Here is a 144,179-nt window from a genome sequence, read left to right on the forward strand (position 1 = left end):
GGTACGTGAGGTCAAACTCCCCACTTTACGCAAACCCAGGCTAAACTACCTACTCGACCTTAGATGTGGGACTGAGACAGAAACGCAGACGAGTCAAAACAAGTGGACTCTGGGCGAGAAGAAAGCACACTCCAGCACCACCGTGAGCAAACGCTGCCGGACGAAGGTTCCGCCTCCGTAACTCCGTTTCAGCGGCTCCAGTTCCAACTCTCGCGAGATTCGGCCTGAGCACCAGCCCATAAGTCCCAGAGACATACAGCTCGGTTTCCGCGGGATTCTCGCGGTAGCGCGAACCGCCAGGAGGAGCACTTCCGGCGCTGCGCCCAGGAAGCGGAAGTGAGGCTTCCAGGCTGAGAGTGAAGCTTCCAGGCTTTCGGTGTGTTACTCGGCTGTCCTGAAATCTAGGAAAGTCGTTTTCGTTTCACTTTCCCTGGCATTCGAGCGCTTCACCCCTGGCGGGTGGGAGTGCAGAGACTGAAGCGCAAGATGAGCACCATGTTCGCAGACACGCTGCTCATCGTGTTTATCTCCGTGTGTACGGCTCTGCTCGCCGAGGGTGAGAGCGGCTGCTTCTCTGACGTTTGATCAGTCCCCGAGGGAAGGATCCTAGGCCCTGGGTCCCTCGAGCCTAGGGAGAGGTCGCGAGCCTTGGCGGGGGTGGGAGTGGGTTTCATCTCCATTCCAGGGAATCTTACCTCCAGGAGCGGGAGGGGTAGTGTGGAATCGATTGCCGAGGTTTCTTCGGTCTAGGGGAGGTTTCACTTGCGTGTTTGTGAAGACACCTTCGTATCGTGTCACAGTTTTGGTTGAAAATTCAGTTGTCTTAACGTTTGAAAAAAGTTAACTGTTGGTGAATACAAAGCAAAAAATTGAAATCCATTCTTATCCAACGGTAACCACTAATAAAGGCTGTTGTGACCGTTCCAAACATTTCACTATTAGCATGCTGCTTTTAATGTTTCAGGTATAACCTGGGTCCTGGTTTACAGGACAGACAAGTACAAGAGACTGAAGGCAGAAGTGGAAAAACAGAGTAAAAAATGTGAGTATGGGGCTTCCCTGGTGGCGCAGTGGTTGAGAGTCCGCCTGCCGATGCAGGGGACACGGGTTCGTGCCCCGGTCTGGGAAGATCCCACATGCCGCGGAGCGGCTGGGCCCGTGAGCCATGGCCGCTGGGCCTGCACGTCCGGAGCCTGTGCTCCGCTACGGGAGAGGCCACAACAGTGAGAGACACGCATACCGCAAAGAAAAAAAAAAAAATGTGAGTATGGCAACATCCTTTAAAAACAGTTTCAATACATCAGGCTCACTGAGTGCATGTTCACAGTACATATTTTAGGAGCATCAACTGATGTAAAAACTTCATAGGAATACAAAGGTGAATCTGACTAGAATTGAAGTCTGTTTAGAAATATAAGATTTTCTTTTTTTTAAAGAAAAGTTTTTTAAATAAATTTATTTATTTATTTATTTTTGGCTGCATTGGGTCTTCGTTGCTGCGTGCAGGCTTTCTCTAGTTGTGGTGAGCGGGGACTACTCTTCGTTGCGGTTTGTAGGCTTCTCATTGTGGTGGCTTCTTGTTGTGAAGCACGGGCTCTAGACACACAGGCTTCAGTAGCTGTGGCACGCAGGCTCAGTAGTTGTGGCTTGCGGGCTCTAGAGCACAGGCTCAGTAGTTGTGGCACACGGGCTTAGTTGCTCTGCGGCATGTGGGATCTTCCCGGACCAGGGCTTGAACCCATGTCCCCTGCATTGGCAGGTGGAGTTTTAACCACTGCGCCACCAGGGAAGTCCCCAAATATAAGACTTTTATGCAGAATACGTCATACAAACCTCAGTGGAGTAACTGACAAGAGAGGTACTTATTATGTGCTGTGGTGGTTCTAAAGAAGAGACCCCATTCAGTTGTGAGGGGCCATGGAAGCCTTTGTGATGCAGATAGCCTTGCAGTCCTTCATGCGTAGTTAGAATTTGGACAGAAGATGAGATGAGGAAGGAGTTCCAGACAAAGGATATAGCATATGTGCAAAAAGGGAAATTTTAACTAGTAAGGTGTGTTTGGAGAACAGCAGGTCATAATGATTGGTGTCAATGTAAGTGGTGTCTTCAGGGATAAGCCAACTTTCATTTGGGTCTGATGGTTGAAGGAGTATTTGAGGAAAAGTTTAAGAACAAGTTGAGTTTGTTGTTTTTGAAATAAAACAAGAATTCCACAGGATACAGCTGAGGGGGCTGCTATAGGTATAATGTGAATGGTTCCTTACAAGCTTGATTTGGTTTTCAGTCTCCTTTTCTGCCTTATAAAGATTAACTCTAACTTTCACATCTTAAAATTCTTGTGACTTTCTGTATTCTATGACTTTTCTGTATGTCTTCATAAGAGTTTGAAGTTTTCTTTTTTACAACATCCCATTTCTAATATCCACATAGTAACAATTTGTGGTCAGTTGTGTAAAATTATTCTCCTTTTCTAGAAAAGGAGATTGAGACTCAGGTTAAATGATGTATTAATGTCTCAGAGCAAACAAAGAATTAGAAACCAAATTCAGGCCTTTTAAATTACGGTTTACTGTTCCTTCATTTATTCAGTGTTGTTAATGCACCTCAACATATTTAAAACCAAACTCATTATCTTTACCTTCACACATGTGATCCTTTTCCAGTATTTCCCTATTCGGTGAATGGTACTTCCTTGCTTCCAATGGTGCAAGCCAGAAACCTTACTATACTTTCTTCATTTGGCTTTCAGGACACCACACTCTCTTGGGTTTGCACTTACCTTGTCAATTGGTCGTTCTTTTGCAGTTTCCTTTTTGGTTCCTCTTCTTGACTTCCTGTTGTTGGGAGTGACTCAAAATTTATTTTTTTCCCTCTATACTCCCTTAATGAACTCATTTATGTGCTCTATTTGCCAGTGACCCTCAAATTTATATCCTTAGCCCTCTCTACTAATGCAAGATTCAAATATCCAACTATCAACTTGTTAATTCCATTGGAATGTCTAATGTATATCTCAAACCCAACCTGTCCAAATTGAACACTGTTCCTCACTTCCAAGCCTGCTACATTAGTAGCCGTCACAGTGTCTTGGTCAGTGGTAATCCCGTCCTTGTGTAGGACATAAGGACATAATCCTTGTGTAGTTATCTTTGACTCTTCTCTCACAGCCCAAATCCAGTACTGTTGGGCTGCCTTCAAATATATCCAGAATCTGCCCACTTTACATCACCTCCACTGCTAACTACCATAGTCCAAACCACCATCATTCTTTGCATGAATTATTGTGATAGCCTCCAGCAAGTGGTCTTGTTTCCCTGTAATCTGTTCCCAAGATAGCAGCCAGAATAATCTTTTTAAAAGTATATCGGGGCTTCCCTGGTGGCGCAGTGGTTGAGAGTCCGCCTGCTGATGCAGGGGACACGGGTTTGTGCCCCGGTCTGGGAAGATCCCACGTGCCGCAGAGCAGCTGGGCCCGTGAGCCATGGCCGCTGAGCCTGCGCATCCAGAGCCTGTGCTCCACAACGGGAGAGGCCACAACAGTGAGAGGCCTGCATACCGCAAAAAAAAAAAAAAAAGTATATCAGATCATGTTCCTTCTCTGCTCATAACTCTGTGATGGTGTCCCATTTTGATTCGGAGGAAAAGCTAAAGTTTTTACAGTGGCCTACAGAGGTCCCCTGTTACGGCTCTGATCTTCTTTCCCTCTCATTCACTCTGCTCCACCCTCACTGACCTGTTTGCTGTTCCTTATTACACATCAGCCTCGCTCCTGTGCTGGGACCTATCTAATGGCTGTTCCCTCTACCTAGAATGTTCTTCTCTGTGATATCTGTTTACCTAACCCTTGTATCTTCAAATCTTTGTTCACAGCTCACCTCAGTGAGTCTTAACTTGACCACCCTATTTAAAACTGCAGTCAGCCTACCTCCTGTACCACTGCCGCTCCTCATCTTCCTTATCCTGCTGTTTTGTTTTGTTTTCATTCATCTGCTACAATGAATGCTTCACTAGGGCAGGGTTCTTTTTTTTTTTAATCATTGTTGTTTACTGATGTATCCCATGCACCTAGAAAAGTGGCTGGCACGTGGGAAATGTCTAATAAATATTTGTTGATTCAAATACTTCCTTCTGTCACCCTGTATGTGCAGTCCACTCTCAACCCCTGATCCTGTTGTCCTCCTGAAGAGTTTTCAGTCTTTCCACATCTCTTCATTTCCACCACCATCACTTAGCCTAAACTTCTATCACATTTCATTTGATTTACTGTGATAGACTCCTCATTGCTCCACCTGCAGCCACTCAAATTTATTCTGTTCAGTAACACCTGGAGTAGTTTTTCAAAACACAAATCTGATTGTGTTATTTGCCCTTCTTAAAACACTCAATTTCTTCCCATTGCTTTGAGGACAAAGGTGTGTCCTACAAGGTCTAGCGTGGTCGGGTACCTCCCTCTCTCCCTCTCCGACCACATCTGCGTCATGTTTTTCCCTCCTTTCTATTCTCTAGCCATCCTCTGAACCAATCTTGCTTTTTCCTACTATGGAGCTGGGCTTTTGTATCTACTTTTTCCTCTGTCTGGAATAATTTTCCCTTCTCATTTGTCTAATAAACTCCTAGTCATTCTTCAGATCTCAAAGCCTTATTTAGTCTCCCCAGCAGGATCAAATCTTTGGATCATGGACCTTAATTTATCCAGATACTTCTCCTTAGAGAACTTATCATAATTACAATTTTTTCTATATATGATTATTATTCAAATAATGTCCTCTCCCCAACTGAACTGTAATTTCTATGAGGGCAAAGGCCCTTGTGTCTCTAGCACTTAACACAGGTCCTGGCACAGATTCACTACTTGATAAAAGCATGTTGAATAGCTTAAAGAATAAATGATCTCTATAACATAACATCACATGTATTCTTTGTGAGGAATTGTTCTGCTATGATCATAAACTAGTTAGCCAGCATGCAGAGGCATCCAAAGACAAATTTCTTCATATCACATGTATCATGGAGTAGTCTTATGGAATACAAAACACCTTTAGTTTCGAATTTGTTTTGATTAATATTCTCATACCTTAAATACTTATATGAATTTGCTCTGTAGATTTTGGGCTTCCTTAGTATCCACAACTAATTGCCTTGTTTCTAGTTATCTGTATTATAGAAGTTAAGTCTCCTTCACCTGACACCTAAATTCAAAGTAATAGTTGCCAGGCAAAGCTTTCATGGTTGTATTTTTTAATATAATTGACTAATGTGTTTGCTTTGAAGATAAGTATGAGGTAGGTTGGTGATGATTGGAATGTCTCATGGCATTTCTTATGGTCTTAAGTCCTCTATTTCAGATAATCTATCAAAACTCAGTGAACATGCACAGACATAGAAAACAGATTTATGATTATCAAAAGGGAAGGGTCGGGGGAGGGATAAATTAGGAGTTTGGGATTAGAAGATACAAACTACTATACATAAAATACATAAACAGCGAGGTACTACTGTATAGCACAGGGAACTATATTCAATAGCTTGTAGTAAACTATAATGGAGAAGAATCTGCAAACGAACTTATGTATATATGTATAACTGAATCACTTTGCTGTACACCAGAAATTCACACAACATTGTAAATCAACTATACTTCAATTAAAAAAAAAAACCACAAGAACTCAGTGAGCATGTATTATTTTCATTTATATGATCAGTTGACACGTATGATTGCTTGCTCGCTGTAGAGGTCACCATGATGAGTGCAGTACGCAATGAATGGGCATAGATACTGTCTTCTAGATATTTGTAATCAAATGGATAACTATTATTTTGCATGGGATATTTAATAGGAAGAAATAAGGTAAATTCCCTCTTTGAACAAACGTCTTAATTGCAAACATAATCCCTTCTGACATTCTGTGTTCAAAATTTCGTATGGATCCAGGCAAGAAAAGTTTGTAGGGACCAAATTTATAGATGGCCCATGGGAATTCCCTGGTGGTCCAGTGGTTAGGACTCCACGCTTCCACTGCAGGGGGCACGGGTTCAATCCCTGGTTGGGGAGCTAAGATCCCGCAAGCTGTGCAGTGTGACCAAAGAAAAAAAGAAAAAAAAAAAAGAGAGAGAGAGATGGCCCAGGCATAGAACTTGTACATAACTTTGATTAACATGTTAAAGGATCTAGTGGAAAATGTAGACAATATGCATGAACAGATGGGGATTTTCAGAAGACGGAAACTATAAAAAAGTGTCACATGGAAATGACAGAAATAAAAACATATCAGACATAAAGGATCCTTTGAGGAAATTATCCGATATGCAAGGCCTTAAAAAATTTTATCTCAGCCAACTATTGGAAAATACACCACACCAAGACAAATGAGTAAACCAAGAAGAAAAGGAAGATATGAACTCCAGGAAACAAGAGCTCCAACACAGGACTCAGGTGAAGGGAATCGCCCGGACGATGATGAAGGCAGATTTAGATCTGACATTCTTAGGAATGTCAGCTGTGCACCAGGCTGAGCTTGTAAGAGGGTGCTAGGAGAAACTTCTTCAGGAAAATTTATAATGCCTAGTGATCTGACTTTGTACAGGAAAGATTTAGACAGCTAACTAAGAATTTGGGGCTGAATTAGTGATAAGTACGGAGACGACCAAACAAATTTTAAAATGCCATAAATCTAGGAAAAACTTGCAGGAAGTTAAATAGTTTGCTGCATAAATTACCTGTGAACAGTATTTTCATGATCATAATTTTGTAAATGTTGAACTCACATTTAACCAAAATTACAACTATAACAATGGATTTTATGATGTAACTAGCTTATTTCAAGATATAGGGGTTAAAAGAAAAAAAAAAAACTTTATGGGAGTTCCTTGGTGGTTTAGTGGTTAGGATTCGGTGCTTTCACTGCCATGGCCTAGGTTCAGTCCCTGGTCGGGTAACTGAGATCCCACAAGCCACTGGTGCTACCAAAAAAAAAGGATATAGGGGTAAATATCAAAATAATCAGCTAAAAGAGGTAAAAGTGGTTGCTCTTTGAAATGAAGGAAATAGGGAGTGGGGGTAAGCATAAGACCATCGCTTATCTTTAAAACTGGCTCTTTAAAATAAATGAGTGTTTTACTTTGGTTATTTATTTTTTTTAACTATTTTGTATTGGAGTATAGTTGATTAACAACATTATGTTACTTTCAGGTGTACAGCAAAGTGTTTCAGTTATACGTATACACGTATCTGTTCTTTAAAATGTTTTCCAGTGACAACTCTCATTGGATGATCACCAACTTGTAGACTATTAAAATAGCTACTACCTGATATTTTAAACTTAGATAAAAATCTAATCTATTCACAACTTCAGGCAAACAAAAATTCTTTATGAGTCTAAATAAGTAGGCAGCCACAGTTGAAAAAGTAGAAATTTTCTGTCTATTGAAACAATTTTGAATCAATCAGTACATTTTGGACTTTGATAGCTAATAATGAATTTAAGGTGACTAAAGTGTATTTTCACATATTTCAGTGAACAAACCAATCAATAGTAATAAACCAAACTGAAAGGAAGCCTTGCTATTTCGTCTACTCTTTGTTCTGTAATAAAGCGATGGGAAGCACAGGCTCAAAATGTAAAAGAATAAAATGAAATGAAAAAATTAAAATAATTAAAACCTCAAAAAAATTTGTAGGGTTTTTGAGGAATACAAAGAAATATAAATATATTTGAATCAGAATTAGGTGTAGATTTTGTATCTTGAGCAGATCTGATCAGAGGCATTATTTGGAGAATACTGGTGTTACCTACAAAACTGTCTTATTGTGGTGGGGCCTTTGACAAAAGATGCTTTCATAAAGGTACCAAGCTGTTTGATTTAGGTGGTCACTAGACTTATGAGTGTGCTCTAAATGTCAGTAAGTCTTTTTTCGTTGTGTCACTTTAATAATGTAGACCAATGAAAGAACACTTCAGTAAATGAGAAAGATTTAAAGTACTATATGTAATTGGATTCTTGTAACAAAATTATTTATTTGAGAACATTTATTAAGTACAAATTATTGTAAAGTATGAAGTATTTCTTTAGCTTACAGTGCAACAGGGAAGCTTTTAGAGTAATTTATAAACTGTTTGACAACTCTAATTCAGAACGCAGCAATACCAGGTCATGGGCAAAAAATGTGTTTCATAGTAGACGTCTTTTATTTTTGTCAACTCTGATATCTCCATTTCTTTTCTTTCTTTTTCTTTTTTAGAGGAGGATCTCCCTTTATTTTTTAAAATTAATTAATTAATTTATTTATTTTTGGCTGCCTTGGGTCTTCATTGCTGTGTGCGGGCTTTCTCTAGTTGCTGCGAGCAGGGGCTACTCTTAGTTGCGGTGCGCGTGCTTCTCATTGCGGTGGCTTCTCTTGTTGCAGAGCACGGGCTCTAGGCGTGCGGGCTTCAGTAGTTGTGGCACGTGGGCTCAGTAGTTGTGGCTCGCGGGCTCTAGAGCGCAGTCTCGGTGGTTGTGGCGCACGGGCTTAGTTGCCCTGCGGCATGTGGGATCTTCCCGGACCAGGGCTCGAACCCATGTCCCCTGCATTGGCAGGCGGATTCTTAACCACTGCGCCACCAGGGAAGTCCAGTATCTCCATTTCTTGTTATGGGATGAGGTTCTGGTGAATAAATATCAGCAAAAAGAGTTTCTTTGCAACTTCATGAGGTTAAAAAACCATTAGGTTAATTTATATTATCCCTAGAAAAGATTTATCTAGTCTTAATCCAGTGTGCTAGAAGATCAGGTTAATGTTCATTGTATTATCTTATATTTCTATTCTCTAGCCTTCTGACTTTTTTTTTCCCCCTTGTTTTTTATTCAGTCATGGTTAAATGCCAAGTAGCTGTGTCATAGTCCTTCTGAGGTGGGAAAGATATTTTTTGTTTCTTTGGTTAATAATAATGATAAAGAATAAAGCATCAATGTTTCTGTCCATTTTGTCTTTTAAAATGTTATTTCTGTAACATCTTGTAGAATTTGACTTAATTTCCTTTTATGATCTCATACCAGTAGTTCATTCTAAATCTCTGTCTTGGGACTTCCCTGGTGGTCCAGTGGTTAAGACTCCAAGCTCCCACTGCAGGGCACATGGGTTAGATCCCTGATCAGGGAACTATGATCCTACATGCCGCCTGGTGCGGCCAAACAAACAAAAATATCCCTCTTTTTTCCCCCTATATATGTCATGTTTTATCTTTTTATCTACCTAGAACAGTACCTGTCCCTTAGACACCCAATTCACACACACATTTTATTATAGTCAGAACTTTACCATTTTATTTTAGTCAGAACTTTACCATTTTATTTGTAATAGTGGAGTTAAATTGAATTTTATATTTCTTTGATAAAGGAGTAACACCAATTTTCCTTTTAGAATTCAGCATACTTAATATACTAAGGGAAAGATTCCTACCTGCCTATTCTCTTTAATGCATCTTTTAGAAATAATACATGTACTGTACTATTTGCTAGTAAAGGAAGTATACTAAGATAATATAAGAAACAGATAATGTAAATAGAGTAAAGGTAATTTTTGGTGTATCTATTGCTAGTCCATTCATAGGTGATTAAAGATAGTAAATATTAAATATAAATACATTAACACTATTCTTCTTCAAAAGCTTACTGTTACTCTATTGTCATATTAATTGAAAGCCTCAAAAAAATTTAGTCGTAGCTTTTTTGGCTCTCCTGATCTTCCTACCCTGTGCATGTGTTGCCATTTTTCTATACTATAATTGTTACTTGATTATGTGCCCTCACTAAATTGCTTTTTAGAGGGCAAGGATCATGTTTATCTTTTTATTTACCTAGAATGGTGCCTGTTAACTTAGGCAGCCAATAACTGAATGAATGAATGCCCACCTTCTATGGTGAATATGAGAATGGCACTACAATTAATCACCTGAGAGCAGAATTTTAAAATTGTGCTTAGACTCTACCTAAGGCAATCACCCACAGCTAATGGTCTGAAAATCATCTCAGTTTTGGTTATGACTTTGTGTTTATAAAGTCCTTTATGGGTATTTAATTAATGATGCTTACAATATTGCTGTTTTATTTTTAGAATATTGTGTCTACCTTTTACTGTCAGCAGGTGTGGGAGCATACCAGTTAACCATGACCATAATCAAAGGCAGCATGTAACTTTCTTGTAAGCTTCTTTCATTGGTTCAGCTGTGATAAAACATCCTTTGTTTCTTTTGTGTAATGCATAATTAATTTTTATTGTGTTACTATGTTGTTTACAGTGGAAAAGAAGAAGGAAACAATAACGGAGTCAGCTGGTAGACAACAAAAAAAGAAAATAGGTAAGATGAGTTATTGGTATACAAAATATTGAAGTTTCTTGGAAGAAATAAATTCTTAGATAATGAAAATGTAATAAAGTATTTAGTAGTGGTAACTTATGTTTGTATAGTTTTATGGTCTACAAAGCACTTGCATATGTTATCTTACTTGATTCTCTCTCTTGTTTTTGCTCTTAGGTTTGAAATTTCAGTTTAGTGAAATGGTGTTGACAGTCATGGCTTTTGAACTTGGCTGAAGGTTCTTGGCATAGTTTGTAAAAGGGTATTGTTTTTCTTATCTGAGATGATTATTTCCAGTTAAGTCTGAGTTACTTGTATTTATTGTTGCCATAACTTCCTTACTGAGAATTGACTGGTGATGGAGATCTACCAAGATGTAGGAAATTTTCTGCTGAGTAATTTTACCTAGTCTGCAAAATAATTATACGTTTTTGGTTTTCCAGTGTAATTTAGAATTTAATACAGAATGTAGTTCAGTTCCAAAAAGACAATTTATAAGTGACTGCCTGTGATTTGTATTTATACTTTATGATGCTTCCTGATTCTACAGTCAGAACAAAATGGTTGTGAAATTGTGTATTTGGCTCAGAAACTATGTCTCTGTGCCTAGGTCACTGCTGTTAAATCCTGGGAGATTACTCTACCAGGCTAGACTATACAAGTGTTCTGTTCTGGTTAAAGCTTTTCAGTTTAGTGTAGGAGTATCAGATGTGCTCTAAATGGCCTTTTCATTTAGTTCCATGGCAAGATGCTACTGTACATCTGCTCTGTATGTGTCAGTCACTCTGGTGGGCATTGGAGAAACAAAGTAGGAAAAAATTCTGTCTTTTAAGACAGGGGTCCCCAACCCCTGGACCACGGACCATTATGGGGCCACACAGCAGGAGTTGAGTGGTGGGTGGGTGAGGGAGCGAAGCTTCATCTGCCGCTCCCCATAACTCCTCATCGTATGCACTACCACCTGAACCATCCCCACACACACAAACCCGCCCTCCTCGTCTGTGGAAAAATTGTCTTCCACGAGACGGGTCCCTGGTGCCAAAAAGGTTGGGGACTGCTGTTTTAAGAGGTCTAAAGAGGAAAAACAGATCAATGCAGTGTAATACTTACGTTTTAGAGAGATATTCTGAGTGTCATAAAAGTAAAGAAGAAAGGATATCCAAACCAATCTAGAGGATCAGGTTTTCTTTAAGAGATAATGCTTAAGCTGAATCTTGAAGCTTTAGTGTGCGTTAACTAAGTAAAAATATAAATAAATAAAATACTGGTCAGTTGAGTTCTTACCATCTGCAACACCCTGAAGTAAGCACTTGACATTTAATTCTCTTAACAATGGTATGTGGTAGTGAACAGTGTTACCTCAATTTTAGAGATGAGAAAATTGAGGTTTAAGTAACTTGCTCTTGGTCATTCAGTGGTATGATGGATTAAGTCAGTGGTAGAGAAGGGGTTTGAACCTAGTCATTCATAACTTTAAGAATCTGCAGCTTTTTAAAATAAGTTTATTTATTTATTTATGTTTGGCTGCTGTGGGTCTTCGCTGCTGTGCATGGGCTTTCTCTAGTTGCAGCGAGCAGGGACTACCCTTCTTTGCAGTGCGCGGGCTGCTCACTGCGGTGGCTTCTCTTGTTGTGGAGCATGGCTCTAGGCACGCGGGCTCAGTGGCTTGCAGACGCTAGAGCACAGGCTCAGTAGTTGTGGCACACGGGCTTAGTTGCTCCACAGCATCTGGGATCTTCCCAGACCAGGGCTCGAACCCGTGTCCCCTGCATTGGCAGGCAGATTCTTAACCACTGCGCCACCAAGGAAGTCCCAAGAATCTGCATTTTTAAGCCTTGTATATTCTCGGTAGAAGGATAGGCATATACAAAAGCATAGAGGGCTCAAATAGCAAGGTATATACCTGGAACTATAAATAGTTTAGTATAACAACTAAAAAAGAAGGTATGTGTAAAGTACAAGCAGACAAGCCTTGAGAAATAAGTAGGGCCTAAACTAAGGTAAGGAGGTTAACGTATGCAGAAGTCTTCCCGTAACCATTAAGGGATTTAAACAGATTTGAAATCAGATTTTAAGGAAGACAACTCTGGCAATAGTTTGGAGGATAAATCAGAGAGGGGATCATTCTGGAGGCAGGGAAGTTATGAGGCTTTTTAAGTATCCTAGGCATGCAAATGGCAAGAACCTGAACCTAGGCATTGACAATGGGAATGGTGCAGATTCAATGGATATAGAGGAAGTAGATGTAACAGGACTTGAAGGCCTTTTTTTTTTTTTCTTAGTTTTATTTATTTATTTGGCTGCATTGGGTCTTCATTGCTGCACACAGGCTTTCTCTAGCTGTGGCGAGCGGGAGCTACTCTTCATTGCAGTGCGTGGCCTTCTCATTGCTTTGGCTTCTCTTCGTTGTGGAGCACAGGCTCTAGGTGCGGGGGCTTCAGTAGTTGTGGCACGTAGGCTCAGTAGTTGTGGCTCATGGGCTCTAGAGCACAGGCTCAGTAGTTGTGGCACATGGGCCTAGTTGCTCCATAGCATGTGGGATCATCCCGGACCAGGGATTGAACCCGAGTCCCCTGCATTGGCAGGCGGATTCTTAACCACTGTGCCACCAGGGAAGTCCCAGGACTTGCAGACTTTTTAGATGTAGGGTATGTAGAGACGAATGAGTCTGGGAAACAGCCCAGATTTCTGATTAGGAGAGGAAATATCAGAGAAGTTGCAGATTGGGATGAGGAAGAGGAGAGGATGATTTCAGGTTTGAACATGTTAGATTTGCAGTGTCTGTGTGACAATAGGGCGGAAATACTTGGTACACTATTGGATGTATGGTTTGGAGCTGGCAGATAAAGCCTACAAATAGAATTTAGAATCATATGATTATAAATTATAATTGAGTCCACAAAGTAAATGAAATCACACAGGGAGACCATATAAAGTAAGAAAAGCAAAGAGCTAAGGATGGAGAGAGTCTTGAGACATAGAAATTTAAGGGGTAGAAGAAGAAGTGGAGCTTGAAAAGGTATTGCCAGAGAAGTTGGAAAGGAGTTGTGTCACGGAAGTTGAGGGGAGAGTTTCAGAAGACAGGAAGGGTTAGAGGTTGGGTATTAAATATCTAAGAGGCAAAACAGAGATAATTAGTGATTTAGGAAGAATAATTTCAGTGGCATGATAAGGGATAGAAGCCAGATTGTATAGATTAGAGAGATAATGCATGGTGAGGAAGTAAAGACATTGAACATGGGTAATTCTTTGGAGTAGCTTTGCTATAAAGGATAGGCAACATATAAAAATGGAAGGCACATTACCCACTACCCTTAAAATTGACAGCACAAACTATCTATACTCAAATTATTTTACCATGGAATGCTACCTTAAATTGTTTGCTCACCAAAATGTCATCAGAAGGTAAAAGAAATAATATTTATGAAGAGTTGCTTGTCAAAATCTAATAGGAGTTACAAGACATAATATTTGTTAGGAGTTGCTTGAAGGACAAACATCCTATCCATTCTGTAGATTTATAAATTTTACTCCTAAATTAAACCAGACTATCAGAAATCTATAAACCTAAACTTGTATATAGTTTTGGACTTTATAAAATTGCTTCTACTCTATTTCTCCTTGACATTTGCACTATTAGACATGTCATGAAAAACTCAGCCAGATAAAATTTACTTTAGTTGCTATGGACTATTTTTGAGAACATTATCTACAACATTGCACGATACCCCTTTGACGAGAAATTATGGAAACTTTCTAGTAGTTTTCAGTGTCAAGACAAGCAATGATTCTCATAAATAATTGATTTATTTTTTATCTTATTGACCCTGTGCTTGAACTGATGGTTTTTCCCTCCACTTTGAGACTGGCTGCTAATAAGCATAGAGTCAGATTTGCTGTTCATCTCCAGCAACTTTATAAGACCAGTTAAATGTATTTTTGTATACTGATCCTATCTACAATTTTGTTATTATGCAACCCTTACTTTCCCTTTGCTCAGATTCCCCACTTGGGTTTCTTTAAAATAAAATATATATATATATATGACTTCCCTGGTGGCACAGAGGTTAAGAATCCACCTGCCAATGCAGGGGACACGGGTACAAGCCCTGATCCAGGAAGACCCCACATGCTGCAGAGCAGCTAAGCCTGTGCGCCACAACTACTGAGCCTGTGCTCTAGAGCCCGCGAGCCACAGCCACTGAAGCCCGCGTACCTAGAGCCCGTGCTCCACAAGAGAAGCCACCGCAATGAGAAGCCCGTGCACCGCAACAAAGAGTAGCCCCCGCTCGCCAAAACTAGAGAAAGCCCGCAAGCAGCAACGAAAACCCAATGCAGCCAAAAATAAATAAATTTATTTTTTAAAAAGCAAACATATATATACAGTAATGGGGAGACTATAAAGAATGATATAGCTGCATTGAAAGAAGGGAGTTTTTAGTAAGAGGGATGTGGTCAGCAATATTCAGTGTTTTAGAGAAGGAAAATGTCATTGATATCACTAGGTGAAGCTCTTAGAGATAATGGTCTTGGATAGAGACATTAATTTGAAACTGAGGTGTCGGAAGATTTTATGTTTCCCATTCTTAATTTCAGGAGCAGATGTTTTGGTTATTTTACATTTCCGTCTCATAAAAGAGAAACTACTTTTGATGTATGAATTTTATTTAGATCTTTCGGCTGCAGTCAAGTTACCTCAAGTAATGAGGAATTTAAAGATATATGTGATCCAGAACTCAGGAAAAGCTGAACTAATTGGTTACAGGAAGGCAGGAACTGTGTTAAAGCAATTCCTGCAGGCAGAGCAAGCCCTGGGATAAAGCCAGACATTGGGCTCCACTATTAATTTTTAGTACTTCTCTCTCTTCTGTTGTTCAACTTCCCCACTTTCTCTGCAGTGCTTCCCTAGCCTGTGTCTAACTTTGGCTTGTCTCCTGTGGTTCTTTCTATATCGGTATTACTCATAATGTGCTCTCTAGACCACCTATATCAGTATTGCTTGAGATACTTGTTACAAATGAAGGGTTCTGAGTCTTACTCCCAGGCTTTACTGAATCAGCATTTCTGGACATGGGACACAGGAGCCTGCTTTTTTAACAAGCTTCCCAGATAATTTTTAGACGAACTAAAGTTCAAGAGCCAGTTCTACATTACTATTTTGCTGTTTCTGCTCCCACAGTTAAATGATTTACTTTCCCAATATTTTCTGGTTTAAATTCCTGCAAGAAGGAATCCAACTAGCTCAGCTCATCTTTTTATGCCGTAGGTCATGGGTAAGCCTATGGATTGGCCTCCTTTTTGGTCAGTAGTGGCAGGGCAGGGGATGTTAGGAATCTTCATAAGGTTGAACCTCAACAGAGACTATGATGAGAGGGAGATATTCCCCAGAAGGTGGCCAGAGAAGGGAGAGCAGGCATTCTGAAGCTTTGCTGAATGGGGTGTGTATCTCCTTTCTTGGTGACTTGGAAATACGGGAGGACATTTTTGAAATTTATTTGGGGCCCTGAATTAATATATTTATTCTAGATGTTTATGCTATTTGGATTTTCTATAAAAGAAGGCTGTATCAGGCATTTCATTTAAATTTTGCTTCTCCCAATCTACATGAAATTTTAAAGGCATGTTATTAATTGGTCTTCCATTCAAGACAACTCAGAATATAGAAATGTCATGGCATACCTAACTCTTTTAATCTATAGAGAAGCATCTGCTATTTTGATCATCTCTTCCTTATTTGAAAATGTTTCCCATCTCCCAAACTGTCGGTTTGATCAGACTACTCAGTTGCCCCGTGAGTAATTTAATTGATTTATATTCTTTGACAGAAAAGTCACTGGTTATTTATTTTTAATTTTTTTAATTTTTTTGGCTGCATTGGATCTTTGTTGCTGTGCATGGGCTTTCTCTAGTTGTGGCAAGCAGGGGCTACTCTTTGTTGCAGTGCGTGGGCTTCTCATTGCGGTGGCTTCTCCTGTTGTGGAGCATGGGTTCTAGGTGCGCAGGCTTCAGTAGTTGTGGCACATCTGCTCAGTAGTTGTGGCTTGCGGGCTTTAGAGCGCAGGCTCAGTAGTTGTGGCGCCCGGGATTAGTTGCTCCGCGTCATGTGGGATCTTCCTGGACCAGGGCTCAAACCCATGTCCCCTGCATTGGCAGGCAGATTCTTAACCACTGTGCCACCAGGGAAGTCCGTCACTGGTTATTGACTAAGGTAAACGATGATGTGTTCCTTTCTTAGTTAAATTATATTCTCTTATTGTACAGAGTCTAATGCTGTCAAATAAAAATGTGTGATAGATTGGCTTGAGTTTGTTCATTCTTTGGTCAGAATGGATGTCATCGTTGCTACTAGTGTATTCCAATAGCTACAAGAAATGTAACTTCTTTTTAATTGGAGTATTCCCTTTTAGAATTTTAATGTTTCCTTTTGTCTATCATCTTGGATAATAAATCATCCTAGAATATAAATATATCTCCTTTATACTTCCAGTTTTTTCTCTCCATGAAATTTCCTCAAATTTCATAGAGGGTGTATTCCAAAAGTTCCGTAGTAAAAGGGTGTATAGAATTCCTTTCAAATGGAGGAATTGAGGTATGATTCTCCTCTGTATTAAATCCTGAGGTTCTGAATGGCATAAAGAATAGTTCACACAGGACAAGTGAACACTGAATGACATAGAATATTTATTTCCAGCACTCGGCTTGGAACCTTTAAATTTTAGATCTTCAGGGGAGGTGTAGAAGGATTTAGACATAGTTTTCTCCCTTCTTATGTCAACATAACAGTTGAAAGGTGGGTTGGGGAGTACAACCATCTTGGAAGACTTGGGCTTCTAGATGTTGAGTTTTCTCAAAGGAGAAAACTAAGGGTGAGTGAACCTTAGGAGGAGGTTCACTAGCTATACTTTTTTTTTTTTTTTTGCGGTATGCGGGCCTCTCACTGTTGTGGCCTCTCCCGTTGCGGAGCACAGACTCCGGACGCGCAGGCTCAGCGCCCATGGCTCACGGGCCTAGCCACTCCTCGGCATGTGGGATCTTCCTGGACCGGGGCACGAACCCATGTCCCTTGCATTGGCAGGTGGACTCTCAACTACTGCACCACCAGGGAAGCCCTAGCTATACTTCTTTTAAGTAACACACCACCAAGATTAAAATAACATTAGACTGAGACAGTGACCTCCCTACCTTATTGGGGCCAAGAAACAACTTTTTGAGAGGAGTTATGCTAGTTAACTGACAGCAGTTAAGGGCTAAGTTACACACAGAGCAATAGAGAACCAGTCAATCACTTTTACTTATTTCAGTATACTCTTAACTATTTGGGGTACTAGAAGTTAAGAGTTAACTAGCTAGCTTTTATTGCATCATCTCAGCCAAAACTGTTCTCATAATTACATGAAGCATTATGCTCAAATATTTGATTGCTGCTAATAAACAATATAAATCATCATTTCAAAATAAATTGTTTGCACTTATTTTTACTTACTAATGTGACTTTCCCAGAAATTATTCACTTGAGGAAACAAAGTTTCTTGATAAGGGAAAAGCAGGTTGTTTAAAAAAAGATACTTTTTTCAATACAGTTTATTAGAAGTTGGATTATTCTTATAAAACCATGTATTACATGGTGGTCATATTGACAGACCTGTCTTCATAAGCTTATGTAACCCATAATGTAATGTAAAAACTTTATTTTTAGGGACAATAGTTGGTTTTGTTTTTGTTCCTCTTTTGTATTGCTGGTAATTAAAAGCAAAATTGGTTAGGAAATAACATTTAAAATTTACTTAAATCATTGAGGCTTAAAGAAAAGTAGATTTGATTACAGTATGAGAGATAGAAACTCTAAAAGGATGTTTTAAGTACTTTTAAGGACTTGAATGTTTCATTTTTCATTGTGTCTAACAGAATATCCTTGTAAAACTTGAATCTTACATTTTAAAATAATGAGAATGAATAGAATAAATCTTTGCCTAGCAGTTTTGTTAGAGTCAGGGTTTGGTAGTCATAATGGAAGAGAGATAGAGAAGGAGTTTAATACTTTTCTAAGACCGGAAAGAAAATAAAGAGGGTAAAAGAGAACGTGGGTATTGAGAGAGAGAGAGAGAGAGAGATTAGGAGGATCTGAGATACAATTAACTGAGCTGGGAATGGAGAAAACTGAAAATGGAAAAACTTTAGATTAGGCATTGGGGTTACTGGGGAGAGGGGAGGTATAAAAACCTAACTGTGGCTTTTTGGAGATATTTACAAATTTATTGTTTGTAACTTGGGGAGTACCTGAAATTGCTTCCCTATTGATAACATTTTTATTAGATCAGGTTTGCTGTTTCCCACATGGGCATTTCTGGATTTCTGAAAACTCTTTCATTGTCTAGGACTTTAAATGTTATAGTGCTTGTAGTGTTTATGCTTCTTGAGGCATCTTAGCATTTCCTACCAACTAAGCACATCAAGGTCATAAGAAACTTGTCTCTGTTTCTTTTATCCCCTCCAAAACCAGATGAATGTTAACTTATTTCTGAATTATTTGAAACCAACAAAACCTACTTTATTTGTATATGGTAGGCACCTAAAAACAATTTGAGTTGAAAAGTCTTCAGGAACCAAGCACAGTAGTGTTGGGATATATCATAAACCTGTACTGCTATATTCTTCTTGAGCCATGTACACATACAGTCTACCTTGACACTACATATGGTTAGAGCTTCTGTTTGGACATAATTGAAAAAAGTGGAATAGAACTTCATAAAAACTGTGTCACTTTAGTGTCCTCTCAGCCTTTCAGGCTTTAAGTGCCTCTTCAGCCTACCAGCTTTATCAAAGACTCCTGTCCCAGAAAAGGGATTTTTGGTGTAGGGTATCTTCAGATCAACTTTTATTATATTGCTGATTCATTAAGCAATATTGAGCATATACTACAATACTGAACAACTAACTACTTGCCAATTACTGAGGATACAAAGATGAAGAAGTCCTCGTTCTCTAGGAGCCTGCCATCTAGTTGCATTGTTAAGTACATAAACAGATCATTATAACAAAATGTATAAACTCGGTGAGTATAATGATAGAGATGTGCTTGGAATATTCTGGAAGCATAAAGAAAGGACTTCTAATCCATTGTCTAAGACTGCATTGTCCAGTACAGCAGCCTGTAGCTACATTTGACTGTTCAGATTTTAAATTAATTAAAATTATTAATAAATGAAGTTGAAATTTTAGTTCCTCAATCATACTGGTCACATTTCATTGCTCAGTAGCTACATGTAGCTAGTGACTACTGTATTGACAGCACAGATGTAGGATATTTTCATAATTGTAGAAAGCTTTTTAGAATAGTATTGTTTAAGGAATCAAGATTGTCAAAAGGAGGTGACACAAGAGCTGAGGCTTAAAAGTTGAGTACAGGCTAGCCAGGAAAGGGTTTGATGGGGTAGGATAAAACAGTCTCGGTGGAAGTAGGGTAGCCAACCATCCCAATTTGTCTAGTCCGAGGAGTTTGTTGGGATGTGAGATTTTCAGAGCTAAAACTGGAACAGTCCAGGGAAAACTGGGACACTTGGTCACCGAAGGTAGAAGAGACTTTATGAACAAACACACTGAATCAAGAGAAAAGCATCATATATACAGGAACTTAAAGTTGTTTGGTATTGTAAGAACATAAAAATTAATGGGAGTGGTTGGAAATGTGGCTGCAGAAGTAAGCAGGGGCCAGATGCAGGACTTGCAGGTGATAGTGAAACATGATCTTGGGACTTCCCTGGCAGTTCAGTAGTTAAGGCTCCACGCTTCCACTGCAGGGGGTGCGTCCGATCCCTCATGGGGGAACTAAGATCCCACATGCTGCGTGGTGTGGCCAAAAAAAAAGAAACATGATCTTGTAGGGATGAAAAGCCATGGAAGGATTTTAAGCTGGGGAGTATCAAGATTTTGTTCAGTTTTGCCTTTTAAGTAGATCTGACTGCATTTATGTGGAAGATGGATTTGAGGGAACAAGTTTGGAGGCAGATCTGTTAGGAGACTTGAAAGTAATATAGGTAAGAGATGTTAGAAATCCTAACTAAGGAAGTATAGTAAGGAGGAGGGGAAGAGGTAGATTTCATAAGTATTTATGAGGTATAATTAATAGGACTTGGTGTTTGATTGAAGATAGAGTAGGGAGTCAAGGATGTGCCAAGGTTTCTAGCATAGATGCTTTTCTATACCTTTCTTTTCATGTCTCAGTGGTAGTCCTTTTCCCCCTCCACTTGGTTTTACGCCTGTTTACCTTCTAGTCATCCCAATCTTCAAACACCCAATTTTGAACAGTCTTATTACATTTTAAGAGGGCTGCTCAGGTAGAAGAGCTCTAGCCCCCGAGATACACCTTAGTTCCACCCCATTTTGTTCATTTTCTTCCATATATCTTCATAATCCCCACTTTCTCCTGCCTGTATCCTTTCCTCCCAGGGAAAACAAACTGGATAGGAACGATTTAGGACAAGGAAGCATATATTCGTCTCACCATACATTGTTTGGAAACTACACTCCAGTCTGCGGTTCCTATAGGCCTGTTCTTCCTTCCTTTCCTTTAACTGCCTGAACTTGCAGCCCTCACACCAGTTTCATATATTCCGATTGTATATTTTTTATTTTAGAGGGTATTATATTTTAATTTCAAAATCTTCCTGTGAGGGTGAGGATTTGTGTGTGTTTTGTTCATTCATTTATCCCTAGTGCTCAGAAAAGTGCTCAGCATTTAGTAGGTAATCAATAAGTACTTGTTGAGTGAATTGATCCTGGTGATAAAAATGCATAATCAAAGAAAGCAGTAGCATAGTATATATAGAGATCATTGGGTTGGGAGTTGGGAAACTTGGATTCTCGTCCTGGCTTTGGCATAAAATACCTGTGTGGTCTCTGAGAAGTCACTTCTCCTTTGCTGGGCCTCAGTTTCTTCGTAAGTACAATAAAGTCCCTTACGTTGATGGAATACAGTAAATAAGGTCATTAATGTACAACTGAGACTTCTTTAGCGGTTTAGGTTCTGTGTATATAACAATTTTCTTGAAATATATGTCAAATTTCCTAGCTTTCCAAGTGACTTAACTATGAAACTATGCTTATTTTTAGATTGATTTGACTGTAATATGAAAGAACCTGAATCTTAAATTCATCTTAATTGGCTTTTAATTTTTAGACTCCATGCTCTCTTAAAGAAACTGAAAGAGGGGGAAGAAAATCATAACAGATGGGTAATTAATACTTGAAACCTAAGTACAGACATTATGGTTATACTTCCTTTTGATGTAATGTAAGAGTATATCTTAATGTACAGAGTCCAGACACTTAAAGTTTAAATTAAACTTTAAATATTTTTATTTATTTAATTTGAACTATTTTGGTGCCCTGCTGCATTTGAATTTTCTGTTAGTACAAAGTATACAGTATTCCATGTATTCAGCTTATCTTATTAAGTGATACTGAGACAGAAGTGCTATTATAGTCATCAGGCAATGACAGTTTAACATCTGCTTTGCGCTCAGCGCTGTGTATATTAACCAGTTCATTAATTCTTTGCAGAGCGTCAAGAAGAGAAACTGAAGAATAATAACAGAGATCTATCAATGGTAAGAGTCCTAAATATAACTTCATGATAAACCACATGTTTTTCAGCAAAAGACCCTGATTTTCATCAAGTACACTGCACTTACCTTTTCAGAAATTTATAGTTATGCAGGCTATAAATAATGTCATGGTTGTTCCTGGACCAAATAGAAGTGAAAATATGCTACTGGACTGAAGCTTCGTGTTAGTAATATGAATAGCTTTTTTTTTAGGCTCTCTCGAAGTCATAATTTGTCCCTTTCACACAGTTTTTATTAGCTTCCCCCTTACGTTTTCAAATGAAGTAGCTTATTTTCTTTTTCTTCCTCATGTTATTGCTGAATCTTTGGCTTTATGGTGACCTGGTAATCCCAAATAGGAGTTGGAGCATCATAGATGGCCTTTATTGTGGCCTTTATTCTTTAAGAGACCTTTTGATCTGAGGATCAGGCATATCATAAAGTGTAAGGAAAAGTGATTTTATTAGCCATTTACTCATTATTTATAAAGAGTAGAGTTCAAGCATGTCTTTCTGAGGTGTAGGTAGGCTAATTATATGGCTTGACTTATTTTTCTACTTAATTTCTGTATATTCAACACAGGACATCTAAACTGCTCAACAGTTGTCTTTTGCTTACCAAGAGACCTTTGCTGTATTATTTTATCTTCTGTTTCTTGAAATTCTTATTAAGAAAGATCATAATTTAGAAGTGCATTTTTTTGAAAATAGCTTTTCTGTTGTTGCAATTATTACATGTTCATGAGACCAAATTTGGAAACTGCAGAAAGAAGAGATAAAAATTACTGATAAACTGTTAATCTTATATCTTTATGATCTTTTATTTGTTTATACTTTTATGGCACATGTAATTAAGAAAGAAGTTAGCTGCAAGAAACAAAATGCTTAATAATGGCTTAAACATATAAAATTTTTTTCACTTGCTCAAGAGGTACAGAGGTTGGTAGTCCTGGGCTGCTGTGGCAGCACAGTAATGTCACTGAGGACTCAGGTTAACCTTCCTTAGCTTATGGTTGTTTGGTTGTTTGATGGTGCTTTACTGTCAGGCATTATGTTCTTCATTCCAGGCAAGAAGTATGGGCAAAAGGCCTAAAGGGATGCTAGCCAAGTTTGTCCCTTTTAAAAATTCTGGTTGGTACTTACATCTCATTGGCCAGAGTTGGGTCATATGACCACCCCAATACTATTCATCAGAAGCTGGCAAGGAGAAGAGGCCTTGGAGGTGGAGGGTGGGTTAGCCAATAAACAGCTTTTTGCCAAGGAGCATCTTTTAAAAATGATGTAAACCAAAACTTTTGGGGTGTGCTTTAGTGGTGGTTTTTCTCTAGTGTAAAATAACAATTCGTTGGTTTCCTTCCAGGTTCGAATGAAATCCATGTTTGCAATTGGCTTTTGTTTTACTGCCCTAATGGGAATGTTTAATTCTATGTGAGTAGCCTTTTATATGGTTTTATCTAAATATTGCTCTATGTGTGTGTATATGTGAACAATTAGCTTTTTTGGTAATATGTTGATATTTCAAATTTACAGAAGAGTTACAAGAATAGTACATTGATAACCAGATTCACAATTGTTAACATTTTGCCTCATTTGCTTTCCTTTTTTCTCTGTTTTTCCATATCATATATGTACTCATTCATACATTATTTGTATATTTTTTCTGAATCATTCAAGAGTTTGTTGTAGGCTTCATGCCCCTTTACCCATAACTACTAAAGTGTGTATTTCCTAAGAACATGGACATTCTCTTACTTGACCTCAATCCAGTTATCAAAATCAAGGGAAATTTAATTTTGATGGAATACAATTATATGATAACTTTTCACCCTCTTAATATTGAAGATATCTTATATGTAAGGCAAAGACTAAGGTTTTATGGGTCCTCTGAAAAGAATTTAATATGTCTCCTGGGTTTTTAAGTTCCTTACTAACAAACTTCTTCAGAATGAAGGTAGTCGTACAGAGATGTTTTGACTCTTAAAATAGAGTCTTAACAACTATAATCTTGTTTAATAATAAGGTAGGTTACTGTTGTCTAAACTAGCATATAGCAGGCCTGAGTAATTGTGGGACTGCTTTTGACAGAACCTGGGAAAATATCCAGAGATGACAAGCTGTCATTTCTTACCTTTCAGAGCTCTCCTGAACTATCCCACGCATTTTCCTCACCCACTCTTTTCCTTCCCTTTCTCCTACTCTTCCTCCCCTGCTTCATTTCTACCTGTCTGTCTCTCTCTCCTTGTACCCACACCCCACCCCACCTCCAGTTGTTCTTCTCTTCCCAAGGGCCTACTTTGTGCCAGGCATTGTGCTAGGTATCAGAATATAACAAATAAGATGTGTTCCCTGCCCTCAGTAATATCCAAATTTTATAGAAAGAAAGGACAAACAAATCAATACATTGATGGATGTTACAATAGATGTGTGTGTGTGTGAAATATAGTAGGGGGGAAAAAGGGGAGTGGTTATTTTTACTTAGGTGAGGCACCAAAGGGAATGTCCAAAATGATTTTAATACAAAATTTCCACTTAACTAGTGATTACTAAAATCATAGACCTTTACTGCTGAAAAGGGCCTTTGGAAGGTTAAATAACTTGCCCAAGGTCTCTAGAAGTCTCATAATTTCTAACTTATAACTCTAAACTCAGTATCCTTTTTTCACTGCTATGCTTTCTCTCATTTCTTGGGTATATATCACCGTGGATTACCAGGCAAACCAAACACTGAAAGATTTTGTAGTTAACTAGTAAACTTCATTGGTACAACTCAAATACTCAAATATTCTTTAATTTGTCACATTCTGGACAGTATAGAGCTAGCTAAGTACTCATCTATATTTTAAAAATTTAATGCCTAACATCTTATTTTTCTCATACTTCTGATTTTTAAAATAATATTTTTATAGGTTAGTGGTGTATGTATGTAGAGCTGTTCTTACTGGTCTTGGCTTTATTGTGTGATACCTACAATAAATTTGAATCACTGCTTTGCTTGAAGTTCAGCATTTGATTTTATTCCTTAGTCTTATGTACAGGTGGGTTCTAATGAAATAGGCTGATTAAGAAAGAACTGTGGGGAATATAGCCAATATTTTATAATAACTCTAAATGGAGTATAATCTTTAAAAACTGCGAATCACTATGTTGTACTCCAGGAACTTATTTAATATTGTAAAACTTACGTATACCTGAATTTTTAAAAAAAGAAAAGGAAGAAAGAATGGTGGCCATTTCTACCAGTCGTAATGCTGCCTTATATTCATGTGGTTCCCTTTCTTAATGTTATTTGTGAACATATCGTGGTATGAACGGCTGCTCTATGGGAAGGGCATCTGATTCAAATATATTTTTCTCCCAATGCCATATTTTTCCCCTCAGGTATAACCTTTTATTACATTTCTTTCTGTAATCATTGAAGTAATAAATTCTTACTGGAAAAATTCCAATAATATATAAATGTATAAAATATAAAGTAAAGATCACTCTGCCTTCCTCAAATGAGTACGTGTCCTTTCAAGATTTGTACTTCTTCTCTCCATATACAAACATTTAGATATTTGTATGTATTAATTTTTATACCCCAAAATGGTTGTTTTGTAACCTGCTGTAGTTACCTGTGATAATTTTTTAAATGCAGTATGTGTAACTCTTGCATAATCATTTTTAGAGGATTTTTTAAAATTTTTTTTAAATTTTTTTTTTTATTTTTATTTTTTTGGCTGCGTTGGGTCTTCATTGCTGCATGCAGGCTAGGATTTTTTAAATTATTTATTTATTTATTTGGTGGCACCAGGTCTTAGTTGTGGCTCATGGGCTCCTTGGTTGTGGCATGTGAACTCTTAGTTGCAGCATGCATATGGGATCTAGTTCCCTGACCAGGGATCAAACCCGGACCCCCTGCATTGGGAGGGCAGAGTCTTAACCACTGTGCCACCAGGGAAGTCCCATCTTGCATAATCATTTTTAATGTCTGTCAGTATTCCATTGAATGGATGTACCCTAACTTATATAATCTTCTATTAATCTTCACACAGAATTTTCACAGGTAGTATGTACACCAGTGTATACTTATTTTTTCCTCAGGCATATCCTAGAAGTATTGCTTAGGTGAAATTTTTCTTTTTGGCCTTGCCGCACAGCATGCGGGATCTTAGTTTCCCCGACCAGGGATTGAACCCGCGACCCCGTGCGGTGGAAGCGTGGAGTCTTAAACACTGGACTGTCAGGGAATTCCCATAGAAAGGTTTTTATTAATTTATATTTTTCGATTATTGCCCTCAGTACTTGTGAGTGGTTCTTTCTTCATATATTTGTCATCACTGGGAATTATGTATCTGTTTAATATTTGCAAATCTAATAGCTAAAAATAATATTTCTTTTAAAATTTGCATTTCTTGTGAGATGTAGCATCTTTTCATATACTTATTATGTTTATCTATTTCTAAATTTCTAGTTCATGTTCTTTCCCTTATTTTCTTTTTATAAGATTTTTTTATATATTGAGACTATTAAGCTCTCTTTTTGAGATATATGGGCAATGTTAATTTTTATGTCAAATCTGTTACTCTTTTCTGTTATATAAATAGTGCCTTTCTCATACCAGATTATATAAATTTGTTTCTACTTTTTATTTTTTATATTTAAATTTTGTTTCATCTGTAATTTTTTTTGGTGGTTAGTTTCCAACTTTACCAAGTACTTAGCTATTGTTAATACCAGGTAGGGAACAAATAATATATTTTCCCTGATGATTTGAAATGACTGGTTTATGATATATCAGGTAGCTTCCCAAAGCTTATGTAGTAGATCTTTTTTTTTTTTTTTTTTTTTTTTTGCTGTACGCGGGCCTCTCACTGTTGTGTCCTCTCCCGTTGCGGAGCACAGGCTCCTGATGCGCAGGCTGAGAGGCCATGACTCACAGGCCCAGCCGCTCCGCGGCATGTGGGATCTTAACGGACCGGGGCACGAACCCGTGTCCCCTGCATTGGCAGGCGGACTCTCAACCATTGCGCCACCAGGGAAGCCCTATGTAGTAGATCTTAACCAGGCGTGCGCATCAGAACCAAAGTTTAAAAAGAAAAAGAGTTTCTTATACTAGTAGTACACAAGTACTTCTAAAAAATTCAAACAGTATAATGTAGAATAAAAAGTGAAAGTGAAACCAAATGAGTTGAAAACTTATGTCCACACAGAAACCTGCACACAGATGTTTATTGCAGCTTGATAATTGCCAAAACTTGGAAGCAACCAGGATGTTCTTCAGTTGGTAAATGGATAAACTGTGGAACATCCAGACAGTGGAGTGTTATTCATTGCTAAAAAGAAATGGGCTATTGGCCATGCAAAGACTTGGAGAAACCTTAAATGCATATTACTAAGTGAAAGAAATCAACCTGAAAAGGCTACGTACTATATGATTACAACTATATGACATTCTAGAAAGGGCAAAGCTCTGGAGACAGTAAAAAGGTCAGTGGTTGCCAGGGATTAGGTGTGAGGGAGGGATGAATAAGCAGAGCACAGAGGATTTTTAGTGTAAAACTATTCTGTGTGATACTTAATGGTGATACATGTTGCTATACATTTATTAAAACCCAAGAGTGAACCCTAATGTAAACTGTGGACTTTGGGTGATGATGAGGTACCATTGCAGGTTCATCAGTTGGCAATTATGAATAATGCTTCCATAAACATCTGTGTGCAGGTTTTTTTGTGAACATGTTTTTAACTCCTTTGGATAGATACCAAGGAGCATGGTTGCTGAATGGTATTCATGTTTTTTTTCTGGTCTTTGTGCTCAGACCAGAAATTTAAATATATATATATATATATATATATATATATATATATGTATGTATGTATGTATGTATATATATTTCTTATGTCTAGGACTGTGAGCACCTAGAAGTTAAAGAATGTATCTCTATTTTTATAAGCTGGTATGTGACATTAAAAGTCTAGTACATTTTTTTTTTGGTGAGCAAATTCCAAGTTTTATTTCATATATATTGAAAAGCAGACATTTCGGATCTGATGTTCAGAATATCCAATCTATAAGATTCAATGCTATCTTCATATCCTCAGATAAAACGTCATTGTTCATGTGACATGACAGTCCAGACAATAGCTGGGATTGAAACTGAATGCACCCCTTTCTTTTTCTTTTCATTAAAAATATTAGCAAATAATAATTTAATCAAAATTTAATCATATTTGTATGGATGGATTTTAAATTTAAATGGGAAAAAAAGGAAAAAAAGTAAAGAAAAAAAAGCCCACCATCCCTTAGCAGTTCTAAACAAAAGTAATGTGGGTGTCAGTTATTACAGTCTAGTACATATTTTGATTGTATTGAACAATCACTATTCATTTTTCGCATAATTTCTCTTAGTTTCACCTTGATCATCTGTTTATTATAGAATGGAATACATTATCTCTAATATCCATTTTAGTCTTACAATTGTTGATAAGAAAAAAGCCTCAAGTTAGACTAAGATGGGAAGGACTTGAGCTCCAGATTGCCAGAGTAGCAACAAGAGGCACCAAATTCAGCTATTTATTTGTCTTTGGCTTCTCTTCTGGATCATTTCCATAAAGCTGAAACATTAAATCTTAGAAGTGATCTTAAAAGTCATTTTAACACATTACTTCTGTGTCAATACGGAAATCTCTCCAATAATACCTCTAGCAGATAATTTTCCATTATTTTTAATCATTTTCAACAATGAGGAGCTTGATGTTTTCTGAGATAATATAGTTTTACCGAGTAGTATTTAGGGTTTGGAAGTGGTTCCTTTTACTGGACCAAAATATGCCTGCTTGTTCTGTTCATGAGCAGTGGTCCTGCCCTCTGGAACTGCAGAGAGTAAGTTCACTTAAAGAAATAATCTACCTATAAGCTATCTCTCTCTTTGCACCTTTTTCTTTCTCTCCCTAACTCTTTAAATTATTAGGCTACAGACTAGTAATGGTGTCTATTCTTAGCTATTCCTATGGAAAGCCTCTAATCTCCTGGAAAAATTAATTTGAAGGGGTTTTTTCCTTCATATTTGTGGCTCGTTTAAGGTCTCATTTGTACTAAATGTTCAGTTTCACATAAATGAATAACTCACTTATAGGACATGAAAGGTTTTCTCTCTCCTTTTTCTTTTAAAGCTTTTTTCCAGCTTTACTGAGATATATAATGACATATAATATAGAACATTGTGTACATTTAAGGTGTACAGAGTGATAATTTGATACACATACATATTGCAAAATGATTACCACAATAAGGTCAGTTAGCAAATCCTTCATCTCACATAAATATCATTTTGTTGTGTTGGCGGTGAGAACAATTAAGACTTACTCTCTTAGCTTTCAAGCATATAATACAGTATTAACTATAATTACTATGCTGTACATTAGAAGCCCAGAGCTTATTCATCTTAAAACTGGAAGTTTGTACCCTTTGACCAGCATCTCCCCATTTCCCTCAACCCCCATCCTCTGGCAACCACCAATCTAATTTTGTTTCCATGAGTTCAGCTGTTTTAGATTCCACATATAAGTGATGTCATACAGTATTTGTCTTTCTCTGTCAGACTTGTATACAGTATATATATCACATTTTCTTTATCCGTTCATCTGTCGGTGGACACTTAGGTTGTTTCCGTATCTTGGTTATTATGAATAATACTGCAATGACATGGGAGTACAGATCTCTCTGAGACAGTAGTTTATTTCAATTCCTTTGGCTAAATAGCTAGAAATGGGATTTCTGGATCATATGGTAGTTCTACTTTTAATTTTTTGAGGAACATCCATATTGTTTTTCATAGTAGCTGTACCAATTTACATTGCCAGCAATAGTGCCCAGGGGTTCCCTTTTCTCCACATCCTTGCCAGCATTTGTTATCTCTTGTCCTTTTGATAATAGTCATTCTAACAGACATGAGGTGAAATCTCATTGTGGTTTTGATTTGTATTTCCCTGATGGTTAATAATGTTGACCACCTTTTCATGTACTTCTTGGCCATTTGTTTGTCTTGTTTGGAAAAATATCTATTCAGATCCTCTGCCCACTTTTTAATTGGATTATTTGGTGTTTTTTGTTTTGCTATTGAGTTGTACAAATTCCTTATATATTTTGGATGTTAACCCCTTATCAGTTATATAGTCTGCAAATATTTTCTCCCATTTCATAGTTTGCCTTTTCATTTTGTTTCTTTTGCTGTGCAGAAGCTTTTTAGTTTGATGTAGTCACATTTGTTGATTTTTGTTGCTTGTGCTTTTGGTGTCATATCCAAAAAAATCATTGCCAAGACCAATGTCAAGGAGCTTTTTTCCCTATGTTTTCTTCTAGAAGTTTTACAGTTTCAGGTATCATGTTTAAGTCCTTAATCCATTTTGAGTTAATTTTTGTGAGTAGTGTATGATAGGGGTCCAGTATAATTCTTTTGCATGTGAGTATCCAGTTTACCCAGCACCATTTATTGAAGAGACTGTCCTTTTCTCCACTGAGCATTTCTGGCTCTTGTCAGATATTAGTTGACTGGATTTATTTCTGGGCTCTCTATTCTATTCTGTTGGTCTGCATGTCTCTTTTTGTGCCAGTAATATATTAGTTTGATTACTATAGCTTTGTAACATAGTTTGAAATCAGGAAGTTTGATGCCTCCAGCTTTCTCAAGATTGCCTTGCCTATTCAAGATCTTTTGTGGTTCCATATGAGTTTTAGTATGGATGTTTCTATTTTTGTGAAAAGTAGAGTTTTGATTAGAGATTGTATTGGGTCTATAGATGACTTTGTTGTTGTTGTTTTTAATAAATCTATTTATTTTATTTATTTATTTTTGGCTGCATTGGGTCTTCGTTCCTGCGCACGGGCTTCCTCCAGTTGCAAGGAGCGGGGGCTACTCTTCATTGCGATGCACAGGCTTCTCATTGTGGTGGCTTCTCTCGTTGTGGAGCACAGGCTCTAGGCATGCGGGCCTCAGTAGTTGTGGCATGCAGGCTCAGTAGTTGTGGCTCGTTGGCTCTAGAGCGCAGGCTCAGTAGTTGTGGCACACAGGCTTAGTTGCTCCATGGCATGTGGGATCTTCCCAGACCAGGGCTTGTACCTGTGTCCCCTGCATTGGCAGGTGGATTCGTAACCATTGTGCCACCAGGGAAGCCCTGTAGATGACTTTGGATAGTATGGACATTTTAACAGTATTAACTCTTCCAGTCTATAAACATGGATATCTTTCCATATATTTGTGTCTTCTTCAGTTCCTTTATCAATGTCTTATAGTTTTCAGTGTATGTATCTTTCACCTCCTTGATTAAATTTATTCCTAAGTATTTTATTGTTTTTGATGTAGATGGGATTGTTTTATTCTTTTTTTCATATAGTTCATTGTTAGTGTATAGAAATGCAACTGATTTTTGTATGTTGATTTCCATCCTGAAACTTTGCTGAATTCATTTATTAGTTGTAAAAGATTTTCTTTTTGGTTACAATTTCAAGTCAAAAATGTCAAGGAATAAAAAAAATGACTGTATAAGATGAATTTGTTGGGTTTGTATGTTAGCAGCAAGAGGGGTAAACATTTTGGGCTATATTTATTCCAGCCCTACTCCTCACAGTTTAACTCTACAGATGGAGAGTAGAGTGGCGTATGTAGAACAGTATACTGCATATAGCATATAACCAGGAAATATTGGAACAACTGTGTATAATACTTCCTGTGAGTGAATGGGAATACCTCCTCCTGGAAAAGTTATTACAATACTTTGTTTTGCTTTTGTGAGGTTAGTAGATAAGAATAACTACTTCAAGCAAATCTTTAAATATTTTCGTCATATCCAAGTAACAACAGTTCATGATAGAACCCTTACCCTGTGCAAACTATATACTAGGAAAGCGGTTGGGCATAGTAAGTGGACAATCATACATATGTACAGAATATGTCAAATTCATTCTATTTATATTCTTTGGAGTTCAGCTGTATAAGAAGCTCTTTATAACCACAATAGTTAATATAGATATTTAGGTATTTTTTTCCCCAGCGAAAAAGATGGTAATACTACCTCTCTTTTCCCTCTCCCTCTATAGAAACATTCTAAATACCAAATGTTTTTCTAAGAGGGAATGTTCTAGATATTTTAACTGGAGTTAAAGACTTTATTTGGATAAAGTAACTGATACTGTCATATATTTTTCTAATATTATGAAGTATCACTGTCCTTAATCACATTAATTTATAATTCTCAATATTGGCTGACTGTACAGCTTATTCATAGAAAAGTGTAAAAGAAGTTTATATCCCCAGCATCTCAAAATAAACACTGATACATATTTTCTTCTAGTTTTTTTCTAAGATTTTCTCTTTTCAAAACATTTTTCTATTTTAGAAAAAGTAAAAGGAATTACTTTCAAACATTAGAAATATGTTAAATGTTATCTCAGAGTATTATGTATGCCATTTTTCATTCACCACTATGTATATTCCATGAATTTCTCTCCAGAAGTGTTTATCCTGTTTAATGTGTATATACTGGGAATCTTTGAGTCTTGGAAAAGAGGGTTCTTAAAATCTTATTGGTGTCATGGTTTAGAACCGTGGTTCTCAAAGTGTGGTCTGGGGATCCCTGGAGGTCTCTGAGACTTTTAGGAGGTCCTTGAGGTGAAAATTATTGTTGTAATAATTCTAAGATGTTATTTGCCTTCTTCACTCTCCTTCTCTCATGAATGTACAGTGGAATTTTCCAGAGGCTTCATAGGGTGTGTAATATTGCAACAGCCTGAGTAATGAAGCAGCTATGAGAAACCAACATTTTTCTATTAAATAAAACATTAAAGAGATTGGGGGGAAAAAAGCCTTTCTTCTCACTCAGTTCTTTTTCTGTATGGAACATATATTTTCCATAAAAATATTTGTGTTAACATACTGAATATTGCTACCTTTTAAATGATTTGATAAATGGTTTAAATTTTCTGTTTTAATTTATAAAACAGTAATATTCATAGATATAACCTCTAAATAAAACCTCTTTAAGGTCCTCAATAATTTTTCAGAGTGTTAAAGGATCCTGATACTGAAAAAATTAAGAATCACTAGTTTAGAAAAAGATTGATGGGAAAAATCTAGGCGCCCTTCCTTACATCCTTATATTTCAAGTCTCTTTTTAGAATATCATCCTTTCTTTGTTTTTTAGAGATCAAGGGACTTAGAGTTCTATTTCTGTCCCAGATTCTTCTCTGGAACTAAGAAGCTTGTCAGTCTTCCAAAAATAACAGTTCTTTGTTTTTTCCTTTTTAGATTTGATGGTAGAGTGGTGGCAAAGCTCCCTTTCACCCCCCTTTCCTACATCCAAGGACTGTCTCATCGAAATCTGCTGGGGGACGATACCACAGACTGTTCCTTCATCTTCCTGTATATTCTCTGTACCATGTCAATTCGACAGGTAAGTGACAATATCCACTATTTAATATGTATATCCTTCCTTGCTGTCACACCCTAAATTAGTGTCTACTTCTGTAATACTGGAAGTGTCTACCTGTTGCTACTGAGATCTTTCAGTTGCTTGTTTTAGAATTCGAGTATCATCTAAAACTGTTTTAAATGTATGTAGGTCTAGATTACTGATCCTTAGGGATGGGAAGTAGCCATAAAATCAAACATGGTTTCCACATCCCATTTTTAGAGCTCTCAAGTTTCTTCTTTATTGCAACTATCTAAAGGTAGGAAAGTAAAGAGTGGGTTTTGTCTTCCCACTATCATTTCTTCTTTATTATACACCAGTGCCTTTTGGCACTTCAGAAACACAAATAAACAAATAATTTGGTGACTTGAAGTTAGTCACAGTTGAGATAAAGTCTGGCTTGTAGAATTTACATTCAAGCAACATGATGGTCAGACATTCATAGTGAAAAAGAGTGAGAGCTAAGAGATACATATAAGGTTGTGAGAGCCTGGAAGAGAGACATAACATTCAATTAGTGGCAGACGATTCAGGCAGAAAGGTTGAAAGAATGAAGTGGCTTTTGAGATGGGACTTTAAAAAGTAAGAGAGGTTAATTAAAGTCTCTGGCTCCAGAACTCTTCATATTTCAAGGCATTATTCAGTTTTTGAACATACTGCCACTCAGCAGGCATTGTAGTGGGGAGGTTGGCACATGCAATAAGTATGAACATGATTCTTTCAATGATTGTTACATAAATGATTCAGAGTTATTTTTCTTCTTCTTCCTCTGAATATTGTCTGTGGCAGCAGGTTTTTTGATTTGTCTGGCATGTGGGAATCAATAGGAGATGGAATAATAGTTTGAAGGTCACAAAGATCTTCATGATCTTACCACTTAATACTTTCCTTACCTCATCTCTCACTTCATCCAACACTCCAGCCATTCTGACTTGCCTGACAGTTTCCATGTTCCACTTACCCAGACTCACTTTTTCTGAATGCTCTTCCTTCTATCTGGATGTCTCCCACCTTTTTCTGTTGCATATTAAATGCAACCAAGTTTCCAGGCTTCCTGGAATCATTTTCTGACACTTGCTGCATTCTGAAGGGTAGATATATGACCAGATGCAGAAATCTCAGAAGATTATCACAGTAGTCTAGTAAAAAATCACTATGTTCTAAACTTACAGTGATGGGAGGGTTGAAAAGGAGAGGACAAAGTTGAAAAATATATAGAGGTAAACTAGCAGAACTTAGTGATTGATCTAATGTGAGAAAGGAGAAACTAAGGTAACTTCAACATTATGGCTTTGGTGACCAAATGGAGGATGGGAGTAGAAGAAAGAGAAGTAGGTTGGTTAGAAAACATGCTGTTTGAGGTGTTTGTGAGGCACTTAAGTGGGTATGTCCACCAGGAAGTGGTATTCTTGTGTAGCCGAGGTATATACTACATCTTTTGACATGCTTTAGCATTTTGGCTTATCCGAGGTGAAAGCCAAGACAGCGACAACATGGATCTCTTTGTTGGTTTAACAGAGGTCATTGATAACTAGAATATTGCTCTTAAATTTGATTATTTAAGTATGAAATATTAAAATTATAGCTAAGGTCAAAATATTAATAAAAAATGATGTATACATGCTACTTTAAGCAACAAAGAACAATTCTGTTTTAATTACATGCAGATGTTACTACTTTATTTGTGATGGCTCACGACAGTTTTGTGGTTTTTTTGTGTTTGGGGGTTTGTTTTTTTGGGGCCAGCCTCGCGGCTTTGCAGGATCTCAGTTCTCTGACCAAGGATTGAACTCAGGTCATGGCAGTGAAAACCCGGAATCCTAACCACTAGGCCACCAGGGAACTCCCTCACAATAGTTATTTTAGATGCACCATTTGCACTGCTACCTGGACATTGTTACCTAGAAATCACCATCTGAACTGTAAAGGTTTTTTTTTTAATGAAATAAATGTTAAGAATGATCATTGAGAAAGTTCAGCTCAAGCTGGTCTTTAAACTCCTTTCAGTTATTTCAGAAAGTCTGGTGAGGTGTATGTGTAGCAATTAATTTTATCAGGAATGCCATGGTCATTTATCATGGTGGTCAGCAAACTTCTTAGGTTTGCTGACCACCATGTAATGGTCTAGATCAGGGATCCCCAACCCCCGGGCTGCGGACTGGTACGGCATGTTAGGAACTGGGCCGCGCAGCAGGAAGTGAGCTGCAGGCAAGCGAGCGAAGCTTCATCTGCTGCTCCCCATCGCTCACATTACTGCTTGAACCATCTCCCCGCTGCCCGTCCATGGAAAAATTTGTATTCCATGAAACCAGTCCTTGGTGCCAGAAAGGTTGGGGACTGCTGGTCTAGATGATAAATACTTTTGTATTTACTTTTCAGACCATACAGTCTCTGTCACAACAACTTAATTCTGCCATTATAGTATGAAAACAGTCCTAGACAATATGTAAATGAATGAATGTGGCTGTGTTCCATCAAAACTTTATTTATAAAAACAGTCAGGGGCTTCCCTGGTGGCGCAGTGGTTAGGAATTTGCCTGCCAATGCAGGGGACACGGGTTCGAGCCCTGGTCCGGGAAGATCCTAAGCCCATGTGCCACAACTACTGAGTAACTAAACCCATGTGCCACAACTACTGAGCCTGCGCTCTACAGCCCGCGAGCCACAACTACTGAAGCCCATGCGCCTAGAGCCTGTGCTCCGCAACAAGAGAAGCCACCACAGTGAGAAGCCTGCGCGCCACAATGAAGAGTAGCCCCCGCTAGCCGCAACTAGAGAAAGCCCGTGCGCAGCAATGAGGACCTAATGCAGCCATTAATTAATTAATTAATTAATTTTTAAAAAACGGACGGTAGACCAGCCATGCTAACTCCTGAGAATACAAAAAAAAGGTGAAAGGTGATGGGTGGGGAGAGAAGGAGCAGCAAAAAAAACACACAAAAATTCAGTGTGTTTGTTTTCAGCCAAGGAAGATATATATTCATACTTTTAATTTCCTCTTGTCCGAGTCTATGCACTGATATTAATAAGAGAAAAGTATATAGAGCTCTAGTATAGGTATTCTGAGATATTAAAAATCTTTGAAAAATCACTAAAATGACCTACTTTTATCATTTTTATTAGCTGCCAATAGTTTCTTATTCTGTTCCCCATTGGTTGTTAGTATGTATACTAACAGGAGGATTATGAACTTATTTCCAGTCTGAAATACTTTAGCATTTGAAGTGTTACTATGGAATATATGCTTCTTTCTTTGAATTAAAATTCCTTTCTCTTATTCCCTTTCTCTTTCTATGTTTTGTTTTGTTGTTGTATTTGTTTTTTAAGATCTTACATTGCATAATAGTTGACTCTGTAGATGCATGTGAAATGATCCGTCATAAAATATGAGGCTTTCAGATTAGAGACTGTATTATGATTCCCTCAATGAAGCCATTCTCTTTTTAAAATTAATTAATTAATAAATATATATATTAAAAAAATTTTTTTTGGCTGTGTTGGGTCTTTGTTGCTGCACATGGGCTTTCTCTAGTTGCACCGAGCGGGGGCTACTGTTCATTGTGGTGCGTGGGCTTCTAGTGATTTCTGAATTTCCTGTATATACCTTAAAGTGTAGTGTGCACCTAAAAGGCAGGTGTGAAACAAACAGTAGATACTACACCCAAATATAAACTTGGAAAATTGGGGTTATACCACTTTTTACTCCCTAAAACAATGTGGGAAAATTCATGTTGCCCCCAACCTCCAGTAGGAATTGTCCAACTTTGGGGTTTTTACCAATCTAACAGATAAGAATTGCTCTCTCATCGTAGTTTTAATTTGCTTATTTGGATTGAGCATCTCTGTTTGTCTAAGAACTATTCATGTATTTTTTTTCTTTCTTTGGTAGGCGAGACACCGTGTATGCTTTTTGCCTATTTCGCTATTGGGTTGTTGGTCTTTTTCTTAATTTTTAGCTCTTAGGGAGATTAGCCCTCTCTGTGATCTAAGTTACTAGTAATTTTTACGAATTGTCATTCGTGTTTGTTTTACTTAGTATGGTTTTTGCCATGCAAAATTTTGTTTGCTGGAGGTTTTTAGTTGTTTTTTTTTTTTTGTTTTTCTTTTCCTTTTTTGGTTTACTGGTCTTTAACTAAAGTTATAAAGAAATTCATCCTTGTTTTCTTCTAGTACATTTTGGTTTCATTAAGTCATGGTTCGATGCATTTGGAGTTGACACTGGTGTACCTTACTTATTCTTTGCTCTTGTACTTTGCCAACTATTATGTGATTTTTATTAGGGAAAACATGGATTCATTTGAGATCAAAGGTTGCCTATCCCTTGTTTTCAAAGACTGAGGAGCCAGAGGGTCAAAAGAATGCAGTAAGGTTAATGATTATTCTTGAATCTAGTGTGTATATGAATAGCACGAAGCCCTGTCAGCAGCCTACTATTAATATTTTCTCTGGAGTGCCTGTCTAAATTCCTCTTTGAAATTTGAAAGTCTGTTCAGATCCCAGTGCAAGTGTTTGGCTGGGGACACTCCTCCTTTCTTCACACCTTGTGTAGATAATTAGGGTTTTGCAATGCGCAGGTGTCATAGAGTGGGCTAAGCATTGTGATCTGAACCCCTAGAGTAAAAGAATATGGAGGAGTGGGTCAAAATATATGTGTCATACCTATAGAGTGCCAAGGTTTAAACTTGTCAGTGTGACCACCCCTCGTAGCAGTTTTCCTGAGGAATCCTCAAGGCAATGCTCTCTTATGTCCAGAAGCTACTTTCTGGTTTCCTATATTCAGTAATTCCAGTGCTTTTAATCTTTCTTGTTTATTGTGGTAAAATAGACATAACATAAAATATGCTGCTTTAACCATTTTTAACTGTACAGTTCTGTGACATTAAGTACATTGTACGTTGTCATATGACCATCACCACTATCCATCTCTAGAACTTTTTCATATTCCCAAACCGAAAATCTCTGCCCATTAAACACTAAATCTTCATTACCCTCTCCCCTCAGTCCCTGGCAACAACCATTCTACTTTCTGTCTCTGTGAACTTGATTGTTCATATTTGTGAATTTGACCTCATATAAGTAGAATCATACTTATGTCCTTTTGTAACTGGCATGTTTTAAAGGTTCATCCATGTTGTAGCATGTGTCAGAATTTCTTTCCTTTTTAAGGGTGAATAGACATTCAATTGTATGTATATACCACATTTTGTTTATTTATCTGTCAAAGGACAATTGGATTGCTTCTACCTTTTGGCTGTTGTGAGTAATGCTGCTGTGGACACAGGTGTATAAATGTCTGAATTCCTGTTTTCCCTTCTTTTTGCATATATACCCAGAAGTAGAATTGCTGGTCATACTGCAATTCTATGTTTAATTTTTTGAGGAATCAACATACTGTTTTCCACAGCTACTCATCATTTTACCCAGTACTGTTATCTTAAGGCTTCAGTTTGCCACCAGTTTGAGACCATTTTTAAAAGAATACAAGTAATTTCTCATGCTTTTGTTTCAGTAAGTGAAAACCATAATTTCATTCACTCAGGGTTAATGTTTATGCTGAATGTGTAAAAACAAAATGTATTTTATTCGTTACCTCCAGCAATGGTAGGGTGGCCTTGCTTGTTTTAATGGGGAAGTCTTCTTGTAGTAAATTAGAATATAGCATCTACGGGAATGAGAAACATTTCTGTTATTCATGTCCTTAAAGTGTCAACGGTTTTAATTGCTGAAGTGAGTAGATAGTTCTATCACCAGTTTTCTGGAATTTGTTTTAAACACCTTATATTTGTGAAAGATTATGATATTTACATATGTCAGTTAATAACATCTCTACGGTATTAACCAGAATCCACTTCCTTTACTGAGAGTGGTAGTGTGATTAAATCAGCTAGCTCCAGTCCCTTCGTGACAATACCCGAAGGGTAGGAGTGTGCTAACTGGTTTAAAAAAAGGTGTCACCCTAAGAACAACTACTGAAAACAAAAAAGAAAACTGCTAACTTTCTATATCATGCCCCCTTATTATGATGGAGGTATAATATTAGGTTGAATTAAGGGTATCTATCTGCTTCAATATTTTTTTCCCCTATCTATAAGAGAACTTACTATCACATTAATAATAATCCCTTGATAGAGTCCTCTGTTCATTTATTCATTCAACAAAAGTGAACACATATGTGTATCAGGCTCTGTGCTGGATGCTTAGTATACAGTTATAAAAAAAAAACTGACATATACTTATGGTCCTTGCCCTCATGGAACTTATGTTTCTTTTGAAATAAAAAGGTTAATTTTCCCCACCTGCAACTTCACTTCTAAAGAAATCATTATCAAATATGAGGGTATAGAAGTACATTTAAAATTATTTCTGTTATACTAATCATTCAGAGTGGAGGCAGATTAAACAAAGATTAAATTTTAAACCTATACTAAGGCAATTTTATGACATTACTAATTCACGTAAGTATTTGAGAGTCTGGTTTTTATCTATTACTTATTTTTTTCATGTTCTGGTATGTTAGCGATTATATGATTCACCACTGACTTAAGAGTTTTCAAGGAGGCACTTCCCTGGTGGCGCAGTGGTTAAGAATCCACCTGCCAATGCAGGGGACATGGGTTCGAGCCCTGGTCTGGGGAAATCCCACATGCTGCGGAGCAACTAAACCTGCGTGCCACAAATACTGAGCCTGCGCTCGGAGAAGCCCGCGCACCGCAATGAAGACTAACCCCTGCTCTTCGCAACTAAAGAAAGCCCCACACAGCAACAAAGACCCAATGCAGCCAATAAATAAATAAATATATTTTTAAAATAAATAAATAAAAGAAGTTGGAAATTTAGTGACATTCTATCATTTGGTCTTCTTATTGCTTTGTGTAGTGGATTTTTAGAGGGGAGCATGAAGGAGCTATTTTTATTATGAAAGAAATACAGACATTCTCCAGCTTTACTAAGGGGAAGTAACCTACTAATGATTGATTTTTCTTCATAACCTGTTTTTAGATTTCTTTTTAAAGTACAGCATGGTCTATAGTATTGTGAGTGATTGAATGAATGAATGAAGTATTTTATGGCAAATATAATTTAAATGAGTTCTTGAAGTTGTGTCTTCATATTTAAATATTATGTGATATTCTGACAGTGTTATCTCAAATATAAACACATCAGTAACAATTATTCTTTTTTTGAATATTTAAATTTTATTTTATTTATTTTTTAATACAGCAGGTTCTTATTAGTTATCTATTTTATACATATTAGTGTATATATGTCAATACCAATCTCCCTATTCATCACACCACCACCACCCCCTGCCGCTTTCCCCGCTTGGTGTCCATACGTTTGTCCCCTACATCTCTGTCTCTATTTCTGCCCTGCAGACTGGTTCATCTGTACCATTTTTCTAGGTTCCACATGTATGCGTTAATATATGGTATTTGTTTTTCTCTTTCTGACTTACTTTACTCTGTATGACAGTCTCTAGATCCATCCATGTCTCTACAAATGACCCAGTTTAATTCCTTTTTATGGCTGAGTAATATTCCATTGAGTATATGTACCACATCTTCTTTATCCATTTGTCTGTCAGTGGGCATTTAGGTTGCTTCCATGACCTGGCTATTGGAAATAGTGCTGCAGTGAACACTGGGGTGCATGTGTCTTTTTGAATTATGGTTTCCTCTGGGTATATGCCCAGTAGTGGGATTGCTGGGTCCTATGGTAGTTCTACTTTCAGTTTTTTAAGGAACCTCCATACTGTTTGCCATAGTGACTATATCGATTTACATTCCCACCAACAGTGCAAGAGGGTTCCCTTTTCTCCACACCCTCTCCAGCATTTGTTGTTTGTAGATTTTCTGATGATGCCCATTCTAACTGGTGTGAGGTGATACCTCATTGTAGTTTTGATTTGTATTGCTCTAATAATTAGTGAGGTTGAGCAGCTTTTCATGTGCTTCTTGACCATCTGCATGTCTTCTTTGGAGAAATGTCTATTTAGGTCTTTTGCCCATTTTTGGATTGGGTTCTTTGTTTTTTTAATATTGAGCTGCATGAACTGTTTATATATTTTGGAGATTAATTCTTTGTCTGTTGCTTTGTTTGAAAATATTTTCTCCCATCCTGAGGGTTGTCTTTCCATCTTGTTTGTAGTTTCCTTTGCTGTGCAAAAGCTTTGAAGTTTCATTAGATCCCATTTGTTTATTTTTGTTTTTATTTCCATTACTCTAGGAGGTGGATCAAAAAAGATCTTGCTGTGATTTATGTCAAAGAGTGTTCTTCTTATATTTTCCTCTGAGAGTTTTATAGTGTCCAGTCTTACATTTAGGTCTCTAATCCATTTTGAGTTTATTTTTGTGTATGGTGTTAGGGAGTGTTCTAATTTCATTCTTTTCCATGTAGCTGTCCAGGTTTCCCAGCACCACTTATTGAAGACTGTCTTTCTCCATTGTATATCCTTCGGTTTGTCCTATATGGCCTTTATTATGTTGAAGTAGGTTCCCTCTATGCCCACTTTCTGGAGAATTTTTATCATAAATCGGTGTTGAATTTTGTCAAAAGCTTTTTCTGCATCTATTGAGATGATCACATGGTTTTTATTCTTCAGTTTGTTAATGTGTATCGCATTGATTGATTTGCATATATTGAAGAATCCTTGCATCCCTGGGATAAATCCCACTTTATCATGGTGTATGATCCTTTTAATGTGTTGTTGGATTCTGTTTGCTAGTATTTTGTTGAGGATTTTTCATCATGGATTATCATCAGTGATATTGGATTTATCATCAGTGATATTGGTCTGTAATTTTCTTTTTTTGTAGTATCTTTGTCTGGTTTTGGTATCAGGGTGATGGTGGCCTCATAGAATGAGTTTGGGAGTGTTCCTTCCTCCGCAATATTGTGGAGGAGTTTGAGAAGGATAGGTGTTAGCTCTTCTCTAAATGTTTGATAGAATTCATCTGTGAAGTCATCTGGTCCTGGACTTTGTTGGAATATTTTTAATCACAGTTTCAGTTTCATTACTTGTGATTGGTCTGTTCATATTTTCTATTTCTTCCTGGTTCAGTCTTGGAAGGTTATACCTTTCTAAGAATTTCTCCATTTCTTCCAGGTTGTCCATTTTATTGGCATAGAGTTGCTTGTAGTAGTCTCTCATGATGCTTTGTTTTTCTGTGGTGTCTGTTGTAACTTCTCCTTTTTCATTTCTAATTTTATTGATTTGAGTCCTCTCCCTCTTTTTCTTGATGAGTCTGGCTAAAGGTTTATCAATTTTGTTTATCTTCTCAAAGAACCAGCTTTTAGTTTTATTGATCTTTGCTATTGTTTTCTTTGTTTCTATTTCATTTATTTCTGCTCTCATCTTTATGAATTCTTTCCTTCTACTAACATTGGGTTTTGTTTGTTCTTCTTTCTCAAGTTCCTTTAGGTGTAAGGTTAGATTGTTTATTTGAGATTTTTCTTGTTTCTTGAGGAAGGCTTGTATTGCTATAAACTTCCCTCTTAGAACTGCTTTTGCTGCATCCCATAGGTTTTGGATCGTTGTGTTTTCATTGTCATTTGTCTCTAGGTGTTTTTTGATTTCCTCTTTGATTTCCTCAGTGATCTCTTGGTTATTTAGTAACATATTGTTTAGCCTCCCTGTGTTTGTGTTTTTTCCCCTGTAATTGATTTCTAGTCTCATAGTACTGTGGTCAGAAAAGATGCTTCATGTGATTTCAATTTTCTTAAATTTACTGAGGCTTGATTTGTGACCCAAGTTGTGACCTCTCCTGGAGAAGAACTGTTCCATGTGCCCTTGAGAAGAAAGTGTAATCTGCTGTTTCTGGATGGAATGTCTTATAAATATCAATTAAATCTATCAGGTCTATTGTGTCATTTAAAGCTTGTGTTTCCTTATTAATTTTCTGTCTGGGTGGTCTGTCCATTGGTGAAGTGAGGTGTTAAAGTCCCCCGCTATTATTGTGTTACTGTCGATTTCCTCTTTTAGAGCTGTTAGCAGTTGCCTTATGTATTGAGGTGCCCCTATGTTGGGTGCATATATATTTATAATTGTTATATCTTCTTGGATTGATCCCTTGATCATTATGTTGTGTCCTTCCTTGTCTCTTGTAGCATTCTTTATTTTAAAGTCTATTTTATCTGATAATGAGTATTGCTACTCCAGCTTTATTTTGATTTCCATTTGCATGGAATATTTTTTTCCATTCCGTCACTTTCAGTCTGTATGTGTCCCTAGGTCTGAAGTGGGTCTGTTGTAGACAGCATATATATGGGTCTTGTTTTTGTATCCATTCAGCGAGCCTGTGTCTTTTGGTTGGAGCATTTAATCCGTTCACGTTTAAGGTAATTATTGATATGTATGGTCCTATTACCATTTTCTTAATTGTTATGGGTTTGTTTTTGTAGGTCCTTTTCCTCTCTTGTGTTTCCTACCTAAAGAAGTTCCTTTAACATTTGTTGTAGGGCTGGTTTCATGTTGCTGAATTCTCTTAGCTTTTTCTTGCCTGTAAAGCTTTTGATTTCTCCATAGAATCTGAATGAGATCCTTGCTGGGTAGAGTAATCTTGGTTGTAGGTTCTTCCCTTTCATCACTTTAAATATATCATGCCACTCCCTTCTGGCTTGTAGAGTTTGTGCTGAGAAATCAGCTGTTAACCTTATGGGAGTTCCCTTGTATGTTATTTGTTGTTTTTCCCTTGTTGCTTTCAGTAATTTTTCTTTGTCTTTAATTTTTGTCAGTATTATTACTATGTGTCTCAGCGTGTTTCTCCTTGGGCTTATCCTGCCTGGGGCTCTTTGCGCTTCCTGGACTTGGGTGGCTATTTCCTTTCCCATGTTAGGGAAGTTTTCAACTATATCTCTTCAGGTATTTTCTCGGGTCCTTTCTCTCTCTCTTCTCCTTCTGGGACCCCTATAATGCGAATGTTGTGTTTAATGTTGTCCCAGAGGTCTCTTAGGCTGTCTTCATTTCTTTCCATTCTTTTTTCTTTATTCTGTTCTGTGGCAGTGAATTCCACCATTCTATCTTCCAGGTCACTTATCCATTCTTCTGCCTCAGTTATTCTGCTATTGATTCCTTCTAGTGTATTTTTCATTTCAGTTATTTATTGTTCATCTCTGTTTTTTTGTCTTTAATTCTTCTAGGTGTTTGTTCTTTAATTCTTCTAGGTCTTTGTTAAACATTTCTTGCATTTTCTCGATCTTTGCCTCCATTCTTTTTCTGAGGTCCTGGATCATCTTCACTATCATTATTCTGAATTCTTTTTCTGGAAGGTTGCCTATCTCCACTTCATTTAGTTGTTTTTCTGGGGTTTTATCTTGTTCCTTCATCTGGTACAAAGTCCTCTGCCTTTTCATTTTGTCTATCTTTTTGTGAATGTGGTTTTTCTTCCACAGCCTGCAGAACTGTAGTTCTTCTTGCTTCTGCTGTCTGCCCTCTCAGTAGCAATTATTCTTAATGATAAAGTATTAGGGAGTATATACTTCAGAGGAGCCTAGATATGGATATTCTCATAGTGCCTTATGCACATTAGGTACTCAGTAACTGTTGAATGAATGAATGCATACAAGCTAACCTGCCTACCCTGGGTTAGATTTTGTTCTGAAGAACAGAACTTTAATAGAGGAGGTACTATGTAAGAAAACCCATTAGATTAAGAGTCCAAAAACATGGGTTTTAATTCTAACTCTGTTCTTCATTTAACTTTGTAATTTTGGACAGGCCATCCTACTCTTCCAAGTTTTAATTGGAATTTCTCAAATATAAAATGAAAGACTTGAGCAAAAATAATTAGATGATCTTTAAGGTTTTTCCCACTTACAGGTGCTGTACAATATCTTAACTGACCTTATTTACCCTCTCCACATTCATGAACCCCTTCCCTCCCTCTTTAAAGCAAACCACCTTATCCCCACATCACACTGTCCACTCCTGTGCTCTTTAGAACTCCTCCACCTGTCTGCTCCCACCAGTTGAGTCATTGCCTTCCAAGAGCCAATTGTGTTTATCCCTAAACTGTTTACGCTAGTTTTACTCATTGTTGCATTTATGTTATTTAATTTAATGTTATACTAACTGATGAAATCTGAGTATAAAATAGTCTTTTCTATGAGAACTAGTTTCATAAAGTTGAGTTTCTAAAAAAAAAACTACTGAATTAGATTTAAGTGAGACAGCTGAAAAGATGAGGGGTTGTGTAGAAACCTAGGAGGATTCTGAACTTAGATTACTTTGCAAAATTCTGATTTCTCTCACTTCTTTGAAGACATTGATACCGAATATTTCAGTTTCAGCTGATACTGAATATTTCAGTTTCAGCTTCAGACGGTGCAATAATGACTAAATCCAGCTATAAGCCCCATACTCAGAGAAGAAGCCTTCCTACACGAAATAGCTAATGAATGTACTTTGTGTTGAAATAAAAGATTACCTCTTTTTATGATTCTCCACTTGAAAAAATCAGCTTCTTTGGTTAGTAGACCAAGATCCTATGAGGGAAGAGGCCTTTTACTGTTCTGTGATCTCTATAACATTGTAGGCCTTTTACAAAATAAGTAGTAATCGTCCTGTTTTAGGTCATATTAGTACTTTTTATTTGTAAGGTTTCTGTTTATATGAGATCTATGTTAAATACTTTTCTCTATATCTCATTAAAACCCAATTTTTATTCTGTTTCCTTCACAGAACATCCAGAAGATCCTTGGCCTTGCCCCTTCACGAGCCGCCACCAAGCAGGCAGGTGGATTTCTTGGCCCTCCACCTCCTTCTGGGAAGTTCTCTTGAATTTAAGAAGAACCCTATAATTCCTGTCATTCTTTTTAGACACTCAAATAAGACCGGCAACTATTTTGTAGCAAGAGCCATAGGCAGCCTTAGCACTTGGGCCACTTTCTAATTTTGAGTTATTTCTAGGTTTTTTTGGATATGATTCGAATGAGAATGGCACTCAACAAACATGATAGTGCTTTTGGTCACAGATTAATTTTTTTTAAACAAGTGTTTTGATTAGATAAGCACAGGTGATGTTTATGTAATGAGAAACAAATTCTTATTTTGCTTACACAAATATTTCTGTGGGATCAACTTTCAAGTATGTGCTGTGTGCCATGTACCATGGAAGTTGGCTCTCTATGAGCATTTAGAGATCTGGAAGAAAAATTTAGTTTATGTAAGTCTTATTTGGAACAATTTGTTGTGTGTTTTTTTCAACCCAAATATATGACCTGAGATCAATAAAAGAGGCCAAAATTTTAGCTATTTCATCTACAAGGAGAGACGTGTTTTGTTTTGCCATATTTCTAGATACATATTTTTAGTAATCTGAACATAAGGGAAAACATTGGCGAGGAAGGGGCAATGCTGTTTTTGTTTTTTCTCGCCCGTCCCCCCCTACCCTGGGGCAATGTTTAAATGTAATATTTTATCATACTTGCTTCATATGCTCAAAATACAGAGTTGCCCTGTTATAGGAATTCTAAGGCATGAGAGGAAAGGAAGGTAATAACTCACGGGAGTATAAAAATGAGGGTCCTCAGCAGTTTCCTTCATACCCTAGTACAATCTGTTGGATTCTTGGGAAGGCACTCAATCCTCCCCTGGAGGCAAGGTTATGGTTATTTGTGGTTAATCTTGCAGACCTTCCTTGTAGTCACAGTGGCCTTCGGTTCCTGCCCTGCTCCTTTGTAAAGGATGAGGGGATGTTTATACCATGATCTCCCCCCCCCCGCCCCCGAATCCATGGAATTAGAAATCTTATGTGGAGTGATAACTCTAGTACTAAATGTTTACTTTTATCAGTAGTGTCCTTAGATGCATGTACTCTACCAGTGAGAAAGGTACATTATTTGCAAAGTAACAACTGTTAAACCAACAGCAAACTTTTCAATGGCATCAAGTCCAGAAGACAGTGGGATAATATTTTGAAAGCTGGGGAAAATAATTATCAACCTAGAATTTTATGTACAGCTAAACCAGAAGTTTGGGAGCAAAACTGGGGAAAATATTTTCAGAGCTACAAAATCCAAGATAGTTGAATTATTAAAGGGTATATTTCAGGGACGGGGAAGAATACCAGGGGGAAGGTGTGGGATCGAAGAATCGATGGTCAACACAGAAATTGATAAAATATATGGATAAATTTAAATATTTTATGGATTATCTAGTTTAAGCATTATCTCGAGACAACCCCACAAAGTAATTACTGTTCTTGCCCTCATTTAACAGATGAAGAAACTGAGGCAAGAGAGGTTAAGTAACTTGCTCAGCATCCCTTAGCTAGTGAGTGGCAGAGTTAGGATTCGAACCCAAGCAGTTTAAAGCCATGTAGTCCAGGCTCTCAAATGCTATGTTGTATTATAACATCCCAATATAGCATGTGGTGAGTCTCTTCCCATCTCTTTCCCTTATCTCCTCAGCTAGAGTATATGAGCTCTAAAGTTGAGGCTTTGTCTTTTTTGGTTGTTGTTCTTGTTTCCTCAAAGCCATCACGTGGGTGGGAGGGAGCACAGCAGGAGCTCATTGAAAGCAGATGAAATGGAACAGAAATCTCTATTGCAAGGTTACCTTTATCAGAAAAGATGCCTGATAATGGATAGTGATAACTTCTAATGGTCTTTTCTCCATGTCATTAACTGTTCCAGGCAAAATAATAATTAAAAGGGTGATAAAGAAGGAAATGATGATCACGATAACAATGATGAGAAAATGATGGAATATCTAAAATAAAGCATAAAAAGAGAAGAAACCACACTCAAAATTCTGCTATTACCTTGTAAAGTGAAAATATATAGTTCATCCTCCCATCAGCCCTCTTAGGTTTTGAAGCTGGTGCTTTCTAATCAGATTTCTAATGGATGTTGAGGTTTTCATAAAGTATATTTCAGTGGAAGAGGGTAAATAAGAGGGAGAAGTAAAAAAGGAGAAGGAAGGAGGAGAGAGAACATCTATTCACCCTATTCCTAAAAGGACACAATAGCAGGGATGTATGCAGAGGAAACAGAGCTATCACATCACAAGAATGTAAACTCAAGGAGATACTAAGGGCTACTGTAGCCTCACAGTTAGCTTTTTAATTTACTTGCCCTGAAAAATTTTCAAGACTAGTCATTTGGATGACTCTAAATCCAGACCATCACTGAATTAGTGGAGATGACATTTCAAGCCAGAGAAGCCTCTGAACAGCTCTCAAAACACGTGATTTGGCTACTTTGCTTATGTAAAGGGTAGATTGTCCCCTTCCTAGTTAAAAAAAAAAAAATCAAGCATTATTAATATTTACCTTAGGCTACTCAGGTTGTGCTCATAATATACTTAGTAGTAAACTTTTTAAAAATTCAGGTAAACCTAAATTTATTAACAGATAAGACTTCAAAATCTAAGCCAGTTTGAAACCTGGAAAGCAAACGAGTGTACTCATATGCCTTTGACCAGATTGTGGTTCCTCTTCTCTCATTTGAAAATTATTCTCTTCAGTTTGTCTAGTAATTTAAAATGACATCAGTGGGTTGATGAGCATCCAGAATTTTCCCTTACATCCAAATCAAAATCATTTTGTCACAGGCTAGTGTGTAGTAGGGTTTTTTCAACATAACTTAAACTTATATTGTGTATTTCAGTCCTGCCCTTCAATACAAGTAAAAGCACCATATACTTTCTCCTTTTTTGGATTAATTCAGCTTAAGTTACAGTCTTTTATTTTCTTTGATTTACTTCTTGCTTTGAGTTTTAAAGCTTTTTAGAATGGGGAAAAACCTCAAAAATAAATGAAAGTTAAAAAAATGTATAAAGAACACCCAGATACTGATTATTCATCTTCAGCAATTAATTAATGGCCAATCTTCTGTCTACGTGTTCTTCTATTCCTCTTATATTATTCTAAAGCAAATCCTAGGCATTGTATCTTTTACTCATAAACGTTTCAGGGCTTTAAAGAATATCTATATCTCTATATATGTCTCAGTACCATTTTCACACTTTAAAAAATTGACAATTCCTTGATAGGATAATTGTCTATAGATGTCAAAATTTTTTACAGTTTTTTTGAATCAGTTGGTTGACAAGCGTTGTAAATCTCTTCTAATCTATTATCGTGGTTCTCAAACTAGAATACATCAGAATCACCTAGAAGCCTTAAAACACAGACTGCTGGGCCCTACTGCAGAGTTTCTGATAAGACTGCAGTGTAGCTTGAGAACTTGCACTTCTAACAAATTCCAGGGTGACGCTGATGTTGGCTGGTTTGCAGTCCACTCACATTTTAGTTCTGCACTATCTCTCTTTCTTTTCCCCCCTTGTAATTTATTTGTTGAAGAAACTGCATTGTTTCCCCTGTAGGGTTTCCCTCAGTTTGAAATTTGCTGATTGCATGCCTGTTTTACACACTGTTGCTTGTCTCTTTTTGTAATGTTAGCTTTTGCTAATCACTAATTACTAATAATTAGGGATTGAAAAATTATGATACTCTACTATCTCTTCATTTATTAGGTAAAAGTACCTCTATAGGTAGAAGCATCCCTTCATATACCGTTTGGTTACCCAGTGTTAAATTTTATAGGAAAGGCAGACTAAATGCATGATTATCTGGTTTTCAAAATAATGAGCTGTTCACTCTAATGCTCCAGGGGTGAACAATGTGTGTGATTAGCAGTTCATAGGTTTAAACATACTTGATTCATTTCAGTTCACTGAAGTTATTTTTCTTGCGGATGCTCAAATTGTCCTATTTTTGGCCAGCGAGAGGCTCTTTAAGCTGGCTCCTGGGACTGTTTGACATGACCCTAGTTTTCATTGGTGGCATCCTTGCTAAGTGGTATGACAAGATGTTCCAGGGCCACCTCATATTTCCTGCCTGAGCAGAAGGCAACACTTTCTTCAAGGAGGCCTGATTATTTTTACTGGGGAATGGTATCTGGAGACTGCAGTCAGAGCATAAAGATGCTCGTTGAGACTGGGTTAGTAGGTTTCTAGGCCCTTTTTGTGGACTAAGATAGGTAATACGTTTTGTTGTTGTTTTAAGGTAAAATGCATCATGCGTTTATACCAGTACTCTATGCCCCTCTTAAATTCCGAGCTACAGAGTTTTTCCTTAATTTCTTTAACCTGTGTCTCTCTTAATTCTCATGCTAAGAATTCCAGTTTTCATTGCCAGAAATGATGGAATATCATATACTTAGTCTTTAGCATAATCCCACAATATCCACCCCAAAGTCCCAGAATATCAATACCAACATTACTACCAACAATATAATTACTGAAAATAATTGAAGTTTTTTTGGGGGGAGAGTGGGGGGAGGTTCTTTAAAATACATCCCACTCCAGGTATACAGTCAGATTACTGAAATTTCAGATTATGTGGAATAGTTTCTTTTTTGAGTTTCTCATTCATGTCCTCATCTCTGTCCCCTAAATTTCCCTGAAGTAGCCTCCCAGGTAGTCTCCTTTACTCTGGTCTCTCCTGGCTCATCATCCATCCTGTAAAGTCAATAATCTTTCTAAAATATAAATCTACTTGTGTTGCTCCTCCAAGGAAAGTTGTCCACCGGCTCCCAGTAACCTGTAAGTAAATGTAGACTATTTAGCATAGAAAATCATCCTAGTCTGGATCTCCAGCCTCTCCCACCCCTAGGATCTACCCTTCTCCCATCCCTGTCTCGCATACATCCTAGGATCTAGTCAAGCAATTTATTTTTTAAATTCTGCATTTTTCACATTTTTAGACTTTATTACCTTTGTTTTCTCTGCCTGAAATATTCTTTCTCTTATTTGCCTGATTTTCTCATGTTTCCTTCTCAACTCAACTCAAGCATCTCCTCCTCCTAAAGGTTTTCTCTGACCTTTATGTGTTAGGTTTCTTTTCCCTATATCTGTTTGAGCTTTTCGTATGAGTCATTTATTAAAAATGGGCAAATCTCTTAACTGTCTAAGCCTCAATGGCCTCGTCTGGAAAATGGGATGAACACTCCAGTTAAAACTGTCATATCCAACATCACTCATCTGAGTCTTCAGCTAGATTCTCTTAGTTCCCTCTGAAAACCCTGCTGCCTGCTGCCCACAGCACACTGGACACTCTCAGCCGCACGTATGCACTTTAGCTCTTACCAGGGAATTGTATAACGTTACTTGTTTTACTTGTTAATTTTAATTATGTACACTAAGTATTGTGTAAATTAATGAAATATGAATGCAAAAAAGAGAATTGTGTCTATGAAAACTAATTTGAATGGTTTGGAATGACTCAATAAAAGCAAATTGCTAAAAATAATTGCTTTGACTTACATATGGGTAAAATAACAGAGACTGAAAAAAGTAATAAAAGTTTAGAAAGATTCAGTACTCATATTCATTCTTAGTGTTTTAGTTCATACTTCACTTTAAAGAAACCAAAACTGGAAATCAGAGGTGATACATTTTCGTCTTAAAAACATTTTATTTTAGGGCTTCCCTGGTGGCGCAGTGGTTGAGAGTCCGCCTGTTGATGCAGGGGACGCGGGTTAGTGCCCTGGTCCGGGAGGATCCCACATACCGCGGAGTGGCTGGGCCCGTGAGCCATGGCCGCTGAGCCTGTGCGTCCGGAGCCTGTGCTCCGCAACGGGAGAGGCCACAACAGTGAGAGGCTGCATACCACAAAAAAAAACCCACAACATTTTACTTTAGGAAAGCATTGCCACAAAACATGGAATTTTCATCATCACAAGTTCTGTTTAGGGACTTCCCTGGCGGTCCAGTGGTTAAGACTCCATGCTTGCACTGCAGGGCACGCGGGTTCAATCCCTGGTTGTGGAACTGTGATCCCACATGCTGTGCGGCATGGCCAAAAAATAAGATTAAATAAATAAATTTTTAAAACTCTGTTTAAATTCTTGCAGTCTTTGAAATCTTTGAGTTGCACATGTTTGATTCTGTTGTTTTATTGCTATAAACTATGCATGGAAAACAAAATAAAGGGTTCTTTGAACACTTATTATGGGTTTAGTGTATACAAAAAAAGAAAAAAGGGACTTCGCTGGTGGCGCAGTGGTTAAGAATCCGCCTGCCAACGTAGGGGACACGGGTTTGAGCCCTGGTCTGGGAAGATCCCACGTGCCGCGGAGCAACTAAGCCCGTGCGCCACAACTACTGAGCCTGAGCCCTAGAGCCCACAAGCCACAACTACTGAAGCCCGCATGCCTGGGGCCCATGCTCTGCAACAAGAGAAGCCACCGCAACGAGAAACCCACGCACCACAACGAAGAGTAGCCCCCGCTCGCCGCAACTAGAGAAAGCCTGCGCGCAGCAACGAAGACCCAAAGCAGCCAAAAATAAATAAATTTATTAAAAGAAAAGCGAGACTCAAAAAAATAGGCTCATATTCAGGGAAAAAGCCTTGACCCTACATCAGAAGTGAATAGGTATATATTTGTTATAAGTTAGAAGTGTCTGAAGTACATACAAAATTTTTTCATGATTCTGTAATTAACTTTTTAGATTAACCTACAAATTACATCAGCGACAACCTACATCACATCAGCGACATGGATTTTTCCCTCATAGTGTTTTGGATGGATTATATAAAGCAATTGACATTATGCCTCGCATATTGAGAGCATTTGATCTTCAAACACAGCAGTCCTATAAGGTAGATAGGATATCTTTTTATTGTCCTGATTTTCTATGTGACAGATCAGGTTCTGAAATGTTGTGATGTGTCCAAGATCACAGCAAGTGGCAGAACCAGGAAGAGCCTTAGGCCCCAGGGTCCATGCTCTTTCCACTAGAGCATCCAGTAGGCTGACTCCATTGGGTCTACAGTATAAGACTGCTGAGCTGGAATCCTGTCTGGACTTGTTACCCTTTATGCAAAATGTCTTCATGTAAGGCAAGCTGGGGTTCCCAGGGAGTATCATTTAAGTGACTATCACTGTCTCTTTTCCCTCTCTTTAAAAAACTTCCCCACATTCCTGTTTCACCATCTGAATGGTACATATTAATGTGACTTTGTGAATCTTAGAAGAAAATTTTAAATTATTAAATCAGGAAATTGTTCACCTGTCACAAATGAATATGGAAGAGGATAAACGTAAGTCTACTAAGAGATGATGTTTTTTAATTTCAAAATTGCTTTTTGTAATTTTTATTTTTCAAACTTATTTTACTGAAGTATAGTTGATTTACAATGTGTTAATTTCTGCTGTACAGCAAAGTGATTCAGTTATACAAATATATGTTCTTTTTCATATTTTCCATTATGGCTTATCACAGAGAGAACTTTTTTTTTAAATCTTTGAGTCTTTAATTTCTTTTAATTTCTTTATTTTATTTTTGGCTGCGTTGGGTCTTCGTTGCAATGCATGATCTTATCATCGTGGTGGCTTCTCTTGTTGTGGAGCACCGGCTCTAGGCGCGCGGGCTTCAGTAGTTGTGGCACGCGGGCTCAGTAGTTGTGGCTCACGGGCTCTAGAGCACAGGCTCAGTAGTTGTGGCGCACGGGCTTAGTTGCTCCGTGGCATGTGGGATCTTCTCGGACCAGGGCTCGAACCTGTGTCTCCTGCATTGGCAGGTGGATTCTTAACCACTGTGCCACCAGGGAAGTCCCAAGACAATTATATTCTATATGTGAAGAATGTGTGCATTCTCAAGGCTTAAAATGGAATTCAATCTGTAAACTATTATAAGAGAAAGTCCCTGTAAATATGGGCAGGAAAAGGATTCTGAATAATTTTTTTCCTCTTTTTGTGTGGATGGTTTTCTGGTTCCTCATTGAAAGAAAAGTGTAATAGATGTATTATTGTATCCAGGAAAAAAAGTTGTATGACTGTTTATTTTTAATGTAGTTCTAGAAGATGGAGTAAGAGCTGGCTACTCCCTAAAGACATTTTCTTTTCCTCCTGGTGGATGTATCAAAGCATGGAGTACCGCTAATGATGAAACTAAGCCAAAGCAACAGCCTGGCAGCTGGATGACATGGGGGTGAGAGGGGAGTGAGGGACCCCAAATGGGTTCCCAAGGGCTCCCTCCTTTGGGAATCCTGGAGATGGGGGAAGAGGATCTAGTTGCTTTTCTTCTTCACCTCCAGTTCTCTGGGGAAGGAAATTTGGATATGGAGGTGGCTTTAGTGGCACCCAGGCTTGGCTTTAAGCAAATTGTGAGGTAGGCAGTTTCTCTCAGCTTCTCCTCCTCCTTTAGCAACGATTCCACTCCTCCCACTCCTCTTTATCCCTTCACCTGTGCCGTCCCTCGTGCATCCATCTCAGGAGGTGCACTCGTCTCACTCGGTGTGTGCCTGTCTCTTTAAATTTTCAACCCGATCACAACTGGCCAACACCCTCTGTGGCTTCTCAGCTGCTTTGGGAGTATTGCTAAGAAGCTCCTCCCAGGAAGTTTACAGGTTCTTTAAATCTTTTCCCCAGGGCCAGCTTCCTGGGTTTCAAAATCCCCCTTTTCTTTGATAAATGACTACCCAATTAAGAGAGAATTTTGATGGCAACCTTCATGGGGACAACATCTGGACCTGGTGTAGTGAGAAGAAATGTGCTTTGGATTTGCACAGACCTGGATTCCCATCCCAGGTCCTCCAGGCGGGGAGATCTACAACCTTTCTGAGCTAGTTGCCTCATCTACACAAAGGATGATAAAACCTGACTTGCTGAATTACCACTAAGATATTTATGAGAGTGCCCTATATGAGCTCCTCACTCAATGTACTAGTCTCCTTTTCTTTTACAGGGTTATTATGAGCATTATGTGAGGAGATAAATGTGAAAGGGCTTTGCAACCTATAAAGCTCTCTCTACATGTTGGGTTTTTCAAATAATAATATGTTAATAACACTAATAATAAAAGCACCAGTAGGTAAGGGGAAGAGCTAAATATTTTGGTGGAGATTTGTCATTTTTATAATCTATGAATTATAGCAACAGACATCACGACCATATGTCTAAAACAAACATCAGGACCCATGATCTGACAGGTCAAAATGCATTTGTTGGGGCAGAACATTGTAAGTAGGAATTGCACCCCCCAAGTAAAAACCTTCAGATGTGTGGTCTCTGTACATGCAAATGACCATCTTTGATCCAGTGATCCTGGAAATCTACATTGCTGGTTATCAACTCATGATATTTTTCAATTCTGTTTCCAATGGCCAATAATAACAAAGGTAGTAGCGGAGTTTGGCCCCAGGTGTTCTAAGTTTGAATGTTGCTGTTTCCACTTGAGGACCAAGACCTACAAATCTCAGAAGCATTGCAGGGGTTAACAAATTGACATAGAGTTCTGGAAAAGTTGACCAGTGTAGTTTATTTCTGTTTCAAACGTGAAAATCACCCTCCCTAATATTGTGCTGGTAGGTAAAGGAAAGAACATTGAGCAAGACTGCAGCCCCTAGAAGAGTAACAAGCCTGCTGGAAATAATGGAATGTGCATATTGGCAATTAATTTCTGTTCATGAAACTCTCTGCTGCAGATGCATGGGAGTTCAGTATGAAGAATGAACAAGACTGCTTTTGTGTAAGATCCCTTAGCTGCTGGGACCTTGGGAGTGCCTTTTTTCCACAGGCCTTTTCATGAGGATTTTGCTCTTTATAACCTGTTATTAGGTTTCCGTTTGTGCTGCTGTCATTAATAGAATTTACATAGATCTTTCGGAATTTAAAAAGAAGTTTCAGATCAGCTTGGTGCTTTGTGACCACCTAGAGGGGTGGGATAGGGAGGGTGGGAGGGAGACGCAAGAGGGAGGGGATATGGGGTTATATGTATATGTGTAGCTGATTCACTTTGTTATACAGCAGAAACAAACACAACATTGTAAAGCAATTATACTCCAATAAAGATGTTTTAAAAAAAAAGCAGCTTCACATCAAAATATCTTGTTTTTTTACTTGTATTAATTTATTCACAATTATTTACTGCATTTGTTTTTGAATTTTATTTATTTTTTATACAGCAGGTTCTTATTAGTTGTCTATTTTATTAGTTGTCTATTTTATACATATTAGTGTATATATGTCAATCCCAATCTCCCAATTCATCCCACCACCACCCCCACTCCCAGCACTTTCCAAAATATCATGTTTCCTTGACAGTCCTCCCGTTGGTCTTTACAATAACATTTAAACATTTTTTAAATTTAATTTTTATTTTATATTGGAGTATAGTTGATTTACAATGTTGTGTTAGTGTCAGGTGTACAACAAAGGCAATAACTTTTTCTTTTTTTTTTGCGGTACGCGGGCCTCTCACTGCTGTGGCCTCTCCCGTTGCGGAGCACAGGCTCCGGACGCGCAGTCTCCGCGGCATGCGGGATCTTCCCGGACCGGGGCATGAACCCGCGTCCCCTGCATCTGCAGGCGGACCCTCAACCACTGCGCCACCAGGGAAGCCCGGCAATAACTTTTTAAAAGTATTATTACACAAATAAAGAAATGGTGGCTTAATAGTGAAGTAATCCCCAAAGTAAAATTACTAGCACTCCAATCCTCCGCTTTCTTCAGACAGAAAAATCGAGAGTAAGATCCTGGGATGATTACATGCAGTGATGTACCTGATAACTCTTGTTTCAAATATTGATCTGGAAGAAGAAAGCAAAAATGAGAGAGAGAGAGAGACGGAGGGAGGGAGGGAGGGAGAGAGAGAGAGAGAGAAAGCGTGCATGCGTGTGCGTGTGTTTAAGTCTCTGGTGTTTCGCCCATGCTTTCAGCTAAGCGAGGGCCAGACCTGGACCGCGGAGGAGCCTAGCGAGGGCCCCCAAAAGTCTCGCAAACTCCGCCCCGGAAGGCCCGGCTCCTTTCCTGGAGGCCCCTTAACTCTAGTCCAGCGGCGCCACGCCCCTCAGCCCGTAGCTAGCTCTGCCTCCCCGCGGCCCCGCCCCTCCCGCGGCCCCCGCCCCTTCAGCGGCCCCAGCCCCTCCCCGCCTTCCCTTAACCTAGGGCACGACAGTGCGCCCGTCCCCCATGTTCCTCCGAGCGGGTACGGCCGGGATCTCTCCGCTTCGCCACACTCTCCGGCCTGTTCTGGTCGCCGCCATGAGCACTGGCACCTTCATCGTGTCTCAGCCGCTCAATTACCGCGGCGGGGCCCGCGTGGATCCGGTGGACGCCTCCGGCACCGAGAAGGCGTTAGAGCCAGCAACCGGTAACGGGACGGAGACCGGGCGGCAGGGCCGGGGCGGCGGGGCGGGGAACGAGGCGGAGACCGGGGTAGGGGCGAGGGTCGGGCGCGGATTGACTCTCCCCCGCCCCAGGGGTGAGCCTAGTCTACCTCCCTGAACCTTCATGTAGTGCATTCAGCAGACGTTTACTGAGCACAGGTAAGTGACAGTGTAGAGTATAAAGTTGTATGTGTAGGCAGCTAACGGTGCTGTGCAAACTCGAAAGCATGTGGACCGGACACGAAGGGGGTCGTAGGAAACTGGACAGGCTGGTGAGTTGCTCGATGGGGTCATGGGTAGTTTTACAACGGCCTGAACAGAGAGTCCACAAAGCCCCCGGTGGGTGAGGTGGAGTCTTCGTTAATTATTAAATTTTAAGGTTAGGACTGCAGTAATGTCTTCAACCGTGCACGTAGCAGAGGAGTTCTAGAAGGACGGGGTGAAAAGAAACACTTGTGCGAAAATGGAGGAACGCGCACAGAGGTTTCTAGTTAGCGTGAATGAGGACTTTGTTGCCGTCACCTAGTGTTAAAATATTTCCGAACATGAACCAGAACTGGGAAAGGGAAAAAAAAATCCTGCTTTTATCCCGTGTTTAGTGTGTGCCCAGCACTGTGCCAGGCCCTCAGTTTGCCCTGGGAGTTCCATAGATCACAAAGCAAATGAGGAACAGGTTTTTAGTTTTGGTTTTGCTTTGTGTTTGTTTTGCTGGGTGTTACGGAATATTTGTGAGGAGAGAAATGTAAATGTTTGTGCAAACCAAGTGGTATGTAGCCAGAGGGATAAAACTGGATTTCAAGAGACTGGAGAATTTACATTTGACCAATAACACCAAACCACAGAGCAGCGACTTGTCAGAGCAGGAAGGGGCCACAGACACCATCAGGCTCTTCTTTAGGTAGGAGGAAACAGCCTCTTGACCCCCACCGCCATAATGATACAAAAGAAAGAAAAATTGCTCTTTATTTTAATTGCCTACAGTGTGTGTGATCCTTAAGCACTGCCTTTACCAGTTGGCTACTTAAATTTGTAACAAATAGCAGGTTTGTGAAATCTCTGGAAAAAGCAGGAGTCCCAGGTGTTCTTGTGGGAGGGGAAAAGAAACTGCTGACTTGACATCTTAGAGAATACTTTTTAGTAGAGTCAGTCACAACCCTTGGGATTTGGGTCTAGAAAAACTGATCATTTCATATTTTGCCCAGGATAGGGAATAAGACTGAGATAAGAAAATGAGGGACTGTTTGTTTGTCTTTTCCCCATATTTGAGAAAAAAATTTTCTTGCTTTTAGGAATATCTTTTCTTGATATTCTGTTTATTAACCATATTCATCAAGTATCAGTATTATATGACTTGTATAGAACATAAAGCAGTGATTTAAAGTCAGAGTTCATAACACAGGAGACGGAGTACTTTGATTTTGTAAGACCTCTGGGATTCTCAAACATTGTTAAGGAGCATTGTGAAATAATTGATTGGAGGTTAATGTTAGTAAACCCAAATGTAAAATAGAGGAGGGCAGGGGTTCTTACCCTGAAGTTCATGGTGTGCTAGGCAAGGGACATGTTCTCTCTATAATTCTGTGTTACAGTTCAGTAGATTTTTCTGGACAGAAGTCTGCAATTTTTATTAGATTCTTAAAAAGGTCAGCTGCTGGTATAAGGGTAGTCACTAAATCAAACCATACTTTAAAACAAGAAGAGGATCAATAAAAGGAAAATTGGATACACAATACTTTATTTAAAATGTGTGGCAACCAATTGAGATAACACTGACTTTCCCTGTATTTATAGGGCGAGTGATAGCTACTTTCACGTGTTCAGGAGAAAAGGAAGTAAATTTAGCTGTTCAAGATGCAAAGGCTGCCTTTAAAATATGGAGTCAAAAATCTGGCATGGAACGTTGCCGAATCCTTTTGGAGGCTGCCAGGATAATAAGGGTATGTTTTAATTTAATGTCTTCCAGAAAAGTCCTCTTGCACTGTTCTGTGAGTTCTTTATGATGATTTGCAGTTAGACCTTGATGCGCTATTAGGTGATACCTTTTTGATGAATTAGGAAGACATTTCCATATGCTCACCTTGGTATGTACAACAAGCTTTCCATCAGTGATTTCATTCTGGCTCTTGGCTCCTTGTGACATCTCCCTCGGCAGGTTTTCTTTTCCGTCTTTTTTTTTTTTTTTTTTTGCGGTTCGCGGGTCTCTCACTGCTGTGGCCTCTCCCGTTGCGGACCACAGGCTCCGGACGCGCAGGCTCAGCGGCCATGGCTCACGGGCCCAGCTGCTCTGTGGCATGTGGGATCTTCCCGGACCGAGGCACGAACCCGTGTCCCCTGCATCGGCAGGCGGACTCTCAACCACTGCGCCACCAGGGAAGCCCTTCTTTTCCTTCTTTGTTGGAGTGATAATGTATCCTTTGTAGCTTGTCTCCTTTTCATTTTACTATGTATACTTGTTTCCTTTTTACTTTTTCCTCTGATGACTCTTAAGTTCACTTTTCGTTTTCAGGTTTATTTTCTACCTTAGCTGCCTGGAAGATTTCATAGATTCATCAGTGTTCCCCTCTTAAGAAATAAAGTTTAGCTTTTTACAGTCTTAAAGAGCAAAAGTACTAGATTGTCATTACAGAAAATTAGAAAATTCAGAGGATATACACCAAAATATAAGTCAAGGCTATCTCTCAGTGTAGGACTGTGATGATTTTCTTTTTTCCTCATCAGTGTGTTATTGTCAGAAACTGAGGGTCTAAGAGTTACCCTACTTGCAAGGTTATATGTGTATTCTGACAAGAGACATGAAGCTTTCTGGATTAGGGAAAGGGTTTGTTACAGCACCCAGATGCCGTACCCAGAGCAATACTTTAGCACTAGTTTTCTGAGTCCCAGTCCCCATGGGGTGATGCAGTGAGAGGCAGGTGTTAACCCTGTTGCATGCAGTGGTTGCACCACAGGAGAGGAACCCTAAAATTATGAGACTCAGCTTATATGGGGGCTGCACATCTGCCCATTCTCTTCTCTGGAGAGAGGTTACTCATTAAGCAGATCTCATAAGGGGGGAAGGTGTCATTAGGTTTACTACTCTGGAATAGAAGCAGATGTCTCCAGGAACAGGAAGTAGAGAGCTTTATATCTCCACATTGCTCCAGTGACCTCTATCTTTTGGGAGACCCCGTCTCTGCCTTCTAAGGCCTTTGTTTTTCAGTCAGCTTGCCAGTGTCCTTTGCTCAGAAAGCCTGGACCATGCAGTAGTGTCAAAATATTCCTGGAGAATTTTCTCCCAACAAGGTATTTTCTGCTATTAAAATTTATTTTTTATTTGATAGATTAAAAGTGTTAACTCAAAGCTGATAATTTATTATTCTGATTTGTCTCTCACGTTTTCCTTGTGCATAAGCATTTGGGCTGTAATATCTTCTTAAGAACTGGCTCCTTTATCATTATAAAATTACTTTTTAAATCCTGAATAATATCTAATTTTTTTTTTGCTCTGAAATGGACTATCTGATATTAATTTTCTTTTCCTTTAAACTCCCCATTCCATTTTCTTTAATATCTTATGTAATATTTTTACATATTACAGTCAAAAATGTATTACTATATTTCTCTAAAGCTCTTGTCTGATGATCATACCCTGGATCTGCCTTTACCCAAAACTATTCAGTAACTAAACAAATCCCACCTTCTGACCACAGCCTACAGTTATAGCTCTCAGTTGTTTCTCGTAGTGATTTTTCTAGTTAATCGTGATCTGCAGTTCTTTGCCCCTTCCATTTTTAAACTATGCACAATTATCTTTTATAAGATAAAAATATTTTATTTTCCTACATTTTTAGCATTTCTAGCGCTTTTCATTCCTTTGGGTAGGCCCAAATTTCCATCTGTTACCATATTTTTTTTTCTGCTTGAAGAAATTTCTTTAGCATTTTTTATAGTGCAGGTTTGCTGGAGATGTTCTTTCAGGTTTTGTATGTCTGAAAGTCTTTATTTTGCTTTCCTTTTTAAAAGAATTCTAGGTAGATAATTCTAGGTTGACAGTTTTTTCTTTCAGTACTTTAAGGATGTTGCACCGCTGTAGTCTGGCTTGTGTTGTTTCAGAAGAGAAGTCTGCTTTCATTCTTATTTTTGTTCCTCTGTTTTTAATGTTTTTTCCCCCTTTGGCTCCTTTTAAGATTTTTCTTCTTATCACTAGTTTTAAGCAATTTCATTATATCTTCCTTTTTTTAAAATTTAATTTTATTTTTTTATGCAGCAGGTTCTTATTAGTTATCTATTTTATACATATTAGTGTATATATGTTAATCCCAGTCTCCCAGTTCATTCCACCACCCCCCGCTTGCCCGCTTGGTGTCCGTATGTTTGTTCTCTACATCTGTGTCTCTATTTCTGCCTTGCAGACTGGTTCATCTGTACCAATTTTCTAGATTCCACATATATGTGTTAATATATGATATTTATTTTTCTCTTTCTGACTTCATTCAGTATGACAGTCTACATCCATCCACATCTCTACAGTGACCCAATTTCATTCCTTTTTATGGCTGAGTAATATTCCACTGTATATATGTACTACATCTTCTTTATCCATTCATCTGTCGATGGGCATTTAGGTTGCTTCCATGACCTGGCTATTGTAAATAGTGCTGCAATGAACACTGGGGTGCATCATTATGGCTTTTGATGCAGTTTTCTTTATATTTCTTTTGTTTGGAGTTTATTGATCTTGAACCTGTACACTTACAGTTTAGTTAAATTTGAAGAAATATTGGCTATTATTTCTTCAGATATTTTTTTTCTGCCCCCTTTTATATCTCCTCTTCTTCAGAGCCTCCAATTACATATATGTTGGGCTGCTTCAAACTATTCTACAGTTCACTGATGCTCTGTTCATTTTTTCCACAGTTTTTTTCCTCTGTGTGTTTTATTTTGGGTAATTTGCATTGTTATGCCTAAAGTTCATCTATCTTTTCTTCTATAGTGTCTAATCTGCTATTAATCCCATCCAGTGTATTTTTCATCTCTAGAAGTTCAACATGAGTCTTTTTTGTCATTGCTCCACATTGCTCCCTAACATACTCATGTTTTCCTCTGCCTTCTTGAGCACATGGAATATAGTTATAATAACATTTAATATCCCTGTCTACTAATTCTGTCATCTCTCAATTCTGGTTCTGTTTCTATTGATTGTTTTTTTTCCTCCTGGTTAGGCGTTATATAACATTCCTACATTTTGCATGTCTGGTAATTTATTACCAATAGACATTATGAATTGTATGTTGTTGGATGTCGAATATTCTTGTACTTTAAAAAATATTAATGAACTTTGTTCTGGGACACAGTGAAGTTACTTGGAATCAATTTGATCCTTGCAAGGCTTGCTTCTGTGCTTTGTTAGGTATGACCAGAGAAGCTAATTTTGCCCCACTAGTGAATACCCTTTTGAATACCTAGCTTGATGCTCTGTGTATTAGTGAGGTTTTTCTCACTGTGGCTGGTGGGACCATGAACTATTCCTGGCTCTGTGTGAGTTTGGGGGATTTTTTTCACCTTTTTGGTTAGTTTTTTTTCCTGGCCTTGGGTAGTGTCCTCACAACTGACCAGTTCTCAGATGAAGACTTAAGGGGGATCTCTGGGGTTCTCCTGTGCAGCTCTCTTCTGTCCCATACTCAGCCTGCAGACTGTAGCCATCACATACTCCCTGAACTCCCAACCTGTTTCCTCAACTCAGAGTATCTGTTGGGCCCCACCTAAGTTCCTCCTCCCTACTCTGTGATGAACTCTTTCCAGGCAGTAGGCAAGAATACGTGTAGGGCTCACCTCATTTGTTTCCCTCTCTCAGGGATCACTGTCCTGAGCTGTCTGTCCAGTGTCTGAAAATTGTTGTTTCATGTATTTTACCTGGTCTTTTTAGTTGCTTAAGGTGGAGGCTAAATCTGGTCCCTGTAATTCCACCTTAGCTGGGAGCCCCTTGACTCCTAGTGAAGTGAATGGTTTTTGGTATATTTATTGGTCTTATGTTTCCTTTTCACTTTGAATCTTTTGATGCTTTTTATCAGATTATAAAGATCTTAATGGTAGGCCCCAATCATTTCTTAGTTGGAGTGTTCTTATGAAAGTAGCTATCGTTTGGCTTTAAAAGGAGAGAGAAAATGTGTTTTAAAACTGTGATAACACATTTACATATAAAAAGATTGTGTATATAGATTATGCACTTGCCTTCAGTGACTGCTTTGCTCAGCTCTGCCTCTTAAAGCAAGCAGGGGCTCACGCTTGTCAAGGTTTAGTGGGCATGTCTTTGCTCAGGTGGTTCTCTTATAAAAGCTAAACACTGAGCTTGCTGGGGGGTTTGAAGTGAAGGAGAGAGGTGAGTCTCCTGCCCTTTGCTTCTTCTCTTTCATCCCAGAGGACCCCTGGTCAGGTCACATGTGAAGCAGGGTGGTGGAGAGGATGACAGGGGTAGATAGGAAGTACATGTTTCCCAAGAAATACTTAACAGCAGTACATTGTCATGGTGGACAGTTTTGTTTTGTGATGGCTCTTGTACTAGTAGGGGCAGGAAACTTATATTGTTTTCCCCTTCTCCCTCTGCTCTCCTTATTCTGGGAGGGTAAGCGAATACCGTTTCCCTGAAAGCAATATTAAGTGTCAGTAGAGATCCACTTGGACTCTTTGATAGTTTTCGTCAGGGACTTTTTTTGATGATCCTTGAAGGTATGTTAAAAGATCTCATAATGGCTTTTTATTTTATTTTTTAAATTTTTGGCTGCGTTGAGTCTGCATTGGTGTGCGCGGGCTTTCTCTAGTTGTGGCGAGCGGGGGCTACTCTTTGTTGCGGTGCATGGGCTTCTCATTGAGGTGGCTTCTCTTGTTGCAGAGCATGGACTCTAGGTGCGCGGGCTTCAGTAGCTATGGCACGTGGGCTCGGTAGTTGTCACTCATGGGCTTAGTTGCTCGGCGGCATGTGGGATCTTCCTGGACCAGGGCTCAAACCCATGTCCCCTGCATTGGCAGGCAGATTCTTAACCACTGAACCACCAGGGAAGTCCCTCATAATGGCTTTTTAGAAATAACCTTTTTTGTGAGGGTAGAGAATGCTGGAATAAGACAAGAAAAATCTTAGAAGGCCAGCCAATAACTTGAATTTTCTCTTTGAGTTCAAACCTTGAAACAGTCCTCAAAGCTAATTGCCTGTCCATTGTTTACCAAAAAAAAAAAAATAATAATAATAAAACTTCCTTTCTTAGTAAATATTCCAAGGCTTTTCAGCGATAGTCACAGATTACTTCCTGTCTGTCCACTCTTGTATTAATGTGGAAGACAACAGCATTTCACTTTTGCCAGTTTTATATTTCTTCATGTGTTTGATTCATCAGTGTATTCATGCTGATTAGTGAACCAGTACCTACTTCCTTTTTAGGGATTAGTTGCCCTGTTGCATTCTAGAAATGTAGTTTAAGTCACTTACGGTTGATCGTGCCTTTTGAAAATGTGTTTCATGTTGATCATACTCAACAGATCCAAGAAGGGGAATAACTTACACCTAGTTAAAGAACTGTTACATCAGAACTGATGCTTGGTGTCCTTCTAGGTACCCTCTTTCCAGTATTCAGTAACTGGGAAACAAGTTAATTGTTAAAAAGTTGTTTTGGTGAGTATAGAATCAGAGAAAGAGAAGGTAAATTGCTGGTTTAAAAGACAGTTTATTTTAGACTGTGTTGAATGTAAACAAATTATCCTTTCTGAAGGAACATGTCTATTCAGTAATTGCAGAATTTATTTAGAAGTTACTAACTTCCTTTTTTATGCTTTTTGTTTTTTATTTTGTTTTTTCTTGGTTTTTTGGCTGTGAGGCATGTGGGATCTTAGCTCCCTGACCAGGGATCAAACCTGCACCCCCTGCATTGGAAGGCAAAATCTTAACCACTGGACCACCAGGGAAGTCCCACTAAGTGAGACTCCTTGAAGTGAGCTCCTTGAAGGCAGAGACTGGATCTATCCTTTTTTTCTTAGGCAGTCATTCCGCATTTGTTACTATCTCCACTTCACTTAGTTGTTGTTCTGGGGTTTTATCCTGTTCCTTCATCTGGAACATATTTCTCTGCCATCTCATTTTGTCTAACTTTCTGTGTTTGTGGTCTCTGTTCTGCAGGCTTCAGGGTTGTAGTTACTCTTGCTTCTGGTGTTGTCCCCTCGTGTAGGAGGCTGGTCTAGAGGCTTGTTCAGGCTTCCTGGTGGGAGGGACTGGTGCCTGCCCACTGGTGGGTGGATCTGGGCTTTGTCCCTCTGGTGGGCAGGGCCATGTCAAGGGGTGTGTTTCGAGGTTGTTGTGGGCTCAGGAAGACTTTAGGTAGCCTGTCTGCTGCTGCGTGGGGCTGTGTGCCCACCCTGTTGGTTGTTTGGCCTGAGGCATCCCAGCACTGGAGCCTATAGGCTCTTGGGTGGGGCCAGGTCTTGGTGTCGAAATGGCGGCCTACAGGAGAGTTCATGCCAATGAGCACTCCCCAGTACGTCTTCCACTAGTGTCCTTGTCCCCACAGTGAGCCACAGCCACCCTCCGCCTCCCCAGGAGACCCTCCAAGACCAGCAGGTAGGTCTGGCCCAGGCTCCTATGAAGTCTCGGCTTTTTCCCTGGGTCCTGGTGCGCATGAGACCTTGCGTCTGCCCTCCAAGAGTGGAGTTTCTATTTCTCCCAGTCCTGTGGAGTTCCTGCAATCAAGCCCTGCTGGTATTCAAAGCCAAGTGCTTTGGGGCTCCTCCTCCCGATGCCAGACCTCCAGGCTGAGGAGCCTGACATGGGGCTCAGAACTCTCACTCCTCTGGGAGAACCTCTGCCATATAATTATTTTCCAGTTTGTGGGTCTCCCACCTGGCGGGCGTGGGATTTGATTAGATTGCGAATGCCCCCCTTCTACCATCTTATTGTGGCTTCTTCTTTGTCTTTGGATGTAGCATATCTTTTTTTATCTTTTTTGGTAGGTTCCAGTCTTTTTTGTCAATGGTTATTCAGTAGTTAGTTGTGATTTTGGTGTTTTCATGAGAGGAGGTGAGCTCAAGTCCTTCTACTCTGCCATGTCTGGAATTCGACAAATATGGAATGAATGAATCAAAGCACTTTATACCTCTGGTCTTTGTAGAAACAGAACATGTCCAAATATCATTATCAAACTGTCCTTTTATGTATTTCATACTGATTTTTATATTCCTCCTTCCATCTTTTCTGAGATTTGTACTCAATCTTGATAGAGTTTGTGTTAATTAGATGCTTGTGTTAATTTCTGTTGCTATTTCATTTTGCTTCTGGTAAGCCTTACTGATTATCAGTTTTAATAAGATAATGCATCTTCTTGTCAATTATTTGATTCATCTTTTATGTATGTTTAGATTTTGACCACAATGTTTATTTTAAATTGGATCCATAATAGCAAATATCTATTTCTTACATATTCAATTTTTTGATCTCCTTTAGGGGCATTATTTAGCTTTTCTTTTTAGGTCTAATTTCCCAAACTTTTTCCTTCATCCCTGGACTCTCTTACCTCTAAGTTGTATAAACTACATCTGGAAACAGTATTAGAAAAAGAGAATTGATGAGTACTAAGCATTAGAAAATAATTGTCTTGTGATTATCTTATGATTTTAACATGCTGCATTTCTTTGGGTGAATTAAAGCCGTGGGTATATAACCTTTTAAATGCCGATTGTGTGTTTGGCTGTTTTGTACAGTTTTCCTAAGTAAGGACTGTTTGCTCTTACTCTATACATGCAAACACATGCACATGTATCTATACATATTTATACAGATGTACATATATAATATTTATTTCTCAAAACATTCCTTTTCTAATTGATCTTGAAATGAGGTGTTGGTCTTGTATCTGTGACAGTTATTTGATGGGGAGAACAGGGTACTGTTTAGCAATAAGTTTTATTTCTCTTCCAAATGTCCCATTGACATTCCTTCTGTTTTCATTGAAAGTGAAAGCTGTTTCTATTTTTAAAAGTTGGGCAATGTATTCTGGTTTGACTGTTGAATGTGTTGAGGTGTATGGTAATTTGTCTTAAATCTGGTCTTCTGTTTCACCCAAAGGATCGGAAGGATGAAATCGCCACTGTGGAGACCATCAACAACGGCAAGTCCATCTTTGAGGCCCGCTGGGACATTGACACTTCCTGGCAGTGCCTGGAGTACTATGCAGGCTTAGCGGGATCCATGGCCGGTAAGCCCTCACCTGGCCTTCTGTGACCAGCTGACAAGGAGGCAGGAGAGCAGAGCCTGGGGGGTCAGGGTACAGATTTTGGAATTAAGACAGGCCTGGGTTAAAATCCTGGGCTTATCACTCTCTACTTCGGTGACACTGAGAACTACTTTATCTTTCTTTATTTAAACTGGAGATAGTAATCTCCATCTTCTTGGTTATTATAAGGATTAAATGAGATGTGTATGTAAAGCACCTAGCCTCATACCTGAGCTGTAGAACAGGTTGTGGAAAAACCAGTTCTTGCAAGAGTCAGTAAGTACATCATATTTATTAGTTTTACCTACTTAGCAGAAAGTTTTCTTTGTCTAGGAAGTGTACAAAGAAACAGTTTACAGTTTACGTGTCAGCTGGTTTAGCAGGGCCCATGAGGGCTGTGGGGAGCCGGAAGTCTGAGGTTTCAGGGTCCTCAGACTCTTCAGCTGCTGAGTCTTTCCCCATTTCTGTTTCATTTCATCTAAGTTATGTAGTGGATGCTTGGTTAATTTTTAGAGGGTTATATTGAGTTGAACGAACATGGTTTTGAAGGATAGAAAGGACTATTTACGTGAAGAGAACATGCGGAAGCAGTGTAAGAATGACTAGAATGAACAAAAGAACAGAGGTGTTGTGAGCCCAGTGGCTGGGGCCTGGGAGGGGGCTGGTCTGACAAGTCCAGAGTGAGTCCAGGTGCTGGTGGAGTCTTGGGACAAGCGGTACTGCACTCTTCTCTACCCTCTTTTTCCCCTTAGGCGAACACATCCAGCTCCCCGGCGGATCCTTTGGTTACACCAGAAGGGAACCACTAGGGGTGTGTGTCGGAATAGGAGCGTGGAACTACCCCTTTCAGATCGCCTGCTGGAAGTCGGCTCCAGCTCTGGCTTGTGGTAAGAATGAATTATTCCTCTACATGTGAGCCACCCTTTCTCCCAGGACACGGTTTCACCCCTGCCCTACCCCTTAGGGAGCTTTGAGGTTATACACACAGACCGTGTCTACATTATTCCCATTTTTATTTAATTTATTTTTGTTTATGGGAAGGAAGAAAGTTAATTTTGGTCTTGGAGGTCTTCCTTTTTTAAACTGTCAAATGAATTAGATTTGTGCTACTTGTAAGTTCTCTTCCTTTATGGACAAGAATTCTGGGCATGAATTTCTGTGTAGGGGGTAGCACTTAGGAGTTTTGACTTCATTTAGGAAGCAGAAGATAAACTTCCTCCTTCATTTGTGTCTTAAGAGAAGTGATAAACAAGGCTTCCATCAGAGAAGCTTTGGCTGATTAACAAAAAGTTTTCTCATGCTATTTAAAGAGAAGAATCTGTCGGAAAAGAAGACATTGTACCTTAGAAAAACTGTCAGGTTAAAAAAGCTTTACTATTAGGACACTCTATTGAAATGCAGCTTTTTTCTTTTTGCTGCTTCACGTTCTTTTTGCACATTTCTCTGTGATAGAGGAGAAATAGAATTAAGTTACTAGCTTTGGGTACTTGCATCAAATTAATTAACCTTTCTGGTCTTCAGTTTCAACTCTTATAAAATGGGTCTGATCATACCTACTTCTTACTACTGTTGCAAATGTTGAGATTAATATATGCAAAAAGGCCTAGATATGCAAGTGTAAGGTATTATTGGCTGAGACACTGCAAGTGTGTGGCTTGGGGTCTGTTTAATGAGAGAAACCAAAGTGGGAAGAGCAAGATATATTTACTTATTAATAACATTTTTGACCTAGCATTTGATGGGGAACAGGAAACAATTGGAGGGGCTTCCCTGGTGGTGCAGTGATTAAGAATCCAACTGCCAATGCAGGGGGGACACAGATTTGAGCTCTGGTCCTGGAAGATCCCACAGGCCACAGAGCAACTAAGACCGTGTGCCACAGGTACTGAACCTGTGCGCCTAGAGCCCGTGCTCCGCAACAAAAGCCACCGCAATGAGAAGCCTGCACACTGCAACAAAGAGTAGCCGCCGCTCACTGCAACTAGAAAAAGCCTGCATGCAGCAACGAAGACCCAACACAGCCAAAAATAAATAAATTAATTAATTAATTAAAATTTTAAAAAAGGAAACAATTGGAGTTGTTCTTGATGTGTCTTCTTGTCCTGTCTTCAAAGGATCCTGTCTTAAAAGTCTTCCTGTGTTTGTGTCTCGGTAATGCAGGTAACGCCATGGTCTTTAAGCCTTCTCCCTTCACACCTGTGTCCACACTGCTGCTGGCTGAAATCTATACTGAGGCCGGCGTGCCTCCTGGGCTCTTCAACGTGGTGCAAGGAGGGGCTGCCACAGGCCAGTTTCTGTGTCAGCATCGCGATGTGGCCAAAGTCTCCTTCACTGGAAGTGTGCCCACTGGCTCAAAGGTAAAGACAAGACCAGTATAGGAGAACATAAATGGCATGTAGATCCGGCTGTGTCAAGCCTCCCCAGAATATATGTTGGAGGCTTATCCTCTGATTTTACCCAGCTTGTATTGGCAGGGAGTCTGTAGGTATTATTGGGCAGAGGTCTGAAGTGTGCTTTAAAAGTATGAAGGATAATTAGAACAGCCCACTTGTGTTAGGCTCATTGGGGATGGGAGTCATCTTCTCCTGCCTGTGTGTGAGAGGGCAGGCCCTGAGCTGTCACTTGTATTGTTTGGTGACTTACCTCATCTATAGCAGCCACCTCGGAAGAAAGGGTATTTTCTCAGTTTATTTCAGATTCATTGTTTTGACCTTAGTTTGTGCTCTGAACTGTGTCCGCCTTGAACATAGTAACAGTAATACAAAAGAGTTTCTGCCCATGACAGTCAGGGGAATTGATAGTATTTTTTAAATGAACTCCCTATTCAGACTATCAAGTGCAATTCTGAGGATTCTCTTCAGTGTTCTGGAAAAGAATATTTCAAGTAGACAGAGTACAAAGTATATTAAGAACAAGGCTGCAGGTCATGCATAGTTCAAGATGACTTTGGAGGGTCAGGATCTTGTTAACGTAGCATGTAATCTCATTGGTGTTAGACTTCTGAATGCTTTTGTTCTTGTTCTGTAAGATCATGGAGATGTCAGCTAAAGGAATTAAACCTGTTACCTTGGAACTTGGAGGCAAGTCTCCACTGATCATCTTCTCAGATTGTGATATGAAGAATGCTGTGAAGGGGGCACTGATGGCCAACTTCCTCACGCAAGGCGAGGTGTGTACCTGACCCTGGAAGAGGTTTAATAAGAATCTCGACCCCTTCATCTCACAGCGTGTTTTCTTTTTCTTTTTTTTTTTGCGGTACGTGGGCCTCCCACTTTTTTTTTTTTTTTTGCGGTACGCGGGCCTTTCACTGTTGAGGCTTCTCCCGTTGCGGAGCACAGGCTCCGGACGCGCAGGCTCAGCGGCCATGGCTCACGGGCCCAGCCGCTCTGTGGCATGTGGGATCCTCCCGGACCGGGACACGAACCCGTGTTCCCTGCATCAGCAGGCGGACTCTCAACCACTGCGCCACCAGGGAAGCCCTCAAAACGTGTTTTAAAGCTTATTTTGAAATAATTTCAGACTTACAGAAAAGTTGCACAAATAGTACAAAGAATTCCAATCTATCTTTGAACCAGGTCCCTCAGTGTTAACATTTTATCACATTTACCATTCTGTTGGTATGTCTATACCTACATATGCATATTATTACTGTTTTTTTTTCTGATCTGTTTGAAAGTTGCAGACAGAAGATCCCTAACCTCTACATTCCTATGTGTATTTCCTAAAAACAAGTGCATTCTTTTAAATAAGTACAAAATACTTAGTAAAATATATAACTTGATATTAATGTAGTACTGTTACTCAGTCTATAGCCCTTATTCAGATTTCTCCATTTGTTTGACTAATGTCCTTTTAGAAACAATTTTTTTTTTTGCTGGTCCAAGATCTAATCCAGGAAGATGCATTGCATTTACTTGTTGTGTCTCTTTACTCTCACTTAATCTGGAACAGTTTTGAAGTCATTCTTATCTTTCAGGACCTTGACATTTGTGAAGAATACAGGCCATTTATTTTGTGGAATGTCCCTCATTTTGGGTCTGTCTAGGTTTTGTCTGTTTTTTTTTTTTTAATTGGATTCAGGTTATGCATTTTTGGCAAAACACCACAAAAAAAGATGTTTTATATTTCACAGTGGTGTTGCTGACTTTGATCACTTGCTTAAAGTGGGTCTTTACTGTAAAGTTACTGTTTTTTCCTTTGTGGTTAATAAGTATATTGTAGGAGATAAAGGGAGACTATCTTGTTCCTTATCAAACTTTGACCTACTAGTGTTAGCACCCTTTGTTGATGTTTGCTGGAAACATTTTTTTCTGGTGGTCACCAAGAAAAATTGGTGTATTTCCAATTCTGTTACTCCTTCTACATTTATATAGTTCACTGTCTATTACAAGAAAGAACTTTTTTCCCTTTTCCCTAGTTTGTTTTTCATTCATTATATCAGCATGCACCAATGGATTCTTATTTCATTCTGCAAGTTATAACCCATTACTAGTATTATTTATTTTGATGCTCAAATAATTGCAGATTCAGAGAGTGGGAGCCTCTTTCTGTGACTTTTTGATATGTTCTCATTATTCTTTGAGCACTTCTTTACTTCCTGGCACAGCAAGGCGTTCTAGACACGTCTTGTGCTTTCTCTGGTGGAGCTCTGTAATGAGCCATTTCGCTAAGGAGGCTTGGTTCCATTTAGTGGTAGATGGTATTTAGAAACCAAGATCTGGGTGCCAGCTGTACTCGTTTCTACTGGAGTATCATTGCTCATATGTCTTCTCAGAGGCCAGAGCCAGGAAATATATATTCGGCATATGTGTATGTATGTATACACACATCTATTTATGTATCCATCTATATTAATAACTACAAGTTTATACAGATATTTCCAGTCATTCCAAAACTGCAAGGTTTATTTTAGCCTCCTCCCTTTCATATTTATAATTTCCTTCTCTGACAGTGAGACATTTAGCTTCCATTACTCACAATATATGTAATTACTCTGTCCTACAATATGTTTATAATAGTTTCAGATTTGTGAAAGTACACTACTGTGAAAAATAAACCTTCTAACTAGAGTGCAACATTTTTTTTTTACAGCTCTTTTTGTCTTTAGCCTGGGGTACAGTTAAAATTCTGTGTTCAGAAGTTAATGAGTCAGTTCTTCCTTCACCACCCCCTTCAGTATGGTTATGATATTCATTTTAAATAATGAGTTTATTCATTTCTGTTTTTATTTCATTTGGGGTTTATTTTCACCCATCCTTGCTTTAGGCGAAATACTAACATGGTTCTAAATGTCAGAATTTTACCAAAAAAGGAAACAAATGGCACTCCTCCTATCCCTTCTACTCATTCCCGTTCCCTCCTGCTTCCATCCCTATCCAACCAAACCTGTTTCTCATTTTTCCTTCCTATTTCTTTTTACACAAATGACCAGGTACTTGTATATTTCTTATTTTCTCTTCTTTCCTCAACACAAAAGATAGCAGAATTACTGTTTTGCTTTTTTCACTTGGAAATCACTTCATTTCATAGAAATCTTCTTTCTTCTTTATAGCTGTGTAGTATAATTCCTTGTATAGCTGTTAGTTTATTCAACTACTGTCTTTTGGATGGGATTTAGTTTCCAGTATTTTGTGATTACAAACAGTTGTGCAGTGAATAACCTCGTGCACGTGTGTGTTCACATTGTTGGAGATATATTTTCAGAGTAAATTCCTAGAAGTGGTAAATGTAATTTTTTGTGCCTATTTTTTTGTGGTAAAATATATATAATATAAAATTGACCGTGTTAATCATTTTTGAGTGTACAGTCCAGTGGCATTAAGTACATTCACACTGTTATGCAGCCATCACCACCATCCACCTCTAGAACTCTTTTCATCTTATAGGACTGAAACTCTACACATTAAACAATAACTTCATATATCCTTTTCTTCCCAGTCCCCGGTAACCACTATTCTACTTTCTATCTATATGGATTTGACTATTCTAGGTATCTCATGTAAGTGGAATCAAACAGTATTAGTCCTTTTGTGTCTGGCTTATTTCACTTAACTTAAGGTCTTTAAGGTTCATCTATGTTGTAGCATGTGTCAGATTTTTCTTCCTTTACAAGATTGCATAATATCCCGTTGTATATGTATGCCACATTTTCTTTATCCATTCATCTACCGGTGGACATTTAGGTTACTGCTACCTTTGGCTATTGTGACTGGTACTGCTGTGAACACTGATGTGCAAATATCTATTCAAGTCCCCGCTTTCACTTTCACTATATACCCAGAAGTGGAATTTCTAGATCATATAGTAATTCTGTGTTTAATTTTTCAAGGAATTGCCATACTGTTTTCTACAGCAGCTGCACCATTTTACGTTCTCACCAACAATGCACAAAGGCTCTAATTTCTCCACATCCTTGCCAGTACTTGTTATTTTCTGGTTTTTTTGGTCGCAGCCATCAGAGTAGATGTGAAGTAGTATCTCACTGTAGGTTTTTATTTATATTTCCCTTATGATTAGTGATGTTGAGTGCATATATAATTTTGTAAGATAGTGCCATATTCCCCTCCAAATGGGTTGGACCAACTTGCATTCCTACCAACAATATATGTGTGCCTATTTCCTCACGAGGTAAGGGGTGATACTTCATTGTAGTTTTAATATCAATTATCTAATTATGAACGAGATTGAACATCTTTTCTAGGCTTAAGGACCATTTATATGTGTGTGTGTGAATTGTGCATCACTTTTATCCAATTTTATATTGAACATCTAGTCATTTCCTTCAATTCTTTTTGTAGAGATTTTTTTCTTATTCACACATAGTGAAGTTCACTTTTTTTCTTTTTGGCCATGCTGCAACACTTGCAGGATCTCAGTTCCCCAACCAGGGATCAAACCCGGGTCCTTGGCAGTGCAAGCGCCAAGTCCTAACCACTGGGCTGCCAGAAAATTCCCAAGTTCACTTTTTTTGGTGTGTTATACTATTAGTTTTGATTTTCCCTCAGTTTTTATAAGTTATTTAAATATTGGTGATAGTACCCTTTATCTGTGATGTACGTTGTAAATGTTTTCTTCCAGTTTGTTGTCTTGGCTTTGTTTAGGATGTTTTTGCCATGCAAAAGATTATTGATTTTATGTAGTCAAATTTATCATTTTTTTCTTTCATTACACCTAGATTTTGAGTACTAGTTAGAAAACCTTTTCCTGCACCTAGGTTATAGTAGAATTCACCTATATTTTCTCTTGGTAATTGGTTTTTTATTCTATATTTAGATTCCTTATACATTTGGGGTTTACTCCTGTGTACAGTATGAGATTGTATCTTTTTTCCTACATGGGTAACCAGTGGAACCATTTGTTACTAATTCATCTTTACTCTAGTGGTTTTAGATTCCACCTTTATCGTAAACTAAATTTCCTTGAGTGCTTGGATCTATTTTTGGACTTTCTTTTCTGTTCTACTGTTCTGATATCATTTGAGTAGTATTTATGTTCATGTCTGTGGGAGGGTCTAAATAGTCATTACTTGTGTGTGTGTTTTTTTTTTAAATTTTGGTTGCGTTGGGTCTTTGGCACTGCGTGCGGGCTTTCTCTAGTTGCAGCGAGCAGGGGCTACTCTTCATAGCGCTGTGTGGGCTTCTCATTGTGGTGGCTTCTCTTGTTGCGAAGCACGGGCTCTAGGCGCACAGGCTTCAGTAGTTGTGGCACGCAGGCTCAGTAGTTGTGGCTCGCAGGCTCTGGAGTGCAGGCTCACTAGTTGTGACGCATGGGCTTAGTTGCTCTGTGGCATGTGGGATCTTCCTGGACCAGGGATCGAACCCATGTCCCCTGCATTGGCAGGGGGATTCTTAACCACTGCACCACCAGGGAAGTCCCATTACTTGTGTTTTTAGAGACAAACATTGACTCTGAACCGCCCTAGGTTTTTATTAGACTGAAGGCCTCAGTTCTTGATCTATTTTTACTCTTCAGTCCCTTCCACTCTTACTTCCTGCTCTCAAAATATACAGCCAAATTGAGGATCTGAGATGAAGAAACAGAAGTCCTATGGGTCATGTGGATCTGTTCATTGCTTTAAGGAAATTTATACAAAAACAAAGGCAGAGAGTTTGTGTGTGAGGTACTATGTCCACAATTACACGTGTGATCCTATTCAGTATGGTGATAATTTTTAGAAATGGAACTAACCTTTAAAGAAAGTATACTGTCTCTTTTAAATTTAAAGCTGTTGAACTTTTTATCCTTTTCCTTTTTTCCCCCTCATCTACATATAAATTTTTATGTGTCTGTCCTTTAGGTTTGTTGTAATGGTACAAGGGTATTTGTGCAAAAGGAAATTCTTGATCAATTTTCAGAGGAAGTAGTGAAACAGACCCAAAGGATAAAAATTGGAGATCCCCTTCTGGAAGATACAAGGATGGGTCCCCTGATCAACCGACCACATCTGGAGCGAGTCCTTGGGTTTGTTAAAGTGGCAAAGGAGCAGGTGAGAAATAAGTGGAGGTGAGATGAGAGGAGGGGGAGGGGTAGTTACTCCTAGGTTACTTGCTCTATGCTTCTTTCCTATGGTCATATCCATTTGGGAGCTGTATTCTGCATTGTACTTGCAGTGGAGTGACTAAGTATGCATTTGTTCAGGACACAAGTGGCATTTCAGGAATGCATACTGGGGTTTTATGTTTAACATAAAATATGCGTTCTTTTTTGGCAGGGTGCTAAAGTATTATGTGGTGGAGACCTCTACGTACCTGAAGATCCCAAATTAAAGGATGGGTATTACATGAGACCTTGTGTGTTAAGTATGTCCTCTTCTTGTTTGCTTTTAAACAGTTTGAATTAAATGTCAGATAGACAAGAATATTTTTAAACTGTGTATATGGTATAAGGCAAGTGTTGGCAAACTGTGTGTCCCTGCTACTCAGATTTAAGGAGTAGAAGTTCTCCCTTACCTTGGAAGCCTCATGTGTGCCCCTTCTCTTCTTGGACAATGATATCAGTTACATGGGACTTAACTGGGTGTACGGCTGTTGTTCTAGAATCAAGGCACTCCAAAAAAATGAAAGGGCATGTTTGTTAAAAATTCAGTAATGAATTTCTTTTCTCAAGAAAGTTGGTAAAGAATGTGCTTTTCTTTGAACTTTAGGTCATCAATATAATAAAACCAATTTGTTGGACAATATATTAATATTTTCAAAAATTATATGATATAATAATTTTAGCACTTCCTTTCAATCTGAAAAATCTCCTGGTTTGGACAGTCAAGTATGTGGTCATCCTACTGTCCTCACACCCATCTCCTTCTCTTCTACTGGGGGTGACACTGTTCTAGATGTTGTTGTTGTCATTTACTTTTCTCTGTCATTTTATATTGTATCTCCTATGAAAATATTGCTAGTTTCCTTGACTTTAAAAACCTATATATAGATGGAATTATGTTGTATAATTCCTTACACCTTATCCTGAAGATAGATTCAGCTGATTTTTGTCCCTGAGGTTGATAGTGGTGTCACACTTTTCAACCCTTGATATTTGGTGCAGTTTAACCTTTTAGGTCTTGCTAAAAAGCTAAAGATCTGCTGAGGTTTAAGGGCTGTGAATTTAGCATCCATGCCATGGATTAGCTTGTAGCTATTAAGGAAGAGGGAAAACTTACTATATGTTTTTACATAGAAAATACAGGTTAAACAGTAGTGTATATGGCATTATCCCAAATCTATTAAAAATCAAATATGTGCATGGGAAAAAGAAGGAACAGAGAATATGCATCATATTTTTTTTAAAAGGAATCAGGTTTTTTGTTTTTGTTTTTAAATAAATTCATTTTATTTATTTATTTTTGGCTGTGTTGGGTCTTCGTTGCTGCACATGCGCTTTCTCTAGTTGTGGTGAGTGGGGGATACTCTTCGTTGTGGTGTGTGGTCTTCTCGTTGCACTGGCTTCTCTTGTTGTGGAGCATGGGCTCTAGGTGCATGGGCTTCAGTAGTTGTGGCGCGGGGGCTCAGTAGTTGTGGCTCACGGGCTCTAGAGCACAGGCTCAGTAGTTGTGGTGCACAGGCTTAGTTGCTCCGTGGCCTGTGGGATCTTCCCAGACCAGGGCTCGAACCCGTGTCCCCTGCATTGGCAGGCAGATTCTTAACCACTGTGCCACCAGGGACGTCTGCATCATAATATTGATAGTGGATTTCTCTAGATGCTGAGATTAAAGGTGATTTTTTATTATACTTTGTGCATTTCTGAATATTACAGATTTTTCTACAGAGAACATGTATTTTACAATTAGGAAAAAAAATGTTTTTAAACAAACTGTGAACCTATGCAAAGGACAGGGAGCTAACTACCTTAACTTCATTCTAGTGATTCTGAAAGCCTTGTTTGTCATCTACAGTGTCAGTATCACTTGGAAAACTTGTTAAAAATGCAGATTTCTCATCCCTGCCCTAGACCCCCAAATGTCACTTTCAGGGCCCAGGACCTTGAGATCTGCATGTTAATAAGTCCTCAGTACATTTTTACGCATATAAAATGACTGGAGAATGACTCCAGAACCTCAATCTTTAGATTCATTTACTTGAGATTTGGGGCTAAAGTATAATGAGTGTTATGTGTGGGGCAGGAACCTTTTCTTTTCTCGTAACATCAGCTACTGCTTTATCCCCTCATCTCTTTTGACTCTCCAATATAGAATGCATTGCACACAGAGCCATACGGTGTTATCAACCTGTGTAAGACAAACTGTATTCTGGGACTGTTGGGTAATGAATTATCTTGAGTAATTTAATATTCTGGCTAACAATTTCCCTAAAAATTGTATGTGGATTACTAATTTTCAAAGATTTAGATTATAATAAACTATCCTTAAACACAACCTAAAATTATTTAATATACCTTTGAAGGTAGTTTAGGTGTCCCCAGAGTACAGTGTAACATACACACGACCAGAGTGCTGTTCTTACTTTGTATGCGCAAGCTCTGATTCATCTCTTATGAGATTTTAGAGTCCTCCTCTTTGTAGATATGTGAGCAGTTGGTTTTTAGCTTTGGCTAGTGTAAAGCTGGTGTTTAAAGTAGGGTTCTCAAGCTGCTTTTCTGCCTCCACGTTGTTTACGTGTGTCACACAACCTTACAAACAACATATCTCACTCCATGCGTGGTTTCCAGCATTGAGGTGAGCTGTTCTTCAGCCAAAGTGTGGATAAAAGCACCACTGTCTTGAGGATCAGTGAGGTTCAGTATTTCACATCTAAATATATGAGCTTCTTTAGACATATATGCATATTTTAAAATGTCAAGTGAATTTAATCTTTTTAGGGATTTAGCCACTTAAAAACTTAAGTATATTTTCATATAAAATGAACACTCCTTCAGTTATTTCTAAGTTATTATTTTTACATTGTATTTTCTTTTTTAAAAATATTGTTTCTCATTCTAATCATATCAGAGTCATTAAGAAAATGTGAAAAAATATAAAAAATGTTAGTCATGTGTAACATTTTAACAGAAATTGGGAGGATATATACTGTTTGTACCTTTTTCAGTGAATGTTAATCATGAGCATTTACTTACTAAGTTTTCTTCAAAAACATTACTTCTTTTTTTTTAGTAATCATTTTAATTCATTTGGAGCGCATCCTATACACACACATGCACACACACACACCGTCATTTTTGTTTTTTTGTTTTTTTGTTTTTTTTGGCTGCGCTGAGTCTCTGTTGTGGTGCATGGGCTTCTTAGTTGTGGCACGTGGGCTTCTGTAGTTGTGGCATGTGGGCTCCAGGGCACGCAGGCTCAGTAGTTGGGGCGCATGGGCTCTCTAGTTGTGGCGCGCGGGCTTAGCTGCCCTGCGGTATGTGGGATCTTAGTTCCCCAACCAGGGATCGAACCCGCGTCCTCTGCATTGGAAGGCGGATTCTTAACACTGGACCACCAGGGAAGTCTCCAAAACATTACTTTTTTTTTTTTTTTTTTTTGCGATATGTGGGCCTCTCACTGTTGTGGCCTCTCCTGTTGCGGAGCACAGGCTCCGGACGCGCAGGCTCAGCGGCCGTGGCTCACAGGCCCAGCCACTCCGCGGCATGTGGGATCCTCCCGGACCGGGGCACGAACCCGTGTCGCCTGCATTGGCAGGCGGACTCCCAACCACTGCGCCACCAGGGAAGCCCAACATTACTTTTTGATGCTTCATAGCAGTTCATCATTGGGTTGTGTACCATTCACGTGATCATCCCATCTATTTTGGATGTCTAGTGTGTTGCTTCTAGTTTTGACTGTCACAGGAATGTTGTGATGGAAGTCCTTGTATGTACATCCTTGTACACCTCATTAGCTATTTCCTCATGATGAATTCAAAAAAGTAGATTTAGAATGAACACAGAGGCCATGGCTCCTTAATACGTAGTGTTGAATCGTCATGCAGAAAGGATGCTCGGATTTATATTCACACTGAAAATGTCACATTGAAATTTCTCTAAAGCCGTGTATTCACTGTTTACTATGAACAGGAAATTTTAACGTGCCAGAAATAATCATTCCTTTGCTGATGTTTGGTTTTTTAATAATGTTTGCAGCTAATTGTAGAGATGACATGACCTGTGTGAAAGAAGAGATTTTTGGACCGGTTATGTCCATTTTATCATTTGACACTGAAGCTGAGGTTCTGGAAAGAGCCAATGATACCACTTTCGGACTAGCAGCTGGTGTCTTCACCAGGTAGGTGGGGAAGGACACCCCAAGTGGCTTTGAAGAAATGGGGCTGCAGTGTCTTCTTAGATATTTAATTGATCTTGTTCCCTCACTGGAGTTTGCCCTCACTGCATTTTCATCAGCACTTTCTATTTGCTTCAGTTAAAGTCAAAAGATGGCAAAGTAGCATTTCACAGTTAGCCCTGAATAGCCAGAGAACCCTAGTGTTGAGTTTAAATTAAGCTATTAGCTTTATTGATGAAAATTCTATCCTTTTTTCATTCATACATTGAATAAATATTTAAGTTTCTGATCTATGTAAAGCATCATGTTAGGTGCCTATTAAAAACATGTATGTCAAGGAATTTAGAAATCCATAAGCATATAAATACTGGGCAGTATCCTTCAAAGCCATGATTTTTAGCTTTATAGAAGTCCCTAAATTGGAATGCATTGTAACACATGTGGGCCTTTTTTCTATTGTTGTGTATTTAGGGTGCTATTTCCAGTTTTAACTGTTGTAAGTAATGTTGGGATTAATATCTTTGTACATAAACTTTAACCACTATAAGAAAAACAAAAAGTGATTTCGGAGAAAAATTTCTTAGAAAATTCTTGCAGGTTGCTTGTTTATGTACAAATTCTGATTAGTCTTTGGCAGTAGTAGGCAGTTTTCTAAGACTGTTTACACTTGGGATTATGCAGTTTCTTTAGTGACATACAAGGTTATTATATTTTGTAGATTTGTGGTCAGGAACGTGGGATGGAAGACCCACGTCTCCCTTGAGGACCTGATGTAGTAGCTTCTTTTTGAGTTCTGAAGAAAAAAGTGAGGAGCTACTTTTTTTTTTTTTTTAATAGACTTTATTTTTAAGAGCACTTTTAGGTTCACTGCAAAACTGAGTGGAAGTACAGAGATTTCCCAGCTACTCCTGCCCCACACATGCATAGTCTCCCCCATGATCCACATCCCCCACCAGAGTGGAACAGTTGTTAGAACTGATGAAGCTACATGAACACATCTTTATCACCCAAAGACTATAGTCCACATTAGGGTTCACTCTTGGTGTGCAATCTATGGGTTTGGACAAATGTATAATAACTTGTACTCACTGTTGTAATATCATACAGAGTAGTTTCACTACCCTAAAAGTCCTCTCTGAGGAGCTGCTTTTTTGTTTGTTTGCTTTGTTTTGCTTTGCTTTGCTTTTTTGGGCTGTGCCTCACAGCTTACGGGATCTTATTTCCCCGACCAGGGATTGAACCCAGGCCCTTGGCAGTGAAAGCACAGAGTCTTAACCACTGGACCGCCAGGGAATTCCCAGGAGCTGCTTTTTTTTTTTTTTGTATATATATGTATATTTTAAAATATTTATTTATTTGGTTGCGCCAGGTCTTAATTGTGCACGTGGGCTCCTTAGTTGTGGCAGGCGGGCTCTTTAGTTGTGACATGTGAACTCTTAGTTGCAGCATGCGTGTGGGATCTAGTTTCCTGACCAGGGATCAAACCCAGGGCCCCTGCATTGGGAGTGTGGACTCTTAACCACTGCACCACCAGGGAAGTCCCAGGAGCTGCTTTTTTTGATTTGAGGATTGAGTGGGATAAGTCTCTCCTCTTGCTTTGCTTCGCCACCAAAATACAGACAAAGGCCAGTTACAAAGGAGGGTAACTCCTTTTTTTTTTTTAAAACAGCTTTGTTGGGATAATTCATATACCAAACAATCCACCTATTTAAATTGTACAATTCAACAGTTTTTAGTATATTTACAGATTGTGCAACTGTCATAATCTAATTTTAGAACATTTTCTTCATTCTAAGAACAATAACAGTTACTCTGCATTTTCCCCTCCCCCCAGTCCCTGGCAACCACTGATCTACTTTGTCTTTATAGATTTGCATATTTTGAATATTTTACGTAGATGAAATGATACAGTATGTGACCCTTCACGACTGGCTTCTTTCACTTAGTTCATCTACTGGCTTCTTCTCAAAGTTCATTTACTGTTATAGTACGTATCACTACTTTATTCCTTTCTACTACTGAGTAATATTCTGTTGTATGGATATATCACATTTTGTTTATTCATTGACCCATTGGTAGACATTTGGGCTGTTTCTACTTTTTGGCTATTATGAATAATGCTCCTGTGAGCATTCATATATGAGTCTTTGTGTAGATATTTGTATATTTCATTTCTGGTATATACCCAGGAGTGGAATTGCTGGATCCTATGGTGACTCTGTGTTTAACTATTTGAGGAGCTGCTAAACTGTTTTCCAAAGTGGCAGTACCATTTTACATTCCCATCAGCAATGTATAAGGGTTGCAGTTTCTCCACATCCTAGTCAGCAATTGTTATTGTCGGTTCTCTTGATTTTAGCCATCCTAGAGGTCGTGCAGTGGTGTCTTGTATCAGTTTTGATTTGCATTTCTGTGAGTTGTCTTTTTACTTTCCTGATAGTCTCATTTGCAGCACAAAATTTTAAAATTTTGTCAGTGTAATTATTCTATTTTTTCTGTATCTGTTACTTTTGGTGTCATGTTTAAGAAGATTGTATCTAACCGAAGGTCATGAAGATTTATTCCTGTTTGCTTCAAAGAGTTCTGTGGTTTTCACTCTGACATTTTAGGTCAGTGACCCATTTGAGTTAATTTTTGTGTGTAGTGTAAGAAAGGGATCTTCCTTCATTCTTCTGCATATGTATATCCAGTTGTTCTAGCACTATTTGTTGAAAAGACTATTTTCCCCCATTGAATTGTTTTGGCACCCTTGTTGCTGCTGCTTATTTTATACATGCGTTTGGATGAGACTGTAAAATTCAAATCCTTGTCTATTTTGCATGGATGGTATAAGGTTTTAAAACACAGTTTGAAGAAACAAGAATTTGGCATTGTTTTGAGACCCTTAGAAGTGACCGACTAACTTTTCCTGGTAAGGTTGTAGCAAAAGAAACTGAATAACCAATGCATTTTTTTCTTCATAGGGACATCCAGCGTGCCCACAGAGTGGTGGCTGCGCTTCAGGCTGGAATGTGCTTCATTAACAACTATAATGTCAGCCCAGTGGAGTTGCCCTTTGGTGGATATAAGAAGTCAGGTGAGGATCTGGGAACTGTGAAAGCAAACCCCCGTCTCTAGAAACACTGGTCATAATTCAGTCCTTATGGAACAGGTTCCTAAACCCGTGTGTGTATCAGAATCACCTGGAAAAGTATATGAATTCCTGGTCCTCCCCAGGCCCACTGTATCCGTCTCTGGGAATGGAAGCTGAGTATCTTTATTTTTTTCCAGAAGCTCTCCAGAAGTCTTTGATGTGTAGACTGGATTGTGAACAGCTGACATATATCTGAAAAAGGTTTATCTCATGGGTAGGATTACTTTTTCCTCACAGTCTGTGATTGCCATTAAGTGTGAAACCACCCCTAGGCGTTCTAACCATGGCAAGTTTGTAAATCTAGTCTGTTAGGAGATTTGAGGCATCAGGAACATAGCCATTACTTTGAGGTTCTTTCTTTGGAGTTTGTTGCTAATTTCACCAATTCTGTATGAAAATTGGTTTGGACTTTGTGGGTGCACCATTCTAAGAGTCCGACCCCTACTCTCCTGGCAGATATTTATGGCCATCACCGTGTTGGCAAACATATAAACACGGATGAATCATGATGAGATGGTGGGTGTTAATTTGACAGTTTTATTTGGTATTGCGTTTGGTATCATTCTGGCATTCTCTAGTCATACTTCACTAGTCCTTCTTGTCCCTATGGGGTACCTGGAGGAGCTGTAACACAGACCTAAATGCAGGGTAGGAACCAAGGCTCTGTTTTATTAATTCATAACCCTCAGTTTGTTTGGAATCTGCAGCTTTGGCCTCAGTGGGGCCTCTGAGGCCAGCTTTCCCTTCCCTAAACCTGAATCTTTGGATCAGTGCCCATGGATATGCCTATATGAGATGAGAGGGACAGAAAGCTGGCCTAACATGCCCAATGGGCTCCATGCTGAGAGGATTTGGAAAGGAACAAAAGGCAGAGTGAGGCCTTAGCAGGGCCATTGTGTATGTCCCATTTGGAATGATGCCCCCTGGAGATGTGCATTTTTGGAGACTGGGCCTTGCTCTTAGGATGCAGAGCCTGCCTCCGTCTGGGGTAGGGGACACAAGGAAGGCTGTCCTGTAACCTCATCTACTATTGATTGGGCAGTGTCTTGGCTTTGAGTAACCTGAGAGCCTAAAGGGTCCACTCCCCACGTGAGTGGACAGAGTATAAATAGTAGGTGCTCTTACAGATTTAGTATAAGAGAAGGTTAATAAGCCTATTATGTAGAGTTAAGTTTTAAGTTAGCACTGACTTTCAAAGGCATCAGGTTGATTGATAATTGTAGAGAATGCTCTAATGCTTGATAAGAAAGTCTGAACATTTTTAGACCTTAGTCTAGAAGAGTAGATACTAGAAGTTAAGAGTCGTACTGGTAAGAAATGAAACCTAAATAGTTCCCCATCCCCGAAGGCTAGTGTGTTACTTTTCCCACGTCTAGCTCCACAGTTAATACATGCAGTTGAGGACTTGATCCCAGAACTTCTTGGCTCTGCACTCTTCTCCAGCCCTGGGAGCAGTGCCTGTTTCTGCAGGTCACTGGCTGGATTACCGCAATGGCTCACCCTCACCCCTTCTCTTCCTTTCAGGGTTTGGCAGAGAGAATGGCCGTGTGACAATTGAATATTATTCACAACTAAAGACTGTGTGTGTGGAGATGGGTGACGTGGAGTCTGCTTTTTGAAAACGTGCAGAGAAGCCAGTGAACACGGCCGGGCCTGGGAATAATGAGAAGCGGCTCTCTTGACCGCGGTGGTGCAGCCACCTACCAGTTTAGATCCAGAATGTTGGCCATTCAGGATAAGAGAATGGTTCAGTGTTACTCTTCATCGCTCAATCAATTTCCTAAGTGAAAATATGCGTAAGTGCCTTTTAGATGCTAATCAAGAAAGCTGTGATTTTCCTTAAAGCAAATTTCTGGGAAATCTTTGAGAGCCACTAGCACACTACTGGAAAACAGGGGGAGGGACCAGGATTGTTCTTCCACAGAGCCGACCCACTGACAGGTTCATTCTCTAGCTTGCTTTAAAGAACCCATGCCTTTATAGAGGTTCCTGGGGGAATCAGCAGAGATTTCTGCTCCTTGACGTTTTTAAAGACATGGCCCCTTGTCATTCCATTCAGAAGGCTGGCAGTCAGGAGAGAGGGCTTGGCTAATTAATAGACGGGTCTGTTTGGTGTGAATGCTGACTGGCCAGAGCCAGCGCTGCGGGGATGGGGGAAACCGGCTCCAGTCCTTGAGTTACAGCTTGCTCTCTTATGACAGAAGAGTTTCCTTTTAAACGTACAGATTATTTGTAATCCACTGCAGTATACTGAAACTAAATAAATCACACCGTCAGTCCTTTCAGTGTCATGTTTTGAAGCTATACACATCTCAGGGTTATAGGAGGACACAGGATAGGGCTAAAGTTAAACGTTTAAGGCAGAGGATTTGACCTTCTTTGCAGTGAGTACACATGGGCAGGCTTCTGTTGCTGTAATGAACTTTCAGTGGCCCATTCAGACTTCTGGGCTCCATGTTCTTCCCAGCCCAGATAAACTGGGCCTGTCCTTAAAGGGCTGTCAGATCATGGTGACTTCTCAGACTGTTGCAGTGATCCTCATCTTGCCCTCTTATCTTCCCTTCAGGGGAATAATTTAGATTTAATAGTGGTATTAGGGTTCTCCAGAACCAATAGAATAGAACAGATACGTATAAGAGAAGATTTCTTATAGGAATTGGCTTACGTGATTATGGCGGCTGCGAAGGCCCACAGTCTGCTCTCCATAAGCTGGAGATCCAGGAAAGCTGGTGGTGTAAAACCAGGAGTGCTGCTGTCTGAGGGAAGAAGATGGATGTCTCAGCTCAAGCAGAGAGAGTGAGTTTGCCCTTCTTCTGCCTTTTTATTCTATTTGGGCCCTGAATGGATTGGATGATTCCCACCACATGGGGAGGGCCGTCTGCGTTACTCAGTTCACCAGTTCAAATGCTGATCTCTTCTGGAAACACCCTCATAGACATACCCAGGCATCCCATCGCCCAGTCAGGTTGACATGTAAAATTAATCATCACGGTAGCTAAGAGGTAAGGGATGATTCTTGTTACTGGGCCTGCATCTGATTATCTACTATGATGGGCAGAAACTGTAGTTAGAGGATGAGAACAATTGAATCAGCCTCTCTCGATGGATATTCGCACAGCGGGCACATACATGATACCGAGCAAGGCCAACAATGATCTCACCCTGGGTCTTCGGGGGTCACTCTGGGTCCTTGTGTGACTTCCACAGTAGGAGCTGCCTGGGAGAAGACAAGTTTCTGGCAGTTCCTCTGAAGAGAAAACAGCCAGGGAAAGGGAACCAACATTTGAATACTCCCTGCGATCCATCTGCTACTTCCCTTCTCATTGAATACTCACACTAAACATGAGGAAGTCGTTAGCCCCAATTTTCAGGTGAAGAAGCTGAGAATTGGAGAAGCCTGGACCACAGCCAAGTCAGTAAGTTGAAGAGTAGAGTTCCAATCCAGCTATGTGGGACTTTAACTCTTACGCTTCCTGCTCTCCTTCCCCGATTCCTAGACCTTAACTCATTGTATTCATTCCGTATGACTGCTGTAACGAATTACCACAAATGTGGGGACTTTAAAACAGCACATTTATTACCTTGTAGTTCTGGAGGTCAGAAGTCCAAAATGGTTTCACTGGGCAAAAACCAGGGTGTTGGCAGGGCATGCTCCCTCTGTAGGCTCTAGGAGAGAATCTTTCCCCTCCTTTTCCAGTCTCTAGAGCTGCATTCTGTGGCTCATGGCCCCTCCTCTTTGTTTAGCAGCAGCAGCTTAGCATCAAGTCTCTGCTTCCATTGCCTTGTTTCTCTGTGTGGTCAGATCCCCCTCTGCTTCCCTCTTATATGGACACTTACGATAGCCCACTTGAGGGCCCACCAGATGGTGCATAATAATCTGTTATCTCAAGATCCTTAACATAATCATATCTGCAAAGTGTCCTTTTGCCATAAAATATTCACAGGTCCCGAAACTTAAGATGTGACATAGCTGGTGGGGGGCATTATGCAGCCTACCGCACCCAGCGTGGTCCAAAGTGTGTTCCAGGATGTCATCAGCTATCGTACTTCACAAATTTACCTGAACAGAGATTCTTGTTTGTTAATGAAGCATCTTAGGAGAGTAATAATATGTACAAAATGCACTTAAGGAAACATGATTTAACCAAGAGGCCAGGCCTTCCTTTGATGTGGAAGAAGCTGTATCATCTAGTTAAATGCTCCTGGAGTCTCCTTTTTCTCTACTAGTATTTTTTTTTAATATTTATTTATTTGGCTCCACCAGGTCTTTAGTTGCGGCACGCAGGATCTTCGTTGTGGTGTGCAGGATCTTTAGTTGTGGCGTGCAAAGTTTTAGTTGTGGCATGTAGGCTCTTAGTTGTGGCATGCGGGATCTAGATCCCTGACCAGGGATCGAACCCGTGCCCCCTGCATTGGGAGCATGGAGTCTTACCCACTGGACCACCCAGGAAGTACCTCTACTAATATTTTGATTAACTTTTGAAAGTTAAGCAGAAGGTACCCTTCTTTTTCCTTCTGCCATCTAATATTATCTCCTAGCGGTAACTACTGTTAACATTTGGGTGCATATCTTTCCTAGGATTTTCTTAAAGGTAATAACTGCCAACTAACCCTGTATCCTCATGAGGCCACGTGTAAATTTATTCAACTCATGTCCTTTTGTATGCATTTTAAGATTTATTTGGTTGACAGCTTCCTGTGCTACAGTGTCATTTAACTGCTACTGATAGAAGTGGTTTTGGAATTGTATTAATGAGAGAAAGAAGAAAACCAAGACCCATGTTGGCTTACTCCTTTGCAATAGCTCAGAGTCCTGATCTCTGGCTTGGCTTTTCTGTGACTCCAAACAGAGGCAGTCTCTCACTTCGGCAGGTTTTTTTCAGACAAAAGGTGGCCACTGGGTCCCTTCTTTCCTCCTGCTGCTCTTTATTTCTTACACCTTCAGTCCTCTTGCTGCCTAAGGCAAGAATCTGGCAGAAGGAAGGTGGGCTACAGTTTACTGACACCATCCACGGAGGTCATCCACCAGGAGCTTCCGGAGAAGGGGGGCAACCCTGAGTTCCTTGCCTGCTTCTTCCAATGGCAGAGTCTCCACCCTAGCTTCTCTGAAATGTGTAGTTCTGAGTTTGGCTTTCCTCAGAAGTAAAAATGATTCCTTGGTTTTTCTTATACCTAGAGACCTATCTTTGTATTTCTTTTTACAGTGTGAGGGGGAAAAAAATCAGCAAAGGGGAAAGAGGAGACCGAGTCTTAGCAGTTAAATGATGCTGTGAAAAACTATCAGAAAGTCAGATCAGCAGTGAGCAGATCTCTTCAGAGTAAATCAGCATTCCTCATGCTCTTGCTTAAGGCCCTGCTGCGGCTTTTAGTTCAGTTAGAACACAGTCCAAACTCCTCACCGTGACCACCACTGCCCTTCTCTGATTCCCACCTCTGTCACTCTCCCCGTTCACCTGTGCGTTACTCTGCCAGGCCTTTTCTTGCCTCAGGAGCCTCACACTCACTGTCCCTCTTCCCCAGAGAGCATGTTTTTCTAGATCTTCACCTGTAGGCTCCTGAAAGCCAAAAGCTAAACATTCACCTCCTTAAATCTGCAGTTGGCCGCACACATCCTCATCCCACTACACTATTTTATTTACTTCAAAGCATTTATCACTGTTTGAGATTACAAGCTTATTATTTCTCCGATTAGAATGGAAACTCTAAAAGCCAGAACTGTCATGCCACTGGGCTCAGAAAGTACCTAATGTTTGCGTGAGTGAAAGGATTCGAAGGGCTGGGGTAGAGCCTTGGTACTCAGTGTGGCCCAGGGGCAGCAGCCTGTGCTTGTTTGACCTGTGGAATCTCAGTTCTCACCTCAGGCCTCTGAATCAGAATCTGCATTTTAACAAGACCCCCAGGAAGTTCTTACGCAGTATAGTTTGCCAAACACTGGTTTTAGAGCAACGGTTCTCAACTTTGGACACATGTTTGAAATACCCAGAAAGAGCTTACAAAATACCGAGATTCTAATTTAATTGATTTGGGGTGTGGTCTGCTCATCTGGATTCTTAAAAGGTCCCTGCTGGGGTGAATTTAGGGGACAGACAAGGTTGAGAACCACTGCTTTACTGCTGTGCTATCCAAGTACAGTAGCCACTAGCCACATTTAGCTATTTAAATACAATTAAAACTAAATAAAAACTCAGGTTTTTAGTTGCTCTCATCACATTTCAAGTACTCGATGCCACACATGGGTTGTGGTAACTATAGTGGACAGTGCAGTTGAATAATACTTCCATCATGTCAGAAAGTTCTATTGGACAGTGCTGCTTAAGAGAGGGAACTGAGAGAGCTGTTTTCGATTGAGTTAGGAGAGCATCTTTGGAGGCAAGTGATATAGGGATGAAAGGAAAGTGGGGCAAACTCTGGGGGTGTCCTTGGAACATAAGAAGATAACCTGGTTGCTGATTTTGATGGATGAAGTTTCACCAGCAGGTGGCTCTCCTGCTTCCTACCACGTCTTGTGCTGGAAACTGAGCTGGCCCTTGGCCACGGGAGCATCGCGCTAGGTTTGATCCTCAAGAACCTTATACAGTAAGGACAGGTGGAGGTCAAGATGGCGGGATAGAAGGACGTGGAACTCACCTCCTCCCACAAATACATCAAAAATACATCTACATGTGGAACAGTTCTCACAGAATACCTGCTGAACTCTGGCATAAGATCTCATACAACCAAAGCTGTAAGAAAGATCACCGGGTAGGACAAAAGAAAAAAAAAGAAGTAATTAGGACAGCACCTGTCCCAAAGTAAAAAAAAATAATAATAATAATTAGGACAGCACCTCCCCTGGGAGGGAGCTGTGAAAGAGGAAAAGTTCCCTCACTCTGGGAAGCCCCTTCAGTGGCTGGGAGATCAGCTGGGACAGAAAGGGAGCTTCAGAGGCTCGGAGGGCAGTGCAGAAAACAGACCTACACAGACGGTCCTGGCCATGGGCAAACTAAATGATGCAGAAGAATGAATAAGTGATCTGGAAGATAAAATAACTGAAATCACCCAGTCAGAACAGCAGACAGACTAATGGAAAAAAATGAAAGCAATATATGAAACCTATGGGATAATGTAAAGTGAGCCGATCTACACATAATAGGGATCCCAGAAGGAGAAAAAGGGGATCAAAAATGAACTTGAAGAGATTTTGGTGGAAAACTTCCCAAACCTAAAGAAGGAAACAGATATCCAGGTACAGGAAGCACAGAAGGTCCCAAACAAGATGAACCCAAACTGACCTACACCAAGACATCTAATAATTAAAATGGGAAAAGTTAAAGCAGGCATCCTGAAGGCAGCGAGAGAAAAACAGAGGGAACCTCCATAAGGCTATCAGCTGGTTTCTCTACAGAAACGTTGCAGGCCAGAGGGAGTGGCAAGATGCATTCCAAGTCCTGAAAGGGAAATATCTGCAACCTAGGATACTCTACCCAGGGAGAGTATCATTTACAATAGAAGGAGTGTTGGGCTGCACCCTGCAGGCCTACAAGCCTTGTACTTGCCCATCCTTGAGACCAAAGAAAGATCCTGGAGTCAGTGATAGAGACCTCAGTGGTTTAAAGGGTGGTGGATCTTTTATGTCTGAAGCAAGATCCTGGGACGACACCCCACCATGTGTGGCAGACAGTGGGTAGGACATGGCAGCAGTCTTTGTTCCTGGGGCGAGGGCGAGGTTACCAGTTATAGGGGGAATTGAGGTCAGGATGGCTTATCAGTTACCAGGGAAACTAGCAGAGGGGCATGCTCTTCACCACCCGATTAATAAGTTATCATGGTGGAGATATTCTGATCTGAAGATTAGAACAATCACTAGCTGGGTTGGGGGCAAGTATGTAGGAAGGTCAGTCATGTGAGTAGGGTGTAGGTGAAGCAGGCACTGGTTGAGCAGGGGATGTGCAGAGAGCAGCCATCTTGGTGGCCTGATCATACACTCCACCCCTACGTACGCTGCACGACCCTCACAATCTTGGTCTGCCCTTCTTCTGTGATATCCCTGGGGTCAGGTGTGTAGGGGGGCACTGCAGCCAGATGCCACAAATACAGATGGCAGCAGCCAAAGAGCATCAAGAGTAAGATACCTAGTAGGCTAAGAACAGTCATTTGCCAGAATGTGGGCAAATTTTGGAGCCAAGCACTTACTGGGGTAATGGAGAGGGAGTCAATAGCAGCAGTGCCCTGTCTGGTTATAAAGAAGGTAAGGCCAACCCTGTTTTTCACAAATCCCGAGCAACCCCCATGGGGAGGAGAAGGCCTCGGCTCTAAAAAATACATTCTGGTGGAGTCAGCAGTTACCCCATGTTTTGTTAGGGGTGGACGCATTAGGTCTTTCCAAACAAAAAAACAGTTAATCACACTAGTTGGACATGTGTGTCCAGAAGCCAGCCTATTCCACTCCACACAGCATAGCCTGGGTGGGGGGCTCATGGGCAGTCAAAGTGTATGATGTGTTACATGGTAATGTTTACCGACAGGGTCCTTCTGACGTACTGGCATGTGGGACAGGACGATGGTAAGGGTCTTCCCCTGCCCCTCCCCCACCCCGCCACTGTCAGTCGTCTCCACATGGTCACATTAGCCAGGTCGATTTTTCATGGAAATCCAGAGGAAGACAAAAACGGCATCTTGCTGTTGCCATTAACCCAGCAATTAGACTCTTTTCTCAGTGAGGTTATTGTTGCTGCTCAGTCCTCAAATAGATTTCCTCCACTCAGGCTAGGAACAAAATGTAAGACACCTGACAGGCACAACACAGGGAAGATCATGACCATTAAGCAAAATACAAGCCGTATCCGTATTCTGAGATAATATCAACCACAGCTGCCTGTCGTTTTTGTGCAGGTCTGTAATATAGTTCAGAGAACAAGTTTTCAGTAATACAGGAATATGTCCAAAATCACACCTACAGTGGCCACCTAGGCTCCTCCAAACTGGCTGTTGTGGAATTCCTCAGAAGTCTCAGACTGAGTTCCCAAAAGGCCCCTCAAGGCCAGGAAAGCCATACCAAGGCCTGCCATCAACTCTGCCTTGGTGGAGTCCCCTCTTGTAGAAGTCCCCCAAATATTGAGATTCCTGCACATGCCAGGAGACAGTCTTTCCCATTCACCTGCTTGGAACCCAAGAGTCTTCAATTTCTGGAGGGACCAGGTAGAGAGAAAAGAAGAATGTTTCAATTCTACCCAAAGGTATAGTTTAACAAATTGCTGGAAGTCATAACTAACTTGAAGGGAAGGGCTTCCCTATATCTGGAAAACATAGATCAAAACCAGTAATACTCCAGACAAAAACCATAAAAATTATAACCATATATACCAGTTCACTCAGTAACCAATCCTTTTAACTTTTTATGAGATCATCAGGTTTTCCATTAGCATTGTTTGATTTCTTACCCAGTTCAGCACTGTGAGCTGAAACTTCTGAGACTTGTGCTTGTCAAAAAGTCCTTCCTATGAATGTTCTTGAAGATGGAGCACTTTTTGCAGGAGCATCAGAGTACAACAATAATTGTCTATAAATGACAGAAGACTTAAAAAGGTATAGTTAAACATCTGATTACAATGTAATCAATAAAGAAACTTGGTTATAATAACTAAAATTATGACATTATAATCTTAACCCTTAAAAACCTCAATCTCTGGCAAAAACCAAGGAGTAAGTAATTGTGAACTTTTTTTATACCAGCATTTCCTGATTGGAAAACTTACGCTTTAGTCTTCCTCTCCTAAGAAGGCAAAGGTAGGTAAACTTAGACCCACCTGGCAATTAATGTTCCAATATTTTATCCTATTTGAAATGACCCAGATAGTCAATGAATTCTCTTCATTTAGTTTCAAGTTGCCAAAATCTGGAGAGACTATTTTAGATAGACATTCCCAAAACATAGTAATTCCTAGAGAGTTTGTCCCAAATCTCTTATCTCATTTACATTTCCTTAAAGTTTCATTATATCAAGTTCTTTTCTTTTTTTAATTAATTAATTTTTGGCTGCGTTGGGTCTTCGCTGCTGTGTGCAGGCTTTCTCTAGTTGTGGTGAGCGAGGGCTACTCTTCGTTGTGGTGCATGGGCTTCTCATTGTGGTGGCTTCTCTTGTTGTGGAGATGGGCTCTAGGCGCACGGGCTTCAGCAGTTGTGGCATGTGGGCTCCAGAGGGCAGGCTTAGGAGTTGTGGCACACTGGCTTAGTTGCTCCACAGCACGTGGGATCTTCCCGGACCAGGGCTCGATCCTGTGTCCCCTGCATTGGCAGGCGAATTCTTAACCACTGCGCCACCAGGGAAGTCCCCAAGTTATTTTCCTTGCTGACAGATTTGCAACAGATATATTAAGGTCTTATTTTACCTCTTGTAAACCTAGGTACAACAGAAGTATTATACTTAACACTGATGACTCTAAAGACATATCTATATTAATCAAACCAACAAGCTTAAGTAGTTTCAATAGCAGATATCAGTTCAGTACTGAATATTTCCCAGATCATGTGAACCTGAAATTCATTCTGGACAGTTTCTTTTATCTTTCTGAGAATTTATGTAAGTGCTTAATTTCTTTTAAGCCAATTAAACAGAGCTCATCCACAAACCAATCTTCACCATGCCATTTGGAGACAGAGACACATCATATTTATAAGGTACACATAGACATACATATATCTATATAGACACAGAGACCTCACAGTTTTCCTAGAGTTTAAGAGGGTCTCTTTTTCCCCCTTCACTCACAGGTAGATTATTTACATCTCAAAGGCACAGGAAGAGAAATACCATTTCCTTCTAGAAAGCTAATTTCCTCTGATGGCATATGCAGAAACCCGTTTTAGAATGTCAAGAGTCCCATCTTGGACATTTTCATGGAATTTTTTCAATTTCTGAATAGCTAATTCAGTTTAAACAAATAATAGTGATAGACAGTAGTACATATCATTCACTCACATTCATATCCATCACTTTCAGAGGAACATGCATCAGCACTCAAGTTACCAGGACCCCCTAACAAGGGTCAAAACCAAGGAGAGACAACAGGATTTGGACTCATATACTGGGGCACTCATGCATACACCCAAGATTAAAGCCAAACCAATTACAAAAGGCTCATTTTAATACAGTAGCAGAGCCATTAGGCCATTGTTCTCCATACTCTCTTGTCAGCCCTCATTCATCAAGGACAGCCACCACAGGGCCCCACATACTAGTGGATAGCCACCCCAGGATTTCCCCTGCAACTTATGGGCCCCATGTGTAGTGGACGGCCACACTGGGATTTCTCCCACAACTTTTGTACCCCATGTGTTAGTGGACAGTCCCTGCAACTTTCCATTCCCTGTCCTTATTTCCTGATATCTCTGTGCTCACAGGAGTTTCCTGGGTCTCCTTGCTGGCTTTGTCAATTGTTGGGCTGCACCCTGCAGGCCTACAAGCTCTGTACTTGTCCATCCTTGAGACCAAAGAAAGAGCCCCGAGTCAGTGACAGAGACATTAATGGTTTAACGGATGGGGGAATCTTACATGACTGAAGCAGGGTCCTGGAGCAACACCCCACTGTGTGTGGCAGATGGGCAGGACATGGTGGCAATCTTTGTTCCTGGGGTGAGGGCAAGGTTACCCATTATAGGGAGAATTGAGGTCAGGTTGGCTTATTGGTTACCAGGGAAACTAGCGGAGGGGAACACCCCCTCACTGCCCCTTTGATAAGCTATCAATCATGGTGGAGATATTCTGATCTAAAGGTTAGAACAGTCATTAGCTAGGGGCAAATATGTAGGAAGAACTAGCTGAGGTGGGGGCAAGTATGTGTAGGAAGGTCAGTCATGTGAGTAGGGTATAGGGGAAGCAGGCACTGGTTGAGAAGGGGATGTACACAGCAGGAGAAAAACCGTCTTGGGTGGCCTGATCATACAAGGAGAGAGAAAGAATTTCTCAGACATGCAAAAATTTAAAAGTACAGCAAGACTAAATCTATCCTGAAAGAAAGATTGAGAATCTTCTCTAAATAGAAAAGAAGCAAGAATCTATAAAGGAAAGAGAAAATCACAATAGGAAAGTAAAACACTAAAATAAGCCAGTATATAGATTTTAAAAAAATCAAAAATTTTTTGTGGAAGTGATTATAACTACAATGAACAGCAAAAGGATAAGCATGAAGATGTAAAAGAGGATATCAGAATCATAAAATGTGGGGGATGGGAGTAAGAAAAATATAGATTTTTTTTCTTAGAATGTGTTTGAGCTTATATGACTACCAATCTAAAGCAAATAGATATAGTAATGGTTTAACATACTTGAAAACCAGGGTAACCACAAACAAAAACATACAATAGATTCACAAAAAGAAGAGAACGCAAGCATAATACGAAAATAACCATCAAACCACAAAAGGAAAAACAAAAAGAAAGGAACAAAGAAGAAATACAAAATCAACTGGGAAACAAGGTTTAAAATGGCAAAAAAAAATACATATCTATTAATTACCTTAAATGTTAATGGACTAAATGCTCTGATTAAAAGACATAGAGTGGCAGATTGGATAATAAAACAAGAGCCTACAATATGTTGCCTATAAGAGATCCACTTTAGGACGAAGGACACACAGATTGAAAGTGAGGGGATGGAAAAAGATTTCTTGCAAATGGGAATAACAGGAGAACGAGGGTGTAGCAAGATCCATATCAGAAAAAAATAGACTTTAAAACAAGACTATAAAGAAAGATTAAAAAAAGGACACTATATAATGATAAAAGGATCAATAAAAGAAGAGGATATTATACTTCTTAACATATATGCTCCCAATATAGGAGCACCTAAATACATAAAACAAATACTAACAGACATAAAGGGAGAAATTGATGGGAATACAATAATAGTAGGAGACGTTAACACCCCACTGACATCAAGGGACAGATCTTCCAGACAGAAAATCAATAAGGCAAAAGAGATCCTAAATGACACAATAGAACAGTTAGACTTAACTGATATTTTCAGGACATTACATCCAAAAAAAAACAATACACATTCTCTTCAAGCACACATGGAACATTCTCTAGGATAGACCACATACTAATACACAAAACAAACCTCAACAAATTTAAGAGGGTAGAAATGATTTCAATCATCTTTTCTGACCACAACAGCATGAAACTAAAAATCAACCACAGGGACTTCCCTGGTGGCGCAGTGGTTAAGAATCCACCTGCCAATGCAGGGGACCCAGGTTCGATCCCTGGTCTGGGAAGATCCCACATGCCACGGAGCAGCTAAGCCCGCGATTCACAACTACTGAGCCTGTGTGCTGCAACTACTGAAGCCTGCACGCCTAGAGCCCATGCTCCGCAACAACAGAAGCCACCACAATGAGAAGCCTGCACACCACAAGAAAGAGTAGCCCCCATTTGCCGCAACTAGAGAAAGCCTGTGCAGCAGTGAAGACCCAACGCAGACCAAAAAAAAAAAAAAAAAAAACCACACAGAAAGAGAAACGAGGAAAAAAAATGATTACACGGAGACTAAACAACACGCTCCAAAAAAACCCAATGGGTCAACAATGAAATCAAAGAAGAAATTTAAAAAATACCTTGAGACAACTGACAATGAAAACACAACTAAACAAAATCTATGGGATGCAGCAAAAGCAGTCCTAAGAGGGAAGTTCATAGCAATACAGGCCTTAATCAAAAAACAGAAAAATCTCAAACAACCTAACCTACCACCTAAAAGAATTAGAAAAGGAACAAACAAAACCTAAAGTCAGCAGAATGAAGGAAATAATAAAGATCAAAGAGTAAATAAATAAAATAGAGAGTAAAAAACAATAGAAAAAAATCAAATCAAGAGCATGTTGCTTTTTTTTTTTTGGCTGAGTTGGGTCTTCATTGCTGCACACAGACTTTCTCTAGTTGTGGTGAGCAGGGGCTACTCTTCGTTGCGGTGCACAGGTTTCTCATTGCAGTGGTACCTCTTGTTGTGGAGCATGGGCTCAGTAGTTGCAGCATGTGGGCTCTAGGGTGCACAGGCTTCAGTAGTTGTGGTGTGGGGGCTGTAGAGTGCAGGCTAAGTAGTTGTGGCACATGGGCTTAGTTGCTCCGCGGCATGTGGGATCTTCCCGGACCAGGGATCGAACCCATGTCCCCTGCATTGGCAGGCAGATTCTTAACCACTGCATCACCAGGGAAGTCCCAAGAGCATGTTTTTTGAAAAAATAAAATTGATAAACCTCTGGGCAGGCTCACCAAGATGAAAAGAAAGAAGATCCAAATAAAATAAATGAAAGAAGAGAAATAACAACTGATACCACAGAAATATTAAAAACCATAAGAGAATACTATGAACAATTATATGTCAACAAATTGAACAACCTAGAAGAAATAGACAAGTTTCTAGAAACATAGAGCCCACCAAAACTGAATCAAGAAGGAGTAGATAATTTGCACAGACCAATCACTAATCTGCAATTTAAAAAACTCCCTGCAAAGAAAAGTCCAGGACCAGATGGCTTCACTGGAAAATTCTACCAAACATACAAAGAAGAACTTATACCAATCCTTCTCAAACTCTTCCAAAAGACTGAAGAGGAGGGAACACTCCCAAAGTCATTCTATGAAGCCATCATCACCCTGATACCAAAACCAAGGACACTAACAAAAAAGAAAACTACAGGCCAATATCTCTGATGAATATAGATGCAAAAATTCTCAACAAAAATATTAGAAAACCAAATCCTACAAAACATTAAAATGATCATACACCATGATCCCAGGGTCACAAGGATGGCTCAACATATGCAAATCAAAACAAAACAAAACTGCTTAGTTTACTTGGAAAAAGTATGCAGCTTATAGCTATCTAATCAAAAGTCAGAAGTCTTTTCTATTGGCATAGAGAAACCAGGTGAACTATTAATTTATAGTCCAGTTACAAGCATAATTTATCCTTCAGTGTTGGTCACATGAAAATATTAACATCATAGTAATACTTCTTTGTTTATTCAAAGTATATGTAATCTAATATGTACATATATTTCCCATTACCTGTTGGAGCTCATGCAATATAATCTATTGTAAAGTTTTCTTTGGTTCAACTTTTCCTTTGTTTCAATGGGATAAGCCTTAAAACTTTTCCATAAAATAAATTACTTCTCCCGATACGATTTGATTTTAAAAAATACACAAGTCATTTGATGTGACACACCACATCAACAAAAGAAAAGACAAAAACCACATGATCATTTCAATAGACACAGAAAAAGCAATTGATAAAATTCAACATCCATTCATGATAAAACCTCTTACCAAAGTGGGTATAGAGGGAACATATCTCAACACAATTAACAGTGAACATAATACTCAGTGGTGAAAAGCTGAAAGCCTTCCTGCTAAAATCTGGAACAAGAGAAGGATGCCCACTTCTGTTCAACATAGTACTGGAAATCCTTGCCACAGCAATCAGAAAAGAAAATGATATAAAAGGTATCCAAATTGGAAGGGAAGAGGTAAAATTGTCATTACATGCAGATAACATGATACTATATTTAGAAAATCCTAAAGATGCCACATAAAAACTACTAGAACTGATAAAACGAATTCAGCAAGGTAGCAGGATACAAGATTAACATACAGAAATTGGTTGCATTTCTTTACGCTAACAGTGAAATATCAGAAAAGGAAAGTAAGAAAAAAGTCCCTTTTAAAATCACATTTAAAAAATACATAGGAATAAACCTGACCAAGGAGGTGAAAGATTTATATCTGAGAACTGTAAAACCTTGATAAAGGAAACTGAAGATGATTCAAAGAAATGGAAAGTTATCCCATGCTCTTGGATTGGAAGAATTTGTATTGTTAAAGTGGCCACACTACCCAAAGCAATCTACAGATTTAATGTGATCCCTATCAAATTACCCATGATATTTTTCACAGAACTAGAACAAATTATCCTAAAATTTATATGGAACCATGAAAGACCCAGATTGCCAAAGCAATCCTGAGGAAAAAGAACAAAGCTGGAGGCATGACCCTCTCAGACTTCAGACAATACTACAAAGCTACAGTAATCAGAACAGCATGGTATTGGCACAAAAACAAACATGGATCAGTGGAACAGAACAGAGAGACCAGAAATAAACCCACACACCCACAGTCAATTAACCTTTGACAAAGGAGGCAAGAATATACAGTGGAGAAAAGACAGTCTCTTCAGCAAATGGTGTTGGGAAAGTTGGAAAACTGCATGTAAATCAATGAAGTTAGAACACTCCTTCACACCATACACAAAAATAAACTCAAAAGGGCTTAAAGACTTAAATATAAGACATTACACCATAAAACTCCGAGAAGAGAACATAGGCAAAACATTCTCTGATATTAAATCATAGCAATGTTTTCTTAGGTCAGTCTGCCAAGGCAATAGAAATAAAAGCAAAATAAACAAATGGGACCTAATCAAACTTACCAGCTTTTGCACAGCAAAGGAAACCATAAAGTGACAAGACAACCTATAGACGGGGAGAAAATATTTGCAAACGATGCGACCCACAAGGGCTTAATTTCCAAAATATACAAACAGCTCATACAGCTCAATAACCAGAAAAACAAAACCCAATCAGAAAATGGGCAGAAGATATAAACAGACATTTCTCCAAAGAAGACATACAGATGGCTAACAGACACATAAAAAAAAGCTCAACACTGCTAATTAGCAATGGATTAGAAAAATGCAAATCAAAATTACAGTGAGGTATCACCTCACACTGGTCAGAATGGCCATCATCGAAAAGTCTACAAATAATAAATGCTGGAGAGGGTGTGAAGAAATGGGAACCCTTCTACACTGTTGGTGGGAATGTAAATTGGTACAGCCACTATGGAGAACAGTATGGAGGCTCCTTAAACAACTAAAAATAGAGTTGCCATGTGATCCAGCAGTCCCACTCCTGAGCATATATTTGGAGAAAACCATACTTCGAAAAGATACATGCACCCCAATGTTCATAGAAGCACTATTTACAATAGCCAAGACATGGAAGCAATCTAAATGTCCATTGACAGATGAATGGATAAAGAAGATGTGGTGTGTGTGTGTGTGTGTGTGTGTATAATGGAATATTACTCAGGTATGAAAAAAATGAAATAATGCCATTTGCAGCAACATGGATGGATATAGAGATTATCATACTAAGTGAAATAAGTCAGACAAAGACATATCAAATAATATCACTTATATGTGGAATCTAAAAAATGATACAAATGAACTTATTTATAAAACAAATACATTCACAGACATAGAAAACAAACTTATGGTTTCCAAAGGGGAAAGGGGATGGGGGAGGGATAAGTTAGGAATTTGGGCTTAGCAGATACAAACTATATGTAAAATAGATAAGCAACAAGGACCTACTGTATAGCACAGGGAACTGTATTCAATACCTTGTAATAAACTATAATGGAAAAGAATCTGAAAAGAATATATATATATACATGAAACTGAATTACTTTGCTGTATACCAGAAACTAACACAACATTGTAAATCAACTATACTTCAATTTTAAAAAAAGAACCTTATACAGTAAGTATTATCATTATCCTCAACCTACAGCTGGGCAAATGGAGGCTTAGGGAGGCTAATAAACTCAAGGGCATATAGCTACCTGCGGGGGGGGGGGATACTTGAGGTTCAGTATGGAGCAACGGTAGACTGGTATGGTTCTCTAATTTCCACCTGTAACAGAACTCAGAATGTGTTTTTCCATAGAAATAAACTGACTCTTTGGAATGTACCCTGTGGAACAGTGGTGAGTGGAAGCAGTACTTATGCCCTTTTTTTTTTTCCTCCATGAGACCAGGGAATTTAATAGAAACTAGCTTGCCAGGCAGGGTTATTCTCTATGGCATTGATACAAACTGGATTCTGCCCAGCCCTTGCATGCCCTGGAAGTGTGTTGGTGGAGGAAACAGGGAAATGAAAAGGCAGAGCTCTGGGTTCCCCACTTCAACCACAGCACCCTTTCATGTGTTGGGTTCCTTATAAAACTTCCTTTGGGCCTATTCTATAATAGCAAAATGACAAAGATGGATCATATTACTTTGAAAAGCATACCCTGTTAAGACTTCAAACAAAGTGAAAACCCAACTTTGTCTCCATGTCTCCCCTGCCCTGCTTCACTGATGCCTCCTATACTCTGATGAGAAAAGAAACCTTAACAAGTTCTCCAATCTCTTTAGGTGCATTTCTTATCAAACCAAAAAGGCAAAAATCAAAATAAAATCAACCCAAACCACAACCCTAGCTTATTACAAATTTTTAATTATATTATCTTTCTTTTTAAGTCAGGAACAAAAAAACCATACTATTCATCACCACCATCATTTCATAAAGGGACATTTTAATGTAAAAAAGAATACAAGTTAAAGCTTTATGAAAACAGTCCTCATTTTTCTTATTTTGCTCTCCACTGGTGAAAATTTCTCATGAACCAACACTGATCTAGTCCAGCTTTTTCATCCAATGCCCTGAGGACTCCAGGCAGTCACCTGGCCAAAGCTGACCATCTTCAATTGCTGACCAGGGCATTCTATCCTTAAATGTTTCAGCTCCTCAAAGTGGTAGTGGGGTACAATGGAAAAAGCATGGATTTGAGAGTCAGGCCTGGGTTCAAATCCTATCTAATCCTCAAAGGCTACTGAACACTTGAAATGTGGTTAGAGCAACTAAAGAGCTGATATTTTTGTTTGTTTTATTTATATAGTATAGCATAAATTTAAATGTAAATTGTCCTATGTGGCTAGTGGCTGTACTGGAAAGCACAGATCTAGACACTATTACGGTCAAGTAGTTTAGGGCCACATTCATTTCTGGAACAGCCATCTCATTCTGCCAACTCGCATTGTTCTCCAAGTCAGCTAAAACCTTTTAAGTCTTCCATATTTTGTTGCTAAGGGTGTCCTTCCCCATTTGTACCTATGCAATCAGATCTTTGCATCCAAATGCAGGAAATTAGATTCATCTCTATTAAGTTTCATAACCTTAAATTTAGTCTATCATTTCAGTTTTTAAGCATTAGAAGCAATCTTCAATCGAGATTTTTAAAAAATCCTATTGTTATCCTATGTATTAGCAGTAAAAGACTGCTAGCAGTAAAAGACTTTCTTCGAGCCCCAGTTTTTCACTGCTGTGGCCTGACTATGAACATATTTCCACAATTAGACCTTTTTGTAGCTCACACATTAAGTAAACATCCTCTGGCAGGGTGAGAAGGGGTGCTTAATACCTGTGGCCCCTCTCTCATCTACTAGGAACAGGCTACTTATATTTTAGATAAAGACTCAAAAAAAAATAAGTGATAGAGTCAGGGTTAGGTATGAGGCTGACGCCAGGTAAGTTTTTATTTAGGGGAAAAAAAAAGTCACTGAAAATAAAAGTCACTCAAAATGAATGAGAGTTTCAAAACACCCTATAACTCTTTAATGGCAGCTTTTGCACCCACTGCTCAAGCCAGTTCTAACCCAACCAAGATGCTGGAAAGCAGAGCACACAGAGGTGCCCATCAGGCCAATGAGGGCGATGAAGCTCAGGGCTCCCCGTTTCCGCTTTCTAGGTTCTAAAAAAGAGGAAAGAGCAGAAGTTACTGGGGGTGTTCCACAGTGACAATGCTGTCAACATCCACCAGCCATTCTGTCAAGGCACCTGGAGCTGTACGTTAGACCATCTAGTCTTAGGAGGTCAACCAGCTCTTCAGCCTAAGCTGTCAGTATGGCAGATACTGCACGCAAAGTCGTGTGCCACAACAGTATTGAACTTTAAAACACATTATGGGATAATAATTAGAGCACCTTTGCTCCAGGATCTTTTGGAGTTTTCCCTCTCCCAAGAGGTAAGGACAGCCAGAAGAATCTCTTCCCCCTTCTCTCAGGCACACCATTTATAGCACTGATTAGGAGCAGGGCATCTGGGCTCAGACTGCCTGGGTTTGAATCCTGACTTTCCAGTTTACACTTAGTAGCTCTGTGATCTAGAGTCTTAATCTTTCTCAGCCTCAGTTTCCTCATCTATAAAATAATATTATCTATGTCATAGAATTGTTGTAAGGCTAAACAGCATATGCAAAGTTCTTAGAACAGCAATTGACACACTGAAAATGCAAAATGCGCTTTGTTACTATTCAAAGGTTAATAAAAAGAAAGAAGATAACAGATCTTTCACCTAAATATCAAGTTACTTTCCCTTAAAGCCCTGCTAAACAGGATAATATAGTAGTATAAGATTCTAAATTTGTTTCCTTGACAGATGTCAATATGTCCTTACCTCCTGTGTAATAGCCATAAGCATAAAGAACTCGTCCAACAATCCAGGCCAAGCCCAAGCCAGAAACTACACGCTAAAATAAAAGGGCTCCGTTAGTTATTTGCATGAAAGAAACAGGCAGAATTTTATTAACATCTAGGATTGATTACACAATGTTTTAACAAAAAGTTAACAGTTTCATGGATATAGTAAAATACTCCCTACCAAAGTCAGGGTAGAATGAAGTTGTTTCAGTCAGGAAAATCAAAGCGCTGTGATCCTTCTATGAACTGCTCAGAGACCTGGGAGGTGACTGCTGGCCTTCTCCTAGGTAGGTGGGATGGGAGGAACCTCCCGGCCTGCCCCAGGGGACTCAGTGTGCTAGAGCGCAGGGGAAGGAGAGGCAGGCCTGGGGGTCACAGAGTAAGCCAGGAGAGGAAGCCCACTGAAAGGCAGGACTAGGGGAGGAGCCCTGCGGACAGGAGATGGACTGCGCACTCCACAGCTGTGTGCTGCTTCGTCTCAGCCAGGTCCCCCCTGGGAGGGCTCTGAGGGGCTGTGCTGCGGCCCACGCATAGGCATGGGGCTCCACTAGAAACAGTCGGGGGAGTGTGTCATGTTGTGAATCCCAGAACATGTGGTGTTGGAGGGGAAAGTCTCCCCATTCCCAACACCCTTGGGAAGAGAGAGTGAAAACTCATGCGAGATGGGAAATCCTTCCATTTGGACACCCTACTGGGGTGACGAACCCATTTGGTCTAAAGGAGACAGGGGAGAGGAAGAGAGAGGGTGTGTGAGGACGTGAGTCACTGTGCGTCACTGTCCCCAACTGTCTTTTCAATTTAGCAGTGGCATCAGTGGGGGTGAGGTTCCTACTTTATGATTTTTATTTGTCTTTTGTGATGATTTAATGGAAGTTAAGTATCAGTAGGAGAATGAAACAACTATAAATAAACCCCCAGGCACACAAGTCACTATCTAGAAGCTCTGTAGTTTCTGCCTGGTCTCTCTTTAAAGTCGCATAATTACCGTCAACCCGGGAACAATATCAGGTGCTTGTCTTCAGAGTAGTCTTAGAGTATTTCCAAGAACTAAGCACAAGGAATGGGATCTAGGGGAGTGGGACAGCAATGGGGCTGGGGTGGACATCAGGTGACACCTAGAGAGACCAGCTAGTCTGTTTAGACCAGCTAGCCTAGTTACTTGCTAGGATTGGGGTTCTTTAGAGGCACAGGAAAGAAATATCTTCTCTAAGAGAGTAGCAGAATTTTCTTTGAAACAAATACAAGACTTTGAGGTCATGAACTATAGATGTGCCATTCTGGCAGCTGACAAAGAAAGCACAAGGCCATTCAGGTACAGACCAGAGGCTTATGAAAGTCTCAGAACCAGAAATGTGGGGTGCCAGCACTCCGGTCTGAACTCAGTGGAGGGGAAACCTGGGCCCTGGAAAGGAAACACTTTCTGTGTAAGGCAAGACCCCAGTGGCAACTAATCAGGCTCAGATAAACTTGCTTTATTTAGATAAGGTGTAGTGCAGACCAAACCTAAGGCTCACAAGGGCTTTAGCGGCCCACAAGGCCCCGAGGTCCACCCTCACCTCCAGCCCTCACCTCCTGCTCACCACTGAAGCCGCCCTACTCACTGTGCACCACACAGACCGGCCAGGCTCCTGCCCCAGGGCTTCGCCCTTGCTCGTCTGCTGCCTGGAGGTGTCTGGAGACATCTGCAGCACCTGCTCCCTCACTTACTGCTTAAGTGTCACCTTCGCAACAAGGCGCTCCTCCTGACTGCCCCACTCAGCACTGTCCCCCCCCAGTCCCCAGGCACTCCCTTTCCACCATCCCTGCTTTTGCTTCCTCTGTGGGGCGCATCACCTTCTAACATGCTACGCGATGTCCTTGAATTGCTTTTTGTCTGCGACCCCCAACTAAGAGTCAGCTCCACGAAACCAGGAGTCTTTGCCTGTTTTGTTCACTGCAGTAACTTCCGGTGTCCAGGAAATGTTCGTTGCATGAATAATATGGCAAAGGAAAACTCAATGGACATGAACCTCCTAGGATCAGAGAGACCTGGGTTCAAATTCTGATTCATCTACTCTGTAGCTATTTGATCTTGAGAAAGTTACATAGTATCCAAGAGGTTTCTCCTTATCTGTAAAAAAACAGGAAAAATGCTGCCTACTTTAAGGAACTTTGTAAGAAGTAACTGAAATTCTTTTAAATACATGGTGCATAGACATTGAACATGTTCATTAAATTTTCATTTCCTCTTCCCTCCTGAATGGCTCAGTGAATTAAATCTATTCAATCTAATTAGATGAACCCCCTCCCCGGAAAAACTTACTGGGTGGTAAACACCTCCGACAGCTAGAAAAAATAAGAAGGGAGGGTACACTTCCAACCTGGAATAGATAAAAAAAAAAAGGGTTTTTTTTCCTTTTAAGTGCTCTATATAAGTATGTCTACGTAAAACAAAGAACCCTTTACATTCTTACTTGCCAAGTTAGAAACTTGAGAATAAAAATAAACATTGACCAGAGGCAGAAGGCCTGACCACTAAGATCCACCTTCTTTTGCTCTGCTTGGGATTAGATTAGAGGTAACTCAGAACACAGTGAATCAAAGACCTCAAATCTAACAAACTGATGAGGCGAATTAGAGTAGATTTCCTTGCAGAGCTCAAAGCCTCTCACCCGCTAGGCTGAGAGATTCAGTATCAGTTTAGAGTGAACTTGCTGCAAATACCGCAGAAGAGTAATGCAGCATTAAATTCATATTTGAAAAGGGCATTGGGGGAGGGATGAAGTGGGAGTTTGGGTTTAGCAGGTGCAAGCTATTATATATAGAATGGATAAACAACAAGGTCCTACTGTATAGCACAGGGAACTATATTCAATATCCTGTAATAAACTATAATGGAAAAGAATATCAAAAAAGAATATATATATTTATAACTGAATCATTTGGCTGTACAGCAGAAATTAACAACATTGTAAATCAATTTTACTTCAATTAAAAATAAAAGAAATGGAAGAAAAAAAGAAAAGGTTATCTAGAATCCCACCATCCTAACAACTCTTAATTTTGCTTAATATTTAATCTGTTCACTTATACATTTTTAATGATACTTTTAATGAGTATTCATGATCATCATCGTTGCTATTACTCAGCAAACAGAGTACCAAGGGTTGAGGTGTTGTACAGAAAACACCCGCTCTGCAGATGTCTTGGGGGCCGGGCAGGGCCAGCACTCACGTGTTCTGGTGGGCCCGCTGAATGCAGTTGAAGAGGTGTCCGTTTTCAGGGTCAGTGCTATACATTGTAGGATACTGTTAAAACAAAGTGTGTGTGATCAAATGGTCAAGTGTAGCATTCAGTGTTGAGAGTTAAAATCAACCTTAAAGATAATGTATCCCAAAGCATCTTCTGCCATAACCTTGGTAAGATGATCATTCAGTTTCTGCTTACATGCATGTGGTGACAGAGGCCTCATTCTCAGAGGCAGATTCAATCTGTGTCTATTAATATCCAGTGACGAGAATATATGTCTGTGCCATTCAAGGGATAGAGGCAGCTTGTGCCAAATTCAGCGTTTTTGTTGACGTTATGCCATCACGGGTGGCTTTGGGATGTATTACAAGGATGCCATTGGGAAATAGCTCCTTCCCAAGAGTCAGCAAATACCACATCCTTTTAAGGTTCCCCTTAATGGGGGAACAGAAACTGAGTGTGTGAGAGTTTTAATGTGTCCATCAAAATAATAAACTAGACATGAAAACTTTAAAAGGAGCTCTAATTAGAAATTGCTCAAAAGAAGTAGACATTTAAAATTGCTCACCAGGGACAGCTTCAGTAATTATCCCTTCTAGATCAGCTAGAGCTAAAGGAAGCATTCAATAGACCTCCTCCCTATGTCTGATGTCCAGACACAGGCTAACTCAGCACCATGTGCTTCGTTTCTACTTGGGAAACAGGAAAATCACCAGAAGACATCATTTTAAAGTGGCACACCAGGAAACAACTGCTATTTAACCCCCTCCAACCCCCGTTTTTTTTTGGCCTCGCTGTGCAGCTTGTGGGATCTCAGTTCCCTAAACAGGGATCGAACCTGGGCCCTTGGCAGTGAAAACGCAGAGTCCTAACCACTGGACAGCCCGGGAATTTCCTATTTAACCCCCTTTAGAAAATAACTGTCTTCCTACCAAAGAGCTCCAGCCAAAAGCACACCTGGTCTTTTTTCAGAAGAGACAAAAGTAAAACAAGATGGAAATGACTCTCCAGAAGGGCCCCATATTTCTCGGCTTCCTCCTGCCAGACAGGTGCAGAATTTCTAATAGGAACAGGCCGGAAACTGCCACCGCTGACCACTAGCACCTCACCTTTCCCTCCACAACTGAAAACAAGTTCTTGCCACGACGAACCCACAGAGGCACCGCTGTGTTCCCACTCACCTCCACTTTGTACTTCTTGCGGGCCTTGGAAACGTTGATGGCTAGATGAGTTACCATTAGGAAGCTGGCAGCACCAGTTAGAATCACGAAACCATATTCCTTAGAGAGGACGGCCATCCTGACTCTGTGGGAGAAAGAACACATTAGGCCGCCACCTGGCACTGTGGGCTCCAAGCTGCAGGAGGCCTCAAGAGTGGGATGTTTTGTTACCAGCAAACATATCCCTACAGATCAAAAAGAGGCGTGAGCGATCTGGTGGTTCTAAGAGGTAGAGATATTACTGTATACCGATATTACTGTATACCACCCAACAGAATTAAAAAATGATTCAAGTCTGCAATATACACACAGAAAAGTTCACGATCACATTGTATATTCTCTTTTGCGCCTGAGTTCTTTTGATCAACATCGCATGTATGAGATTTATCTAAACCACTGCAGTAGTCATTGCTATTGGATGGTCTGGCCACTAAAAACCACAATTTAAAAAAATATTTAGCAAGGCAAAATGCTAAAAGATATACTAAGTTACACAGAGAGAGAGAGAGACAGAGAGAGAGAGAGAGAGAGAGAAAGAAAGAGAGAGGGAAAGAGAAAGAAACAGGATATAGTCAGTAAGTACACAGTGATTCCAAGTTTTTCGCTTGTATGTCTGTTGGCATCGGGGACACTCAGGGCAGGAACCCTAGGGCCTCCCTTGGATCCTGAGACACGTGCTGGTACAGCAGCAGAAATATCACACTGGTAGGGAAGGGATCAGTTATAGTTCTTTGAAAGCCAGAGCAAGGCTCTGGGCAGCTCTTGGAGAACCCAGATTCTTCATCAAATTAATGCTTCAAAACTAACCCCATGATGTGTTCTAGTGTCTGCAATGCAGCTTATTTTGAAATGCATCAAAAAATGATGACGCAAGCTAATATAGCAAAATATTAATGCTAGAACCTGGGTGGTAGCTATATGGATGTTCACTATACAATTCTTCCAACTTTTCTGCATGTTTGAAAAATTTCATATGAAATGTTTGGAGAAAAAGCTCATATCAGCATTTTTCAGTGTTCAGCAATTTCAGCTCTTTTAGCTCTTGTTCTGCTCCAGGAGGAAAGAAGAAAGAAGGAAAGAAACAGACTGGAGATCAAGGAGAGGAAAACCTGCTGGGTGGGAAGAAGCCCTAATAAATTCAGAGTAAGTTAGTGCTGCCCTCCAGTCTCTCTGAGCACTGATCACCAGATGTCTGAAGGGTCAGAGCACGGCAGGACACAGAGAAATAGCTACAATGCTTCCAGAGATCCTTAGCTGCTGTCCCATCACGTGTATGGCTGCCACAGGCCAACAGCTCCTGTGTGTTTAAAATTTCCATCCCTGGGAATTCCCTGGTGGTCCAGTAGTTAGGACTCCGCGATCCCACTGCAGGGGACACAGGTTCGATCCCTGGTCAGGGAACTAAGATCCCGCATGCCACATGGCGTGGCCAAAGAAAAAAAAATTCCACCCCTAAAACTGTTTGGCTGCAATCTCTCCTGAAAGCCTGGGAAGGTTACCCTGCTCCAAAATGTTTTAGCCATCCTCACAAACAACCCAACAAGATGCTAATATCCCTATTTTCCAAAGAGCACCCAGAGGTTAAGTAATATTCCCAAGGTCTAAAAGAGAAAGTATCCGATTTGGGATTCAAATTTAGGTTCCAATTCAGTTCCAATGTCCCCTTTCAATCCCACTTGATGATTTAGAGCTGAACTGACATTGGGATCACAGAATCTTTCTCAGTGTGGAATTTGGGGCCAGCAAACAGGTCAGTTCTTTAAAAGTAAGCTTCCCTTAGGTCTGCAAAATAACATTTGGAACCAAAATCCTAAAACCTGCCCATCCCCAACCATGTTTCACGATAATTCCCGTTAGTTTCCCCTGCCATATTCTTTCTTTACCTGGAGCTGCTTGTGGAGGGGCACCCAGCATTCCCTCCTCCGGGACAGGGGACACACACACTGGAAAGGGCCATCCCCAGGACTCAGCATGGGAATCACCTCCAGGTCAGCCTCTCCTGGGCCATCTTGTGTGGCTGTGCAGAGCAAGGAGTCTTTGGCTGCCTTCCAAGCTTCCCTGCCCTCATTCTCTTTTAGAATTAGTCCTTTCCAGAGTTTAGAAAATCAGCTTGGGGAGGAAGCTTTGGTAGTAGTTATTAAAACAAAAATATGGGGTGAATACTGAACACCTCTTTGAAAATAAATAAATATGACTACCTGATATCCCTGGAGTTCAACCCATCTGGGCCAAACAGGCAACTGAAAATGGAGCTGTCTCTAACTTTGTCAAAAGCCGCCTGTTTAAGAACGATACAATTAAGCATATCTGGTTTAGGTCAAAGTGTGCAAGTTGAAAGTCTGTTCAGACCTCACCTTTAGACAGGCGACTAGGCTCTCACACAGCCTGGGGTCACCTTGTGTTGGTGCAGACTTTTCAGCTCATTTTTCATCTCCCCCCAAATCCCATAAGCTCCATTTTACAGAAAAGGAAATGGAGGCTCAGGTAGAGAGATGAGGGCAGAGCTAAGACCAGAGCAGGTTTTAGAATTCTTCCCCAAATACTCCAGCTAGCCCAGGCAAAACATTAGGTGGCTCGGTCACTGGCCTCTGTTTTTCTGGCCCGTAAGGATTTGGGTAGGAGAAGCTAGGTGGCAGGACAGAGAAGTATCTTTGGAGTAGATGTTTCTGTTGCAGGCAATGAACACTCAGAAAGGCAACCGCTTAAAAACCTGCAATTAGAAATTAATGTTTACTACTGACCTCCTCTTCCAAAGTATAAATGCAACCTGGGAGGTTACACTCTTAGGCAGTCACACCCTAGTGAAAGTGACTCTCTTGACACTTTGCTATGGTGATAGGTACTGAGGGGAAAAGAATCTAGGTGAGGGCAAGCAGAGCCAGGAACAAGACCTTTGAAGGACAGAGGATTTACAGTAAGGGAGACCCACAGTCCGATGCTAAAATGGGTAGTGTGCAAAGGACAGTGTAATTGGTCAGGAAACAGTGAGCGTACTAGGGGCGGGAGGAGAGAGGCGGCCCTCCCCAAGGCTCTCCCTGCAGGAGCCCTGGACACACCTGCATAGGTGCCGGAGCCAAGCCTGTTCAGCGCCCCCCACACACACACCTCCTTGCACTTTCACCACGTGAGGAGCCCTGCTTCACAGGCCATTGTAGCCAGCACTTCCCAGCTGGTGTGATCAGGGCTAGAACAGAGAGAGCAGCCAATTGCATCAGATACTAAGCTCCCGTGAGGGAGGGACCGTGTGTGTCCAGCATCCCCCGTGCCAAGCACAGAGCATGTGCTTATAGAAAGCTGTGGAATAAGTGAAGCAAGCTGTAAGTCCAGGTTGCTTTCAGAATGCCTCCTCTGCTCTGCACAGTGCCTGGCATAAAGTGTGTGCCTAACCCATGTCAGTTTCCTTTTTCCCTCTCAAAGCCTCTACTGAAACAATGGAAGCAACTGGATGTATGAATTCCTGGAGAAAGAGGAGATCAGAACACAGAGAAAAGCTCTGTCGCTACAGCTGCTGAAAACATAAATCCAGTAGGGACTGCAAAACGCTTAAGTCTTGTCCTTTAAGGAAAGAATCAGTTTAATTCACTTAGGGTTCAAAAAAAACTTTGTCATTTGCTGAATTCTTATTTTCTGAGGGCAAAGAGATGCACGCTCCCGCCCCGTCGTGGGTGTGGGTGCGTACATTCGCAAAAGGGGAGGCACCTCGGCTCACAGCAGCCACGTTCCAGGCAGCTCCAGCCACGCCCGAGGTTGGGCCGGTCCCGCAGCTAGCCGATAGCTCCCAGAGCACAGGCTTGAGAAGCTGATACGTGCAACACAACCTCTTTCTGACATGAGCACACATTCGGACTGCACACTATAGTTTGTTGATTACATACCTGCTCTGTGTCCCTGGCAACCCCTATATCCACCCAACAAGATAAGGTTCTTGGGGGTGGGAACTCTGCCCTAGAGTTTGCCTTCTACATGGTGATAGACACACAGCAGTCCAGTGGTCCTTTTGGAGCTGAACTTTCATGACTGGTATAGATTACTTTGTAACTCACTTGGTTGTATAATAGCACTTGTTAATTATCACGCAGTTTCCGAGGTTAGTTGCACACCAGCTGTAAAGATCAAAATTTATGATTTGTACAAATAAAAATTTATTTAGTTACTTGGTAGTATTACACGCTGCTGGGAGAAGTGTAAAACAGAACCACCTGGAGGACAGCCTGGTGGCGGGCAATATACTTTACATTGTTCATAACCTTTTGCTCATTAATTCTACTGGGAATCTATCCTGGGGTAATAATCAGGAAGGCAAACAGATTTGGTTCAAAGACATTCACTTCAGCACTATTTATAACAGCAAAAACAGAAATGGTATAGATGTCCAAACAAAGAGGACTAATTAAATAAATAATATATCTGTAAAACAGAATAGTATATAACCATTAAAACTGGTGAAACATTAAAGATGGTGAAACACTTAATATACAGCATGTTAAATTAAAAAAAAGAAAACAGAGTATATCTAGTTTTCTCAATAATAGAAAAAAATTAAAGAAGAAAATATCAAAATCATAAGCATAGCTATTTCCAGATGGCTGAATTATAGATTTTCCTTTGTACCTTTCTATAATGTGCAAAATGAGCCAATATATACCAAAAAAGTTATGTAAAAAAATGGCCTGACAATAATTAGTAATTGAGGAGACAGGAGGAATAGACAGTATGTTACAAAGGAACCAAAGAATCGGACCTGATTTTTAGCTTGAATCCTGTCACTTATCCACTATGTGCACTATAGAGACAGCCTTGCAGGTAAGTTTTGGAATCACATTGTCTGGGTTTAGAACCTGGATCTCATATTCCTAGCTGTGTGTCCTCGGGAAAATTACTCAACGTCTTTCAAGCATCCTTGGTTTCCTCACTTGTTAATTGGAGATAATCACGGCACCTACCCCACACCATATAGTTGTTGTAAAGATTAAATGGGGACACTGTCTCTAAACACCCATCAGGATGCCTGTCACATAGTAAGTACTCAATAAATGTTATATATCAGGTTATACTATGTGTGCTAATGTTCTGTTAACTGTCTCTGCCCTGATTCAGTGATAAAAGCGGATGTTCGAATACATGATGATGAGATACATTTAAGAATTTATAATTTAGAATTATCATTTTAAAATAGCAAACAAAGCTTAGAACTACATATATTCCCCTCCTTTTTGAACTCTTAATAGCCAGCCATGTTATAATCTATTATCTGAAGGGCAGGAGTATTCAGAAGGAAGCAGTCTTCTAGTACAGACTATGGAAATCAGCAAACTGCAGTCATGCAGACCCTCCCTGTAGCCAGACATGCTTATCCCCGCATGGGGCTGAGCACCCATTCATTTACTTGTTCAAGTTTATTGAGTGCCTACTATGTGCTACTCAGTGGGCCCATGCTGGGGATGAGGTGAACAAGCCAGACTTTGGTCCCTGCCCTCAGGAAGCTCATGTTTTACTGGGGGAAGCAGGCAAATAAGTAAACAAATACCCAATTCCAGATTTTTCCTTCATACCAACGATCAGAAACTGTACAAATCCCCGCAACCCCCCAAGAAAATGAAACTAAAAGGGTTGGGGAGAGGCAGAGATAGGACAGAAGTGTTTCTGTTCTGTCTTCACTTATTAGTAACTACAGAGGTGTATGTTCCTAGTTAACTGTTTCCTGGCAGGCTTGAGTCAAAATAGTTCAGTTGAGAGAACATTAAGTCGAAGGTTTAAAAGGAATTAGTTTTTCTTTTTATTTAGGAAATTCGTGTCACTTATTTAACGATAGAGATCCTTTTGGAAATGTTTTGTTTGTTTGTTTATTTTGCGGTACGCGGGCCTCTCACTGCTGTGGCCTCTCCCGTTGCGGAGCACAAGCTCCGGATGCGCAGGCTCAGCGGCCATGGCTCACAGGCCCAGCCGCTCCGCGGCATGTGGGATCTTCCCAGACCGGGGCACAAACCCGTGTCCCCTGCATCGGCAGGTGGACTCTCAACCACTGTGCCACCAGGGAAGCCCCCCAGTGGATTTTTAAAAAGCTACAAGGCACCATTGTAAAGTCTTACTTTAGAGTGATCAAGCTTGGACTTCAAATGAGGCAGTGTTGGTCTCACCCCTAGGAGGTATGCTCTATTCCAGTGCCTGAGTTAGCCACATGGAGTTTCATTATGATATTTGGCTAAGGTACTCTCCTATAGGAATGTGACTGACAGATTCACCTGGAAGCATAATTACTCCAGCGCTTATACTTCGCTCAACTTTTCCTCCAATTCCTGCTTCTGCCACCACTTGCCTTATCTCACTGGGGCAGGGGTTCCTTCAGTTACAAAAGGGTGACTCAGAGAACTTCCTGAACTACATTCAACGGAATACTCCTGGGGTAAAGCTCTCCTTCACTTATTTACTCCACTCCATCTTAGCTGCCAATAGAAATTCCCCAGGACACAATCAACACTGCACAAATGGAGCAAAAGGTAGGCTTTATCAGTTGGGCACGGGCCTCAAATAATTTATGACTTCTGAGCCATGAAGTTACAACTTATCTTCTCCTAAATGAAAATCTATCAAATGTCTTAAGGGAGAGAGGATTTCAACTTTCAGCTCTCTCTTTGCCCTCAAACAAATAAAAACCAGTGTGGACAATGGTAACCCTTACTTCCATTTGCAAGCTTGCTCCCCTCCAACTGTACTGCAATTTCTCAGCAGTCTTTTTTTTTTTTTAATGCATCAGGAATGGGACAATGCTAAAGCACTTATAGACTGGCTTGGAGCCATTCCCCAATGTTTCATTAAAATACGTATTTGGCTGCTGTATTATTAATCCAATCTTCCTTATATATGGTCCTTCATTTTATTTTATTTTAAAAATTTAGCTATTTTATTTATTTATTTTTAACTGTGTTTGGTCTTCATTGCTGCGTGAGGCTTTCTCTAGCTGCGGCGAGCGGGTGCTACTCTCCCTTGCAGTGCGCAGGCTTCTCATTGCGGTGGCGTCTCCTGTTGCAGAGCACGGGCTCTAGGTGTGCAGGCTTCAGTAGTTGTGCCACGTGGGCTCAGTAGTTGTAGCTCGCGGGCTCTAGAGCGCAGGCTCAGTAGTTGTGGCGCACAGGCTTAGTGGCTCCAGGGCATGTGGGATCTTCCCAGACAGGGCTCGAACCCATGTCCCCTGCATTGGCAGGCGGATTCTTAACCACTTTGCCACCAGGGAAGCCCCGGTCCTTTCTTTTACATGGCATTTTCATGAGAATAATACAAGGATGGTAACTTAAAGGGCTTCATCTGATCACATCAAATGGACCACCATGAGTCCCCAACACTGGGAGGTTCCAAAAACTCTGAGGTTGTGCTAGGGGTCTACTCAGCCTGTACTCTTTTAATGAGGTAGCTGTCCAGCCTCGTTTCTGCCTCCAAATGTATCTACAAAGGAATAGTCCTCAAAATTATTTCTAGGCAAGGCAGCTGAGCCCATATAAAGCTAAATGGAAGAGATATGGGAACATTATATGTATAACTGATTCACTTTGTTATAAAGCAGAAACTAACACACTATTGTAAAGCAATTATACTCTAATAAAGATGTAAAAAAAAAGCTAAATGGAGAAACTTGAGATCCTAGAGGCAAGCAGCACAAAAGTAATTCCCTGTTTCCATGATGGGAGAGAAAAAAAGGAGAGTCACAGAATTTCTTTGGGTCCATCCTACATTTTCAGAACGCCAGTCTGGTCACTTCTACAGTACACAGATGATAAAATCTGTTTGAGTGTCAAAGTCTCAAATGGCAGTGAGATTTTAAAAAGAGTACACGGGGGCTACCCTGGTGGCGCAGTGGTTAAGAATCCACCTGCCAATGCAGGGGACATGGGTTCGAGCCCTGGTCCAGGAAGATCCCACATGCCGCAGGGCAACTAAGCTTGTGCGCCACAACTACTGAGCCTGCGCTCTAGAGCCTGTGAGCCACAACTACTGAGCCTGCGCTCTAGAGCCTGTGAGCCACAACTACTGAGCCTGCGCTCTAGAGCCCACGAGCCACAACTACCGAGGCCCGCGCACCTGGAGCCCGTGCCCCGCAACAAGAGAAGCCACCGCAACGAGAAGACCACGCACCACAACGAAGAGTAGCCCCTGCTCGCCGCAACTAGAGAAAGCCTGCGCGCAGCAAGGAAGACCCAATGCAGTCAAAAACAAATAAATAAAATAAATAAATTTATTTAAAATAATTAAAAAAAGAGTACATGGACAGTTGAGAGAAGGAATAATAACCATGTGAAGAAAAATAACTATTCCCCACAATTGTTTTGCATATTCAGTAAATATCACTCCAAGGGCTAAAAATGAAAAGTTAGTTGAATAGGCAGGCCATTATTTGTCCAGCCTTGAATATTAACTCAAGTGAGGCAAACAGCAGAGGCAGGTAATAAAGTGGGTCTTTCCCGGTTTCTCATATTCTTTAATTCCTCATCAGTGTTGCTGGCAGAACACTTGGAAAGTGGAAGCACACTACAAGTTAGGGGGATGGAAGATCTGTCTTCTTAAGAGATAAATGTCCTATAAATTCAAATATATTCAATTTTATAGTTAAGTGGCCACAGCTTGGAATATAAAATATTCAAGTTCCACATGTCATTTTAATTCCAACACTCTCGTGAACTGTCAGTGCTGAGGACAACTACATTACTGCACTGGCTGAGAGCGGGAGGAGGGAGGGAAGGACCAGCTTGATGCTCAAGTCCAAGTGAACGTTTCCTGGTTACGTGGGATGAGCCTGCACTGACACAAATAAACTTTGTTAAGGCCAAATAAGCAAATAACCTGCTCTTTTCTTCTCTGGAGTCTGACTTCTGTGCGAAAAGGCACTAGACACATATGCTTAACTGAGCCTCCCCTGGGAAAAACTGGTAATTCAGCTCTTCAGGAATCTAAGAATAGTAGATTGTAAGACAGAACAAATCCTAGGTTCCCCTGTTTGTAGGATGACAAACTTTCCCAAACAGACTCTTGACCCAAAAGGCCGTATGGATGAGAGTTCCTTGATGTGCTGACCTAAAAGCCCTGAGCCACGCTGGACCATCTGGAGCCCAGCCTCCAGGGAGGTGTGATCCCAGGGACAGGCTGCAGGACATTTCCTATAGTCTGAAGGCACCAATCTCAGAGGACAGGGAAGAGAATGGGGAGAAGTTATGGGATGCAGAAGAAAATAAAAATCTTGTAACAATTCATTCAAGGGAGCTGATCTGACAAAGTCAATGCAGGACAAAGTGTTTCACCTAAATGGAATGCTCACTTTAAGTCCACATCTACCACCTTCCTCAGTAGTGCCTTAGAATGATTCCTTTCCTGATGTATCCCCTACTGAATGCTGGGTACCACGTGCAGTGCAGGGCTACAATAGTGAACAAGACTGAGAAAGAAGGTCCTGACCTTCCAGAATACAGAGTCAAATGGAGGGAGACAACTTAGGAGGATCATGAAACAGGAAGGTAACAGATTGAGCTAAGGGCTCTGAAGGATGTAACAGTGATGTGAGAGTGAGCACACAGGTAGAGAAAACAGCAAGTACACAGGCACGGAGACAGGAAAGGGGTTTACTTGTATAAGGATGAAAAGGAGACCAGTGTTGGCTGAAGGGTAGTGATATAACCTAGAGGAAGAGTGGTAGGAGAAATCAATGATTATTAATAACACATTATTAGCACATATATTACTTAATATGTGTCAAACACTAAGTAGTTCATCAATATTAACTCATTTAAGCCCTCACAGCATCCCTATGATATATTATTACTCCATTTTACAGATGAAGAAACTGAACATCAGAGAGGTTTAGTAATCTGCCCAGGGACACGCAGCTATAACAGAGAAAGCCTGGATTCACACACAGCCAGGCAGTCTGGCTCCACAGTTATGCTCTCAACCCTTGGCTGTATTGTCTCTCAATGAGGTTGGGGAGCAAGTTTGACCACACTTGACCTCTTTTGAAACTTTTCTACCTCTCCGGACCCTCTCCTGAGCATAAAATATATTAACGAGAACAGAAAGCTAATAATTTACTCCAAGTCTGTGACTGATTAAAGCCTGAGAGCTTTCTAATTGGAAGAAGAAAAAAACTTGGAAAAGGTCCAAAAAGGAACTTTTTTTTTTTTTTCCTTTTTAATGAGTGTCAGCACTGCAGTATGACAGGAGGAGAGATTACAGGGGAAAAAAATCCTCCAAACTTTCGGGCATTCGGGTTTGCAAAGGGCAAAGCAACACAAAAATTGGCACTTCATTTTTACATCACGATTTCCGTACAACCTGTCCCTTAACTGGCATTATATAGGAACTGAGGGGCAGAGTGAAACTAAGCCCTGACTTCCCAAAGAGGAAAAGAAAAATCTCTAATGAGTCACATGGACACCATTTGGATTTTCCATCACAAGAAATGTGGGTGGACTGTATGCAGTGAATTCTTAGCAGCTGCTGAACAAGTCCCCACCAGGCTACCAGCCATTCTGAATGAAGGAACTGCATAGGCTGCAGGCTCCTGCCTGAAACAGGGGTCTAACTCTTCAGGCCTGTCTGTACTTAGAATGAAGTTGTGTCACAATCATTCACATTTCTTAGGCTGGAGAAATAAAATAACACTATTAAATTAAAAAGAGTGAACTAAGTCACCAAAGTATTAGAACACATGTTCCAGTTAATAAATGGGTCGACTCTAGAAGGAACTCATAGAGTAACATGGGACGGATGATTCTAAACGCTGAACTCCTTAAAGGTATTTGCAAATGTATTTGGAAGGTAGTACAACTTCCCCATAGGAAGATAGGCACATAGACAGTGTAAGAGAGAGCGAGGGAAATGCAAAAATTCTATTTTACATAGCAGTAAACTACCTGGTAACTGCTGAATTCTTCTTTTTCAGAAGGATGGTATACTCATAAGTAGTATTAATGAAACCAGTTGTAAAAACCGTAGCAGTATATTCTTTTAAACACATATTGCTTTAAAAAACGCTAAATGGTTCATGGTCAATTGTGGTTGGCAAGGGTGATCTGAATACAGATTCAGAATATTTAAATAGAAATATAGGGAAGAATATATTTAAATATTGCTAGCTGTGCAGTAGGCACTAAATTACTCTTTGACACATTGATTTGTCATTCACTTCATTCCAGATTTCTCCACATAGGTTCAGTGTCTTTGCTATCCTCCAGGTTAAGAGGCTCCCCTTCATGGACTGTGTCTCTGCAGAACTCTAAACTGGCAGGATTAAGTCTAAATAAGGGGGAAGGCTGCCCTTCTCCAGTTTTGTTCCTTAATCTAAGGAGTCCCCTGCAGTGCCGTTTCTATGGCTGGGCGCAGTACCTCTACACAGTACCTCTGTTTTATATGTAGTAACATCATTTGCGGGGGGATTCACTTGACAAAGTTTTCTATTTCTGTAACACTGTCAGGAGGGAAGCTTTACAGAACGTCTTCCCCAGCTGAAAGTATTTGTTTGGGTTTTAGATGTAAACTTATTTAACTCTGTTAAATTTAACTCCCGTGAGAATAAACGTTCTTGATCCCCTGACTCAGATACTATGCTCTCAACACTGAATTCGTTGACCTAAACATAGTCTGTAATTTTGACCAATAACCTTGGGTGCTTCCCAGAAACTGTAGGCTCCCAGCGATCTACAGATCTCCCAAGAGATGCCCTTGCTTCCACCGACAGAGGAATCGAAGATCTGCGGCAATTCCACATGACCACGCCCAGGTCTACAGCACCTGCAAAGAGCCATATATCTGCAGAGCAGTAACTGTCCTTCCCTCCAGATCTCCCTTTCTCCAGTTAGCGGATTAAAGCCGCAAGCCCGTAGTTCTTTTCCTACCCACCCTCCTGTCTCTGCTTTCCTTTTACCTCCCTTTCCACACTCACTTGTCCCCTAAGCTACAATGTAGTGGTAAACTCGTGACTCCCAAGGAAAGTGACAGCAGAAGCCAGAACTTCGGAGAATGACTTACCAACCAGCCTCCAGCCCCTTCCACCGCCCCGCAGCTGCCCCACCGCTGTGGCCCTAGCGCTCCCTGCAGCAACACCAGATGAGGGAAATTCTCTGAAATCAACCTCAACGAAGATTCCGCCTCCTCTCCTGCTCTAAGGCAGCCGTAGGAAATGACCCACTCGTAGGTTCCAATTCAAACATACGACAAACGTTTCTATGAAACCGGAGGAAAACAAACACAATTCCCTGGGAGGCCCTCCCGGAATGTCCCTAGCAACACATGCACATCCGCAGCTGGCGCAGCGCTCGCAGGCCACTTTAAAAACCTGTGTTACCGATCAGGCCTGCACTGCCAGCTGTCCCTGCAGTGCCCTGCCCGCCCCTCCTGTGCACCAGAGATGCAGTTGGCAAGGTCAGGTGGGCTCTGGGAGGCAGAAAGAAGGAGCCCGGCGTCCGCACAGCCCAGGGAGCGGAGGAGAGAAAAGGAAGTAACTGAGGAAGGGTTGACCTTGAGAATTTCCCTGAGTTTTAGATAGCGTGGCCGGCCCAGCTTAGACGCTCCAAACCCACTACATCATGGGGAGGATGGAGGGCAAAGGGGATGGGAAGGTAGAAAGAAACCTACAGACAAGAAGGGAGAGAGAGAGCGAGTCCCTATTCAGCTTGGGATGGCCGAGATATGGGCGGTGCCCAGCGCAGGAGCTGAAATGCCTCCGAGGCCCACGCTCCTCGCTGCCCGCAGGTGCGGGGACTCACCCGGATCACCTTCGCTCGGCTGGTGCAGAACGCAGTGCGCAGCGGAACTGTAGGTGCGGCACCCTTGGCCTCTTGAAGAGTGGGGCGTGGCCCGGAGTAGTCCCCGCCCTCTCCCGGGGCAGCGCGAGGCCACGCCCTGGAGGCGGGGCTCTGGGTGTCAGAGCTGAGTATTGCTTCTGGGCCGCTGGTCTTGAGGCAGAGACTGCATTTTCTTCCTCCTCGCCGTGGTCCACAGATTTACCTCTCTTACTCCCAAATGCATTTATCTGTTCCTTTCTGCAAAGGCCCTCGTGGCCGCCTTCCTAAACTGTCCCAGCCAGTACATACTTCTCGGGCTGAGTTTGCAGCACGGTAGCACGGTAATAATTTATCCCCAGCAGAGCCACCGTAGCTTGCTTCTAGGGGCTCTGGGGTGAGGGCGGGGACACGGGTTTGCAGGGCGCGTGCGGACAAGGGGCAGGGCACCAGAGCCGGGCTGCAAGGCTGGGATGGGTGCGTTCTGGCTGCGTCTAGGGTGTGCGGGGCGCTCAGTGTCTCAGGTTGCTACAGTCGCCAAGTGAAGGGATTTAGGGATGTTAGAGCCTATTTCCCTAACTAATGTTGTTAGTTTTGCGAAGATCCGGAGGCGAGCCCTGCCCGTGTGGTGGCCGCACCCATCCTCGCCCACGCCGCCCGCTCACCGGGGTCCAGCTCTTCGGGAACTAGACCGCACCGCTTCGGGGATCCACAGATCTTCGATAGCGAATACAGGCCTCAGTTAGGCCCTCTAGTCCAAGTCCGATGAGGTCTTGAGTGAGGCCTGCAATTAGGGTCGAGCCGGAGGGAGTAGAGCTTGCATCTAAGTGCCCTTAACTCAGCCTTGGAACCGCCGACGGCAGAAGGCACCAAACTTTACAGTTTTCACGTGCCTTAAGTGCGCCCGTCACCCCTTTCCTCTGGATACCCCACATCCTACTAGGGATTGCCACATCTGGGCCACCCCTAGTGTCTCTTATGTGGGAGTACTTCCCCTCTCTACGAGAGCCTGTGCTTCCAGGTTGAGGTGTAGAAAGGCTGGAATCTATATCTTACAAGGCTGTAGGCTGGGTGTTGGTTCCTTTTTGTTGATTTGTCATATCCACACATCCGGAAGTATTTTGAGGTCTCTTAAAATCTTTATGATTGTTGTTTAAACAACTTCCAACCATTCTCACGCTTTTAACTTTTTCGGTACAAGAAGGCCTTACATGGTAGGGTTTCTGGCATGTTGATTGTAAAGGACTTGTTTTCACTGAACACTGCAAGTAGAAAAAGTAGGAAAGCATTTTTACATTATTGAGGGACATTTTTTTCCCCCTTGTGTCTATAGACTGACGGTGTTCTCTGTTGTACTCTTTGTCTACCTCCCCCCACCCCTCCCCACGCAAACCTCATTTCATATGTTGAAACCTAATCCCCTCTGCCCTGGTATTCATGGCTTGGGCCTTTGCCAGGTATTAGTTTGTGAGGGTAGAGCCCTCATCAATGGGATTAGTGTCCCTATAAAAGAGACCCCAGAGAGCTCCCTTGGCCCTTCTGTTGTGTGAGGACACAGGCAAGACAGCCATTTATGAACCACGAAGTAGGCTTTCATCAGACACTGAATCTGCCAGCACCTTGATCTTTGCCTTCCCAGGCTCCAGAATTTGGAGAAATAAATGTTTGCTGTTTAAGTAACCCATCCTATGGCATTTTTGTTATAGCAACAAGTCAGAAGACACTTACTGACTGTTCTATATAAGAAGACATGGCCTGAGGTGGTAGAAGGAATGATTGAAGAGTCAAGAGCATAATTCTGGCCCCTCCTTTCCCAGTTATCCCTGTTTGACACAGACAAATACTTAACCACACAGGACCTTACTTATAAAAAATCTCATTATAAGAGTAATATTTGTTTATTGCAGACATTTTGGAAAACATGGGGAAAAAATCCACAAGAAGCAAAAATGGAATCATACTGTATATACTTTTTGTTGTCTGCTTTTTCCATTTCATAAATTATAAACCATTTCCCTTTTTCTTTCTTGAACAGTTTATTCTGCAGCATTATTTGGTACTGATTGCACATCATTTCACAGCATGTACATACCAATCCCCTCTTGTTGGAACTAGCTTGTTTTCAATTCTTTACTATTACAAGCAACATATAACCTTGTAGATAAATCTGTATGCGTGCTCTTATTTCTTTTGGCTAAATAGCCTTAAAGAGGAATTTCTGGTTCAGAGAATACATACATTTTAAGGTCTTTTGATATCTATTAACAAGATGCACTCCAGGAAAAGATTTATAATCTCCAACACTGAATATCAGATATCATTTTCCTCCATCTCACAGTGAGGATAAGACCTGTCTCACAAGGTTGTTGTGAAGTTCAAATGAAATGAGGACAGAAGTCCTACATTCCTTTTGACACAGGATAATATATTTTGCAAGTTCCTTTATAACAACATGAATTATGATGTAGAACACTTTGGCTCAGAGGTTACTCTGTCCCTACTTCACTCACCATTGGTTCTTTCTCCATTTACAATGTCTTCTTCCAAGCCTCTTCATAAAGTCACCATTGACCTCGTAAGCTCTCTCTATCCTTGGATTCTCAAACATTGCTCTCTCCAGATTCTTTTCCTTCTGCTCTCCTTTACTAGTTCCTCTTCATCAACCTGCATCTTCAGACGTATTCAAAATTCTCCAAAGTGCTATCCTTTATTTTTTCTTCTCACTCTTCTCTTTGATGAGTCTCTTCTTTGACTCTCTTATTGGTTGCATCCACTCCTGTGGTTATTTGGGTTTTTAGAGGCCAAACACTCATCTCTTTTGGGAAAATCCCTCATTTTATGTATGTTCTTTGTAGGTAGTGCTTATCAAAATATACAAGTTGAAAGGCAATTCTTCCTCTCCCTCATTTCAGAAGAGATAAGGGGGTGAGCACATGCCTTCATCTTTGCCAATCAGATGTTACTTCCAAGAGAATGAACAGCAACAAGGGGACATTTGGAGTTCTCATTCATTCACGTGGCTGCAGCAGTGGATGGACCAGGACTCTCCGAGGGGCTTTTCTGACCACTCCATTGAAAATTGCAACTTCTCTCTCCTCAAGGCACTCTTTATCCCCCTTCCTTGTTTTATTTTCTACCATCTGACATATTTTTGGATTTAATTAACCGATTTGTTTATGACCTGGGTGCCCCATTTGAATGTAAGTTGCATGAAGGTGGCGGTATTGACTCTTCACTGCTGTGTCCCCAGTGCTCTGAGGTGCCTGGCATGGAGTATGCACTCAATAACTCTCTGTTCAATGAATACACATATGGCTAGTTCTTGTTGTCTCACTGTCTGGAACTCCCTGGGTTTGTGACCTTTTCATGAAGCCTGTCCCTCCAGCCTACCAATGATTCTGGGAGTCCCCATAGCCTTCCAAGAAATACCCTATTTGGCGAGTTAACCAGAGTCAGTTTCTGTTTCAGGCAAACCACCTACTGTATTACAGGCTTCTAACCCACAGGGTAACTAAAACCACATTCATTACCTTTCCCAGCAAACCTGTATGTATTTCAGCAAAGGACATCCTAAGTAATTACCTTAGCTGGAAACTTAGCACCACTCCTTGTCTTTCACTCCCTGGGCTTGGGAATCAGATAGTCCTGCAATGGAATTCCAGAATAGTCATTTATTTAGCTGTGAGATTCTGGGGGGAAATTATATAAGTTCTCTGAAAATTTTTTTTTAATCTGCAAAATTAGTATACCAATTCCCATTTTGCTTGGCTTTTGTAAAGATAGCATAAAGTCTGGGCCTACTCTAGGCACTTAATAAATGCTGTTGTTATTAACCGATTCTTGTTGATAACACCTCAAAGCAGTCTCCCTTCTAGTCCCTCTGCCCTAGTTTATGCCTCAAGTCTCCTCTAACCTAGACAATTACAGTAACCTTTTAACTGCTTCTCTTTAGACATTCATCACCCAGCTACCATCATAGTTACCCTTCTAAAGCAGACCTCTCCTTTGGTGACTGACTAATGTCTTTAGGATGGAGTCCAGACTCTCCTACATGATATTTCAATATCCTTTAGCAGTGTAGCCTCAAACTGCTTTTCCAGAATCCTCTCATTTAACATCAATTTCATAAACATTTGTTGAATGCCTACTAGACGCCAGGCAGGAACAGAACCTGCATTTTCATAGGGGAAATTGCCAGTAAAAACAAGATAATTACGAATCGTGACTGAGATTTCAACCTGAAGCTTTAGGAGGCATGGACAACTTCTGTCGTCTCTTTTGTGCTCTGCCACCCATGTGAAAAGAGCATGTTTCAGGAAGCCATTGCTTCTTCACTCTGAGTCCCAGAATGGGACACATGGCTTGCAGACCCAAACCTGATTTGCAATCTGGAGCCAAACTAGGCTGAACACAAACAAGGTCAGTCAAGCCTAGCACAAGCACAGCCAGCCTGCAGACTTGTATGTGAGGCATAAATATTTACTGTAACTCACTGTGAGTTTGTTAGTTATTTTAGCAAAACTGGAATAATACAGAGATAGAACCAAGAGAGCTTGTTTGTGGGCTGGATGTGTGGATAAGGAAAAGAAAGATATCAAGGCTTCTGTCTTGAGTAATATAATGGAGAAAGGCATCAGTTACCAAGGAATTACCAAGGTAGAGAAGATTGGTGGGGGAAGGAATTTGGGTTGGGGAGTCAAGTTCAGTTTTTGACATCTGTAATAGTCTGTGTAGGCTAACTGTTGTTGAACAAATAACCTTAAAATAGCAATGGCAGAACACAATAGATTTTTCTTTTCTTGTTCATAAAACAGTTCAATGTGAGTATTCAGTGAGTGATGTTTTTGTTCATTGATTCATGAATCCAAGCTCTTTCTGTCTTGTGACTCTGCCCCGCTCTAGAGCTACATCCAGCTGCATGGGAAGCTAGGAAATGCTTGACTGGGAGCTCAAGGTAATAAGGATTTGGTGAACAACTAGCTAGTCTCTGCCACTGCATCTTATTTTGAGATACCTCTTAGATACTCAGGAGAAGACTGAGAGTTACTATAAGAGTCTGGCTCTCAGGTCTGAGCTTGAGATACACTTTTGGAAATGAAAGACATGTGGATGGTATTTAAGATCACATGTAGATGGAACAGAATGAGGTCAGGCTAGAGATCCCAACTGTTGGGCTCTTCAACATTTGGAGGTTGGTAAAGGAGGAGGAGCTGGCAAAGGAAAACAAGAAGAAGGTAAGAATTCATTACCAGTGAGGTAAGAGGGAAACCAAGAGAGAGTGATTTACAAAGGCCAGAGAGGAAGAAGGAGTGGTCAACTAGCAAACGTTGCTGAAAGGTCAACTAAGATTTGGAAAGAGAAAGGACATGAATACGAGCAGCTTCAGAGGAGCCCCGTGGAAGGAAGAATGCTTGATTGAAGGGGGGTTGAAGAAAGAATTGCAGGAAGTATGAATATGAGGAAGTAGAGACATAAGAGTGTGTAGACAACTCTTTGATATGCTTGGCTGTGAAGGAAGTAGAAAAATAAAGGGTCAACAGGAAGATGATGAGTGGCCTAAATAAGGCAATAAGGAGAGATTTTGATGACGTAAGAAATGGTATAACTAAAGGAGGCAAATCCTTGGACAGCCAAGAGTAGATGGAAGAAGTGGAGAGACTGTACTGATAAGAGAGCTACTTTATAGTAGCAGGAGGGGAGAAAAAAAGATAAAAAGGATGTATTTTTACTAGGGAGATAGTATTAGGGAAGGACAGGTATCCCCATGCTTCCCTTCCTTCCAGGTGGAGGGAGCTCAGCTATTGTGGCTCTTAGTTTCCCTCTTTGTCCCTGCCCATGCTGTCCCCGGGAAGGTGAAATGACTTACTTGATTGGTGACTCTGGGAAGAATAAACTGAATATAGTTGGCTCAAGTTCACTCTTCTTACTCTTGGGAAGAGAAGATAAACACACATTTATCAGTCATACAAATAAATGTGAACACACACATATATATATATATACACACACACATGCTCTGTTTGGGCTGCTATAGCAAAATACCACAGACTGGGTGGCTTACAAAAACAATAGAAATTTAGTTCTCATGGTTCTGGAGGCTGGAAGTCCAAGATCAGGGTGCCAGCATGGTCAGGGGAGGGCCCTCTTCTGTGTCTTAGATTTCTCACTGTATCCTCTTCACCCTCATGACCTAATCATTCCCCAAAGGCCCCTTAACCTAATACCATCGTCTTGGAGGTTAGGATTTCAACATATGGATTTGCAAGGGGGACACAGATATTCATATCATAGAATATGTGTGTGTATATACAAACATATATATATTTATAGCTTTGTCTGCTGAAAGGGTAATGACATCCAAGTAGCAAAGAACACATCTAGGACCCAGATCCTGATTGTTTGATTTCTAAATACCATTCTCCACTAGAAGAAACCAGGGATTCTTGGGAAAATGGCTGAAACCTAGGTCAGCCTGGAAAATTTTGTTGTACTAAAAAGTAAAGGTGTGCTAATAAAAATTTGATATTTAATATAAATAAGGATAGTATGAAATTATAGTTAAATAAAAATCTGTGAGCCATATTGATAATGTATAGGTAATATGTAAATGCACACATATATATATATATATGTATGTACATAGGAGGTATATGGGAGTTCTCTGTAATGTATAACTATTCTATAAGTTTGGAATTGTTATAAATTTAAAGTTAAAAATATTACAACTCCCATTGTCCTTACCCTGATAAAAATATTTTTAAAAATATAAAATTTTTATATGTATTGTACATTTAAATATATTTAACTCCCATCTTATCCAGCTTCTCATTCTCCCAATAGCACTTTTCAGTATCTATCACATTCTGTAATTTACATATTTATTATTGTTTGTCTTCCCTCCCCCACTGCTTCTTTAAAGGATGCAGGCTCCACAGTAGTTCACTGACATATGCTAGAGGGCCTAGAACATCATCCGGCATGTAGTAGGTGCTTAATAAATATTTATTGTTGAATGGATGAATGGACTAGAACTTTCTGGGTCTCATAGGTCATTATGGCTGACTCTCTGTGGGCCTTTCTCCTGGTTTCTTCAGAGGCACCGCTGCTGGCACTTCTCACGGTGCAGGTGATGTATATCATACCCTCAGCCTCTGGTTTTCCTGTGGTGTCTTTTGGTCAGATTTTCAGTAGGGTTCCCATCATCCTTCTAGGAGATCCTCTTTGGTCAGAATTTAGAAGGGCTCCAGGCCTGATCCCTCTCCATGTTGTGACCTACATGTGGTCCTTGGCAGCACTCATACATCATTTACCCTCATTAGGGAGGTAAGCAGGCTTCCAGTACAGTCTGGTCTTTCACCCATTCGATTTATCATTCTCCACACCAATCAACACATACCCCTCCAACTAGGGAACACCTGTTTAGCTCTTAAAGCAGTCTGCTTAAAGGTCCTCACACCATGCTTGAGGTGTGAAGGAAGCACCACTCACCTACACCCCTTGGGGATAGATGGGAACTTCAATACAGAAACCTTTTCCGAAGCCCTTTCTAATCTTCAACCTCCCAAACCCTTTTGTACTTTTGATAGGCATTACTCATTTAACTGGGTTTTGTAAACCTGCTTATACCTTCCTGCATGGTATTCTGTCTCTCCATTTACTTTGGTATCTGATACATGGTGTCTCAGTCAAAACTTCAGGTTTAACATCTTGTTGCACATGTAAATCCATGACCCACTGTGGCTCAAAGATATATTGCTACCAAATAAATAATTCATTAATCAAAAAGCAATTTCAAAATAATTCAGGTGCTTTTTTGCATTTCTCCCCCAAATACCATGAAGGGGATTTAATATTACAGTGATCTATCTAAAAGCTTCCTTTCCCACTTCTATTTATATTCCTCATACATCACAGCTGTTCTCATTCCTCTGTCTTCCAGATTTTCCCTAAATTCTTCCCCTGGCCTTAATAGGGACCATTTTTTCCCCTCCCTTTCCATTCCTGCCATATTTTGTAACCCTAAAAATCCCAAAGAGAGCTTCCCTGGTGGCGCAGTGGTTGAGAGTCTGCCTGCCAATGCAGGGGACACGGGTTCGTGCCCCAGTCTGGGAAGATCCCACATGCCACGGAGCGGCTGGGCCCATGAGCCATGGCCGCTGAGCCTGCGCGTCCAGAGCCTGTGCTCCGCAACAGGAGAGGCCACAACAGTGAGAGGCCCGCGTACCACAAAAAAACAAAACAAAACAAAACAAAAAGCATATGTATCAATAATTAAACACAAATGGATTAAATGCTCCAAGGAAAAGACACAGACTGGATGAATGGATACAAAAGCAAGACCCTTATATATGCTGTCTACGAGAGACTCACTTCAGATCTAGAGACACATACAGACTGAACGTGAGGGATGGAAAAAGGTACTCCACATAAATGGAAATCAAAACAAAGCTGGAGTAGCAATACTTATATCAGACAAAATAGACTTTAAAATAAAGACTGTTACAAGAGATAAAGGACATTACATAATAATCAAGGGATCAATCCAAGAAGATATAACAATTGTAAATATATATGCACCCAACATAGGAACATCTCAATATATAAGGCAAATATTAACAGACATAAAAGGAGAAATTGACAGTAACATAATAATAGAAGGAGATTTTAACACTGTACTTACATTTACATTGATGGACAGATTATCCAGAAAGAAAATCAATAAGGAAACACAGGTCTTAAATGACACATTAGATCAGATGGACTTAATTAATATTTGTAGAGCATTCCATCTGAAAGCTGCAGAATACACATTCTTTTCAAGTGCACATGGAACATTATCCAGGATAGATCACATGCTGGGCCACAAGGCAAGTCTTGGTAAATTTAAGAAAATTGAAATCTTATTAAACATCTTTTCTGACCACAACACTATGAGATTTGAAATCAACTGCAAAAAACACAAACACATGGAGGCTAAACAATATGCTACTAAACAACCAATGGATCACTGAAAAAATCAAAGAGGAAATTAAAAAAAATATTAGAGACAATTAAAATGAAAACACAATGATCCAAAACCTGTGGGATGCAGCAAAAGCAGTTCTAAGAGGGAAGTTCATAGTGATAAAAGCTTACATCAGGAATCAAGAAAAATCTCAAACAAACAACCTAACCTTACACCTACAGGAACTAGAGAAAGAAGAACAAACAAAACCTGTAGTTAGTAGAAGGAAAGAAATCATACAGATCAGAGCAGAAATAAATGAAATAGAGACTAAGAAGGCAATAGAAAAGATCAATAAGACTAAAAGCTGGTTCTATGAAAAGATAAACAAAACTGATAAAACTTTAGCCAGACTCATCAAGAAGAAAAGGAAAAGGGCCCAAATCAATAAAATTAGAAATGAAAAAGGAGAAGTTACAACCAACACCACAGAAATACAAAGGACCATAAGCGACTACTACAAGCAACTAAATGTCAATAAAATGTAAAACATAGAAGAAATGGACAAATTCTTACAAAGGTACAATCTCCCAAGACTGAACCGGGAAGAAAGAAAATATGATCAGACCAATTACAAGTACTGAAATTGAATTTGTGATTATAAAAAACTCCCAACAAACAAAAGTCCAGGACCAGATGACTTAAAAAGCAAATTCTACCAAACATTTAGAGAAGAGTTAACACCTATCCTTCTGAAACTATTCCAAAAAATTGTAGAGGAAGGAACACTCCCAAACTCATTCTATGAGGTCACCATCACACTGATACCAAATCAAAGAAACCACAAAAAAGAAGAATTACAGGTCAATATCACTGATGAACATAGATGCAAAAATCCTCTACAAAATACAATCAAACCAAATCCAATAATACATTAAAAGGATGATACACCATGATCAAGTGTGATTTATCCCAGGGATGCAAGGATTCTTCAATATCTGCAAATCAATTGGTGTGATACACTACATTAACAAATTGAAGATTAAAAAACATATGATCATCTCAATAGATGCAGAAAAAGTTTTTGATAAAATTCCACATCCATTTATGATAAAAACTCTCCAGAAAGTGGGCATAGAGGGTACACACCTCAACATAATAAAGGCCATATGTGACAAATCTAAAGCTAACCTCTCACTCAATGGTGAAAAGTTGAAAGCATTTTCTCTAACATCAGGAAGAAGAATGCCCACTCTTGCCACTTTTACTCAACATAGTTTTGGAAGTCCTAGCCACAGTAATCAGAGAAGAAAAAGAAATAAAAGCAATCCAAATTGGAAAAAAAGAAGTAAAACTCACACCGTTTGCAAACAACATGATACTATACATAGAAAATCCTAAAGACGCTACCAGAAAACTTCTAAAGCTCATCAATGAAATTGGTAAAGTTGCAGGATACAAAATGAATACACAGAAATCTGTTGCATTTCTATACACTAACAACAAGAGATGAGAAAGAGAAATTAAGGAAACAAGCCCATTCACCATCACATCAAAAAGAATAATATACCTAAGAATAAACCTATCTAAGGAGGTAAAAAACCTGTACTCTGAAAACTATAAGACACTGATGAAACAAATTGAAGAAGACACAAACAGATGGAAAGATATACCATGTTCTTGGATTGGAAGAATCAATATAATTAAAATGGCTATACTACCCAAGGCAATCTACAAATTCAATATAATTCCTATCAAATTACCAATGGCATTTTTCACATAACTAGAACAAAAAATTTTTTTAATTTGTATGGAAACACAAAAGACCCCAAATAGCCAAATTAATCTTGAGAAAGAAAAACAGAGCTGGAGGAATCAGGCTGTCTGACTTCAGGCTATACTACAAAGCTACACTAATCAAAAGTATGATACTGGCATCAAAACAGATATATAGATCAATAGAACAGGATAGAAAGCCCAGAAATAAACCCACGCACATATGGTCAACTAATCTATGATAAAGGAAGCAAGAATATACAATGGAGAAAAGACAGTCTATTCAGTAAGTCTGGGGAAAACTGGACAGCTACATATAAAAGAATGGAAATTAGAACATTCTCTAACACATATACAAAAATAAACTCAAATGGATTAAAACTTAAGTGTAAGACTGGATACTATAAAATTCCTAGAAGAAAACACAGACAGAACACTCTGACATAAATCACAGTCATATCTTTTTGGGCCCGTCTGCTAGAGTAATGGAAATAAAAAGAAAAATAAACCAATGGTACCTAATTAAACTTAAAACCTTTTGCACAGCAAAGGAAACAATAAAATAAAAAGGCAACCTACAGAATGGAAGAAAATATTTGCAAATGATGTGACTGACAAGGGATTAATTTCTAAAATACACAAACCACTTTACAGCTCAATATCAAAACAATAAACAATTCAATCAAAAATGGGCAGAAGATCTAAATGGACATTTCTCCAAAGAAGACATACAGTTGGCCAACAGGTATGTGAAAAATTGCTCAACATCACTAATTAATAGAGAAATTAAAATCAATACTGCAATGAGGTATCACCTCACACCAGTCTGAATGGCCATTGTCAAAAAGTTTACACATAATAAATGCTGGAGAGGGTGTGGAGAAAAGGGAACCCTCCTACACTGTTGGTGGGAATGTAAATTGATGCACCCACTATGTAGAACAGTATGGAGGTTCCTTAAAATAGTAAAAATAGAGTTACCATATGATCCAGCAATGCCACACCTGGGCATATATCCAGAGAAAAATCTATTTTGAAAAGATGCATGCACTGCAATGTTCATGGCAGCACTATTTATAATAGCCAAGACATGGAAGCAAACTAAATGCCCATCAACAGATGAATAGATAAAGAAGGTGTGGTATATATATACAATGGAATATTCCTTAGCCATAAAAAAGAATAAATAATGCCACTTGCAGCAACATGGATGAACCTAGAGATTATCAGGCAAAGTTATGTCTGGATGTAATCCAGACAGAGAAAGACAAATATCATATGATATTTCTTATATATGTAATCTAAAAAAAGATACAAATGAACTTATTTACAAAACAGAAATATACCCGCACAGTCATAGAAAACAAACTTTTGGTTACCAAAGGGGAAAGCGGGGGAGGGATAAATTAGGAGTTTGGGATTAACAGATACACACTAATATATATAAAATAGATAACCCACAAGGACCTACTGTATAACGCAGGGAGCTATACTCAATATTTTGTAATAGCCTATAAGGGAAAAGAATCTGAAAAAAAAAAATCTGAATCACTTTGCCATACACCTGAAACTAACACAACATTGTAAATCAACTATACTTCAATTTAAAAAATTAAAAAATAAAACTATCTGTTTATATTCTTAAAAAAATTATGAGAGAGATGAGTCCAGGCAAGAACTGACCTGTTTTCAAGCAGAAAAAGACCAGATAGAGTAGACAGAGTCCAGAATTTGGGGCATTTCTCGAATGTATCTCAAACTGTAAGAAATCAAACTGTCCTTGCTCAGACACTTCCTGTTAGGCTTTCTCAGTCAAAAAGAGCCCAGCTCTGAGGTCAACATTAGAATAAGGCTATTGCTTTCCTGCTATGCCTTTGTTTCAGATGGCCTTGAAAAAAATCTTTTCATAGCTGCATATCTGTATTCATCTCTTTGTATAAAATAGTTTGTACAAAAAGGTTTCTACTAAAAATTTTGTTTTATTTTTTTTTACATAATAGAAAAATTTTAGAAATCTTTTCATATCAGCACTTAGAACACATTCTATTTAATTGTGGCATTTTAATATAGCAGTTGAATGTACCTATACTTTAACAAATCCCTTATGGCAGACAATTTAGTTAGTTCCATTTTTTCTCTCTCTCACTATTATGAAAAAGACTGCAGTGAGTATCCCTGAAGAGTTGAAGAGATACTCTGGCATATTTTGCCAGTATATCCTTAGGGTAAATAACTAGCAGTGGGATTGTTGGGTTAATGAGTCTTTACATTTTAAATATTGAAATCAATTGTCAAATTTTTCTCCAGGAGGAGTCGACAAATTTACCCTTTGGCAACATTCCAGAACAATGTATGAGAATGATTGTATCTCATGCTCGAAAACTCAGGCTTAGGGCTGCTGTGCCACACAACTCCAGAGGAAGTTATGGGTGTTCACAGCCTGGTGGATCCATGAAGCCACCCTACATTCTTGCCAGTCTCACGGGAGAAACATTACATTCCATCATCTTTGTTCTCATTTCGTTACCTTTGTGTAAGGCTGAAAATCATTGTTCATCTACACTTTTATTTATTTATTAACTACTTGTTTATCCTTTGCTTATTTTTCTATTTAGCTTTTTTATTTGAATTTATTTTGTCTACTTATATAAAGTTTTGTGAAAATTAAGAATATCAGCTATTTGCTTTCCTATACTGCAAATATCTTTCCCCAGTTTGTCAATGATTTTTAGGATTTATTTATTTATGTATTTATTTATTTGTCAAGGAGAAATTTATAAATTTGGTGTGGTTAAGTTTATCAAAGTTTTGCCTTATAACTCACTGCTTTGATATCTTTCTTGGAAAGGTCTTTTTCTACTCCAGGATCTAATATAAATTCATTCATTCTTTATTCAGGAATTGTATAGATTTATTTTATACAAAATCTTTGATACATCTGTAATTAATTTTGGTATATACAGTGAGATTTGAATCCAGCCTTATTTTTCATAACATTCTTCAATTCCCCCAACACTATTTTATTTATCCCACTGACTAGATTGCATATAAATTCACTGATCAGAAATGACATCTTTATTATGAACAAAAACACTATGCATATTTAGGTTTATTTCTGGATTCTCTCTTCTGTTCCACCGATATCTTTTGAACAATTTTAAGCATGGCAGCACTATCTAGGTTTTTAAAATATTTAATCTTTTTGATTGGTGTAGTCAACATGGTTGGCAGAGCTAGGGATGAGGAATTAGCTGATGACTGGTGGTGGCAGTACTAAAGAATTAGCCAGTGTGTCCAGGATGGCGAGGGCTGAGTATTTGACCTTTGTGGTTGGTGTGTTTGGCACTGGGGCCAATGGCTCAGCCAGAGAGGCTGGGGCTGCCAAGGCCAGGGCCAAGAAAACAGTCTGAATGGTCAGAATATTGCTTACATACTGGGGCATTGACTGAAGAAGGAAATATATTGAGAATAATGGAATCCAAATTTCTCACAATGTGAGAAGGGAATTACAAGTATGGAAAAGCATAGGCTGGAAAAAAACCCTGTGGTGTTGGTTTGGAATTGGAAATATTGGTGTGAACCCATGTTTTTGAATCTGTAAAGTAGATTGATATAAAAATAGATTTATAAGTTGTATGCATGTATTCATATACTTCTAGTTCTAGTTCCTGTGAGGACCTAAAAGCTATAATATCCCATTAACAATGAGTATAACCAGTGCCCAGATCTTGGTTTCTAAATACTATCTTCTACTAAAAGAAATGATCCTTGGATAAATAGCTAATTCCAGATATGGGAAAAAACAACAAGTACAAAATGAACCTGGAAGATATTTTTTTTGTTCCAGACAGTTAAAATTGCTCAAAGAATAGTAAGGGATGTGTCATAAGGACATAAGAATCTGCTTAAAGGAGATTCTTCTTGTTAAATCTGGGACAATTCAAGCATCAAAACAAATAATAATAGTGACATATGCAATCCACTCAATAAAATAGAAATCCATGAGCTCTTACTGGTATAAATAAATGCATAAATAAGAAAGAAAAAATTGGGGGAGAAGGGAAAACTGCCTCACAGTAAGATGCCAACTAAGTGTAGAGGGAATGAGGAACTAGAAGCATTTTGCAATCATTATAGTAATAATTCATTCAGGGAAGATTCATCAGTGGATGATAAAACCAGTGAATGGGGACTTTCCTGGTGGTGCAGTGGTTAAGAATCTGCCTGCCAATGCAGGGGACACGGTTTTGAGCCCTGGTCCGGGAAGATCCCACATGCCACAGAGCAACTAAGCCCATGCAACACAACTACTGAACCTGTACTCTGAGAAGCCCGTGAGCCACAACTACTGACCCATGTGCCACAACTACTGAATCCTGTGCTCCTAGAACCTGTGCTCCACAGCAAGAGAAGCCACCAGAATGAGAAGCCCATGCACCACAACGAAGAGTAGCCCCCGCTCGCCGCAACTAGAGAAAACCTGTGTGCAGCAACAAAGACCCATTGCAGCCAAAGATAAATAAATAAATAAATAAAAATAAAACCAGTGAATGAATGCTTGATGAGGAACAGATATTTACATATTTTCAGAATTATCTCCACACAGACTACATGTTAATTGTTTATTAATTAATATCAAATACTTGTCAGTTAATTTTATGGCAGAGAAACCTGATACACTCTCTTACAAACATCCCCAGTATTGGGACAAATTGACATTGTGTACTTCCTGAAAGGATGCCATTAGAAGAACATAGCATCACTTTTGGGGTATTTCTGCCAAAATATAAAACTTGTACGTAATTATGAGGAAATATCAGATAAACCCAAATTGAGGGACCCTCTTAGTCAGCTCTGGCTGTGATAACAAAATACCATAGTGTGGTTGGCTTGAGCAACAGAAATTTATTTCTCACAGTTCTAGAGGCTGAGATCAAGTGGCCAGCATGATCAGGTTTTGGTGAAAGCTCTCTTCCTGGTTTGCAGACAGCCACCTTCTCAGTGTATCCTCATGGCAGGGGGAGAGAGAGAGAGAGAGAGAGAGAGACAGACAGACAGACAGACAGACAGACGATGCTATGGTCTCTTCCTCTTCTTATAAGGACACTAATCTCATCATGAGGGTCCCAATCTCACAACATCATCTAAACCTATTTAGCTCCCAAAGGCCCCATCTCCAAATACCATCACGTTGAAGATTAGGGCTTTAATATACAAATTTGTAGGGGGTGGGTGCAAACATTCAATGCATTATAGGGATTTTCTAGAAAGTAACTGGCTTGTTCTCTTTAAAAAAATGTCAAGTTCGGGGCTTCCCTGGTGGCGCAGTGGTTAAGAATCCACCTGCCAATGCAGTGGACACAGGTTCAAGTCCTGGTCCGGGAAGATCCCACATGCTGCGGAGCAACTAAGCCCGTGTGCCACAACTACTGAGCCTGCACTCCAGAGCGCATGAGCCCCAACTCCTGAAGCCCGTGCACCTAGAGCCCGTGCTCTGCAACAAGGGAAGCCACCACAATGAGAAGCCCGTGCTTCTGCAACAAAGAGTAGCCCCCGCTCGCCGCAACTAGAGAAAGCCTGCACGCAGCAACAAAGACCCAACTCAGCCAAAAATAAATAAATAAAATACATTAATTTAAAAAACATGTCAAGGTCATAAAAGTTGGGAAAGACTGAGGAACTTGAGATAAAAGAGACATGACAATTAAATTCTATGTATGATCCTGGACCTATAATAGACATTGTTGGGATAATTGACAAAATTTGAATGTGATCTGTGGATTAGATTAGAATGAGCCCTTTAAAAGGTGAAACATCAGGGAGACATTTTCCTGTTAGCCTGGAAGAAGACAAACAGCCATGTGGTGAACTGTTAATGGAGGGGCCACGTGGCTAAAACCTGAGTGTGGCCTGTAAGAGCAGAGGGTGACACCCAGCTGACTGCCAACAGGAACCTCAGTCCTACAACCAACAGGAACTGAATTCCACCAAAACCTGGCTGAACTTGAAGAGGACCCCAAACTCCATTAGGACCACAGCCCGGTAGACAGTTTGGTGCAGCCTCATGAGACCCTGAACAGAGAACCAAGTTATGTTGTGCCAGATTTCTAACATACGGGAACTGTGAGACTGTAAATGCATGTTGTTTTAAGCTGCTAAATTTATGATAATTTGTTACACAGCAATGGAAAACAAATACAGATACTCAGAATGCAAATGAGCTGCTGGGAAAGTTTCTTGACCAATGGGAGAACTGTTAACCCTCTGAAACCTGGTACAGATGCTACTACACTACCTGTGTGTTTTGAAGTTTCTGCCAAATCCAAATTGAAAAGGAACACTTTGCATACCAGATAATGTACAACATCGAAATTTAGGCAGCCGGTATGTTAGAACTATTATCCTGAGGGGAAGGTTTGATTTCATTAAAAATGGTGGTTTTCATAAAACTCCTGGAAGAGAAAATAGGCAAAACATTCTCTGACATAAATCATACCAATGTTTTCTTAGGGCAGTCTCCCAAGGCAATAGAAATAAAAGTAAAAATAAACAAATGGGATCTAATCAAACTTACAAGCTTTTGTATGCAAAGAAAACCATAAACAAAATGAAAAGACAATGTATAGACTGGGAGAAAATCTTTGCAAATGACGTGACTGATAAGTGATTAATTTCCAAAATATACAAACAACTCATACAACTCAACAACAAAGAAACAAACAACCCAATAGAAAAATGGGTCAAAGGCCTAAATAGACTTTTCTCCAAAGAAGACATACAGATGGCCAACAGGCACATGAAAAGATGCCCAACATTGCAAAGAGGCCTCACCAGAAACCAATCCTGACAGCACTTCATCTTGGACTTCTAGCCTCCAGAATTGTGAGAAAATAAATTTCTGTTGTTTATGTCACTCAGTCTGTGATATTTTCTTAAAAGCAGCCCAAGCCAACTAATATAGTGGCTGGTTGATTAGTCAGTCTTATCTAAATAAAGTGCAACCAAGATATGAGAATACGATTTTCAGCAGCCATATTGATAGTGACCCAGTTTCTGAATGGAGGAGGAACTGGGTGGAGTAAAAGTTTGGTTTTCTTACATACTCAAAGAATGAGTCACTACAAATAGCTCAGTTTTCTGAAGTGCTAAATGCCTTTAAGCACTCAGATATTCTTTGAAAAAGTATTCTGAATGGACAGCCAATTTTATATGCTTCTTCCTCTTTTTAATTTTAAAACCTCTTTCATAAATATAATCAATGCAAACTATTAAAATCAGATGGGGGGAGAGAGAAAGAGGCTTATCATGAAAATACTGATTCATGTATTTTCTGTATAAGGCTGTCTCCTGCCTCCACTCCAATCCTGTTCCCAGATACTATTTTAATCATTTCTATAATTTTTTCTTGTGGTGGTTAACTCCATACTTCTCAACAATAACATTACACCGTTTAAAAAATTTATCAACTTTACACCTTGCCATTTTATGATGAGCGAGGATTTAGTTCACTTCCATCAATCCCAATTTCTCCACCCTTTGAAAAGGTTCTATCACTAGTCTCTGTTCCTCCACTTGTATTCAGGCATCTTTAAACAATATGTTTAAATCTCTGCTTTGTTTTCCACAAACAAGACATAGTATTTAATTTCACACTTTGGATCTTGATAATTCCACTGCCTGTCTTTACCCCATTTCCACTCTTCTTTTGATAGCTATAGATCTACTTTGACAATATTCAGATTAATAGCATTTATACTTTGTTCTGAAACTCTGGTTAATTTCCTCATAATTTGTCTATAGTTTAATTCTATAAGTTACAAGTCAATAGCCAATGTTAATATTATTATGATGGTGTAAATACTGTTTATGATAGAACCAAATATTGTGTTGGGCTTCCTCTTATTTCATGTCATGATCCCTATACCTCTCAATGGATAATGGTGCTAAACAGAAATATAATGAACATAATTAATGTTCCTTTGTAACTCTGGATCATAACTGTGAACACCAAATAATTTGCTTGCCATAATCTAGTGGTGTCCTTAGAGTTTACCGAGGTACACAAGGCAGTTTTCTCCTAATATTAATAATAGTTATCATTTATTGAGTACCTACTAAACATCAGGCATTCTGATATATAATATTCCTGTTTTACCTTAATAACAATCCTGTATTACTCCTGTTTTTACAGACGAGAAACCATAAGGTATTAGCTGGGAAGACTGGATGCAAATAATAGACTGACACCATGTTGGGTTGACCAACTCATCTGCCTGGGACTTTCCCACTTTTAGCATGAAAATCCTGCATCCTGGGAATTGCCTCAGTATCAGGGAAACTGGGATTGTTGGACATCCTACAAGTTCAGACTCTATTTCTCTCTTTCTTCTTTTTAAATTATTAACAACAACAATAATAATAATTATCCATTTCCATGGCTTGAGATTCATTGCTCTTCTGCTAGTCAGTTATATCCATTTGCTAGTGGACCATCTAAATTGGGAGCTCTTACTAAAGCCTGGACTGATGTCAAAACTGTGTATATCTGCAGTACTGAATGCCACTGTTTTTTCCAGTATATTAAGAGATATTCTTCTCATTCCGTTTTTATCGGATGGTAATTTTTCTATATGCAGTGTACTTTAGGAGCCTTCCTTTTGCTGGTTCCCCCTCATGTTCTGCCTCTACCATGGAGCACCTCAGAACTCAGACCTTGAACTTTTCTCTCTGTACACTTGCATGCTGATTCATCTTCTCCCATGACTTTAAATGTCATCCATTTGAGCTAATAATTTCTAAATATATATTGTCAATGTAGTTTCTCCCCTGAACTCCCAAGACAGATACTCAATTACCTATTAGATATCTCCTTTTAGAGGTGAAATAACTTAAGCTTAAAATGTCTAAAAGTGAATTCCTCTTATTCCCTGGAAAACTTGCTTCTGCCACAGCCTTCTACATTCCCAAAATGGCGACTCCATCCTTCTAGTTGCTCAGGCCAACTTTAGAGCCATCCACAACTCTTCTTTCAATCTCTGACCCTATATAAAATCTGAAAAATCCTCCAAAACACATCCAGAATCTGACCATCTCTCACTACCTTCACTCTAACAACATGTCCAAGCCATGTCTCACTTGGATTATTGCAATAGCCTCTTAATGGTATCTTCAATTCTGTTCTTGCCCATCTATAGTCTATTCTCAATAAAAATCCAGAGCTAGTCTTTTAAAACACATGTTGAGTCACTCCACTGCTCAAACCCCACAAACTGTTCTCCATCCCACCTAGAGGATGATCTCACATTATGTGGCACATCATCACCCCATCACTGTCCTGACTCCATCTCCACTCTCCTTGGCCTCCTTGCTCCTTGTAAACTCCAGATATGCTCTTTGCTATTCCCCTTTCCTACAAAGCTCATTCCCAATTATCTGAAAGCAGGATCCTCTACCTAATATGCAGGACCAATATAAAATGAAAATGTGGGAGTTCTTGTTAAAAATTTATTAAGATTTTCAAGACAATGAGGTAGTGTGTCAAACCAAGTATGGGGCCCTTCTGAGCATGTGGCCCTGTGTGAAAGACTGAAAGTCTTCCCCCTCCCCCAAGTCATCTTCTCATTGAATCCTCCTTCCCTGACCACCCTATTTAAAACTTCAGTATGCACCTCTCCACCTGTAACTCCTTTTTTATCCTCTACAATTTTCTTTTTCTCTTTAGCACTTCCCACCCTCTGCTATACTGTATAATTTACTTACCTTTATTTTACACTTTCTGACCTCTCCCTGCATTAGAATATATGAGGCCTGGGGTTTTGTTCTGGTCAATCCTTTATGCTCAGCACTTAGAAGAGTGGCTGGCACATAACAGGTACCCGAGTATTTGTTGAAATAAAGGATGAACGAATACGTTGATTTTGTAGTCTTCTGGTGGAATCCATCCTTTAGAGGGAAAATCCTGTGAACTTGCAATATTTGTAGAAAAATTGCACAAATTGCTTTCATTTACTTCATTTTAACCCCAGAGCATGCTTGGACCACAGAACAGTTGGGCTATTTTGCCTTCCCAGAATTTAGCCTCTCCACATGTGCTTTTCCTTATGCAATCCTGTCTCTCCTTATAAGGTTCTAAAAATTTTTTTTAATTCTCGGCTCTTTTTCCTTTTTAAAAGTAACTTTATAAATAATAATATGGTTTAGAATTCAAAAGTTATAAAAGTGAAAACCTTCTCTCTTTGCTTGTCCCATCACCTAGTTCCTTTCCTCAGAAAAAACAAATATTATCTTTTAACTCTCTTGTGACTCTTCCCAGAGATATTCTATGCAGGGAACATACTAGTAAATATGAGTGTGATGCAGATGTATGCTCTTTTTTCCTCCAAAAAATGATTTGACAATAGGATATGAGAATAGGACTCTGCTGTCTCAGTTTTGACTAAGGTTCCAGGACTCTGGGTTTCAAATATTCCCATGTTTCTAAGGGAGATGCCAGTGGACCTTTGTAGTACTTGGAAAAGTACTGAAAACTGGTGTTGCAAGCCTTGAGCCCTCACCAGTTAGGGTATGAAAGAGTCTGGGAAGGCCTAGGTGGAGTTTGAATTGACAATACTATTGCATTGGCGGTTAGGGTTTGAACATATAGATTTTGTGGGGAATACTATTGAATTGACAATACTATTGCATTGGCGGTTAGGGTTTGAACATATAGATTTTGTGGGGAACACAAACATTCAGTCCATAGCTCTCCATGAGACTACATTTCCCATCTTTCCTCGTAGGTGGTGTGTCTATGTGACTGAGTTATATCTTTGTTGAAAGACAGAGTCCACCCAAGCTTCCCTGCATGTCTTTGGTGAGTGTGCTGGACTTACTTGTCCACTTTGTAGGTCAAGGTGACTGGCTTTTTTATCCCCATTTCTGTGATAATCCCACACACAGGCTCAGGTTACATCCCTCACAGTCTCAGAGAACTCTTCCATCCACTCAGATGTGTTAGGATATTAGGACTGAAAACACTTACCCAGATACTCCGTTGTCTCTGCTAGAAGTCAAATCTACTGGGATCATGCATGGGAATCCTAGGGTGTTACAAATGCTTATTAAGCCTTCTACCACTGTATGAGCATCAGGGGCGCCAACGGTGAAGCTTCAGTACACCCAGTGACAAACAATTCTCTCCCAGTAGCAGGGAGATTTTCCTCCACTGCACATGCAGTTCTCAGCAAGTAGCTCCATCTCCGCTTCCCACACCCTTGGCTGGGACTCCTTGGGCCCTTTGCTGTCCTGCCACTTCACGAATCCTGGCTTTCCATGACCTTCCCCCCCCCAGGGCTTAGCCCTGCTGGTCCTGGCGCATTCCTGGAAATTCAGCCATGGTCAGCTTGCAGACCCTTCTGCCTCCCGGATGCTCTGCTGGGTGTTCCATGGCTTTGGGGTCTGCTCTGGCTCCTGCTTCTCTCTCCTGACCTTGCTTCATCAGTGAGCCTCCTTCCACAGCAGCTACTCACTCAGGCTTTGGACCACAGCTATTTTTCTAACCTCTGCCCCCAAGGCTCTGCGTTTGGCTTTAAGATCCGTTTTGGACATACACAGTCTCTCATGGTGGTCAGAGCCTGGGTAGTGATCTCAGCTTGCCCGTGGTCAGAGCCTGGGTAGTGATCTCAGCTTGCCCATGGGTGTGAGGTGTGTCAGGAAGAAGAACCCCAGGTGATCCTAGTGATACTGGACTGGCCATCAATCTCATGGAAACACCTGTGGAAAGGAGGGAAGTGGATTGTTTTGAGAAAGCAGCCTAATGGGCAGATAACTGATCACACCAAGCTGCTGTTCCTCAGAGGAGTGAATGTTGTGTGAGATCCTAAGTCGAAAGCAGGACGGGCACTGAGAGGGGTGCACAAGGGGAGCTCCCAGGGCACACCTCCTTCCTAGGCACTGGAATGTCCATGATAAGGCCATGGTGATTCATTCCCAGAGGTATGGAAGGATCAGAAGAAGGTGGTGCTGTCATAGGGCCAGAGGTGGACCAAAACTGCTCCAACAGGCTTACAGTTTATGAGTGCAGGTGTGGGACCCTAGCAGTTCTCTCCTAATCTATGAATCTCCAACTCTCTCTCCCAACTTTTTCACCCCTCATGTGGTAGAAGCCCAAAGGTTGCAAAACCAGTTTCCAGGAACCTCCTTCCCAGCCCAGCTTTAAATGTGAGAGTGGTTGTTACTCAGCAAAAAAAATCTAGTAACATTTACTCCCTCTGGGGAGGAAAGTGGTGGCAGGAGGACAGGAAAAGGAGAGGCGTTACACTTGTGAACTTGAGTTCAACACCTCTATTACTTACCCACAAATATAA

The 144,179-nt window shown here is 39.9% G+C and overlaps 3 protein-coding genes across 6 annotated transcripts; 2 read left to right on the plus strand and 1 right to left on the minus strand.

Moving 5' to 3' along the window:
• Positions 1–325: 325 nt before the first annotated feature.
• On the plus strand, positions 326–46,651 carry TMCO1 (transmembrane and coiled-coil domains 1). 2 transcript variants are annotated; one of them, XM_030848244.2, is made up of 7 exons: positions 326–556; positions 965–1,042; positions 10,278–10,337; positions 21,897–21,943; positions 23,300–23,367; positions 33,225–33,369; positions 46,067–46,651. In XM_030848244.2, exons 1-7 carry the CDS (start codon positions 487–489, stop codon positions 46,163–46,165), a joined length of 567 nt encoding a protein of 188 aa, XP_030704104.1. In that variant the 5' UTR covers positions 326–486; the 3' UTR covers positions 46,166–46,651. The 2 variants fall into 2 exon arrangements, with proteins under 2 accessions (XP_030704104.1, XP_030704105.1); XM_030848245.2 differs by lacking the exon at positions 965–1,042.
• Positions 46,652–57,253: 10,602 nt separating this feature from the next.
• Positions 57,254–85,847, plus strand: ALDH9A1 (aldehyde dehydrogenase 9 family member A1). 2 transcript variants are annotated; one of them, XM_030848228.3, is made up of 11 exons: positions 57,255–57,487; positions 59,295–59,440; positions 67,585–67,714; positions 68,485–68,619; positions 69,893–70,089; positions 70,761–70,901; positions 76,029–76,217; positions 76,443–76,530; positions 80,297–80,438; positions 83,399–83,511; positions 85,093–85,847. In XM_030848228.3, exons 1-11 carry the CDS (start codon positions 57,307–57,309, stop codon positions 85,185–85,187), a joined length of 1,557 nt encoding a protein of 518 aa, XP_030704088.1. In that variant the 5' UTR covers positions 57,255–57,306; the 3' UTR covers positions 85,188–85,847. The 2 variants fall into 2 exon arrangements, with proteins under 2 accessions (XP_060152980.1, XP_030704088.1); XM_060296997.2 differs by lacking the exons at positions 83,399–83,511; positions 85,093–85,847 and adding an exon at positions 82,305–82,418 and having other exon boundaries at positions 57,254–57,487.
• Positions 85,848–102,933: 17,086 nt separating this feature from the next.
• Positions 102,934–121,290, minus strand: MGST3 (microsomal glutathione S-transferase 3). 2 transcript variants are annotated; one of them, XM_030848232.3, is made up of 6 exons: positions 121,101–121,290; positions 108,316–108,439; positions 107,120–107,193; positions 106,209–106,266; positions 103,884–103,956; positions 102,934–103,179 (listed from the first exon to the last, which is right to left on the minus strand). In XM_030848232.3, exons 2-6 carry the CDS (start codon positions 108,430–108,432, stop codon positions 103,043–103,045), a joined length of 459 nt encoding a protein of 152 aa, XP_030704092.1. In that variant the 5' UTR covers positions 108,433–108,439; positions 121,101–121,290; the 3' UTR covers positions 102,934–103,042. The 2 variants fall into 2 exon arrangements, with proteins under 2 accessions (XP_030704092.1, XP_030704093.1); XM_030848233.2 differs by having other exon boundaries at positions 120,970–121,110.
• Between the last annotated feature and the right edge of the window lie 22,889 nt (positions 121,291–144,179).

This window comes from Globicephala melas, chromosome 1, assembly GCF_963455315.2.
Source record: "Globicephala melas chromosome 1, mGloMel1.2, whole genome shotgun sequence".
Classification (NCBI taxonomy): domain Eukaryota; kingdom Metazoa; phylum Chordata; class Mammalia; order Artiodactyla; family Delphinidae; genus Globicephala; species Globicephala melas.

Bases quoted from the DNA above. Each gene is read 5' to 3' on its own strand.
- TMCO1 (XM_030848244.2), top strand. From the start codon at position 487: ATGAGCACCATGTTCGCAGACACGCTGCTCATCGTGTTTATCTCCGTG. The intron at 1,043-10,277 runs GTGAGTATGGGG...TGTTGTTTACAG, and splicing joins GGAAAAACAGAGTAAAAAAT to TGGAAAAGAAGAAGGAAACA. The intron at 23,368-33,224 runs GTGAGTAGCCTT...TTTCCTTTTTAG, and splicing joins ATGGGAATGTTTAATTCTAT to ATTTGATGGTAGAGTGGTGG.
- ALDH9A1 (XM_030848228.3), top strand. From the start codon at position 57,307: ATGTTCCTCCGAGCGGGTACGGCCGGGATCTCTCCGCTTCGCCACACT. The intron at 59,441-67,584 runs GTATGTTTTAAT...TTTCACCCAAAG, and splicing joins AGGCTGCCAGGATAATAAGG to GATCGGAAGGATGAAATCGC. The intron at 76,531-80,296 runs GTATGTCCTCTT...TAATGTTTGCAG, and splicing joins CATGAGACCTTGTGTGTTAA to CTAATTGTAGAGATGACATG.
- MGST3 (XM_030848232.3), bottom strand. From the start codon at position 108,432: ATGGCCGTCCTCTCTAAGGAATATGGTTTCGTGATTCTAACTGGTGCT. The intron at 103,957-106,208 runs GTAAGTTTTTCC...CTTTTATTTTAG, and splicing joins TCGGAGGTGTTTACCACCCA to CGTGTAGTTTCTGGCTTGGG. The intron at 103,180-103,883 runs GTAAGGACATAT...CCTCTTTTTTAG, and splicing joins TTATGGCTATTACACAGGAG to AACCTAGAAAGCGGAAACGG.